The sequence below is a fragment of the Rhinoraja longicauda genome, unplaced genomic scaffold (assembly GCF_053455715.1).
Source record: "Rhinoraja longicauda isolate Sanriku21f unplaced genomic scaffold, sRhiLon1.1 Scf000059, whole genome shotgun sequence".
NCBI lineage: Eukaryota > Metazoa > Chordata > Chondrichthyes > Rajiformes > Arhynchobatidae > Rhinoraja > Rhinoraja longicauda.
This window is the reverse complement of record NW_027601277.1, coordinates 5,630-149,808: the sequence shown is the minus strand read 5'-3', so window position 1 is coordinate 149,808 and position 144,179 is coordinate 5,630. Positions and strand designations below refer to the sequence as shown.

General features: G+C 48.6%; 2 protein-coding genes across 6 annotated transcripts; both read right to left on the bottom strand.

Moving 5' to 3' along the window:
• Positions 1–57,247: 57,247 nt before the first annotated feature.
• On the bottom strand, positions 57,248–58,006 carry LOC144612544 (rab15 effector protein-like). Its single transcript, XM_078432121.1, has one exon. It carries the CDS (start codon positions 57,989–57,991, stop codon positions 57,248–57,250), a length of 744 nt encoding a protein of 247 aa, XP_078288247.1. The 5' UTR covers positions 57,992–58,006.
• A 16,299-nt stretch (positions 58,007–74,305) lies between these two features.
• Positions 74,306–140,660, bottom strand: LOC144612543 (liprin-beta-2-like). Of its 5 annotated transcripts, none has more exons than XM_078432115.1 (23): positions 140,633–140,660; positions 136,296–136,409; positions 125,615–125,743; positions 119,829–119,921; positions 114,916–115,027; positions 111,896–111,928; positions 109,858–109,919; positions 109,197–109,272; positions 106,546–106,652; positions 104,900–104,964; positions 101,950–102,015; positions 98,428–98,488; positions 93,912–93,953; positions 92,551–92,719; positions 89,765–89,903; positions 87,893–88,021; positions 86,119–86,269; positions 85,363–85,474; positions 84,178–84,266; positions 81,548–81,670; positions 79,408–79,533; positions 78,787–78,975; positions 74,306–78,076 (listed from the first exon to the last, which is right to left on the bottom strand). In XM_078432115.1, the coding sequence occupies exons 2-23, from the start codon at positions 136,305–136,307 to the stop codon at positions 77,879–77,881; spliced, it is 2,283 nt and encodes a 760-aa protein (XP_078288241.1). In that variant the 5' UTR covers positions 136,308–136,409; positions 140,633–140,660; the 3' UTR covers positions 74,306–77,878. The 5 variants fall into 5 exon arrangements, with proteins under 5 accessions (XP_078288241.1, XP_078288243.1, XP_078288245.1 ...); XM_078432117.1 differs by having other exon boundaries at positions 93,912–93,950; XM_078432119.1 differs by lacking the exon at positions 93,912–93,953.
• Between the last annotated feature and the right edge of the window lie 3,519 nt (positions 140,661–144,179).

Here is a 144,179-nt window from a genome sequence, read left to right as displayed (position 1 = left end):
CTCACCCTTAACGCTCACCCTTATCCCTCACCTTTAACCATCACCCTTAACCCTCACCCTTAACCCTCACCCTTAACCATCACCCTTAACCCTTAACCCTCACCCTTAAACTCACCCTTAACCCTCACCCTTAACCCTCACCCTTAACCCTCACCCTTAACACTTAGCCCTCACCCTTAACCCTCACCCGTAACCCTCACCCGTAACCCTCACCCTTAACCCTAACCCTTAACCTTCACCCTTAACCCTCACCCTTAACCCTTAACCCTGACCCTTAACCCTCACCCTTAACCCTCACACTTAACCCTTAACCCTCACCCTTAACCCTCACGCTTAACACTTAACCCTCACCCTTAACCCTCACCTTTAACCCTTAACCCTCACCGTTAACCCTCACCCTTAACCCTCACCCTCAACCCTCACCCTTAACCCTCACCTTTAACCCTCACCCTTAATCCTTAACCCTCACCCTTAACCCTCACCCATAACCATCACCCTGAACCCTCACCCTTAACCCTCACCCTTAACCCTCACCCTTACCACTCACCCTTAACCCTTAACCCTCAACCTTAACACTCACCCTTAACTCTCACCCATAACCCTCACCCTTATCCCTCACCCTTAACCCTCACCCATAACCCTCACCCTTACCCCTCACCCTTAACCCTCACCCTTAACCATCACCCTTAACCCTCACCCTTAACCCTCACCCTTAACTCTCACCCTTATCCCTCACCCTTATCTCTCACCCTTAACCCTCACACTTAACCCTCACCCATAACCCTCACCCTTAACACACACCCTTAACCCTTAACTCTCACCCTTAACCCTCACCCTTAACCCTCACGCATAACCCTCACCCTTATCCCTCACCCTTAACTCTCACCCTTAACCCTCACCATTAACCATCATCCTTAACCCTCACCCTTAACCCTCACCCTTAACCCTCACCCTTAACCCTCACCCTTAACCCTTAACCCTCACCCTTAACCCTCACCCTTAACCTTCACCCTTAACCATCACCCTTAACCCTCACCTTTAACTCTCACCCTTAATCCTTAACCCTCACCCTTAACACTCATCCTCAACCCTCACACTTAACCATCACCCTTAACCCTCACCCTTAACCCTCACCCTTAACCCTCACCCTTAACCCTCACCCTTAACCCTTAACCCTCACCCTTAACCCTCACCATTAACCCTCGCCCTTAACCTTCGCCATTAACCCTCGCCCTTAACCCTCGCCCTTAACCCTCAACCTTAACCCACACCCTTAACCCTCACCCTTAACCATCACCCTTAACCCTCACCTTAACCCTCACCCTTAACCCTCACCCTTAACAATCACCTTTAACCCTTAACCCTCACCCTTAACCCTCACCCTTAACCCTCACCCTTAACCCTCACCTTTAACTCTCACCCTTAATCCTTAACCCTCACCCTTAACACTCACCCTTAACCATCACCCTTAACCCTCACCCTTAACCCTCACCTTTACCCTCACCCTTAACCCTCACCCTTAACCCTCACCCTTAACCCTTAACCCTCACCGTTAACCCTCACCCTTAACCCTCACCCTTAACCCTCACCCTTAACCCTCACCCATAACTCTCACCCTTATCCCTCTCCCTTAACCCTCACCCTTAACCCTCACCCTTAACGCTCACCCTTATCCCTCACCTTTATCCATCACCCTTAACCCTCACCCTTAACCCTCACCCTTAACCCTCACCCTTAACCTACACCCTTAACCCTCACCCCTAATCTCACCCTTAACCCTCACCCTTAACCCTCACCCTTAACCCTCACCCTTAACCCTTAACCCTCACCCTTAACCCTCACCCATATCCCTCACCCTTAACCCTCACCCATAACCCTCACCCTTAACTCTCACCCTTAACCCTCACCCTTAAACCTCACCCTTAACCTGCAAACTTAACCCTCACCCTTAACACTCACACTTCACCCTCACCCTTAACTCTCACCCATAACCCTCACCCTTAACCCTCACCCTTAACCCTCACCCTTAACCCTTAACCCTGACCCTTAACCCTCACCCGTAACCCTCACACTTAACCCTTAACCCTCACCCTTAACCCTCACGCTTAACACTTAACCCTCACCCTTAACCCTCACCTTTAACCCTTAACCCTCACCGTTAACCCTCACCCTTAACCCTCACCCTTAACCTTCACCCTTAACCCTCACCCTTAACCCTCACCTTTAACTCTCACCCTTAATCCTTAACCCTCGCCCTTAACACTCACCCTCAACCCTCACACTTAACCATCACCCTTAACCCTCACCATTACCCCTCACCCTTAACCCTCACCCTTAATCCTCACCCTTAACCTTCACCCTTAACCCTCGCCCTTAACCCTCGCCCTTAAACCTCACCCTTAACCCACACCCTTAACAATCACCTTTAACCCTTAACCCTCACCCTTAACCCTCACCCTTAACCCTCACCCTTAACCCTCACCCTTAACCCTCACCCATAACTCTCACCCTTATCCCTCACCCTTAACCCTCACCCTTAACCCTCACCCTTAACGCTCACCCTTATCCCTCACCTTTAACCATCACCCTTAACCCTCACCCTTAACCCTCACCCTTAACCATCACCCTTAACCCTTAACCCTCACCCTTAAACTCACCCTTAACCCTCACCCTTAACCCTCACCCTTAACCCTCACCCTTAACCCTTAGCCCTCACCCTTAACCCTCACCCGTAACCCTCACCCGTAACCCTCACCCTTAACCCTAACCCTTAACCTTCACCCTTAACCCTCACCCTTAACCCTTAACCCTGACCCTTAACCCTCACCCTTAACCCTCACACTTAACCCTTAACCCTCACCCTTAACCCTCACGCTTAACACTTAACCCTCACCCTTAACCCTCACCTTTAACCCTTAACCCTCACCGTTAACCCTCACCATTAACCCTCACCCTCAACCCTCACCCTTAACCCTCACCTTTAACCCTCACCCTTAATCCTTAACCCTCACCCTTAACCCTCACCCTTAACCATCACCCTTAACCCTCACCCTTAACCCTCACCCTTAACCCTCACCCTTACCACTCACCCTTAACCCTTAACCCTCAACCTTAACACTCACCCTTAACTCTCACCCATAACCCTCACCCTTATCCCTCACCCTTAACCCTCACCCTTAACCCTCACCCTTAACCCTCACCCTTAACCCTCACCCTTAACCATCACCCTTAACCCTCACCCTTAACCCTCACCCATAACCCTCACCCTTAACCAACACCCTTAGCCCTTAACCCTCACCCTTAACCCTCACCCTTAACACTCACCCTTAACCCTCACCCTTAACCCTCACCCTTAACCCTCACCCATAACCCTCACCCTTACCCCTCACCCTTAACCCTCACCCTTAACCATCACCCTTAACCCTCACCCTTAACCCTCACCCTTAACCCTCACCCTTAATCCTCACCCTTAACCTTCACCCTTAACCCTCGCCCTTAACCCTCGCCCTTAAACCTCACCCTTAACCCACACCCTTAACAATCACCTTTAACCCTTAACCCTCACCTTTAACCCTCACCCTTAACCCTCACCCTTAACCCTCACCCTTAACCCTCACCCATAACTCTCACCCTTATCCCTCACCCTTAACCCTCACCCTTAACCCTCACCCTTAACGCTCACCCTTATCCCTCACCTTTAACCATCACCCTTAACCCTCACCCTTAACCCTCACCCTTAACCATCACCCTTAATCCTTAACCCTCACCCTTAAACTCACCCTTAACCCTCACCCTTAACCCTCACCCTTAACCCTCACCCTTAACACTTAGCCCTCACCCTTAACCCTCACCCGTAACCCTCACCCGTAACCCTCACCCTTAACCCTAACCCTTAACCTTCACCCTTAACCCTCACCCTTAACCCTTAACCCTGACCCTTAACCCTCACCCTTAACCCTCACACTTAACCCTTAACCCTCACCCTTAACCCTCACGCTTAACACTTAACCCTCACCCTTAACCCTCACCTTTAACCCTTAACCCTCACCGTTAACCCTCACCCTTAACCCTCACCCTCAACCCTCACCCTTAACCCTCACCTTTAACCCTCACCCTTAATCCTTAACCCTCACCCTTAACCCTCACCCATAACCATCACCCTGAACCCTCACCCTTAACCCTCACCCTTAACCCTCACCCTTACCACTCACCCTTAACCCTTAACCCTCAACCTTAACACTCACCCTTAACTCTCACCCATAACCCTCACCCTTATCCCTCACCCTTAACCCTCACCCATAACCCTCACCCTTACCCCTCACCCTTAACCCTCACCCTTAACCATCACCCTTAACCCTCACCCTTAACCCTCACCCTTAACTCTCACCCTTATCCCTCACCCTTATCTCTCACCCTTAACCCTCACACTTAACCCTCACCCATAACCCTCACCCTTAACACACACCCTTAACCCTTAACTCTCACCCTTAACCCTCACCCTTAACCCTCACGCATAACCCTCACCCTTATCCCTCACCCTTAACTCTCACCCTTAACCCTCACCATTAACCATCATCCTTAACCCTCACCCTTAACCCTCACCCTTAACCCTCACCCTTAACCCTCACCCTTAACCCTTAACCCTCACCCTTAACCCTCACCCTTAACCTTCACCCTTAACCATCACCCTTAACCCTCACCTTTAACTCTCACCCTTAATCCTTAACCCTCACCCTTAACACTCATCCTCAACCCTCACACTTAACCATCACCCTTAACCCTCACCCTTAAACCTCACCCTTAACCCTCACCCTTAACCCTCACCCTTAACCCTTAACCCTCACCCTTAACCCTCACCATTAACCCTCGCCCTTAACCTTCGCCATTAACCCTCGCCCTTAACCCTCGCCCTTAACCCTCAACCTTAACCCACACCCTTAACCCTCACCCTTAACCATCACCCTTAACCCTCACCTTAACCCTCACCCTTAACCCTCACCCTTAACAATCACCTTTAACCCTTAACCCTCACCCTTAACCCTCACCCTTAACCCTCACCCTTAACCCTCACCTTTAACTCTCACCCTTAATCCTTAACCCTCACCCTTAACACTCACCCTTAACCATCACCCTTAACCCTCACCCTTAACCCTCACCTTTACCCTCACCCTTAACCCTCACCCTTAACCCTCACCCTTAACCCTTAACCCTCACCGTTAACCCTCACCCTTAACCCTCACCCTTAACCCTCACCCTTAACCCTCACCCATAACTCTCACCCTTATCCCTCTCCCTTAACCCTCACCCTTAACCCTCACCCTTAACGCTCACCCTTATCCCTCACCTTTATCCATCACCCTTAACCCTCACCCTTAACCCTCACCCTTAACCCTCACCCTTAACCTACACCCTTAACCCTCACCCCTAATCTCACCCTTAACCCTCACCCTTAACCCTCACCCTTAACCCTCACCCTTAACCCTTAACCCTCACCCTTAACCCTCACCCATATCCCTCACCCTTAACCCTCACCCATAACCCTCACCCTTAACTCTCACCCTTAACCCTCACCCTTAACCCTCACCCTTAACACTCACACTTCACCCTCACCCTTAACTCTCACCCATAACCCTCACCCTTAACCCTCACCCTTAACCCTCACCCTTAACCCTTAACCCTGACCCTTAACCCTCACCCGTAACCCTCACACTTAACCCTTAACCCTCACCCTTAACCCTCACGCTTAACACTTAACCCTCACCCTTAACCCTCACCTTTAACCCTTAACCCTCACCGTTAACCCTCACCCTTAACGCTCACCCTTAATCCTCACCCTAAACCCTTAACCCTCACCCTTAACCCTCACCCTTAACCTCACCTTTAACCCTCACCCTTAACCCTCACCCTTAACCCTCACCCTTCACCCTCACGCTTAACCCTCACCCTTAAACCTCACCCTTAACCCTTAACCCTCACCCTTAACCCTCACCCTTAACCCTCACCCTTAACGCTCACCCTTATCCCTCACCTTTATCCATCACCCTTAACCCTCACCCTTAACCCTCACCCTTAACCTACACCCTTAACCCTCACCCTTAAACTCACCCTTAACCCTCACCCTTAACACTCACCCTTAACCCTTAACCCTCTCCCTTAACCCTCACCCATAACCCTCACCCTTATCCCTCACCCTTAACCCTCACCCATAACCCTCACCCTTAACCCTCACCCTTAACCCTCACCCTTAACCCTCACCCTTAACCTGCAAACTTAACCCTCACCCTTAACCCTCACACTTCACCCTCACCCTTAACTCTCACCCATAACCCTCACCCTTAACGCTCACCCTTAACCCTCACCCTTAACCCTTAACCCTGACCCTTAACCCTCACCCGTAACCCTCACACTTAACCCTTAACCCTCACCCTTAACCCTCATGCTTAACACTTAACCCTCACCCTTAACCCTCACCTTTAACCCTTAACCCTCACCGTTAACCCTCACCCTTAACGCTCACCCTTAATCCTCACCCTAAACCCTTAACCCTCACCCTTAACCCTCACCCTTAACCCTCACCTTTAACCCTCACCCTTAACCCTCACCCTTAACCCTCACCCTTAACCCTCACCCTTCAACCTCACGCTTAACCCTCACCCTTAAACCTCACCCTTAACCCTTAACCCTCACCCTTAACCCACACCCTTAACCCTCACCCTTAACCCTCACCCTTAAACCTCACCCTTAACCCTCACCCTTAACCCTCACCCTTAATCCTCACCTTTAACCCTCACCCTTAATCCTTAACCCTCACCCTTAACCCTCACCCTCACCCTTAACCCTCACCCTTAACCCTCACCCTTAACCCTTAACCCTCACCCTTAGCCCTCACCCTTAGCCCTCACACTTAACCCTCACCCTTAACCCTCACCTTTAACCCTCACCCTTAACCCTCACCCTTATCCCTTAACCCTCGCCCTTAACCCTCGCCCTAAACCCTCGCCCTTAAACCCTCGCCCTTAAACCCTCGCCCTTAAACCCTCGCCCTTAATCCCTCACCCTCAACCCTCACCCTCAACCCTCACCCTCAACCCTCACCCTCAACTCTCACCCTCAACCCTCACCCTCAACCCTCACCCTAAACCCTCACCCTCAACCCTCACCCTCAACCCTCACCCTTAACCCTCACCCTTAACCCTCACCCTTAACCCTCACCCTTAACCCTCACCCTTAACCCTCACCCTTAACCCTCACCCTTAACCCTCACCTTTAACTCTCACCCTTAATCCTTAACCCTCACCCTTAACACTCACCCTTAACCATCACCCTTAACCCTCACCCTTAACCCTCACCTTTACCCTCACCCTTAACCCTCACCCTTAACCCTCACCCTTAACCCTTAACCCTCACCGTTAACCCTCACCCTTAACCCTCACCCTTAACCCTCACCCTTAACCCTCACCCATAACTCTCACCCTTATCCCTCTCCCTTAACCCTCACCCTTAACCCTCACCCTTAACGCTCACCCTTATCCCTCACCTTTATCCATCACCCTTAACCCTCACCCTTAACCCTCACCCTTAACCCTCACCCTTAACCTACACCCTTAACCCTCACCCCTAATCTCACCCTTAACCCTCACCCTTAACCCTCACCCTTAACCCTCACCCTTAACCCTTAACCCTCACCCTTAACCCTCACCGATATCCCTCACCCTTAACCCTCACCCATAACCCTCACCCTTAACCCTCACCCTTAACGCTCACCCTTATCCCTCACCTTTATCCATCACCCTTAACCCTCACCCTTAACCCTCACCCTTAACCCTCACCCTTAACCTACACCCTTAACCCTCACCCCTAATCTCACCCTTAACCCTCACCCTTAACCCTCACCCTTAACACTCACACTTCACCCTCACCCTTAACTCTCACCCATAACCCTCACCCTTAACCCTCACCCTTAACCCTCACCCTTAACCCTTAACCCTGACCCTTAACCCTCACCCGTAACCCTCACACTTAACCCTTAACCCTCACCCTTAACCCTCACGCTTAACACTTAACCCTCACCCTTAACCCTCACCTTTAACCCTTAACCCTCACCGTTAACCCTCACCCTTAACGCTCACCCTTAATCCTCACCCTAAACCCTTAACCCTCACCCTTAACCCTCACCCTTAACCTCACCTTTAACCCTCACCCTTAACCCTCACCCTTAACCCTCACCCTTCACCCTCACGCTTAACCCTCACCCTTAAACCTCACCCTTAACCCTTAACCCTCACCCTTAACCCTCACCCTTACCCCTCACCCTTAACGCTCACCCTTATCCCTCACCTTTATCCATCACCCTTAACCCTCACCCTTAACCCTCACCCTTAACCTACACCCTTAACCCTCACCCTTAAACTCACCCTTAACCCTCACCCTTAACACTCACCCTTAACCCTTAACCCTCTCCCTTAACCCTCACCCATAACCCTCACCCTTATCCCTCACCCTTAACCCTCACCCATAACCCTCACCCTTAACCCTCACCCTTAACCCTCACCCTTAACCCTCACCCTTAACCTGCAAACTTAACCCTCACCCTTAACCCTCACACTTCACCCTCACCCTTAACTCTCACCCATAACCCTCACCCTTAACGCTCACCCTTAACCCTCACCCTTAACCCTTAACCCTGACCCTTAACCCTCACCCGTAACCCTCACACTTAACCCTTAACCCTCACCCTTAACCCTCATGCTTAACACTTAACCCTCACCCTTAACCCTCACCTTTAACCCTTAACCCTCACCGTTAACCCTCACCCTTAACGCTCACCCTTAATCCTCACCCTAAACCCTTAACCCTCACCCTTAACCCTCACCCTTAACCCTCACCTTTAACCCTCACCCTTAACCCTCACCCTTAACCCTCACCCTTAACCCTCACCCTTCAACCTCACGCTTAACCCTCACCCTTAAACCTCACCCTTAACCCTTAACCCTCACCCTTAACCCACACCCTTAACCCTCACCCTTAACCCTCACCCTTAAACCTCACCCTTAACCCTCACCCTTAACCCTCACCCTTAATCCTCACCTTTAACCCTCACCCTTAATCCTTAACCCTCACCCTTAACCCTCACCCTCACCCTTAACCCTCACCCTTAACCCTCACCCTTAACCCTTAACCCTCACCCTTAGCCCTCACCCTTAGCCCTCACACTTAACCCTCACCCTTAACCCTCACCTTTAACCCTCACCCTTAACCCTCACCCTTATCCCTTAACCCTCGCCCTTAACCCTCGCCCTAAACCCTCGCCCTTAAACCCTCGCCCTTAAACCCTCGCCCTTAAACCCTCGCCCTTAAACCCTCACCCTCAACCCTCACCCTCAACCCTCACCCTCAACCCTCACCCTCAACTCTCACCCTCAACCCTCACCCTCAACCCTCACCCTAAACCCTCACCCTCAACCCTCACCCTCAACCCTCACCCTTAACCCTCACCCTTAACCCTCACCCTTAACCCTCACCCTTAACCCTCACCCAAAACCCTCACCCAAAACCCTCACCCAAAACCCTCACCCTTAACCCTCACCCTTAACCCTCACCCTTAACCCTTAACCATCACCCTTAACCCTCACCCTTAACCCTCACACATAACCCTCACCCTTAACCCTCAACCCTCACCCTCAACCCTCACCCTCAACCCTCACCCTCAACCCTCACCCTCAACCCTCACCCTCAACCCTCACCCTCAACCCTCAACCCTCACCCTCAACCCTCACCCTCAACCCTCACCCTCAACCCTCAACCCTCACCCTCAACCCTCACCCTCAACCCTCACCCTCAACCCTCAACCCTCAACCCTCAACCCTCACCCTCAACCCTCACCCTCAACCCTCACCCTCAACCCTCACCCTCAACCCTCACCCTCAACCCTCACCCTCAAACCTCACCCTCAACCCTCACCCTCAACCCTCACCCTTAACCCTCACCCTTAACCCTCACCCTTAACCCTTACCCTTAACCCTCACCCTTAACCCTCACCCTTAACCATCACCCTTAACCCTTACCCTAAACCCTCACCCTTAACCCTCACCCTTAACACACACCCTTAACCCTTAACCCTCACCCTTAACCCTCACCCTTAACCCTCACCTTTAACCCTCACCCTTAACCCTCACTCTTAACCCTTAACCCTCACCCTCAACCCTCACTTAACCATCACCCTCACCCTTAACCCTCACCCTTAACCCTCAAACTTAACCCTCACCCTTAACCCTCACCCTTAAACCTCACCCTTAACCCTCACCCTTAACCCTCACCCTTAACCCTCATCCTTAACCATCACCCTTAACCATCATCCTCAACCCTCACCCTCAACCCTCACCCTTAACCCTCACCCTCAACAATCACCCTTAACCCTCACCCTTAACCATCACCCTTAACCCTCACCCATATCCCTCACCCTTATCCCTCACCCTTACTCTCACCCTTAACCCTCACCCTTAACCCTCACCCTTAACACTCACCCTTAACCATCACCCTTAACCCTCACCCTTAACCCTCACCCTTAACCATCACCCTTAACCCTCACCCTTAACCCTCACCCTTAACCATCACCCTTAACCATCACCCTTAACACTCACCCTTAACCCTTAACTCTCACCCTTAACTCTCACCCATATCCCTCACCCTTAACCCGCACCCTTAACCCTCACCCTTAACCCTCACCCTTAACCCTCACCCTTAACCCTCACCCTTAACCCTCACCCTTAACCCTCACCCTTAACCCTCACCCTTAACCCTCACCCTTAACCCTCACCCTTAACCCACACCCTTAACCCACACCCCTCACCCCTCACCCTTAACCCTCACCCTTAACCCTCACCCTTAACCCTCACCCCTCACCCTTAACCCTCACCCTTAACCCTCACCCTTAACCCTCACCCTTAACCCTCACCCTTAACCCTCACCCTTAACCCTCACCCTTAACCCTCACCCTTAACCCTCACCCTTAACCCTCACCCTTAACCCTCACCCTTAACCCTCACCCTTAACCCTTAACCCTCACCCTTACCCCTCACCCTTAACCCTCACCCATAACCCTCACCCATAACCCTCACCCTTAACCCTCACCCTTAACCCTCACCCTTAACCCTCACCCTTAACCATCACCCGTAACCCTCACCCTTAACCCTCACCCTTAACCCTCACCCTTAACCCTCACCCTTAACCCTTAACCCTCACCCTTAACCATCACCCATAACCCTCACCCTTAACCCTCACAATTAACCCTCACCCTTAACCCTCACCCTTAATCCTTAACCCTCGCCCTTAACCCTCGCCCTTAACCCTCCCCTTTAACCCTCGCCCTTAACCCTCACCCTTAACCCTCACCCTTAACCCTCACTCTTAACCCTCAACCTTAACCCTCGCCCTTAACCCTCGCCCTTAACCCTCCCCCTTAACCCTCCCCCTTAACCCTCCCCCTTAACCCTCCCCCTTAACCCTCTCCCTTAACCCTCAACCTTAACCCTCACCCTTAACCCTCACCCTTAACCCTCACACATAACCCTCACCCTTAACCCTTAACCCTCACCCTTAACCCTCACCCTTAACCCTCACCCATAACCCTCACCCTTAACCCTCACCCTTAACCCTCACCCTTAACCCTCACCCTTAACCCTCACCCTTCACCCTCACCCTTCACCCTCACCCTTAAACCTCACCCTTAACCCCCACCCATAACCCTCACCCTTAATTCTCACCCTTAACCCTCACCCTTAACCCGCACCCTTAACCCTCACCCTTAACCCTCACCCTTAACCCTCACCCTTAACCCCTAACCCTCACCCTTAACCCTCACCCTTAACCCTCACCCTTAACCCTCAACCTTAACCCACACACTTAACCCTCACCCTTAATCCTTAACCCTCGCCCTCAACCCTCGCCCTCAACCCTCGCCCTCAACCCTCGCCCTCAACCCTCGCCCTCAACCCTCGCCCTCAACCCTCGCCCTCAACCCTCGCCCTCAACCCTCGCCCTCAACCCTCGCCCTCAACCCTCACCCTCAACCCTCACCCTCAACCCTCACCCTCAACCCTCACCCTCAACCCTCAACCCTCACCCTCAACCCTCACCCTCAACCCTCACCCTCAACCCTCACCCTTAACCCTTAACCCTCACCCCTAACCCTCACCCTTAACCATCACCCTTAACCCTCACCCTTAACACTCACCCTTAACGCACACACTTAACCCTCACCCTTAATCCTTAACCCTCACCCTTAACCCTCACCCTTAACCCTCACCCTTAACCCTCACCCTTAACTCTCACCCTTAACCCTCACCCTTAACCATCACCCTTAACCATCACCCTTAACCATCACCCTTAACCCTCACCCTTAACCCTCACCCTTAACCCTCACCCTTAACCCTCACCCTTAACCCTCACCCTTAACCCTCACCCTTAACCCTCACCCTTAACCCTCACCCTTAACCCTCACCCTTAACCCTCACCCTTAACCCTCACCCTTAACCCTCACCCTTAACCATCACCCTTAACCCTCACCCTTAACCCTCACCCTTAACCCTCACCCTTAACCCTTAACCCTCACCCTTAACCCTCACCCTTATCCTTCACCCATAACCCTCACCCATACCTCTCACCCTTACCCCTCACCCTTAACCCTCACCCTTAACCCTTACCCTTAACCCTCACCCTTAACGCTCACCCTTAACCCTCACCCTTAACCATCACCCTTAACCCTTAACCCTCACCCTTAACCATCATCCTTAACCCTCACCCTTAACCCTCACCCTTAACCCTCACACTTAACCCTCACCCTTAATCCTTAACCCTCACCCTTAACCCTCACACTCAACCCTCACACTTAACCATCACCCTTAACCCTCACCCTTAACCCACACCATTAACCCTCACCCTTAACCCTCACCCTTAACCCTCACCCTTAATCCTTAACCCTCACCGTTAACCCTCACCCTTAACCCTCAACCTTAACCCTCACCCTTAACCCTCACCCTTAACCCTCACACTTAACCCTCACCCTTAATCCTTAACCCTCACCCTTAACCCTCACCCTTAACCCTCACCCTTAACCCTCACCCTTAACCCTCACCCTTAACTCTCACCCTTAACCCTCACCCTTAACCATCACCCTTAACCCTCACCCTTAACCCTCACCTTTATCCCTCACCCTTAATCCTTAACCCTCACCCTCAATCCTCACACTCAACCATCACCCTTAACCTTCACCATTAACCTTCACCCTTAACCCTCACCCTTAACCCTCACCCTTAACCCTCACCCTTAACCCTCACCCTTAACCCTCACCCTTAACCCTCACCCTTAACCCTCACCCTTAACCCTCACCCTAAACCCTCACCCTTAACCCTCACCCTTAACCCTCACACTTAACCCTCACCCTTAACCCTCACCCATAACCCTCACCCTTAACCCTCACCCTTAACCCTCACCCTTAACCCTCACCCTTAACCCTTAACCCTCACCCTTAACCATCATCATTAACCCTCACCCTTAACCCTCACCCTTAACCCTCACACTTAACCCTCACCCTTAATCCTTAACCCTCACCCTTAACCCTCACACTCAACCCTCACACTTAACCATCACCCTTAACCCTCACCCTTAACCCACACCATTAACCCTCACCCTTAACCCTCATCCTTAACCCTTAACCCTCACCGTTAACCCTCACCCTTAACCCTCAACCTTAACCCTCACCCTTAACCCTCACCCTTAACCCTCACATTTAACCCTCACCCTTAATCCTTAACCCTCGCCCTTAACCCTCACCCTCAACCCTCACTTAACCATCACCCTTAACCCTCGCCCTTAACCCTCGCCCTTAACCCTCGCCCTTAACCCTCGCCCTTAACCCTCGCCCTTAACCCTCGCCCTTAACCCACGCCCCTAACCCTCGCCCTTAACCCTCCCCCTTAACCCTCCCCCTTAACCCTCCCCCTTAACCCTCCCCCTTAACCCTCAACCTTAACCCTCACCCTTAACCCTCACCCTTAACCCTCACCCTTAACCCTCACCCTTAACCCTTAACCCTCACCCTTAACCCTCACCCTTAACCCTCACCCATAACCCTCACCCTTAACCCTCACCCTTAACCCTCACCCTTAACCCTCACCCTTAACCCTCACCCTTAACCCTCACCCTTAACCCTCACCCTTAACCCTCACCCTTAACCCCCACCCATAACCCTCACCCTTAATTCTCACCCTTAACCCTCACCCTTAACCCTCACCCTTAACCCTCACCCTTAACCCTCACCCTTAACCCCTAACCCTCACCCTTAACCCTCACCCTTAACCCTCACCCTTAACCCTCACCCTTAACCCTCAACCTTAACCCACACACTTAACCCTCACCCTTAATCCTTAACCCTCGCCCTTAACCCTCGCCCTCAACCCTCGCCCTCAACCCTCGCCCTCAACCCTCGCCCTCAACCCTCGCCCTCAACCCTCGCCCTCAACCCTCGCCCACAACCCTCGCCTTCAACCCTCGCCCTCAACCCTCGCCCTCAACCCTCCCCCTCAACCCTCACCCTCAAACCTCACCCTCAACCCTCACCCTCAACCCTCACCCTCAACCCTCACCCTCAACCCTCACCCTCAACCCTCACCCTCAACCCTCACCCTTAACCCTCACCCTTAACCCACACCATTAACCCTCACCCTTAACCCTCACCCTTAACCCTCACCCTTAATCCTTAACCCTCACCGTTAACCCTCACCCTTAACCCTCAACCTTAACCCTCACCCTTAACCCTCACCCTTAACCCTCACATTTAACCCTCACCCTTAATCCTTAACCCTCGCCCTTAACCCTCACCCTCAAACCTCACTTAACCCTCGCCCTTAACCCTCGCCCTTAACCCTCGCCCTCAACCCTCGCCCTCAACCCTCGCCCTCAACCCTCGCCCTCAACCCTCGCCCTCAACCCTCGCCCTCAACCCTCGCCCTCAACCCTCGCCCTCAACCCTCACCCTCAACCCTCACCCTCAACCCTCAACCCTCACCCTCAACCCTCACCCTCAACCCTCACCCTCAACCCTCACCCTTAACCCTTAACCCTCACCCCTAACCCTCACCCTTAACCATCACCCTTAACCCTCACCCTTAACACTCACCCTTAACGCACACACTTAACCCTCACCCTTAATCCTTAACCCTCACCCTTAACCCTCACCCTTAACCCTCACCCTTAACCCTCACCCTTAACTCTCACCCTTAACCCTCACCCTTAACCATCACCCTTAACCATCACCCTTAACCATCACCCTTAACCCTCACCCTTAACCCTCACCCTTAACCCTCACCCTTAACCCTCACCCTTAACCCTCACCCTTAACCCTCACCCTTAACCCTCACCCTTAACCCTCACAATTAACCCTCACCCTTAACCCTCACCCTTAACCCTCACCCTTAACCCTCACCCTTAACCATCACCCTTAACCCTCACCCTTAACCCTCACCCTTAACCCTCACCCTTAACCCTTAACCCTCACCCTTAACCCTCACCCTTATCCTTCACCCATAACCCTCACCCATACCTCTCACCCTTACCCCTCACCCTTAACCCTCACCCTTAACCCTTACCCTTAACCCTCACCCTTAACGCTCACCCTTAACCCTCACCCTTAACCCTCACCCTTAACCCTCACCCTTAACCCTTAACCCTCACCCTTAACCATCATCCTTAACCCTCACCCTTAACCCTCACCCTTAACCCTCACACTTAACCCTCACCCTTAATCCTTAACCCTCACCCTTAACCCTCACACTCAACCCTCACACTTAACCATCACCCTTAACCCTCACCCTTAACCCACACCATTAACCCTCACCCTTAACCCTCACCCTTAACCCTCACCCTTAATCCTTAACCCTCACCGTTAACCCTCACCCTTAACCCTCAACCTTAACCCTCACCCTTAACCCTCACCCTTAACCCTCACACTTAACCCTCACCCTTAATCCTTAACCCTCACCCTTAACCCTCACCCTTAACCCTCACCCTTAACCCTCACCCTTAACCCTCACCCTTAACTCTCACCCTTAACCCTCACCCTTAACCATCACCCTTAACCCTCACCCTTAACCCTCACCCTTAACCCTCACCTTTATCCCTCACCCTTAATCCTTAACCCTCACCCTCAATCCTCACACTCAACCATCACCCTTAACCTTCACCATTAACCTTCACCCTTAACCCTCACCCTTAACCCTCACCCTTAACCCTCACCCTTAACCCTCACCCTTAACCCTCACCCTTAACCCTCACCCTTAACCCTCACCCTTAACCCTCACCCTAAACCCTCACCCTTAACCCTCACCCTTAACCCTCACACTTAACCCTCACCCTTAACCCTCACCCTTAACCCTCACCCTTAACCCTCACCCTTAACCCTCACCCTTAACCCTCACCCTTAACCCTTAACCCTCACCCTTAACCATCATCCTTAACCCTCACCCTTAACCCTCACCCTTAACCCTCACACTTAACCCTCACCCTTAATCCTTAACCCTCACCCTTAACCCTCACACTCAACCCTCACACTTAACCATCACCCTTAACCCTCACCCTTAACCCACACCATTAACCCTCACCCTTAACCCTCATCCTTAACCCTTAACCCTCACCGTTAACCCTCACCCTTAACCCACAACCTTAACCCTCACCCTTAACCCTCACCCTTAACCCTCACATTTAACCCTCACCCTTAATCCTTAACCCTCGCCCTTAACCCTCACCCTCAACCCTCACTTAACCATCACCCTTAACCCTCGCCCTTAACCCTCGCCCTTAACCCTCGCCCTTAACCCTCGCCCTTAACCCTCGCCCTTAACCCTCGCCCTTAACCCACGCCCCTAACCCTCGCCCTTAACCCTCCCCCTTAACCCTCCCCCTTAACCCTCCCCCTTAACCCTCCCCCTTAACCCTCAACCTTAACCCTCACCCTTAACCCTCACCCTTAACCCTCACCCTTAACCCTCACCCTTAACCCTTAACCCTCACCCTTAACCCTCACCCTTAACCCTCACCCATAACCCTCACCCTTAACCCTCACCCTTAACCCTCACCCTTAACCCTCACCCTTAACCCTCACCCTTAACCCTCACCCTTAACCCTCACCCTTAACCCTCACCCTTAACCCCCACCCATAACCCTCACCCTTAATTCTCACCCTTAACCCTCACCCTTAACCCTCACCCTTAACCCTCACCCTTAACCCTCACCCTTAACCCCTAACCCTCACCCTTAACCCTCACCCTTAACCCTCACCCTTAACCCTCACCCTTAACCCTCAACCTTAACCCACACACTTAACCCTCACCCTTAATCCTTAACCCTCGCCCTTAACCCTCGCCTTCAACCCTCGCCCTCAACCCTCGCCCTCAACCCTCGCCCTCAACCCTCGCCCTCAACCCTCGCCCTCAACCCTCGCCCACAACCCTCGCCCTCAACCCTCGCCCTCAACCCTCGCCCTCAACCCTCACCCTCAAACCTCACCCTCAACCCTCACCCTCAACCCTCACCCTCAACCCTCACCCTCAACCCTCACCCTCAACCCTCACCCTCAACCCTCACCCTTAACCCTCACCCTTAACCCTCACCCTTAACCCTTAACCCTCACCCTTAACCCTCACCCTTAACCCTCACCCATAACCCTCACCCTTAACCCTCACCCTTAACCCTCACCCTTAACCCTCACCCTTAACCCTCACCCTTAACCCTCACCCTTAACCCTCACCCTTAACCCTCACCCTTAACCCCCACCCATAACCCTCACCCTTAATTCTCACCCTTAACCCTCACCCTTAACCCTCACCCTTAACCCTCACCCTTAACCCTCACCCTTAACCCCTAACCCTCACCCTTAACCCTCACCCTTAACCCTCACCCTTAACCCTCACCCTTAACCCTCAACCTTAACCCACACACTTAACCCTCACCCTTAATCCTTAACCCTCGCCCTTAACCCTCGCCTTCAACCCTCGCCCTCAACCCTCGCCCTCAACCCTCGCCCTCAACCCTCGCCCTCAACCCTCGCCCTCAACCCTCGCCCACAACCCTCGCCCTCAACCCTCGCCCTCAACCCTCGCCCTCAACCCTCACCCTCAAACCTCACCCTCAACCCTCACCCTCAACCCTCACCCTCAACCCTCACCCTCAACCCTCACCCTCAACCCTCACCCTCAACCCTCACCCTTAACCCTCACCCTTAACCCACACCATTAACCCTCACCCTTAACCCTCACCCTTAACCCTCACCCTTAATCCTTAACCCTCACCGTTAACCCTCACCCTTAACCCTCAACCTTAACCCTCACCCTTAACCCTCACCCTTAACCCTCACATTTAACCCTCACCCTTAATCCTTAACCCTCGCCCTTAACCCTCACCCTCAAACCTCACTTAACCCTCGCCCTTAACCCTCGCCCTTAACCCTCCCCCTTAACCCTCCCCCTTAACCCTCCCCCTTAACCCTCCCCCTTAACCCTCAACCTTAACCCTCACCCTTAACCCTCACCCTTAACCCTCACCCTTAACCCTCACCCTTAACCCTTAACCCTCACCCTTAACCCTCACCCTTAACCCTCACCCATAACCCTCACCCTTAACCCTCACCCTTAACCCTCACCCTTAACCATCACCCTTAACCCTCACCCTTAACCCTCACCCTTAACCCTCACCCTTAACCCTCACCCTTAACCCTCACCCTTAAACCTCACCCTTAACCCCCACCCATAACCCTCACCCTTAATTCTCACCCTTAACCCTCACCCTTAACCCGCACCCTTAACCCTCACCCTTAACCCTCACCCTTAACCCTCACCCTTAACCCCTAACCCTCACCCTTAACCCTCACCCTTAACCCTCACCCTTAACCCTCAACCTTAACCCACACACTTAACCCTCACCCTTAATCCTTAACCCTCGCCCTCAACCCTCGCCCTCAACCCTCGCCCTCAACCCTCGCTCTCAACCCTCGCCCTCAACCCTCGCCCTCAACCCTCGCCCTCAACCCTCGCCCTCAACCCTCGCCCTCAACCCTCACCCTCAACCATCACCCTCAACCCTCACCCTCAACCTCAACCCTCACCCTTAACCCTTAACCCTCACCCCTAACCCTCACCCTTAACCATCACCCTTAACCCTCACCCTTAACACTCACCCTTAACGCACACACTTAACCCTCACCCTTAATCCTTAACCCTCACCCTTAACCCTCACCCTTAACCCTCACCCTTAACCCTCACCCTTAACCCTCACCCTTAACCCTCACCCTTAACCCTCACCCTTAACCCTCACCCTTAACCATCACCCTTAACCCTCACCCTTAACCCTCACCCTTAACCCTCACCTTTATCCCTCACCCTTAATCCTTAACCCTCACCCTCAACCCTCACACTCAACCATCACCCTTAACCTTCACCCTTAACCTTCACCCTTAACCCTCACCCTTAACCCTCACCCTTAACCCTCACCCTTAACCCTCACCTTTAACCCTCACCCTTAACCCTCACCCTTAACCCTCACCCTTAACCCTCACCCTTAACCCTCACACTTAACCCTCACCCTTAACCCTCACCCTTAACCCTCACCCTTAACCCTCACCCTTAACCCTCACCCTTAACCCTCACCCTTAACCCTCACCCTTAACCATCACCCTTAACCCTCACCCTTAACCCTCACCCTTAACCCTCACCCTTAACCCTTAACCCTCACCCTTAACCATCATCCTTAACCCTCACCCTTAACCCTCACCCTTAACCCTCACACTTAACCCTCACCCTTAATCCTTAACCCTCACCCTTAAACCTCACACTCAACCCTCACACTTAACCATCACCCTTAACCCTCACCCTTAACCCACACCATTAACCCTCACCCTTAACCCTCACCCTTAACCCTCACCCTTAACCCTTAACCCTCACCGTTAACCCTCACCCTTAACCCTCAACCTTAACCCTCACCCTTAACCCTCACATTTAACCCTCACCCTTAATCCTTAACCCTCGCCCTTAACCCTCACCCTCAACCCTCACTTAACCATCACCCTTAACCCTCGCCCTTAACCCTCGCCCTTAACCCTCGCCCTTAACCCTCGCCCTTAACCCACGCCCTTAACCCTCGCCCTTAACCCTCGCCCTTAACCCTCCCCCTTAACCCTCCCCCTTAACCCTCCCCCTTAACCCTCAACCTTAACCCTCACCCTTAACCCTCACCCTTAACCCTCACCCTTAACCCTCACCCTTAACCCTTAACCCTCACCCTTAACCCTCACCCTTAACCCTCACCCTTAACCCTCACCCATAACCCTCACCCTTAACCCTCACCCTTAACCCTCACCCTTAACCCTCACCCTTAACCCTCACCCTTAACCCTCACCCTTAACCCCCACCCATAACCCTCACCCTTAATTCTCACCCTTAACCCTCACCCTTAACCCTCACCCTTAACCCTCACCCTTAACCCTCACCCTTAACCCTCACCCTTAATCCTTAACCCTCGCCCTTAACCCTCGCCCTCAACCCTCGCCCTCAACCATCGCCCTCAACCCTCGCCCTCAACCCTCGCCCTCAACCCTCGCCCTCAACCCTCGCCCTCAACCCTCGCCCTCAACCCTCGCCCTCAACCCTCCCCCTCAACCCTCACCCTCAACCCTCACCCTCAACCCTCACCCTCAACCCTCACCCTCAACCCTCACCCTCAACCCTCACCCTCAACCCTCAACCCAAACCCTCAACCCTCACCCTCAACCCTCACCCTCAACCCTCACCCTCAACCCTCACCCTCAACCCTCACCCTCAACCCTCACCCTCAACCCTCACCCTCAACCCTCACCCTTAACCCTTAACCCTCACCCCTAACCCTCACCCTTAACCATCACCCTTAACCCTCACCCTTAACCCTCACCCTTAACGCACACACTTAACACTCACCCTTAATCCTTAACCCTCACCCTTAACCTTCACCCTCAACCCTCACCCATAACCCTCACCCTTAACCCTCACCCTTAACCCTCACCCTTAACCCTCACCCTTAACCCTCAACCTTAACCCTCACCCTTAACCCTCACCCTTAACCCTCACCCTTAACCTTCACTCACCCTTAACCCTCACCTTTAACCCTCACCCTTAACCCTCACCCTTAACCATCTCCCTTAACCCTCAACCTTAACCATCTCCCTTAACCCTCACCCTTAACCCTCACCCATACCCCTCACCCTTCACCCTCACCCTTCACCCTCACCCATCACCCTCAACCCTCACCCTCAACCCTCACCCTCAACCCTCACCCTCAACCCTCAACCCTCACCCCTCACCCTCAACCCTCACCCCTCACCCTCAACCCTCACCCTCAACCCTCACCCTCAACCCTCAACACTCACCCTTAACCCTCACCCTTAACCCCCAGCCTTAACCATCACCATTAACCCTCACCTTTAACGCTCACCCTTAACCCTCACCCTTAACACTCACCCTTAACCCTTAACCCTCACCCTTAACCCTCACCTATAACCCTCACCCTTAACCCTCACCCTTAACCCTCACCCTTAACCCTCACCCTTAACCCTCACCCTTAACCCTCACCCTTAACCCTCACCCTTAACCCTCACCCTTAACCCACACCCTTAACCCTCACCGTTAATTCTCACCCTTCACCCTCACCCTTAACCCTCACCCTTAACCCTCACCCTTAACCCTCACCCTTAACCCTCACCGTTAACCCTTAACCCTCACACTTAACCCTCACCCTTAACCCTCACCCTTAACCCTCACCTTTCACACTCACCCTTAACCCTTAACCCTCACACTTAACCCTCACCCTTAACCCTCACCATTACCTCTCACACTTAACCCTCACCCTTAATCCTTAACCCTCACCATTAACCCTCACCCTTAACCCTCACCCTTAACCCTCACCCTTAACACTTAACCCTCACTCTTAACCATCCCCCATAACCCTCACCCTTAACCCTCACCCTTAACCCTCACCCTTAACCCTCACCCTCAACCCTCACCCTCAACCCTCACCTTTAACCCTCACCCTTAATCCTTAACCCTCACACTTAACCCTCACCCTTCACCCTCACCCTTCACACTCACCCTTCACCCTCACCCCTCACCCTCAACCCTCACCATCAACCCTCACCCTCAACCCTCACCCTCAACCCTCACCCTCAACCCTCACCCTCAACCCTCACCCTCAACCCTCACCCTCAACCCTCACCCTCAACCCTCAACCCTCACCCTCAACCCTCACCCTCAACCCTCACCCCTCACCCTCAACCCTCACCCTCAACCCTCACCTTCAACCCTCACCCCTCACCCTCAACCCTCACCCTCAACCCTCACCCTCAACCCTCACCCTCAACCCTCACCCTCAACCCTCACCCTCAACCCTCACCCTTAACCCTCACCATTAACCCTCACCCTTAACCCTCACCCTTAACCCTCACCCTTAACCCTCACCCTTAACCCTCACCCCTCACCCTTAACCCTCACCCTTAACCCTTAACCATCACCCTTAACCCTCACCCTTAACCCTCACCCTTAACCCTCACACATAACCCTCACCCTTAACCCTCACCCTTAACCCTCACCCTTAACCCTCACCCCTCACCCTTAACCCTCACCCTTAACCCTTAACCATCACCCTTAACCCTCACCCTTAACCCTCACCCTTAACCCTCACACATAAACCTCACCCTTAATCATTAACCCTCACACTTAACCCTCACCCTTAACCCTCACCCTTAACCCTCACCCTTAACCCTCACCCTTAACCCTCACCCTTAACCCGCTACCCTTAATTCTCACGCTGAACCCTCACCCTTAACCCTCACCCTTAACCCTCACCCTTAACCCTCACCTTTAACCCTCACCCTTAATCCTTAACCCTCACCCTTAACCCTCACCCTTAACCCTCACCCTTAACCCTCACCCTTAACCCTCACCCTTAACCCTCACCCTTAACCCTCACCCTTAAACCTCACCCTTAAACCTCACCCTTAAACCTCACCCTTAAACCTCACCCTTAACCCTCACCCTTAACCCTCACCCTTAACCCTTATCCCTCACCCTTATCCCTCACCCTTAACCCACACCCTTAACCCACACCCTTAACCCTCACCCTTAACCCTCACCCTTAACCCTCACCCTTAACCATCACCCTTAACCCTCACCCTTTACCCTCACCCTTAACCCTCACCCTTAATCCTTAACCATCACCCTTAACCATCACCCTTAACCCTCACCCTTAACCCTCACCCTTACCCCACACCCTTAACCCTCACCATTAACCCTCACCCTTAACCCTCACCCTTAACCCTCAACCTTAACCCTCACCCTTAACACTCACCCTTAACCCTCACCCTTAACCCTCAACCCTCACCCATAACCCTCACCCTTAACCCTCACCCATAACCCTCACCCTTAACCCTCACCCGTAACCCTCACCCTTAACCCTCACCCTTAACCCTCACCCTTAACCCCCACCCATAACCCTCACCCTTAATTCTCACGCTTAACCCTCACCCTTAACCCTCACCCTTAACCCTCACCCTTAACCCTCACCCTTAACCCCTAACACTCACCCTTAACCATCACCCTTAACCCTCACCCTTAACCCTCAACCTTAACCCACACACTTAACCCTCACCCTTAATACTTAACCCTCGCCCTTAACCCTCGCCCTCAACCCTCGCCCTCAACCCTCGCCCTCAACCCTCGCCCTCAACCCCCGCCCTCAACCCTCGCCCTCAACCCTCGCCCTCAACCCTCAACCCTCACCCTCAACCCTCACCCTCAACCCTCAACCCTCACCCCTCACCCTCAACCCTCACCCTCACCCTCAACCCTCACCCTCAACCCTCACCCTCAACCGTCAACCGTCAACCCTCACCCCTCAACCCTCACCCTCAACCCTCACCCTCAACCCTCACCCTCAACCCTCACCCTCAACCCTCACCCTCAACCCTCACCCTCACCCTCAACCCTCACCCTCAACCCTCACCCTCAACCCTCACCCTCAACCCTCACCCTCAACCCTCACCCTCAATCCTCACCTTCAACCCTCACCCTTAACCCTCACCCTCACCCCTAACCATCACCCTTAACCATCACCCTTAACCCTCACCCTTAACCCTCACCCTTAACGCACACACTTAACCCTCACCCTTAATCCTTAACCCTCACCCTTAACCCTCACCCTTAACCCTCACCCTTAACCCTCACCCTTAACCCTCACCCTTAACTCTCACCCTTAACCCTCACCCTTAACCCTCACCCTTAACCCTCACCCTTAACCCTCACCCTTAACCCTCACCTTTATCCCTCACCCTTAATCCTTAACCCTCACCCTTAACCCTCACCCTTAACCCTCACCCTTAACCCTCACCTTTAACTCTCACCCTTAATCCTTAACCCTCACCCTTAACCCTCACCCTTAACTCTCACCCTTAACCCTCACCCTTAACCCTCACCCTCAACCCTCACCCTCAACCCTCACCCTCAACCCTCACCCTCAACACTCACCCTCAACACTCACCCTCAACCCTCACCCTCAACCCTCACCCTCATCCCTCACCCTCAACCCTCACCCTCAACCCTCACCCTCAACCCTCACCCTCAACCCTCACCCTCAACCCTCACCCTCAACCCTCACCCTCAACCCTCACCCTCAACCCTCACCCTCAACCCTCACCCTCAACCCTCACCCTTAACCCTCACCCTTAACCCTCACCCTTAACCCTCACCCTTAACCCTCACCCTTAACCTTCACTCACCCTTAACCCTCACCCTTAACCCTCACCCTTAACCATCTCCCTTAACCCTCACCCTTAACCATCTCCCTTAACCCTCACCCTTAACCCTCACCCATACCCCTCACCCTTCACCCTCACCCTTCACCCTCACCCATCACCCTCAACCATCACCCTCAACCCTCACCCTCAACCCTCACCCTCAACCCACACCCTCAACCCTCACCCTCAAACCTCACCTTCAACCCTCACCCTCAACCCCCACCCTTAACCATCACCATTAACCCTCACCTTTAACGCTCATCCTTAACCCTCACCCTTAACACTCACCCTTAACCCTTAACCCTCACCCTTAACCCTCACCCATAACCCTCACCCTTAACCCTCACCCTTAACCCTCACCCTTAACCCTCAGCCTTAACCCACACCCTTAACCCTCACCGTTAATTCTCACGCTTAACCCTCACCCTTAACCCTCACCCTTAACCCTCACCCTTAACCCTCACCCTTAACCCTCACCCTTAACCCTCACCCTTAACCCTCACCCTTAACCCTCACCCTTAACCCTTAACCCTCACACTTAACCCTCACCCTTAACCCTCACCCTTAACCCTCACCCTTCACACTCACCCTTAACCCTTAACCCTCACACTTAACCCTCGCCCTTAATCCTTAACCCTCACCCTTAACCTCAACCCTCACACTTAACCATCACCCTTAACCCTCACCCTTAACCCTCACCATTAACCCTCACCCTTAACCCTCACCCTTAACCCTCACCCTTAACAATTAACCCTCACTCTTAACCATCCCCCATAACGCTCACCCTTAACCCTCACCCTTAACCCTCACCCTTAACCCTCACCCTCAACCCTCACCCTCAACCCTCACCTTTATCCCTCACCCTTAATCCTTAACCCTCACACTTAACCCTCACCCTTCACCCTCACCCTTCACCCTCACCATTCACCCTCACCCCTCACCCCTCACCCTCACCCCTCACCCTCAACCCTCACCCTCAACCCTCACCCTCAACCCTCACCCTCAACCCTCACCCTCAACACTCACCCTCAACCCTCACCCTCAACCCTCACCCTCAACCCTCAACCCTCACCCTCAACCCTCACCCTCAACCTTAACCCTCACCCTTAACCCTCACCCTTAACCCTCACCAATAACCCTCACCCTTAACCCTCACCCTTAACCCTCACCCTTAACCCTCACCCTTAACCCTCAACCTTAACCCTCACCCCTCACCCTCACCCTTAACCCTTAACCATCACCCTTAACTCTCACCCTTAACCCTCACACATAACCCTCACCCTTAATCATTAACCCTCACCCTTAACCCTCACCCTTAACCCTCACCCTTAACCCTCGCCCTTAACCCTCGCCCTTAACCCTCGCCCTTAACCCTCACCCTTAACCCGCTACCCTTAATTCTCACGCTGAACCCTCACCCTTAACCATCACCATTAACCCTCACCTTTAACCCTCTACCCTTAACCCTCACCTTTAACCCTCACCCTTAATCCTTAACCCTCACCCTTAACCCTCACCCTTAACCCTCACCCTTAACCCTCACCCTTAACCCTCACCCTTAACCCTCACCCTTAACCCTCACCCTTAACCCTCACCCTTAACCCTCACCCTTAACCCTCACCCTTCACCCTCACCCTTCACCCTCACCCTTAACCCTCACCCTTCACCCTCAACTCTCACCCTTAACCCTCACCCTTAACCCCCACCCTTAACCCCCACCCTTAACCCCCACCCTTAACCCCCACCCTTAACCCCCACCCTTAACCCCCACCCTTAACCCTCACCCTTAACCCTCACCCTTAACCCTCACCCTTAACCCTCACCCTTAACCCTCACCCTTAACCCTCACCCTTAACCCTCACCCTTAACCCTCACCCCTCACCCTCACCCCTCACCCTTAACCCTCACCCTTAACCCTCACCCTTAACCCTCACCCTTAACCCTCACCCTTAACCCTCACCCATAACCCTCACCCTTAACCCTCACCTTTAACCCTCACCCTTAATCCTTAACCCTCGCCCTGAATACTCACCCTCAACCCTCACACTTAACCATCACCCTTAACCCTCGCCATTAACCCTCGCCCTTAACCCTCACCCTTAACCCTCACCCCTCACCCTCAACCCTCACCCTCAACCCTCACCCTCAACCCTCACCCTTAACCCTCACCCTTAACCCTCACCCTTAACCCTCACCCTTAACCCTCAACCTTAACCCTCACCCTTAACCCTCACCCTTAACCCTCACCCTTAACCCTCACCCTTAACCCTCACCCTCACCCTTAACCCTCACCCTTAACCCTCACCCTTAACCCTCACCCTTAACCCTCACCCTTAACCCTCACCCTTAACCCTCACCCTTAACCCTCACCCTTAACCCTCACCCTTACCCCTCACCCTTACCCCTCACCCTTACCCCTCACCCTTAACCCTCACCCTTAACCCTCACCCTTAACCCTCACCCTTAACCCTCACCCTTAACCCTCACCCTTAACCCTCACCCATAACCCTCACCCTTAACCCTCACCTTTAACCCTCACCTTTAACCCTCACCCTTAATCCTTAACCCTCGCCCTGAATACTCACCCTCAACCCTCACACTTAACCATCGCCCTTAACCCTCGCCATTAACCCTCGCCCTTAACCCTCACCCTTAACCCTCACCCCTCACCCTCAACCCTCACCCTCACCCCTCACCCTCAAACCTCACCCTCAACCCTCACCCTTAACCCTCAACCCTCACCCTCAACCCTCACCCTCAACCCTCAACCTTAACCCTCACCCTTAAACCTCACCCTTAACCCTCACCCTTAACCCTCACCCTTAACCCTCACCCTTAACCCTCACCCTTAACCCTCACCCTTAACCCTCACCCTTAATCCTTACCCTTAATCCTTAACCCTCACCCTCAACCCTCACCCTCAACCCTCACCCTCAACCCTCACCCTCAACCCTCACCCTCAACCCTCACCCTCAACCCTCACCCTCAACCCTCACCCTCAACCCTCACCCTCAACCCTCACCCTCAACCCTCACCCTCAACCCTCACCCTCAACCCTCACCCTCAACCCTCACCCTCAACCCTCACCCTCAACCCTCACCCTTAACCCTCACCCTTAACCCTCACCTTTAATCCTTAACCCTTGCCCTTAACCCTCACACTCAACCCTCACTTAACCATCACCCTTAACCCTCACCCTTAACCCTCACCCTTAACCCTCACCCTTAACCCTCACCCTTAACCCTCACCCTTAACCCTCAACCCTCACCCTCAACCCTCACCCTCACCCTTAACCCTTAACCCTCACCCTCACCCTGAACCCTCACCCTCAACCTCACCCTTAACCCTCACCCTTAACACCCACCCTTAACCATCACCATTAACCCTCACCTTTAATGCTCACCTTTAACCCTCACCCTTAACACTCACCCTTAACCCTTAACACTCACCCATAACCCTCACCCATAACCCTCACCCTTGAACCTCACCCTTGAACCTCACCCTTGAACCTCACCCTTGAACCTCACCCTTAACCCGCACCCTTAACCCTCACCCTTAACCCTCACCCTTAACCCTCACCGTTAATTCTCATGCTTAACCCTCACCCTTAACCATCACCCTTAACTCTCACCCTTAACCCTCACCCTTAACCCTCACCCTTAACCCTTAACCCTCACACTTAACCCTCACCCTTCACACTCACCCTTAACCCTCACACTTAACCCTCACCCTTAATCCTTAACCCTCACCCCTTACCCTCAACCCTCACACTTAACCATCACCCTTAACCCTCACCCTTAACCCTCACCATTACCTCTCACACTTAACCCTCACCCTTAATCCTTAACCCTCACCCTTAACCCTCACCCTTAACACTTAACCCTCGCCCTTAACCCTCGCCGTTAACCCTCGCCCTCAACCCTCGCCCTCAACCCTCGCCCTCAACCCTCGCCCTCAACCCTCGCCCTCAACCCTCGCCCTCAACCCTTCACCCTTCACCCTTCACCCCTCACCCTTCACCCCTCACCCTTCACCCCTCACCCATCACCCCTCACCCCTCACCCTTCACCCCTCACCCTTCACCCTTCACCCTTCACCCCTCACCCTTCACCCCTCACCCCTCACCCTTCACCCCTCACCCTTCACCCCTCACCCTTCACCCCTCACCCTTCACCCCTCACCCTTAACCCTTAACCCCTCACCCTTAACCCCTCACCCTTAACCCTCATCCTTAACCCTCATCCTTAACCCTTAACCCTCACCCTTAACCATCACCCTTAACCCTCACCCTTAACCCTCACACATAACCCTCACCCTTAATCATTAACCCTCACCCTTAACCCTCACACTTAACCCTCACCCTTAACCCGCTACCCTTAATTCTCACGCTTAACCCTCACCCTTAAGCATCACCATTAACCCTCACCCTTAACCCTCACCCTTAACCCTCACCTTTAACCCTCACCCTTAATCCTCACCCTTAACCCTCACCCTTAACCCTTAACCCTCACCCTTCACCCTCAACCCTCACCCTCCACCCTCAACCCTCGCCCTCAACCCTCGCCCTCAACCCTCGCCCTCAACCCTCGCCCTCAACCCTCGCCCTCAACCCTCGCCCCTCAACCCTCGCCCCTCAACCCTCGCCCCTCAACCCTCGCCCCTCAACCCTCGCCCCTCAACCCTCGCCCCTCAACCCTCGCCCCTCAACCCTCGCCCCTCAACCCTCGCCCCTCAACCCTCGCCCCTCAACCCTCACCCTCAACCCTCACCCTCAACCCTTAACCCTCACCCTTAACCCTCACCCTTAACCCTCACTCTTAACCCTCACACTTAATCCTTAACCCTCACCCTCAACCCTCACCATTACCCCTCACCCTTAACCCTCACCCTTAACCCTCACCCTTAACCCTCACCCTTTAACCCTCAACCTTAATCCTTAACCCTTGCCCTTAACCCTCACCCTTAATCCTTAACCCTTGCCCTTAACCATCACCCTTAACCCTCACCCTTCACCCTCAGCCCTCAACCCTCGCCCCCAACCCTCGCCCCCAACCCTTGCCCTCACCCTTAACCCTCACCCTTAACCATCACCCTTAACCCTCACCCTTAACACTCACCCTTCACCCTTAACCCTTAACTCTCACCCTTAACCCTCACCCTTAACCATCACCCTTAACCATCACCCTTAACCATCACCCTTAACCCTCACCACTCACCCTTAACCCTTAACCCTTAACCCTCACCCTTAACCCTCACCCTTAACCCTCACCCTTAATCCTTAACCCTCGCCCTTAACCCTCACTTAACCATCGCCCTTAACCCTCACCATTAACCCTTAACCCTCACCCTCTAACCCTCACCCTCTAACCCTCACCCCCTCACCCTCACACCCCCTCACCCCCTCACACCCCCTCACACACCCCCTCACCCTCACACCCCCCCTCACCCCCCCTCACCCTCACAGCCCCCCTCACCCTCACACCCCCCCTCACCCTCACACCCCCCCTCACCCTCACACCCCCCCTCACCCTCACACCCCCCCTCACCCTCACACCCCCCCTCACCCTCACACCCCCCCTCACCCTCACACCCCCCCTCACCCTCACACCCCCCCTCACCCTCACACCCCCCCTCACCCTCACACCCCCCCTCACCCTCACAACCCCCTCTCACCCTCACCCCCCCTCTCACCCTCACCCCCTCACACCCTCACCCCCTCACACCCTCACCCTCTAACCCTCACCCTCTAACCCTCACCCTCTAACCCTCACCCTCTAACCCTCACCCTCTAACCCTCACCCTCTAACCCTCACCCTCTAACCCTCACCCTCTAACCCTCACCCTCTAACCCTCACCCTCTAACCCTCACCCTCTCACCCTCTAACCCTCACCCTCTAACCCTCACCCTCTAACCCTCTAACCCTCACCCTCTAACCCTCACCCTCTAACCCTCACCCTCTAACCCTCACCCTCTAACCCTCAACACTCACCCTTAACCCTTACACTTAACCCTCACCCTTAACCAACACCCTTCACCCTTAACACACACCCTTAACCCTCACCCCTCACCCTTAACCCTCACTGTACTAGAGATATTTGATGTTTATAGTTTACTGCACTAGTATTGCACTGTAGAAACTGTACTAGAGATACTTGATGTTTATAGTTTACTGCAGTAGTATTGCATTGAACTAACTGAGCCAGAAATGAGTAATTACATGCAGAGGGGAGGGGATGAGTGTGATTGTTTAACAACAGTATTAATGTGAATCATGACCAGCACAGGAGTCAACCGAGACCGAGAGATTCCTTTGCAGTCGCAGGCAGAGTTATTTATAAAGTGGCCCAGACTCTGGACCACCTGAGGGTTCTGCAAGAACAGAGCCGACCCCATAAGGGTATCAGGAAGCAGGGTAAGATATTGATAACAAGGCCCAGACTCTGCACCACCTGAGGGTTCTGCAAGAACAGAGCCGACCCCATAAGGGTATCAGGAGGCAGGGTGAGATAATGACACAATTTGTAAAACTGGCAAATCCCACCCAGGAAACATTGCAAAAATTGGCCTCTAATGCTGGAACGTGGGTAAAGCCAAACAAACACGACACATTTTAAATGAACATTACCAAAACAGCCTGTGATATGCCCATGACAAAGGAAAGGCCAAACCTCACCAGAAAAGAGAGGGAGACCATGGCAGAGCTGAGGGATAAAAATGAGATTGTGATAAAACCAGCATACAAGGGGAGCAGTAGGGATACAAATTAATGTCAATATGGGGCCTGTTCCCACTGGGTAATAGACAAAAACATAGAACAGGGTGACAGGAGAGACCGGACAGCACAGAGGATAACCTGTGAGCAAAATAATGGGGTGTATGCAGTTTAATGTAAGGAGTGTAACTTACTGTACATAGGCGAAACAGGTAACAGCCTCAGAGTCAGCCTGACAGGACACCTCAGCAACACATAAAGTCCATACCCAGTAGTTGACACTCCCAGCAGCACGGGACCCAGTCCCTAGAGATCATGGGCCTAGAAACAAACATAAATTGGTCAACTAGGTGTCGGAAGAGGGCAGAGGGGATATGGATTGAAGCGTTAGACGCGAGAGGCCAAGGGCCTCAACCAAGCATAAACTCAAACTTAGGGTGGACCCTGACTGACTCCTAAAAATCTACAGAAGGGCAAGTGCAAAGGTCAACAGATTTGTACGAGGGTGATGAGACCGTGGGACAGAGCAAAGTGGCAGTACATGGTGAAAAGGAATCTCCAGGCAGAGATCATTGAGCACCAGAGGGCATTTTGTCCCACTGTCCGATAAATCACAACCTAACCTTAGCAGTGACACGGGCCTCATCACCTTTACAAATCAAAACCGCAGGAGGAGCAAGCCACAAAAAAGATTCAAACGGAGTCAGGAGGGTGAAACCCAATCCAAGGGGGAATATAATGTAAGGGTACCAGCCTAGATAGTGAGGATTTAAATAATCACAGGCTCAGATTTATGCAATCCTTCAAACTTAAAAACAACTTTAGGATAGAATAGCAGGGAGAACCACACAGGGTGCCAACAACCCAAAAGACCCTTGACACCTACTCCTACCTCACAAGGATAGATGATACCCTCACCCCGGAGGGGGTCCCTTTGCACCCTTCCCCACCCATAAACCTAACCCTAACACCGGACTGCACCGGACCACCCCAAACAGTCCCCCAAAAACCCTAGGCACCCACCCTCAAACCCCAGCAAGGTAGACGGCATGCCAGAGATGGCCAATGTGCCCACCCCCCAAACCAAACCCTAACACGGAACGGCACTGGATCACCCCAAAAAGACCCTTGGCACCTACCCTCAACTCAACAAAGATAGGAAATAACCCCCACCCACAGAATCTAACCCTAACATCGGGTTGCATAGGACCTACCCAAACAACCCAAAAGACCCCCAAAAGGGGATCTTAAACCTTTGTAAATAGATGATCCATCCGAGTACCCTCTAGACCCAGAGACCCCCCACCCCATCACACCTGGAACACACCTAGCTCCCCCAGAAAAGACGGACAATTGAAGGGAGTGATAGGACCCTTACACACTCACAACACGATACCCACTCCCACCTCAGCCCACCTCAGAGACCCCCCCACCACCACACAACGGCCACTAGCTCCACACAGACCAGGTGCAGGTTTGCAAAGCCCACTCACTCACAACAAAGACTTTCAGAACATGATAAAGACAGGAGGCCAGAGGAATGCTGAAAACATTAACAGCAGATAAAACAGCAGGAGGCCAGGAACACAAACAATCAAACAAACACAAAGAATAGGGATGACATCAACAGTCCCAACCAAAGTGACCAGTCCCAAGTCAGCAGATGGAAAGGACATACCCAGAAAGGGAGGGATTTTCAACCCACCCTTTAAAACTCCCCACCGACCAGTAGTAGTTATTGATTTTTCCCTGATGAAGCTACAGCAAGAGCGAAACTGGAGGCTTGTTACCCAGTCACCGGTCCCAGGACTCAGCACATGGGAGGAGTAAATCCAGAAAGGTAGGGACATCAACCTACCCTTTAAAACCCCTTATCGGCTAGAAGTTGAGTAGAGCTGCGAGTTGAGCTGCAAGTTTAAAACAGGAGGGTATGGAACTGAGGGGGGTGTACCTGGGACGCCAGGTTTCACCGTTGAGCCCTCTGGAGACGTTGTGGGCTTATCAATGAAACGTCGAGGAAGGAGGGTACCCACCTGATGACCCCGATGACGTACCTACCCTACCTTTCACCAGGGAAAAGTTCAGCAAGTGGTCTCCATAAGCCGGAAAAAACCAAAGACTTGTGGAGCACCTGGGTGTAAACTGTACTAGAGATATTTGATGTTTATAGTTTACTGCACTAGTATTGCATTGTAGAAACTGTACTAGAGATACTTGATGTTTATAGTTTACTGCAGTAGTATTGCATTGTACTAACTGAGCCAGTTATGAGTAATTACATGCAGAGGGGAGGGGATGAGTGTGATTGTTTAACAACAGTATTAATGTGAATCATGACCAGCACAGGAGTCAACCGAGACCGAGAGATTCCTTTGCAGTCGCAGGCAGAGTTATTTATAAAGTGGCCCAGACTCTGCACCACCTGAGGGTTCTGCAAGAACAGAGCCGACCCCATAAGGGCATCAGGAAGCAGGGTAAGATATTTATAACAAGGCCCAGACTCTGCACCACCTGAGGGTTTTGTAACAGAGCCGACCCCATAAGGGCATCAGGAAGCAGGGTAAGATATTGATAACAAGGCCCAGACTCTGCACCACCTGAGGGTTCTGCAAGAACAGAGCCAACCCCATAAAGGCATCAGGAAGCAGGTTAAGATATTGATAACAAGGCCCAGACTCTGCACCACCTGAGGGTTCTGCAAGAACAGAGCCGACCCCATAAGGGCATCAGGAAGCAGGGCAAGATGTTGATAAAATGGCCCAGACTCTGCACCACCTGAGGGTTCTGCAAGAACAGAGCCGACCCCATAAGGGTATCAGGAGGCAGGGTGAGATAATGACACAATTTGTAAAACCGGCAAATCCCACCCAGGAAACATTGCAAAAATTGGCCTCTAATGCTGGAACGTGGGTAAAGCCAAACAAACACGACACATTTTAAATGAACATTACCAAAACAGCCTGTGATATGCCCATGACAAAGGAACGGCCAAACCTCACCAGAAAAGAGAGGGAGACCATGGCAGAGCTGAGGGATAAAAATGAGATTGTGATAAAACCAGCAGACAAGGGGAGCAGTAGGGATACAAATTAATGTCAATATGGGGCCTGCTCCCACTGGGTAATAGACAAAAACATAGAACAGGGTGACAGGAGAGACCGGACAGCACAGAGTATAACCTGTGAGCAAAATAATGGGGTGTATGCAGTTTAATGTAAGGAGTGTAACTTACTGTACATAGGCGAAACAGGTAACAGCCTCAGAGTCAGCCTGACAGGACACCTCAGCAACACATAAAGTCCATACCCTGTAGTTGACACTCCCAGCAGCACGGGACCCAGTCCCTAGAGATCATGGGCCTAGAAACAAACATAAATTGGTCAACCGGGTGTCGGAAGAGGGCAGAGGGGATATGGATTGAAGCGTTAGACGCGAGAGGCCAAGGGCCTCAACCAAGCATAAACTCAAACTTAGGGTGGACCCTGACTGACTCCTAAAAATCTACAGAAGGGCAAGTGCAAAGGTCAACAGATTTGTACGAGGGTGATGAGACCGTGGGCCAGAGCAAAGTGGCAGTACATGGTGAAAAGGAATCTCCAGGCAGAGATCATTGAGCACCAGAGGGCATTTTGTCCCACTGTCCGATAAATCACAACCTAACCCTAACCCTAACCCTAACCCTATCTCACCAGAAAAGAACAAAGGATAGGCCCAATCTCACCAGAAAAGAGAGGGAGGCCATGGCAGAACTGAGGGACAACAATGAGATAGTGATCAAACCAGCAGACAAGGGGAGCAGTATCGTCATCATGGACAGACAACAGTACCTGTTTGAGGCGCACAGACAACTGAACAAGGTAGAACACTACACCAAGTTAGATGAGCCTATATATAGAGAAACACAAGAGGAAATAGGGGAAATCTTGGAGGAGCTTAGGACGTCAGGATACATCCGACAGAAACAAGTAGAATACCTAACAGGAGCACAACCCAGGGCGAGGAAATTCTACATGCTCCCAAAGATACACAAAAACCCAGACACGTGGACGGTGCCTGGAGAAATACCTCCAGGTAGGCCCATTGTGTCAGACTGCAGTAGCGAATCCTACGGGGTAGCAGAGTACATTGACCACTACCTCAATCCACTGGCACAGCAACACCCCAGCTACATTAAAGACACCTACCACTTCACTCGAATAGTCAACTCCCTTAGCATACCACCCGATGCGATACTCTTTACCATGGATGTGGAAAGCCTGTACACAAACATAGGCAGACAGGGGGATAGAGGCGGTTAAAAACACCCTGCAGAGAAATCCTGACCTGGAGAGACCAGACGAGGCCTTAGTCAAATTACTTTACCTGGGATTGACAAAGAACGATTTTGAATTTAACGGGGAGTTCTACCTACAAGTTAAAGGGACGGCAATGGGGAAGAAGTTTGCCCCGGCTTATGCCAACATATACATGGCAGAGTGGGAAGAGACGGCCTTCCTGAAATGCCCCAAGCGCCCCATGTGCTACTACAGGTTCTTAGATGACATCTGGGGAGTGTGGACACACTCAGAAGGGGAGTTAGAGGGGTTCATCGACATACTTAATGCCCACCACCCTTCCATCAAAATTAAAGCTTTGACAAGCAGGGAGAGGGTAGACTTCCTCGACACTACAGTCTTTAAACTACCGTCAGCTGACGACCAAGTCCAAAAACTAGCCACCAAAGTCTTTTTCAAACCCACAGACACCCACACCCTTTTACACACCACGAGCCACCACCCAAAACACACCTTTAGGGGTATTGTCAAGTCACAACTGACACGCTTTCACCGGATATGCACCAGGGAGGAGGACTTTGCCCAGGCCACCACCACCCTTTTCACCACTCTCAGGCAGAGGGGGTACTGCAGACGTAGATTAAGACACATTAAGGCAGACTTCCTAAAAGGCACGCAAGGGCCCAGACCCAGGCCAGGCTTGACACGCAACTTGCCACTAATAACAGGGTATGGTAGCATGGCCGTCCAGGCCCACAAAATAGTCAAGGGCCGCTTTGAACAATTCCAAAGAGGATTTGTCACACTGCAGGGATACAAAGCAATGTCAGCGTTCAAGAGGGCTAAAAACCTGAAGGATATCTTGGTCAGTACTAGCCTCCAAACGAGCTCAGGCTGCGGTCAAAGGCAATGTCGGGCCTGCATTCACTTGACAATAGCCAAAAACATAGAGAACACTGTGACGGGAAAGAGAAAGCAGATAGCACAGAGAATAACCTGCGAGCAAAAGAATGTAGTGTATGCAATTAAATGTAAGCAGTGCCACTTACTGTACATTGGCGAAACAGGCAACAGCCTCAGAGTCAGACTGACAGGACACATCAGCAACATCACGAGGGGAGACCAGTCCGTCCCCATTAGCAGACACTTCCAACAGCACGGGGTCCAGTCCCTTGAGATCATGGGTCTGGAAACAAATGTAAATTGGTCAACCGGGCGTAGGAAGAGGGCAGAGAGGCTATGGATCAAAGCGTTACAGACGAAAGAACCCAATGGCCTGAACCTAGCATAAACTCAAACTTAGGGTGGAACCTGACTGACTCCTAAAAATCGACAGAAGGGCAAGTTAAAAGGCGAACAGATTTGGACAAGGGTGATGAGACCGTGGGCCAGACTAAAGTGGCAGTATATGGCGAAAAAGGAATCTCCAGGGGGAGATCATTAAGCGCCAGAGGGCATTTTGGCCTACTGTCCGACAAATCACACCCTAACCCTAACCCTAACCCTAACCCACCCACCCCCCACATAAAACAAACCAGAGAACATTAACACATATTTTAATATACATGAGACATAACACGTGGAGCAACATTTGGTGTGAATCCAGCAGTGAATTCTACAGTTTAGCAGAATACATTGACTTGATCAACTGGCACAGCAACACCCCAGTTAAACCAAACCCTTCACACAAACAGTGTTCTGTGACTGTGCCACCTGCTGGTGTACACCATGGGCATCAAAGCCTGTACACCAACAGCAGCATCCAGGGTGTTCAGAATATCTGGTGAAAACACACCCATGACAGGCACTACTTTAAATGAAAACATCCTTTGAATTAAATCAGCTACGAACCATAATAACAATGATGGGGAAGAAGTTTGCCCCAGGACATGCCGACATTGGCAAATTGGGAAGAGACTGTCTAACCTCAGCAGATATTTCTAGCACCACATGACCCGGTCTTTGGAGACACTGGGCGGAAACTAACTGGAATTGGGCAATCCTTCAGAGGAAGAGAAGCGAGGAAATTGTGGCAATGCAGATGTATCCAAATCTGAGATTTAAACCAACTGCAAAAACTACAGTACTTGGAAGGGCAGGATTAATAACGTAGCGAGACTTAGCCACAATATTAAACTCTACTTTCCTCTTAACAGGGGCCAACTACAATTACTTTAACCGGGGAACATGGCTATGTCTAAACACAAAGTGCTGGAGGCATTCAGCAGTTCAGGCACAATCTGCCTGACCGCAAGTGGAATGGACAGATGACACCTCAGATCAGGAACTTCCCGCAGACTGATGAAAGAGAGTGAAAAGAGGCAGAGGCACGCAGGACAAAGCCAGCAAGTAAATGGATGGATAGGTGTGAGGGGTGATGAGCATACGGATGGAGTCAGTGCCAAAGGCTCAAGGTGAAAGGGACAAAATGCCAAATAAGGAGAGAACTGAACGTACATCGGAAAGGAAAGGACCAGGGTTAGCGAGGTTAATGAGGTTAGTGAGGTTAATGTGGTAGTGAGGTGATGGGGAATGTGCACACCAGGGTGGGGAGTGAAGGGGGAGAGGGGCTTTCCCTCGTCAGTACGCTCATCTCCCATCTCCTTGTCCCATATTTCCCCTTTACCTTCCCACCCCACCTCCCTCTGGCTTTACATTTCACAGCTCTTGTCCTTGTCCGACATGTTTTTATCACTTTCACCATCAGCCTTTGTCACTTACTCCACCCATCTGCCCATCACCCACTCACCTGTATCCACCCATCGCCTGTCAGGCAGTGCCCCACCCCCACCTCATTTCCAGCTCTCTCCCGTATTCCAGTCTGAAGGCTCCTGACCCGATATGTCATCTGTCCATTTCTTCAGAGGTTGCCGAACCCCCCAAGTTCCTCCAGCACTTATTTACTTATCTACTTATTTACTTGTATCGCGAGTTATTTACTCATGATTCAAGCATGGGGTGGCATGGTGGCGCAGCTGTAGAGTTGCTGCCTTCCACCATAATCATACTTTATTAGACAAGTATGTTTTGCAACATACAAGGAATTTCATTTGTCTTAGTCATACCAATAAAAAGCAACAGAACACACAAATACATTTTAACATGAACATCCACCCAGTGACTCCTCCACATTCCTCACTGATGGAAGTAAAAACAAAACTTCACTTCCCTTCTTTGTCCTCCCACGGTCGGGGGCCTTGAGCCTCCCGTTGACGGGGCGATCTTGGCTCCCAAAGCCGGCGGTCAGGCCCTCTGCATCGGGGCGATCAAGCTCCCCACGCCGGGCGATCGGACCCCGGGTCGCGGCTAGTCGAACCTTGCTTGTTCGTTGGAGCTTTCCGACATCGGTCTCTACCGGAGACTGCGAGCTCCTCGATGTCAACAGGTCGAAGTTGGAGCGTCAATCCCCGGCAAGGGATCGCAGGCAGCGACCAGTCTTTGGCCCCGCTGTGGGTCACAAAATCGGTCTCGAGCAAGGCCGCCAGCTCCATGATGTTAGGCCACAGAGCGACTGGAGATACGATCTTGAAAACAAAGCAAGATATTGAAAAATGTTTCCCCACTTAAAATAAACCAGAGAATATTAACACAGACTTTAAAAACACACGGGGCGCAACGCGAGGCACAACACGGGGCCCAACACGGGGCTCATTGTGTGTGACTACAGCAGTGAAACCTACAGGTTAGCAGAATACATTGACTTGATCAACTGGCATAGCAACACCCCAGTTAAACCGAACACTTCACACAAACAGTGTTCTGTGACTGTGCCACCTGCTGGTGTATACCATGGGCATCAAAGCCTGTACACCAACAGGAGCATTCAGGGTGTTCAGAATATCTGGTGAAAACACCCATGACACAGACACTACTTTAAATGAAAACATCCTTTGAGTTAAATCAGCCACAAACCACAATAACAATGATGGGGAAGAAGTTTGCCCCAGCACATGCCGACATTGGCAAATTGGGAAGAGACTGTCTAACCAGAGCAGATATTTCTAGCAGCACCTGACCCAGTCTTTGGAGACACTGGGTGGAAACTAACAGGAATTGGTCAATCCTTCAGAGGAAGAGGGGCGAGGAAATTGTGGCAATGCAGATGTGTCCAAATCTGAGATTTAAACCAACTGCAAAAACTACAGTACTTGGAAGGGCAGGATTAATAATATGGTGAGACTTAACCACAATATTAAACTCTACTTTCCCCGTAACAGGGGGGCAACTCCAATTACTTTAACCAGGGAACATGGCTATGTCTAAACACAAAGTGCTGGAGGCATTCAGCAGTTCAGGCACAATCTGCCTGACCACAAGTGGAATGGACAGATGACACCTCAGATCAAGAACTTCCCTCAGACTGATGAAAGAGAGTGAAAAGAGGCAGAGGCACGCAGGACAAAGCCAGCAAGTAAATGGGTGATTAGTTGTGAGGGGTGATGAGCATACGGATGGAGTCAGTGCCAAAGGCTCAAGGTGAAGGGGACAAAATGCCAAATAAGGAGAGCACTGAGCGAACATCAGAAAGGAAAGGACTGGGGATAGCGAGGTTAATGAGGTTAGTGAGGTTAATGTGGTAGTGAGGTGGTGGGGAATGTGCACACCAGGGTGGGGAGTGAAGGGGAGAGGAGTTTTCCCTCGTCAGTACGCTCATCTCCCATCTCCTTGTCCCATATTTCCCTTTTACCTTCCCACCCCACCTCCCTCTGGCTTTACATTTCACAGCTCTTGTCCTTGTCCGACATGTTTTATCACTTTCACCTTCAGCCTTTGTCACTTACTCCACCCATCTGCCCATCACCCACTCACCTGTATCCACCCATCACCTGTCAGGCAGTGCCCCACCCCCACCTCATTTCCAGCTCTCTCCCGTATTCCAGTCTGAAGTCGCCTGACCCGATATGTCATCTGTCCATTTCTTCAGAGGTTGCCGAACCCCCCAAGTTCATCCAGCACTTATTTACTTATCTACTTATTTAGTTGCATCACGAGTTATTTACTCACGATTCAGGCATGGGTTGGCATGGTGGCGCAGCTGTAGAGTTGCTGCCTTCCACCATAATCATACTTTATTAGCCAAGTATGTTTTGCAACATACGAGGAATTTCATTTGTCTTAGTTATACCAATAAAAAGCAACATAACACACAAAATACATTTTAACATGAACATCCACCCAGTGACTCCTCCACATTCCTCACTGTGACGGAAGTAAAACAAAACTTCACTTCCCTTCTTTGTCCTCCCACGGTCGGGGGCCTCGACCCTCCCATTGACGGGGCGATCTTGGCTCCCAAAGCCGGCGGTCGGACCCTCCGCATCGGGGCGATCAATCTCCCCGCGCCGGGCGATCGGACCCTGGGTCACGGCTAGTCGAACCTTCCTCGTTCTTTGGAGCTTTCCGACATCGGTCTCTACCGGAGACTGCGAGCTCCTCGATGTTGAAGTCGGCAGGCCGAGGTTGGAGCGTTGATCCCCGGCGAGGGATCGCAGGCTGCGATGGTCAGTCCGTGGCCCCGCTGTGGGTCTCAGAGTCAGTCTCGAGCATTGCCGCCACCTTCATGATGTTAGGCTGCAGAGTGACTGGAGATACGATCTGGAAAACAAGGCAAGATATTGATAAGTTTGCCCTCACCCGTCCACCCGTCCACCCCCCCCCCCCCCCCCCCACACACATAAAACAAACCAGAGAACATTAACGCATACTTTAAAAATACATGGGGCACAACACGAGGTGCAACATTTGGTGTGAATCCAGCAGTGAATTCTACAGGTTAGCAGAATACATTTACTCTATCAACTGGCACAGCAACACCCCAGTTAAACCAAACCCTTCACACAAACAGTGTTCTGTGACTGTGCCACCTGCTGGTGTATACCATGGGCATCAAAGCCTGTACACCAACAGGAGCATCCAGGGTGTTCAGAATAAACCTAACCCTAACACCCTAACCCTAAACCCTAATCCTAATGCCCTAACCCCCTAACCCTAACGCCCTAATGCCCTAACCCTAAACCCTAATCCAAACCCTAATCCAAAACCCTAAACCCTAACCCTAACCCTAATGCAACTCAGTATCCTGTACCTGCCTTCTCTCCATACCCCCTGATCCCTTTAGCCACAAGGGCCACATCTAACTCCCTCTTATATACAGCCAATGAACTGGCCTCAACTACCTTCTGTGGCAGAGAATTCCATAGACTCACCACTCTGTGAAAAAAAACGTTCTCATCTCGGACCTAAAAGACTTCCCCCTTATCCTTAAACTGTGACCCCTTGTTCTGGACTTCCCAACATCGGGAACAATCTTTCTGCATCTAGCCTGTCCAACCCCTTAAGAATTTTGTAAGTTTCTATAAGATCCCCCCTCAATCTTCTAAATTCCAGCGAGTACAAGCCGAGTCTATCCAGTCTTTCTTCATATGAAAGTCCTGCCATCCCAGGAATCAATCTGGTGAACCTTCTCTGTACACCCTCTATGGCAAGAATGTCTTTCCTCAGATTAGGAGACCAAAACTGTACGCGATACTCCAGGTGTGGTCTCACCAATGCCCTGTACAACTGCAGCAGAACCTCCCTGCTCCTATACTCAAATCCCCTCGCTACGAATGCCAACATACCATTCGCTTTCTTCACTGCCTGCTGCACCTGCATGCCTACTTTCAATGACTGGTGTACCATGACACCCAGGTCTCGTTGCATCTCCCCTTTCCTAATCGGCCACCATTCAGCCCATTGGCCTACAGGGTTTCCCACTGTCCCGTATTAGCCGGGACGTCCCGTATTTTGAGATAAATTGGCTTGTCCCATACAGGACAGCCCTTGTCCCGTATTAAGCCCAAGGGACACGGTAGACCGGGACGCTGCAGGGCCGACAGTGTAGTAGACCAGGAAACTGCAGATGCTGGTCAAAATCTGTGCCTACCTTCCGGTCAGCATAGGTGTGGATGCCTGGCCTCCACCTAACGGAGGTCGCGCAGCAACCCGCCTCCTGGTCCGGGCGGCCGCCATTGGTGGAGCGGGAGCACGTGACAGCTGGCTGGGCGAGGTTACCTGGGGCGCTGGGCAGTGATGTCACCTTGTCCCATATTTGGAAATGTGATAGTTGGCACCCCTAGGGTCTACAATGTCTGGGCCTACAGCACCCCCCAGGTCCAACACAGAACAAGGGCGGTCCCGTACGGGACAAACAAATGTAGCCCAAAATACGGGATGTCCCGGCTAATACGGACAGTTGGCAACCCTAGTCAGGCAGCATCTGCGGAGAACATGGATAGGTGATATTTTGGGTAAGAACCCTTCTTTGTTCCATCCCAAAATTTCTTGTTTCTCCAGAGATGCTGCCTGACCCACTGAGTTACTCCCACACCTTGCGTCTATCTTTGGTACAAACCAGCATCTACAGGTCTTTGTTTCTACAGGTTGTGTGAGTGGGCGGATGCATGGCAGATGCAGTTTAATGTGGATAAATGTGAGGTTATCCACTTTGGTGCTAAGAACAGGAAGGCAGATTATTATCTGAATGGTGTCAAGTTAGGAAATAGGGAAGTACGAAGAGATCTGGGTGTCCTTGTTCATCAGTCACTTAAAGTCAGCATGCAGGTACAGCAGGCAGTGAAGAAAGCTAATGGCGTGTTGGCCTTTATGACGAGAGGAGATGAGTATAGGAGCAAAGAGGTCCTTCTGCAGTTGTACAGGGCCCCAGTGAGACCACACCTGGAGTATTGTGTGCAGTTTTGGTCTCCAAATTTGAGGAAGGGTATTCTTGCTATTGAGGGCGTGCAGCATAGGTTTACTAGGTTAATTCCCAGAATGGCAGGACTGTCGTATGTTGAAAGATTGGAGCGACTAGGCTTGTATACACTAGGATTTAGAAGGATGAGAGGGGTTCTTATCGAAACATATAAGATTATTAAGGGATTGGACTCATTAGAGGCAAGAAACTTGTTCCCAATGTTGGGGGAGTCCAGAACCAGGGGCCACAGTTTAAGAATAAGGGGTAGACCATTTAGAACGGAGATGAGGAAAAACATTTTCAGTCAGAGAGTTGTAAATCTGTGGAATTCTTTGCCTCAGAAGGCAGTGGAGGCCAATTCTCTGGATGCTTTCAAGAGAGAGCTAGATAGAGCTCTTAAGGATAGCAGAGTTAGGGGGTATGGGGAGAAGGCAGGAAAGGGGTACTGATTGTGAATGATCAGCCATGATCACATTGAATGGTGGTGCTGGCTCAAAGGGCCAAATGGCCTACTCCTGCACCTATTGTCTACATTTAACTGCACCCAGATTCAATTCTAGTTGTGTTAGGGTTAGGGTCATCTCCTTTCTAAAGACACATCCTTTTATTCTGGCACTGTGCCCTCCGGTCCGAGACTCCCCACTACTCCTTTTAGTTTTGAGATACAACACAGTTCTAGTTGCACCAGAAAATATAATTATTAAAAACCCTGGACAATTCAAATGACAACAATTGAAAGGGTAAGTCTGCAGAATTAATCAAAGAAGCCAAACACATTTCAGGAGAAAGCAATAATGTTCTCACCTACCTCCTGCCCTGGAGACAAAGATCCACATCAGACACAAGGGGCAACTCCCTGTCTCTACCCTGAGCACTGCTCCCAACAACAGCCCAGGACAACTAAACCCAGACACTCCCCCAACTCCCCCTTTTATACACAGGAGCTGGCAATTACCTGTCACATCTCAATCCTAACCAGCTTCAATCAAGCCATTTACCACATTAACCCTTCGCCCACCAGTGGCCGGTCAATGTTTGCTGCACACATCACAATGTCCACCTGGGGGCAGTAGTTGTCTGGGGACAATAATTGCCCTCTGTTGACTCATTGCTGTTTGCACAAAGTGGCTGCTTGCATCTCCTTATGTCAGAGAAGACCAGAAGACATAGGATCAGAATTAGGCCGTTCAGCCCATCGAGTCTACTCCGCCATTCAACCATGGCTGATCTATCTTTCCCTCGTAACCCCATTCTCCTCCCTTCTCCCCATAACCCCTGACACCTGCACGAATCGAGAGTTTGGACTGGGACAGAGAAAGTGGGGAGAGAGATGGGAGCAGGACAAAGCCTGGCGAGCGATAGGTGGATACTGGTGAGAGGGTGGTTGGCTGATGGATCGAGTAAGTGACAAAGGCTAGAGGAGAAAAGGAGACAAAGGTTGTCAGATAAGGAGATGAGAGCATTGAAATGTGACGCCAGAGGGATGGATATGGGTGCAAGGCGAAGGAGGAAAATACAGGACTCAGGGTGGGGGTGCAGGGAAAGAGGGAAGTTTCCCTTCCTCAGTACACTCATTTCCATCTGTGAATCACATTTCTTTCATCCCTCTTTTCCTCCCCTGGACCATTGCACCCACACACCTCCCTCTGGCTGATATTTCACTCCTCTACTTATCCAACACATTGTCACCTTTTCATCTCTAGTCTTCACGTACTCCACCCACCTACCACTCACCCCTTCACCTGTATCTGCCCATCACTTGCCAGGCTTTGCCCGCCCCACCTTGCTTTTCCAGCTTTCTTCCCCCACTCCAGTCTGAAGGATCCTGACCCAACACATCTGTCCATTTCCTACAGATGTTACCTGACCCATCAAGTTCCTCCAGCATTGCTTTTATTGCTAAAGATCCAGCATCCTGAATTATAAAACCCTTGATCAAAATAAATAGGAGACGCCATTGTTCATCTTTCAAAGACTTATTCCCATTGAAACCAAAAGAGGGGTTGAAATAGGGGCCTTACCTTCACACCATCTCCATGAAGATCAAATCCAGATAGACGGGATAAGGTTGCAGGAATGTTACAGAGCGTACAGCAGTTCACAATATCAGAGGCAACCCGACCGTACTGGAACAGACACTACTTTAACAGACAAAAGCACTGAATTAAATGAGACTTGTGTATCAGGAGAACAGCAATGGGGAAGAAGTTTATTCAATCTTACGCCAACATTTGGCAGAGTGGGAAGAGACAGTCTAACCCCAGCAGACACTTCCAGCAGCACAGGTCCAGTCCTTGGAGATCCTGGGTGGAAACAAACAAATTAATCAGAGGGTGAAAGCAAAAAGGAGACAGATTGCAGCAACGCAAATATTCGCCAAACCAAATATAGATTTAGACCAACTCTAAACAACTACAGTGGGGTGAATAGAAGAGGCAGGATTAGTAACTTGTAATAAGACTCAAGAGCCATGACTATTAAACTCACTTTCTCCGGGATAACTTTAACCAAGGAATAACTGGGTCAGAAACAGTGCTGGAGGTACTCAATGGGTCAGGCATCATCTGCCTGCAAAGGAATGGACAGATGATGTTTCAGACCAGGGCCCCCCTTCAGACTGATGGAGTTGGGAGAAAACTGGAAAGAGATGGGAGCAGGACAAAGCCTGGTGAGGGATACAGTTGGGGGGCTGATTAGCAGATAGGGGAGTAGTGACAACGGCTAGAAGTGAAGAGGAGACGTGTCAGACAAGGAGAGGCAAAGCCAGAGGGAGGGATCTGGGAAAGAGAGGAATGTGGGAAAGGGATGAGCGTACAGAGGGGAAAGGAGTAGGTGACCGGAGTGTTGAGGGAGGAGCACACCAGGGTGGGGAGTGTGGGGAAAAGGGGGGGGTTCCCTTTATCAGTATGCTCATTCCCATCTCCATGTCATTCCCTTTTATCCCCACATCCCATTACACCTGTAAACCTGTCCCATTACACCTGTATACCTGTCCCATTACACCTGTATACCTGTCCCATTATACCTGTATAACTGTCCTGTCCCATTACACCTGTATACCTGTCCTGTCCAATTACACCTGTATACCTGTCCCATTACAGCTGTATAACTGTCCCATTACACATGTATACCCGTCCCATTACACCTGTATACCCATCCCATTACACCTGTATACCTGTCCCATTACACCTGGATACCCGTCCCATTACACCCGGATAGCTCGCTCCAGCTTTACATTTCACACCTCTGAAATATTTAGTCACCTCTTCACCTCTAGCCTTTGTCATTTACCCCACCATCTGCCCATCATCCCCCTCACCTGAGCTGCCGTAGCAGCTGTGGCATACCTGCAGTCCGTCTGTATTCGTGTTATGTTGTTTTTTTGTCTTGATTGTACTAAATGTGATGTAGTTTTTTGGGGTTGTGTACTCTGGGGGGGGGGGGGGGGGGGGGGGACTGTAAATATAAAACTGTCTCTTCCGAATGGAGACGTGACCTTTTGTTCTGGGCCGTGTCTCCGTTCCCGCTGCGGCCTCCCATCGGCCATGATGCACCTGGAGCTGGCGGCCTCCACCTGGGCCTCACCTGTGGGGCTCCGGCCGCGGGGACGTCGGAAGCTCGCAGCCCCTGCCCTGGGTGGGGGCCGACATCGGGAGCTCCGGCAGCGGCGGTGTCTTCGCCCGCCCCGAGTCGTGGGGTTTGGGTCGGCCCGCCGTGGACCTTTCACCGTCCGGCGCGGCCTGGAACGTGACAACTCCAACAGCCTGACTGCAGGAGAAGACGGCAGGGAAGAGAAAAGACATTCTGGCCTTCCATCACAGTGAGGAGGTGACTGGAGGAGACTCACTGTGATGGACGTTTCTTTTTGTTTCATTGTGTGTGTTATTGCTTATTTTTATTGCTCTGTTGTTCGACTATGGGTAATCTTTCATTTCACTGCACATTTATGTGTGTGTGACAAATAAACTTGATTTGACTTGACTTGACACCCATCACTCACCAAGCTTTGCCCCATTTCCCTTTTCCAACCTTCTCCCACTATTCCAGTCTGAAGGCTTCCAAGCTGATAAGTCATGTGTCCATTTCCTCCACAGATGTTGCCTGATCCACTGAGGCCCAGGAGCGGTTGGAGGCGGTTGGAGCAGCGTCCGGGCGGTAGGTTTAAAAACCCAGCGCGGGGCTTTGTTCACCCAGAGGCCCAGGAGCGGTTGGAGGCGGTTGGAGCAGCGTCCGGGCGGTAGGTTTAAAAACCCAGCGCGGGGCTTTGTTCACCCAGAGGCCCAGGAGCGGTTGGAGGCGGTTGGAGCAGCGTCCGGGCGGTAGGTTTAAAAACCCAGCGCGGGGCTTTGTTCACCCAGAGGCCCAGGAGCGGTTGGAGGTAAAAACGTTCCCACACACTTTAAAAGAAGTGGTCTGGAGGAAGCCGCTGATTGGTGGAAGCGAACTAGAGGAAGCAGCTGATTGGGCGTAACCCCGGGGTTGTATTTCTGCTTTTTGTTCGTACTTTTAGTTAAGGTTTCGGTGAGTTAAGGGTTCGGTGAGTTAAGGGTTCGGTGAGTTAAGGGTTCGGTGAGTTAAGGGTTCAGTGAGTTAAGGGTTCGGTGAGTTAAGGGTTCGGTGAGTTAAGGGTTCGGTGAGTTAAGGGTTCGGTGAGTTAAGGGTTCGGTGAGTTAAGGGTTCAGTGCTTTTTAGTAAAGGTACAGTTTAAAGGATTAAGAGGGATTTGATTTAATTTGGGGGTAAGACATGTCAGATGAGATCGGCCCCGTGGAATGCTCATCCTGCAACATGTGGGAGATCAGGGATATTGTCGGTGTCTCTGATGACTACATGTGCAGGAAGTGTGTCCAGCTGCAGCTCCTGGCAAACCGCATTGAACGGTTGGAGCTGCGGTTGGACTCATTCTGGAGCATCCACGAGGCGGAGAAGGTCGTGAATAGCAAGTACAGTGAGTTGGCCACACCACAGGTAAAAGATAAGCGGACAGAAAGGAAACGGGTGGCCACTAGCCAGCGTAGCAGTAGGCAGGTAATGCAGGAGTCCCCTGCGGTCATCTCCCTCCTAAACAGATATGCCATTTTGGATACTGTTGGGGGAGATGGCTCATCAGGGGGAGGCAACAGCAGCCAAGTTCATGGCACCGTGGGTGGCTCTGCGGCAAAAGAGGGGAGGAAAAAGAGTGGAAGGGCTATAGTGATAGGGGATTCAATTGTAAGGGGAATAGATAGGCGTTTCTGCGGCCGCAAACGAGACTCCAGGATGGTATGTTGCCTCCCTGGTGCAAGGGTTAGGGATATCTCTGAGCGGCTGCAGGACATACTGGAGGGGGAGGGTGAGCAGCCAGTTGTCGTGGTGCACGTTGGCACCAACGATTTAGGTAAAAAACGGGATGAGGTCCTACAAGGTGAATTTAGAGAGCTAGGAGATAAACTTAAAAGTAGGACCTCAAAGGTAATAATCTCTGGATTACTACCTGTGCCATGTGCTAGTCAGAATAGGAATAGGAGGATATTTCAGATGAATACGTGGCTTGAAAAATGGTGCAAGGGGGAGGGATTCAAATTTTTAGGACATTGGAACCAGTTCTGGGAGAGGTGGGACCAGTACAAACAGGACGGTCTGCACCTGAGCTGGAATGGAACCAATGTCCTAGGGGGAGTGTTTGCTAGTGCTGTCGGGGAGGATTTAAACTAATGTGGCAGGGGGATGGGAGCAGAGAGAGAGAGGGGTGTAAAATGAGGGTAGAAGCAACAGGTAGCAAGGTGAAAAGTAAAAGTGGTAGGCAGACAAATCCAGGGCAAAAATAAAAAAGGGACACTTTTCAACATAATTGTATAAGGGGTAAGAGAGTTGTAAAAACAAGCCTGAAGGCTTTGTGTCTCAATGCAAGGAGTATACGTATTAAGATGGATGAATTAAATGTGGAGATAGTTATTAATGATTATGATATAGTTGGGATTACGGAGACATGGCTCCAGGGTGACCAAGGCTGGGAGCTCAACATCTAGGGATATTCTATATTCAGGCTGGATAGACAGAAAGGAAAAGGAGGTGGGGTAGCGTTGCTGGTTAGAGAGGAGATTAAAGCAGTGGAAAGGAAGGACATTAGCTTGGAGGAAGTGGAATCGATATGGGTAGAGCTACGAAACACTAAGGGGTAGAAAACGCTAGTGGGAGTTGTGTACAGGCCACCTGACAGCAGTAGTGAGGTTGGGGATGGCATCAAGCAGGAAATTAGAAATGCGTGCACTAAATGTGCAGCAGTTATAATGGGTGACTTCAATCTACATATAGATTGGGTGAACCAAACTGGCAGGGGTGCTGAGGAAGAGGATTTCTTGGAATGTTTGAGAGATGGTTTTCTAAACCAACATGTCGAGGAACCAACGAGAGAACAGGCCATTCTAGACTGGGTATTGAGTAATGAGGAAGGGTTAGTTAGCAGTCTTGTTGTGCGAGGCCCCTTGGGCAAGAGTGATCATAATATGGTAGAGTTCTTCATTACGATGGAGAGTGACAAAGTCAATACAGAAACAAGTGTTCTGAACTTAAAGAAAGGTAACTTTGAGGGTATGAGACGTGAATTGTCCAAGATAGACTGGCGATTGATGCTGAAAGGGTTGACGGTGGACATGCAATGGAAGGCATTTAAAGGTCGCATGGATGAACTACAACAAGTGTTCATCCCAGTTTGGCAAAAGAACAAACCAGGAAAGGTAGTGCATCCGTGGCTAACAAGGGAAATCAAGGATAGTATTAAAACAAAAGATGAAGCATACAGATTAGCCAGAAAAAGTAGCATACCAGAGGACTGGGAGAAATTCAGAGCCCAGCAGAGGAGGACAAAGGGCTTAATTAGGAAAGGGAAAATAGATTATGAGGGAAAACTGGCAAGGAACATAAAAACTGACTGCAAAAGCTTTTATAGATATGTCAAGAGAAAAAGATTAGTTAAGACAAATGTAGGTCCCTTGCAGTCGGAAACAGGTGAATTGATCATAGGGAACAAGGAGATGGCAGACCAATTGAACAAATACTTTGGTTCTGTCTTCACTAAGGAAGACATAAACCGTCTGCCGGAAATAGCGGGGGACCGGTTGTCAAAGGAGTTGGAGGAACTGAGGGAAATCCAGGTTAGTCGGGAAGTGGTGTTAGGTAAATTAAATGGATTAAAGGCAGATAAATCCCCAGGGTCAGATAGGCTGCATCCCAGAGTGCTTAAGGAAGTAGCCTCAGAAATAGTGGATGCGTTAGTGATAATTTTTCAAAACTCTTTAGATTCTGGAGTAGTTCCTGAGGACTGGAGGGTAGCTAATGTGACCCCACTTTTTAAAAAGGGAGGGAGAGAGAAAACGGGGAATTATAGACCAGTTAGCCTAACATCGGTAGTGGGGAAAATGCTAGAGTCAGTTATTAAAGATGTGATAGTATCACATTTGGAAAGTGGTGAAATCATCGGACAAAGTCAGCATGGATTTACCAAAGGCAAATCATGTCTGACGAATCTTATAGAATTTTTCGAGGATGTAACTAGTAGAGTGGATAGGGGAGAACCAGTCGATGTGGTATATCTGGACTTTCAGAAGGCCTTCGACAAGGTCCCACATAGGAGATTGGTGTACAAACTTAAAGCACACGGTATTGAGGGTTCAGTGTTGAGGTGGATAGAAAATTGGTTGGCGGACAGGAAGCAAAGAGTAGGAATAAACGGGTCCTTTTGGGAATGGCAGGCAGTGACAAGTGGGGTACTGCAAGGCTCAGTGCTGGGACCCCAGTTATTTACAGTGTATATTAATGATTTGGACGAGGGAATTGAATGCAACATCTCTAAGTTTGCGGATGACACGAAGCTGGGTGGCAGTGTTAGCTGCGAGGAGGATGCTAGGAGGCTGCAGAGTGACTTGGATAGATTAGGCGAGTGGGCAAATGCATGGCAGAAGCAATATAATGTGGATAAATGTGAGGTTATCCACTTTGGCGGCAAGAACAGGAAAGCAGAGTATTACCTGAATGGTGACCGATTGGGAGAAGGGGAGATGCAACGTGACCTGGGTGTCATGGTGCACCAGTCATTGAAAGCAAGCATGCAGGTGCAGCAGGCAGTGAAGAAAGCGAATGGTATGTTGGCATTCATAGCAAGAGGATTTGAGTTTAGGAGCAGGGAGGTTCTGCTGCAGTTGTACAGGGCCTTGGTGAGACCGCACCTGGAGTATTGTGTGCAGTTTTGGTCTCCTAACCTGAGGAAAGACGTTCTTGCCTTAGAGGGAGTACAGAGAAGGTTCACCAGATTGATCCCTAGGATGGCGGGACTTTCATATGAGGAAAGACTGGATAGACTGGGCTTGTACTCGCTGGAATTTAGAAGACTGAGGGGGGATCTTATAGAAACATATAAAATTCTTAAGGGGTTGGAGAGGCTAGATGCGGGAAGATTGTTCCCGATGTTGGGGGAGTCCAGAACCGGGGGTCACAGCTTAAGGATAAGGGGGAAGTCTTTTAGGACCGAGATGAGAAAACATTTCTTCACACAGAGAGTGGTGAGTCTGTGGAATTCTCTGCCACAGAAGGTAGTTGAGGCCAGTTCATTGGCTATATTTAAGAGGGAGTTAGATGTGGCCCTTTTTGCTAAAGGGATCAGGGGGTATGGAGAGAAGGCAGGTACAGGCTACTGAACTGGATGATCAGCCATGATCATATTGAATGGCGGTGCAGGCTCGAAGGGCCGAATGGCCTATTTTCTATGTTTCTATAAGTTCTGCCAGCACTGTTTATTCGTTCCACGGCATGGCTCCAAGCCCAGAATAAATCCCTGTTAGAATGAAGGCCAAGACAATGAGGAAATGGGGAGCCTATTGAAGGCAAGTGGATTTGGACAAGGGTAATGATCTCATGGGCCAGACCAAAGTGGCCGTTCCCCAGCCAAGACCTCAGATTGGACACGTCTTCAGGTCACCGTTTCCTCCAGCACAGTACACACCACACAAACCCCAGAGACACAAGGCAGGGCCACCCAGTAAAGGGCTGACAGGAGAAGGTGGTCACTGGTATCATGCTGGGGGAGGGGAACCCACCACATGTTGTGTCTCATGTTGTATCTCGTGTTGTGTCTTGTGTTGTGTCTCAACACCAGACACAGCACACCAGACACAGCACACCAGACACAGCACACCAGACACAGCACACCAGACACAGCACACCAGACACAGCACACCAGACACAGCACACCAGACACAGCACACCAGACACAGCACACCAGACACAGCACACCAGACACAGCACACCAGACACAGCACACCAGACACAGCACACCAGACACAGCACACCAGACACAGCACACCAGACACAGCACACCAGACACAGCACACCAGACACAGCACACCAGACACAGCACACCAGACACAGCACACCAGACACAGCACACCAGACACAGCACACCAGACACAGCACACCAGACACAGCACACCAGACACAGCACACCAGACACAGCACACCAGACACAGCACACCAGATACAGCACACCAGATACAGCACACCAGACACAGCACACCAGACACAGCACACGAGACACCACATGAGATCCCCCGGTTACTCAGCACATCAACTCCCCCTCCCATTCTGATCTTTCTGTCCTGGGCCTCCTTTATAGTCAGAGTGAGGCCCAGCTCAAATTGGAGGAACAGCACCTCATATTTCGCTTGGGTAGCTTACACCCCAGGGGTATGAACATTGACTTCTCTAACTTCAAATAGCCCTTGCTTTCCCTCTCTCCATCCCCTTCCCCTTCCCCTTCCCAGTTCTCCCACCAGTCTTATTGTCTCCGACTACATTTTATCTCTGTACCACCCATTCCCCTGACAGCAGTCTGAAGAAGGGTCTTGACCCAAAACGTCACCCATTCCTTCTGTCCAGAGATGCTGCCTGTGAGTTACTTCAGCATTTTGTGCCTACCTTTGATTTAAACCAGCATCTGCAGTTCTTTCCTACAGATTTGACTGCGTGTTACACAGTATATGTGCCTATGTGCGAGTGTGTGCATGTGTGTGTCTGTGTGCATGTGCGTTTGCGTGTGTTTGTGCGTGTCTGTGCGTGGGTGTGCATGTGTATGCGTGTGTGTGTGTCTGTGTGTGTCTGTGTGCATGTGCGTTTGCGTGTGTTTGTGCGTGTCTGTGCGTGGGTGTGCATGTGTATGCGTGCATGTGTGTGTGTGTGTCTGTGTGTGGATGAGCTCTCCTCAGTGCACCCGTGTGCATCGGCTGGGGTTGGTGATGTGGTGATGCAATGGAAAAAAACAATCCAACTTTTGAAATCTTGTTTATTCCATTAATTATGCACTGTTACATCTTATAATATCTTTGCTACATCTTCAAAGTATGAGGGAAAATTAAAATAGATTGAAAAATATACAATATAATCGACCAAACCTAATTTTTATAGACAAGCATGCTAGTGTAAAACTCCGTCTTCCCCCAACACCAACTACGTGGCATCTTCCAAACAATACCCAGGTAAGCTAACGCATGAAACATATCAGATGCAGTCCCCCAGAATCAATTTATGTGGTATTTTAAAGTGAGTAACTTAGTGTCATAGATTATACAGCACAGAAACAGGCCCTTCGGCCCAATGTGTCCATGGCGAACCTATGCTAATCCCACTTGCCCGTGTTTTGTCCCATATCCTTCTTAACCTTTCCTATCCATGTACTTGTCCAAAATGCCTTTTAAATGTTGTTTTGTATTTGCCACAACCACTTCTTCTGGTAGCTTGTTCCATATACCAATCACCCTCTGCATGAAAGAAACTGCCCCTTGGGTTCCTATTGCCTCAGAGGGCTGAGGAGGCCAAGTCAGTGGATATTTTTAAGGCAGAGATTGACAAATTCTTGATTAGAACGGGTGTCAAGGGTTATGGGGTGAAGGCAGGAGAATGGGATTAGGAGGCAGAGATCAGCCATGATTGAATGGCAAAGTAGCGGCACAGTGGCGGCACGGTGGCGCAGCGGTAGAGTTGCTGCCTTACAGCGAATGCAGCGCCGGAGACTTAGGTTCGATCCTGACTACGGGCGCCGTCTGTATGGAGTTTGTACGTTCTCCCCATGACCTGCGTGTTTTTTTTCCGAGATCTTCGGTTTCCTCCCACACTCCAAAGACGTACAGGTATGTAGGTTAATTGACTGGGTAATATGTAAAAAATTGTCCCTAGTGTGTAGGATAGTGCTAATGTGCGGGGATCGCTGGGCGGCACGGACTCGGTGGGCCGAAGGGCCTGTTTCCGCGCTGCATCTCTAAATCTAAATCTAAAAATCTAAAGTAGACTCGATGGGCCGAATGACCGAATTCTACTCCTATAATTGGTGAACTTGTTCCCATAAATCTTTCGCATCTCACCTTAAACCTATGTCCTCTAATTCTTGATTCCCCTACTCTGGGAAAAAGACTATGTGCTTCTGCCCTATCTATTCCCCACATGATGTTATACATCTCCATAACATAACCCTTAACATCCTGCACCTCAATGGAATAAAGTCCCAACATGCCCAACCTCCCCCTAAAGCTCAGGCCCTCAGGTCCTGGCAACATTATCGTAAATCTTCCCTGCGCTCTCTCCAGCCTAACGGCATCCTTCCTACAGCAAGGTGACTTGAGTTGAACACAATATTCCAAGTGTGGCCTCCCCTACGTCTTGTGCAACTGAACATCTGCCCTATTCTTGCCTCTTTTAATTTTATATACCACCATTATTCCTCCCCTCAGCAGTTTCTGCTCCCTGTCAGATAGTAACTATGAGTGGGGATAAACACAAATGCTAGAGCAATTCAGCAGGTCGGGCAGCATCTCTGGAGAAAAGGAATGGGTGACGTTCAGGTCGAGACCCTTCACACTGAGAGTCAGTGACTTCATTAAACTCTGATGCTGCCGAAGCCACTTAGTTACTGCAGCATTTTGTGTCTATCTTTGGTGTAAACCACCATCTGCAGTTCTTACTTACACAAAAGGACTGGGGTTGAGGTGAGGGGAAGAGAAAATGATAATTGCTTCTGTATCTCTTTGGTATTGTTTGCTGATTGATGCATTTACTGAAAAACCAAAGCATCTTAATGGGAGGCTTGCACTGTTGAGGGGGTAGGCTGAGGTAAAATTTGGTAAAGGTATTGAAAATTACAGATTGAGCAAACACAAATAAACTGTCTGCAGTAAGTAGGATGGTTGAGAGACCACAGGTCTGAAGTAATCTGCCTAAAGTCTGAAAAAAACCTGCGGAAAATATCATAATGCCATTATGTGAAAGAGTGATAGAAGCATGCAGAAATACAACAGGAAAACAGGTTTTTTAGTGCACTGTCCATGCTAACCATCGCCATCCATTTACACAAATTCTACGTTAATCTATTCCAGTTTTATTGTCTCCAAGCGGTTTAATTTAGGTGTAAGAAGAAACCTAGATGCTGGTTTAAACCGAAGATCGACACAAAAAGCTGGATAACTCAGTGGGCCAGGCAGCATCTCTGGAGAGAAGGAATGGGTGACATTTCGGGTCTTGACCCTTCATCAGACTGAAAGGTCAGAAGAAGGGTCTTTACCCGAAACATCACCCATTCCTCTCTCCAGAGATGCTGCCTGTCCCGCTGAGTTACTCCAGCATTTTGTGTCTATCTTTGGTTTAATTTAGGTCATTGTCACGTGTAACGAGGTACAGTGAAAAGCTTTTGTTACTCTCATCAATTCTCTCCAGATTCTACCATTCACCAACATAAACTTTGGGCAATTTACAGCAGCTTAGTAACCTACCAACCAGCACATCATTGGGATGTGGGGGGGAACCGGAGCGCCTGGTGGAAACCCACGACATCGCAAGGAGAACGTGCAAACTCCACACAGCCAACTCCCAAAGTCAGGATTGAATCTGGGTCTATGGCTCCGTGAGGCAGCGCTTCTACCAGCTGTGTTACTGTGCCGCCCAAAGACTTATGATTTGGAATTTGTTACCTGACAGAATTTTTAGAGTCGTACAGCATAGATTCAGGCCATTCAGCCCAGCATGGTCATGCTGACCCCTTTGCCCATCACATTTGCCCGCATTTGCCACATCCTTCTACACCTTCTTATTTAACATGACATTTATGCCTTGGGAAGATTTAGAGGGCAATGGGCCAAATGGCAGCAAATGGGACTAACTTAGAAGGGACTTTGTGTTTGGAATAGATGAGTTAAGCTGAAGGACTGTTTTACTTGCGTTTGATTCCATGACCCTTCAAAAGATAAATGGATGAATAATAATTTCCAGAATATAGGGAAAGAGTAATGGTGTAGTTCAACTGGATTGCTTCTTGAGAGGGCCAACATGGATTCAATGGGCCAAGTGGTCTCTATGTTGGCTGGATTGCTTTATGATTCCATAGCTCATAGCCCTGATGAAGGGAAATTGCTTCTGTGGACTCGGTCTGTTGGAGGACCACTGGTAGATGAGAAGGGAAGTAGCAGGTTTAGGAAGAATCACCTTCAAGTGACGAAGGCATGGCTTATAGACAATAGACAATAGACAATAGGTGCAGGAGTCGGCAATTTGGCCCTTCGAGCCAGCACCGCCATTCAATGTGATCATGGCTGATCATTCTTGCTGATCTGCCTTGCGTTAGATCTCAACAACTTAGCCTCATCGAGGGTCACTGAGTGAATTTGACACAGATTGGCTTTGAGTCCTCGGACAGACCATCCTTCTGAAGGATCAGCTCCAGCATCTTTCCTGGAGTGACGAAGGTCTTGGTCTTCTCCATGCACTCCAGCAGGAAGGTGTCGTCCAGCTCCCTGCCATCCCCCGAGCGAGTGTGGAAGTCATTGCTGAGGATCCCGCAGATGGCCTTGGGGTCTCCCTTGCACCCAAAGAAGAGGAAGAGTCCGTAACAATCTCTGCCAATGGAGGAGCAGAAATTTGCAATCTTCTCGTGGCTGGTTTTGTTGATGGACACGGCCCTGGCCAGTTTCATGGATTCAGAGACCTTGAACCTCTTCTCCTCCACCTCCTCTCGCTCCCTCTCCATGTGGATAACCTGCACTGCAATCTGCAGTTTGGGGTTCTTGGAGGGGGTGTCGTGCACGGCCCAAACCCAATCTGCCCCCATCAGCACCGCTTGTTCCTCGGTCATCCTCGTACAACTGATGGCTTCCGTCACTTTGCACTGGATGCTCCGGTTAATGTAGGTCATCAAGAAAATATCAGACAGCATGGAGTTACGTATCTTCAGCTTGCACTCTGGGTCCTCAAAGCCAATGTATTCTTTGACTCTTTGGGATGCAACGATGACGCACTGGTTGAATTGTTGAACAAAGGAAAACTTCTCCGGTATTTTCAGGAATTCCTTTAGGATATTCGAGTTCATATTTGGCAGTGCCTTAATCCCTTTGGACATTACAGTGGTTTCCCTGTAAAATATAAACACATTCACCATTGGGCAATGTTATGGACAATAGGTGCAGGAGGAGGCCATTCGGCCCTTCGAGCCAGCACCACCATTCAATGTGATCATGGCTGATCAATCACAATCAGTACCCAGTTCCTGCCGTCTCCCCATACCCCCTGACTCCGCTATCCTTAAGAGCTCTATCTAGCTATCTCTTGAAAGCATTCAGAGAACTGACCTCCACTGCCTTCTGAGTTAGAGAATTCCACAGATTTACAACTCTCTGACTGAAAATGTTTTTTCTCATCTGTTCTAAATGGCCTACCCCTTATTCTTAAACTGTGGCCGCTGGTTCTGTACTCCCCCAACATTGGGAACATGTTTCTTGCCTCTAACGTTTCCAACCCCTTAATAATCTTGTATGTTTCAATAAGATCACCTCTCATCCTTCTAAATTCCAGTGTATACAAGCCTAGTCGCTCCAGTCTTTCAACATACGACAATCCCGCCATTCCGGGAATTAACCTAGTAAACCTACGCTGCACGCCCTCAATAGCAAGAATATTCTTCCTCAAATTTGGAGACCAAAACTGCACACAGTACTCCAGGTGCGGTCTCACTAAGGCCCTGTACAACTATAGAAGGACCTCTTTGCTCCTATACTCAACTCCTCTTGTTATGAAGGCCAACATTCCATTAGCTTTCTTCACTGCCTGCTGTACCTGCATGCTTCCTTTCAGTGACTGATGCACTAGGACACCCAGATCTCGTTGTACGTCCCCTTTTCCTAACTGGATATTGAGAGTGGGGAATTCAGTATCTGTAGACTTTAGACTTTAGAGATGAAGTGTGGAAATGGGCCCTTCGGCCCATCAAGACCGAGCTGACCAGTGATCACCCCATACACTTGCACTGTCTGACACACGAGGGACAATTTACAATTTACAGAACCCAATTAACCTACAAACCTGTACGTATTTGGAGTGTGGGGGGATACCGGAGCACTCGGTGAAAAGGGAGAACGTACAAACTCCGTACAGACAGCAACCGTAGTCAGGATCGAACCCGGGTCTCTGGTACCATAAGACAGCCACTCTACCGCTGCACCACCGGGCCGCCCAAAATAATGCCAGTATTGCCAATGAATGACAGGGCGCGTTTGCTGGACTTTATCTTGTTGGATATCATCATTGACCAGCATTTGTGTGGCACAAACGTTACTAAAACAGTAAAACAGAACTATACAGCAGAGGAACGGGACCTTTGACACATAACGTCTGTGCCGAACATGATGCCTATTTAAACTAATCCCATCTGCCTGCACCTGATCCATATTCTTCTATTCCCTGCCTGTTCATGTACCTGTCTAAATACCTTTTAAACATCGATATAATTTCTGCTTCCACTACCTCTTCTGCAATGTGTTCCAGGAACCTACCATTCTCTGTGTAAATAATTTTACCTAGGTACATGGACAATAGGTGCAGGAGGAGGCCATTTGGCCCTTCGACCCAACACCGCCATTCAACGTGATCATGGCTGATCATCCACAATCAGTAACCTGTGCCAGCCTTCTCCCGATATCCCTTGATTCCGCTTGCTCTAAGAGCTCTATTTGACTCTTTTGAATGCATCTAGTGAATCAGCCTCCACTGCTTTCTGAGGCAGAGAATTCCACAAATTCACTACTCTGGGTGAAAAAGTTTTTCCTCATCTAATGGCCTACCCCTTATTCTTAATCTATGGCCCCCTTCTTCTCTTGCCTCTCTCTCTCTTGCTCCACCCATCCACCAGTTTTGCACCACCCATCTCCTTTAAACTTTTCCCACTCTCATTTTAAATCTATGCCCTCAGTTATTTGACATTTTTAACTCGGGAAAAAGGTTGAGACTGGGTTCCCTGTCTGTGCCTCTCGTAAGTTTACGTCGGTATCAATTCTCTCCTCAGCTCCTGAGAAAACAATTCAAGCTTGTCTAATCTCTAAGATAGACATAAAATACTGCAGTAACTCAGTGGGTCAGGCAACATCTCTGGAAAGAATGGATAGGTGACGTTTGTGGTGGAGCACTCCACCCATAGCCATTCCTCCGGCTTTATCTTTCACTCCTCCTCCCCTGATCTGAAGATAGACACAAAAAGCTGGAGTAACTCAGCGGGACAGGCAGCATCTCTGGAGAGAAGGAATGGGTGACGTTTTGGGTTGAGACCCTTCTTCAGACTGAAAGTCACGTGAAAGGGAAACGAGAGATATAGGCGATGATGCAGAGAGATAGAGAACAATGAATGAAAGATATGCAAACAAGTAACGATGATAAAGGAAACTGGCTGTTTGTTGGGTGAAAATGAGAAGCTGGTGCAAAGGGTGAGGGAGAGATAGAGAGAGAGGGAAGTGAGAGGAATCAATATTCATGCCACACGGCTGTAAGCTGACCAAGCAAAATATGAGATGCTGTTCCTCCAATTTATGTTTAGCCTCTGACAATGGAGGAGACCTAGGACAGAAAGGTCAGTGTGGGAATAGGGAAAGAGAATTAAAATGTTTAGCAACCGGGAGATCAGGTAGGTCTAGGCGGACTGATCAAAGTCGTTCAGCGTAATGATCGCCCAGTCTACGTTTGGTCTCGTCGATGTACAAGAGTCCACTTTGAACAATGGATATAGTAGATGAGGTTGGAGGAGGTGCAAGTGAACCTCTGGCTCAAACCAGCATCTGCAATTCCTTCCTACACATTATGCCTCCTGATCTGACACCCATTTGGCTCCCCAAACATTTCTTCTCTTGCCTAGCTTTCTTGCTTCACCCATCCACCAGTCTCCATCTGTCACCTGCTGGGCTTTTCCAGATTTCTCTTCCCTACTACAATCAGTCTGAAGAAGGGTCTCAACTCGAAAAGTTGCCAATCCATTCTCTCCACAGATGCTGCCTCACCCACTGGGTTACTCCAGCACTTTGCGTTTTACTCAATATTCCAATGTCTGCAGTTCCATGCATCTACCCTGTTGACTGAGATACCTCAACTATGAGGAACATTCCCTCAATCCCCTTCAGAAATGAACATGTTTCACTTTCTTACAATGCAGCATCAAATACATTTAAACAAAATATTCCTTATCTTGATGTATCTCAAGCAGAGGGTTAAACCATTTTGATTCTTTGCAAGAGGGAGATACAAGAAACTGCAGATGCTGGAATTTTGAGCAAAACAGAAAGTGCTGGAGGAACTCAGTGTGTCAGGCAGCATCTGTGAAGGGAATGGACAGGCAATATTTCAGACCGAAGAAGGGTCCCAATCTGAAACGTCAACTGTCCATTTCTCTTCACGGATGCTGTCTGACTTCCTGAGTTGCTCCAGCGTTTTATGTTTTAAAATTGACCCCAGGGCTATTAAGATTAATCTATTTATTGCAGTCAAATCCAATTTAATTGTCAACCACTTTAATCTCTTCCTTCATCAGACTTCGAACAGAACAGGGCAGTTACAGGCCCTTCAGCCCCCAATTAAACTGATCTGCTCGGAAATATCCATCACTGTACGCACATATCCTACGCACATCACTGTAGTATCTGCGTTCCACACAAACCCTGGCACCCACCACTCTCTGTGTAAAATCCTGTTCCGCATCAAACTTTCCTCCTCTCACCTCAAAGCTATGTCCTCAAGTCTTTGGCGGTAAAGGTTCTGACTGTTTACTCCATCGATTCCTCTCATGATTTAAAAAACTTCTATCAGGTCTTCCATCACCCTCCAACACCGCAGCGAAAGTTATCACCAATGCATTCACATTTCACAATGAGCACATTTGAAACAGTTTCTACTTACCAAGCAGTTACGTTTGTTCCACTGCAGATCACCTGTGCAGTTGTGCAGACTGCAATGTGGGCAATGTGCTATCGATTTCTGCTCTACACAAATCTTCAATGATTAAACAAATACAGAAAGAGTTTGAAACAGACTGGAACCATGAGTCATCCACCACTACGTTTACAATTTGCCTTGCAAATAAAGAAGTTTTCTTGTGTATCTGGGTGGATCACAGATGGTGACTGCTTTGCAAACTTATTAAAGAAAAACTTATCATGAAATGGGTTGTAATACAAATGTAGAGAGAATTTATTGTACTCAGAAACCCACACCCATAACGGAGGAGAAGCATTTACTACAGTATGTAAAGTATATAAACTAAAATAAATATTTATATAAAAGTATATACATATCCTGATAGAAACATATAAAGTTATGAGAGGCATAGGTAGGCAGACAGAACCTTTTTTTTCTCCAGGGTGGTTATGCCAAAGACTAGAGGGCCTAGGATTAAGGCGAGAGGGACAAAACTTAATGGAGATGTGCCTGGCAAGTGTTTTACACAGAGAGTGGTGGGTGCCTGGAACGCACTGCGAGGAGTGGGGGTGGAGGCAGACACGATAGTGCAGCTTAAGAGGCTTTTGGCTATGCAGAGAATGGAGGTATATGGATCACCTACAGGCAGAACACAGATATCGTGGGCCGAAGGGCCTGTTCCTGACAGTACTGTTTTGTGTTCTAAGTTGTGTGTCAATGACTGCAGTCACATCAGGTTAAAGCTCTGTAATTTATTTCCGGTGGCGCAGTGATAGAGTTGCTGCCTTAAAGTGCCAGAGACCCAGGTTCGATCCAGACTATGGGCGCTGTCTGTACGTTATCCCTGTGACCGCGAGGGTTTTTTTGAGATCTTTGGCCGCCTCCCACACTCCAAAGTAGTACAGGTTTGATGGTCCTATGTGGAGGATAGGGTTAGTGTGCGGGGATCGCTAGTCAGCGTGGACCCGGTGGGCCGAAGAGTCTGTTTTCACCCAGATCTCGTTGTACGTCCCCATTTCCTAACTTGACACCATTCAGATAATAATCTGCCGTCCTGTTCTTTCCACCAAAGTGGATAACCTCACACTTATCCACATTAAACTGCATCTGCCATGCATTAGCCCACTCACACAACCTGTCCAAGTCACCCTGCATTATCATAGCATCTTCCTCACAGTTCACACTGCCACCCAGCTTTGTGTCGTCCGCAAATTTGCTAATGTTACTTTTAATCCCTTCATCTAAGTCATCCAGTCATCAATAGACAATAGACAATAGACAATAGACAATAGACAATAGACAATAGGTGCAGGAGTAGGCCATTCAGCCCTTCGAGCCAGCACCGCCATTCAATGCGATCATGGCTGATCACTCTCAATCAGTACCCCGTTCCTGCCTTCTCCCCATACCCCCTCACTCCGCTATCCTTAAGAGCTCTATCCAGCTCTCTCTTGAAAGCATCCAACGAACTGGCCTCCACTGCCTTCTGAGGCAGAGAATTCCACACCTTCACCACCCTCTGACTGAAAAAGTTCTTCCTCATCTCCGTTCTAAATGGCCTACCCCTTATTCTTAAACTGTGGCCCCTTGTTCTGGACTCCCCCAACATTGGGAACATGTTATCTGCCTCTAATGTGTCCAATCCCCTAATTATCTTATATGTTTCAATAAGATCCCCCCTCATCCTTCTAAATTCCAGTGTATACAAGCCCAATCGCTCCAGCCTTTCAACATACGACAGTCCCGCCATTCCGGGAATTAACCTAGTGAACCTGCGCTGCACGCCCTCCATAGCAAGAATATCCTTCCTCAAATTTGGAGACCAAAACTGCACACAGTACTCCAGGTGCAGTCTCACCAGGGCCCGGTACAACTGTAGAAGGACCTCTTTGCTCCTATACTCAACTCCTCTTGTTACGAAGGCCAACATTCCATTGGCTTTCTTCACTGCCTGCTGTACCTGCATGCTTCCTTTCATTGACTGATGCACTAGGACACCCAGATCTCGTTGAACTCCCCCTCCTCCTAACTTGACACCATTCAGATAATAATCTGCCTTTCTATTCTTACTTCCAAAGTGAATAACCTCACACTTATCTACATTAAACTGCATCTGCCATGTATCCGCCCACTCACACAACCTGTCCAAGTCACCCTGCAGCCTTATTGCATCTTCCTCACAATTCACACTACCCCCCAACTTAGTATCATCTGCAAATTTGCTAATGGTACTTTTAATCCCTTCGTCTAAGTCATTAATGTATATCGTAAATAGCTGGGGTCCCAGCACCGAACCTTGCGGTACCCCACTGGTCACTGCCTGCCATTCCGAAAGGGACCCATTTATCCCCACTCTTTGCTTTCTGTCTGTCAACCAATTTTCTATCCATGTCAGTACCCTACCCCCAATACCATGTGCCCTAATTTTGCCCACTAATCTCCTATGTGGGACCTTGTCGAAGGCTTTCTGAAAGTCGAGGTACACCACATCCACTGACTCTCCCTTGTCAATTTTCCTAGTTACATCCTCAAAAAATTCCAGTAGATTTGTCAAGCATGATTTCCCCTTCGTAAATCCAATACATCCAGCCCAGTTCACTCACCACCTCCACACGCATCACTTCAACACGCATCACCTCCACACGCATCACTTCCACACGCATCACCTCCACACGCATCACCTCCAGTTTCAATTCCATTTGGAATATTTTGAAGGACCAAGAACAAAGAATCTGGAAGCACAGTTGTGCAACTAGTAGAATTGTTGCCTAGCAGTTCCAGAGACCTGGGTTCGATCCTAACCTTCGGTGCAGTCTGTGTGGAGCATTTACGTTCTCCTAGCAAGCTATGGACAAGGTGGGTCGAAGGGCAGATTCTGTGTTGGACAGCTCTATCACTGGACTTGCAGGCATTTTACTATGGACATTCAAGCTATTATTTTTCTCTCTTTTTGTAAATTCATTGTAACTACTGGGCGGCACAGTGGTGCAGCAGTGATTACCATGAATGGGTCTCTGGCCTTTCAGCGCCAGAGATCTAGGTTCGATCCTGACTGGGTGCTGTCTGTATAGAGTTTGTATGTTTTCCCCGTGACCATGTGGGTCTTCTCCAGGTGTTCCGGTTTCCTCCCATATTCAATGTGCAGGTTTGTGGGTTAATCAGCCTCTGTAAATTGCCCCTAGTATGTAGGATGTGAAAGTGTGGACTTGGTGAGCCAATGGGCCTGTTTTCACACTGTATCTCTAAACTAAACTAAACTTATCTACTGCTATTTTGTAAGAAAGCATTTCAGCACTTTGAGATGGATTTTCACTTGAACCTTCTGTATAATTTTACATCCTTTTCCAACTATGATCATGACTTTCTCCACTTTACATTTGTACAGAATTAGGTTTCGACATCAGAAGGTGGTGGGTGTATGGAACAAGCTCCCGGAGGAGTGTAAGAAAATAACTGCAGATGCAAATCAAAGGTATTTATTCACAAAATGCTGGAGTAACTCAGCAGGTCAGGCAGCATCTCAGGAGAGAAGGAATGGGTGATGTTTCGGGTCGAGACCCTTCTTCAGACTGAGAGGCAGATTCAATAACAACACTTAAAAGACACGGATGGATACATGGATAAGGAAAGTTATGGAAGAATATGGGCCAGGTGGGAGTAAATGTGATTAGCTTAGTTAGATAGGGCATCTTGGTCGGCATTGATGACTTGGGTGGAGTGACGGTCTGATTGGTGGATGATTCTATGAGAAACCGACTCTTCTGAGAAACAGCTAATTTAGTGTCTCACAGTCATGGGACACCAATAATTTATCAGAACGTCGGCCAGTTTGTTATCCAATGTTAACTGACATATCTTTGAATTTGAATCAAGCATTTGCCTAATGAGTGAATCGTACTGGTGAATCGTACTGTACACACAGCTGCTCCATTAGATGTAGAGAGATGTGGTTGAAGTCTGAGTCATAGAATCACAGAGTCATTGAGTCATCCAGCATGGAAACAGGCCTCCACAGCCTTCTGTGGCAATAAATTCCACAGATTTAGCCTCTAGCTAAAAAAAATCCCCCTCATCTCCTTCCCAGAGGAACGTCCTTTAATTCTAAGGCTATGGCCTCTGGTCATAAACTCTCCCACTAGTGGAAACATCCTCTCTACATCCACTCCATCAAAGCCTTTCACTATTCGGTAAGTTTCAATAAGGTCCCCCCTCATGCTTCTAATGGGATTCCTCAATCCTGATGTAATAAATAAGCTCCATTTCCAACACAAAGGAGAATACCTCGTTTTAAAACATAGTGGACTGTTGTTTGTAGGTTAAGGAAGAAATGTGGGCTTATTGAGTATATGTAAGTACAGATGTGGGCCTATTGAGCATATGTAAGTACAGATGTAGGCCTATTGAGTATATAATGTGGGCCTATTGAGTATATGTAAGTACAGATGACAATTAAACACTCTTGACTCTTGACATAAGTCTTGACCGAGGACGTACTTTCGAAAGCTGGGTAGTAAAAATGTAGGAGGGTCTGGAATGATACAAGAGGTACTCTATAGTTGGACAGAGATGTGTTGGAGCTGGCTGAGAGAGGGTGCTGAAGGAGAATCTGGAGGGATGTAAACAAAATGAGAATGAAATCTGACATTTCTGATGAAATGGCAGCACGGTAGAGTAGCCTTAGAGCGCCAGAGACCCAGGTTCGATCCTGACTATGGGTGCTGTGTGTACGGAGTTTGTACGTTCTCCCTGTGACCTATGTGGGTTTTCTACAAGATCTTCGGTTTCCTCCCACACTCCAAAGACATGCAGGTTTGCGAGTTAATTGGCTTGGTATAAATGTAAATTGTCCCTTGTATGTGTAGGATAGAGTTAATGTGCGGGAATCGCTGGTCGGTGCGGACTCGGTGGGCTGAATGGCCTGTTTCCGCGCTCTATCTCTAAACTAAACTATAAAGGAAAAACAGGAGACACAAAGAAAATGCAGATGCTGGATTCTTGAGTAAACCAAACTGCTGGAGGAACTCAATGGGTCAGGCAGCATCTGTGGAAGAGAATGAATAGACGTTTCGTATTGGGACCTCTCTTCAGAATGATGAAGGGCAAGTCATCTGCACATTTCCCTCCGTTGATGCTGCCCGACCCACTGAGTTCCTCCAGCAGGTTTGTTTTTTTATATTAAAAAAAAAATTGGTTCTATTTAATAAAACATGAAGGTTTATTCCTTGTGCTCATGTTATTTCCTCCCTTGATCCATCCATCTCATGATTAGATTTTTAAAAACATGTGCCTTTCAAAGCTTCCATCACAGGAATAAACTCTCCAGGGGAGAGGATTTGTTTAAAGTTATTTTTTAATTTATTAAATTACTCTTCACCTTTGCAGTTTCCAGGGGTGAAACTAACTCAGTTTGTTGGCAGATCAGAAAACAAAGGCATTTTGGTTTCTGTATAAAAAAAACTGGGCAAAAGTACCTTTAAGGAACAGCACCTTTAAATTTACCATCTGTTCTTTAATCAAAGAGTTATGAATTAATTCACAGAATACACATCATAAACCACAATAATTCAACACCCAAGATAAAATCATTATTTTCTAAGGAACTATAGATATCATAAAAACAAAATTTCCTTACGAAAAGAACCTTTGACAATTGAGAAAAAATTGAAATTAGTCAAATATCTGGTGAATGGAATGGTTTTATATATATATATATATATATATAAAATAGGTGCAGGAGTAGGCCATTCGGCCCTTCGAGCCGGCACCGCCATTCAATATGATCATGGCTGATCATCCAGTTCAGTAGCCTGTACCTGCCTTCTCTCCATACCCCCTGATCCCTTTAGCAAAAAGGGCCACATCCAACTCCCTCTTAAATATAGCCAATGAACTGGCCTCAACTACCTTCTGTGGCAGAGAATTCCACAGACTCACCACTCTCTGTGTGAAGAAATGTTTTCTCATCTCGGTCCTAAAAGACTTCCCCCTTATCCTTAAGCTGTGACCCCTGGTTCTGGACTCCCCCAACATCGGGAACAATCTTCCCGCATCTAGCCTCTCCAACCCCTTAAGAATTTTATATGTTTCTATAAGATCCCCCCTCAGTCTTCTAAATTCCAGCGAGTGCAAGCCCAGTCTATCCAGTCTTTCCTCATATGCAAGTCCCGCCATCCCAGGCATTAATCTGGTGAACCTTCTCTGTACTCCCTCTAAGGCAAGAACGTCTTTCTTGCTCTGAATGGAATAAATATATATTTGAAATTAATTTAGATAAGGTCAAAGGCATATAGTGTGGAAACAGGCCCTTTGGCCCGAGTCATCCATGCGGACCAAGGTACGCCATCTAAGGTATTTCCATTTGCCCACCTTTGGCCTATATCCTTCTAAACCTTTCCTATTCATGTAATGTACCTGTCCAAATGTCTTTTAAATGTTGTTATTGCCTGCCTCAACTACTTCCTCTGGCAGCTTGTTCCATATACCCACTGCACTCTGTGTGGAACAAGTTGCCCCTCAGGTTCCCTACTAAATCTTTCCTCTCTCGCCTTTAACCTATGGTCTCTAGTTCTTGATTCCTCTCCCCTGAGAAAAAGAGCATGTGCATTCACCCGGTCTATTCTTATACACCTCCGTAATATCACCCCTTAGCCTCCCAACCTCTCCCTATAGCTCAGGCCCTCGAGTCCTGGCAACACCCTCGTATTAATGGGAAGGAAAGTTTGAGAAGGAATTAGAGAGTAAGGTCAGGGGCAATAGTGACCGGAGTGACAGGGGAGGTGAATACCAAAGTTAAAGTGCTATATATGAATGCGTGAAGTATAAGAAATAAAGTGGATGAGCTTGAGGGTCAGTTAGAAATTGGCAAGTACTATGTTGTGGGAATTACAGAGACATGGCTACAAGAGGACCAGGGCTGGGAACTGAATATTCAGGGGTATACGACCTATCAAAAAGACAGACAGGTGGGCAGAGGGGGTGGGGTCGCTCTGTTGGTAAGGAATGATATTCAGTCCCTTGCAAGGGGGGACATAGAATCAGGAGATGTAGAATCAGTATGGATAGAACTGAGGAATTGTAAGGGTAAAAAGACCCTAATGGGAGTTATCTACAGGCCCCCAAACAGTAGCCTGGAGATAGGGTGCAAGTTGAATCAAGAGTTAAAATTGGCATGTCGCAAAGGTAATGCTACGGTGGTTATGGGAGAGGGTCCAGAGGAAGTTTACAAAAATGATCCCAGGAATGATTGGGTTAACATATGCTGAGCGTTTGATGGCAAGAGGCCTGTACTCACTGAAGTTTAGAAGGATGGGGGGGGGACCTCATTGAAACTTACTGAATAGTGAAAGGCCCGGATAAAGTGGATGTGGAGAGGAGATGATACGATAGAACTTTATTTATCCCAGGAGGGAAATTGATCAAATGTTTTCACTCGTGGGAGAGTCTAGTGCGAGAGGCCATAGCCTCAGAATAAAAGGAAGTACCTTTAGAAAGAAGATGAGGAGGAATTGCTTTAGTCAGAGGGTGGTAAATCTATGGAATTCTTGAATTTAATCTTCTTGAATTTTTTGAAGAGGTTACCAGGGAAATTGATAAGGGCAAGGCTGTGGATGTTGTCTATATGGACTTCAGTAAGGCATTTGACAAGGTTCCACATGGAAGGTTGATTAAGAAGGTTAAATCGTTGGGTATTAATAGTGAGGTTGCAAGATGGATTCAACAATGGCTGAATGGGAGATACCAGAGGGTAACGGTTGACAATTGTATGTCAGGTTGGAGGCCAGTGTCTAGTGGAGTACCCCAAGGATCTGTGTTGGGTCCACTGTTGTTTGTCATTTACATTAATGATCTGGATGATGGTGTGGCAAATTGGATTAGTAAATATGCAGATGATACTAAGATAGGTGGAGTAGTTGATAGTGAGGTAGATTTTCAAAGTCTACAGAGAGACTTGGGCCTTTTGGAAGGGTGGGCTGAAAGATGGCAGATGGAGTTTAATGCTGATAAGTGTGAGGTGCTGCATTTTGGTAGGACAAATCAAAATAGGACGTACAGGGTAAATGGTAGGGAATTGAGGAATGCAGTGGAACAGAGGGATCTGGGAATAACTGTGCATTGTTCCCTGAAGGTGGAATCTCATGTGGATAGGGTGGTGAAGAAGGCGTTTGGTATGCTTGCCTTTATAAATCAGAGCATCGAGTATAGAAGTTGGGATGTAATGTTAAAATTGTACAGGGCATTGGTGAGGCCGAATCTGGAGTATGGATTCTGGTCGCCAAATTATAGGAAGGATGTCGACAAAATGGAGAGGGTACAGAGGAGATTTACTAGAATGTTGCCTGGGTTTCAGCACTTAGGCTACAGAGAGAGGTTGAACAGGTTGGGTCTTTATTCTTTGGAGCGTAGAAGGTTGAGGGGGGACTTGATAGAGGTTTTTAAAATTTTGAGAGGGACGGACAGAGTTGACGTGGGTAGGCTTTTCCCTTTGAGAGTGGGGAAGATTCCAACAAGGGGACATAGCTTCAGAATTGAGGGACAAAGGTTTAGGGGTAACATGAGGGGGAACTTCTTTACTCAGAGGGTGGTGGCTATATGGAATGGGCTTCCGGTGGAAGTGGTGGAGGCTGGCTCGATTTTATTATTTAAGAGTAAATTAGATAGGTATATGGATAAGAGGGGATTAGAGGGTTATGGTCTGAGTGCAGGTAGATGAGACTAGGTCAGGGAGAATGGTCGGCGTGGACTAGTGGGGCCGGACAGGCCTGTTTCCATGCTGTAGTTGTTATATGTTATATGTTATATGTTATAATTCATTGCCACAAATGACTTTGGAGGCCAATTCAATTGATTATTTTAAGGCAGAGATTGACAGAGTCTTGATTAGTAAGGATTGCAGGGGTTGTGGGGAGAAGGCAGGAGAATGGGGTAGAGTGGGAAAGATAGATCAGCCATGATTCAATGGCAGTCAGACAGCATCTCTGGAGAAAAGGCCCTTCTGGGTCGGAACCTTTCTTCCGATCTCAGAAACAAGTCTATGACAGACTAAGAGGTTGTTTGTAGTGTTTTGTTGCCGAGGTAGGTTTAGGGTTGTGCAGACGAAACAACATTGTAGGAAAGTTGTAGGAAAGTAGCACTTCCTGAACCTGGTGATGTGGGACTTCAGGCTCCTGTACCTCCTGCCCAACAGTAGCAGCGAGAAGGAGGTCCAGAGCAGAGGGAAGAGCATCTACTATTGACCTGTTGTGGCAATAGGTAAATTGAAGTGGACCCAGGTAATTTCTGAGTTGACTTGAACCATAACCACCCTCTGGAAACATTACATGACAGTGGATGCAAGGGTTACTAGTAGGTAGTCATTGAGGCAGGTCACCGTATTCTTACCGATTATTAAAGGAAAACGTTACCAGGTTGTCAGCCAGGATTCAGTGGATAGAATTGCCTGAGGAGAAAACTCATGGGTTAAATCTCATTCCACAAAACCAGTCTTTAGATTTAAGAGCAAAAAAATGCAATGTGCAAAAAAACCACAAAAAAAATGAGTAACTCAGCGGGTCTGACCCCAATCTCTGGAGAATACTGATCGGGCTGCACATCCTTACAGTGCTAGGGACCCAGGTTCAATCCTGACGATGGGTGCTGACTGTACGAGTTTGTTCGTTCTCCCTGCGACCGCGTTGGTTTTCTGCAAGTGCTCCAGTTTCAACCCACACTTGAAAGACGTACAGGAGGTTGTAGGTTAATTAGCTTCTGTAAAAATCGTAAATGTGTAGGATAGAGCTAGAGTATGAGGATCGCTGGTCGGCACGGAGCCGGTGGGCTGAAGGGCCTGTTTCCGCGCTGAATCTCTAAAGACTAAAGTCCCGTGTTTGACACACTCGACAAGCCACATGGTTGCCCATGGCACTACGATTGTTAGGGTTGTGTTAGACAAATGCAAGCTTGGTCTTCACTCCATGACATGGACGTTCGTCATGGTGCACTTTGAGTATGTTAAAGTCTCCGGTGAGGTGTGAATGACAGGAGGCACACACAAGCAATGAGGGAAGTTCAACCACACATGCTGTCCTCACTGTAAGGTTGTTGATGCCTTCAGAGAAAGCCCCAATCTGTTGGATTGTCGCTTCTGAATCTTCCACCTGCAAAACCAGGCCACACCCCATCAACACTGTATCACAATGGCAAAGTCCAGCCACAATTAAACGGGTTGGCGTAGGATTAGAGTAAAAATGAGTGCTTGATGGTTAGTCAGCATGAGTATTTAAGAAGAATATTTAAATGGCAACAGAACAATGACATTCTTGCTTAGAAACATAGACATAGAAAATAGGTGCAGGAGTAGGCCATTCAGCCCTGTGAGTCAGCATCGCCATGGCTGATCATACAAAATCAGTAATCCGTTCCTGCTTTCTCCCCATATCCCTTGATTCCGTTAGCCCTTAGAGCTATAACTCTTTTGAAGCTACTTGCTGCAGCTTAACAGAAATAACATAGAGATAATATATAACAATTAAAAAAATACAAATCAACAACCATAATACCAGGTAACCATAATTGGTGGACTGTAGAACCAGTCTCTCTATAACTCATTCCTATAACTCCCTGTATCTCTCTATAACTCATTCTCTCATCAATGCTGTGAACTGACCTTGTGGGTTTCCTTCGGGTGCTCCAGTTTCCTCCCACATACCAACGACGTGCAGATTTGTAGATTATGCGTTGGGAGGAACTGCAGATGCTGGTTTACACCAAAGATAGACACAAAATGCTGGAGTAACTCAATGCGTCAGGCAGCATCTCAAGAGAAAAGCAATAGATTACGTTTTGAGTCAAGACCCTTCTTCAGACAGTTTGTAGAGTTAATTGGCTTCTGTAAATTGCCCCTAATGTGTAGGGAGTGGATGAGAAAGTGGGATAACATGGAACAGGTGATCAATGGTATGAACAGGTCGGCGTGGACTCAGTGGGCAGTGCTGTATCTCTAAACTAAATATAACAACTTTGAGAAAACGCTACTCCCCTCTTTGGTGGGAGTTCTACGTGTTCTCAGTATTCTCCCACTGTAACTTCTCTTATTTATTGCTAATGTTCTCACCAAGATGTTACCACAGCTGTGTGGCCTTCCTGAGCATGTGTCCATTTTATTTCCTTGTCTCCTTCCATCCCTCACCCACCAAACTCCCGCGGCATCGACTACCCCCTCGCCCACCTGTGAATCATGCTCACCTCACCTGGCTCCAGATGTCCATCACCACCCCACCTCACCCCCAGCCTGTCCAACCCCTCCCTCTCTATACTGGCAATTAGAAAGGGGAAGTCAAATGACTATGTGCCAGTTTTCAACGGTGGTTCGGTGGTGGAGTGTTAGCAGCTTTAAAATGCTGGGCCCAGCACATAAAGGCAATCATGGAGAACGCACACCAACTCTTCTACTTTCTTGGAGGTTTAAAGTGATTTGGGATGTCTCTGAATACCCTAACAAATGTCTACAGATGTACTGTAGAATGTATCCTGACTGATCATGGCCTGGTATGGCAATTTTAATGCACAGGAGCGCAAGAAGTTGCAGAGTGGTGGACTTGGCCTGGTGCATCATGGCCACAGCCCTCTCCATCATACAAAGCATTTTCACCAGGAGCTACCTCAAGAAGGTGGCCACTATCATCAAGGATCCCCACCATGCCATGCCCACCTCTCACTGCTACCAATGGGCAGGAGATATAGAACCCAGAAACCTCGCACCAACTCCACATTCAGGAACATCTACTTTCCCACATCAAGCAGACAGCAGAGAAAGGGGCCATTTGGCCCACATGATAGAGTGTTGTTGGGGCTCAGACTTGCTCATGCCCACCCCAGCCCAAGCCCACACCCACAGAAACGCGCACACCCACACACACAGAAACGCACACACCCACACACACAGAAACGCACACCCACCCACAGAAACACACAAAGAAACGCACACACACCGAAACACACACACCAAAACACATGCAGAAATGCACACACAGAAACACACACAGAAACGCACAGAAACGCACACAAACACACACAGAAAGGCACACACAGAAACATGCAGAAACACACACACAGAAACACACGCAGAAACACCTGCAGAAACGCACACAGAAACCTGCAGAAACACACACAGAAACACACGCAGAAACGCATGCAGAAACACATGCAAACGCACACACAGAAACCTGCAGAAACACACACAGAAACGCACGCAAAAACGCACGCAAAAACGCACGCAAAAACGCACGCAAAAACACATGCAGAAACCTGCAGAAACACACAAAACACACACACGCGCAAAAACGCACACAGAAACGCACACACAGAAACACACACAGAAACATGCAGAAACACACAAAACACACACACCCTCCCCGACAGAAAATGAAACAGTGCAATCTTACCAATAAAAATTTCTTTATTTGCAATTTTATAAAAAAACAAAAATTAAAACATTTTTGTATATATTCTGTAAAATCTAAGAGTTTCCCCACAGTGAGAAATACCTTTAAGAAACTATTCAGTGGTGTTGAATAAAAGATATAAATCTGATAGGAATATTTAAGAATATCACTTTCGGAATTTGAGGTTAAAAGTGTTTTCTTTACAAAGATGCGGCTTATCAAAATTGATTTGCATATTAGACTTTACTCAGCGAGTAAAGTAGTTTTAGTTTTTGTTTCTCTGGCTGATTCGAGGTCATTAGAAATAGAGGGAGAGCAAGGCCATTCGGCCCCATTGTTACTGCTATACTACTCAGTAAGATCATGACTGTTCCTTTACCTACCGTCCTGCACTAACCTCATAGGCCTCGATTTCCTATGAAAGTAAGTAATGTTTAAAAGATACTGGACAGGTAGATCGATAGGAAAGGCTTAGAGGAATATGGGCCAAACATAGGCAAGTGAGTGAATCAGGCGAAGGGTCTTGACCCAAATATCGACTGTCCCATTCCTTCCACAGAGGCTGCCTGACCCACTGAGTTTCTCCAGGTACTCCCCGAATCTTGCTGCAGGCAGATTGGATAAAGGTGGACAGGCACCTTTATCAGCATGGACTAGCATGGACTAGTTGGCTGAAGGGCCCATTTCCATGCTGTAAAACACTGTGAATAGAATCAAGATTAAATCCAAATTCCTCTTAATTTGGCTTCATACATATTTCTGATATGGCTTTGTGATTTATCCCCAATGTTAAAACACACATTCCCCAAATTCAGGCCTTACACAGCTCAGCAAGGGAAAGCAGTGAGACAGATATACGTCTACACAGTTCAAGGGTTTCATCAGCAGTGTTGGAATCTCTTAAAGTTAGGCGATACAAAGTGATAGAAACAAGGAACTGCAGATGCTGGTTTACAGAAAAAAGACACAAAGTGCTGGAGTAACTCAGCAGGTCAGGCAGCATCTGTGGAGAACATGGATAGTCAGTGGCCTGCTGAGTTACTCCAGCACTTTGTGTCTTTTGATGCAAATATGTAGTTCTGTGGATAGAGACAAAATGTTGGAGTAACTCAGTGGATCAGGCAGCATCTCTGGAGAAAAGGAATAGGTGACGTTTCGGGTCGAGACCCCAGTGTTCTGTGGATTCATTTGAGTGGATTGTGTTGTACAAGACATTGTTGAGGTCGGGACTTAGGGTTGGGACTCTTCTTCAGTCTGAAGAAGGGTCCCAACCTGAAACGTCTCCTGTTCATTCCCTCCACAGATGCTGCTTGACCTGCTGAGCTCCTCCAGCACTTGTTTTGCTCAGGATTCCAGCATCTGCAGTCTGTTGCATCTCCCATGTGAAGATTAGATCTTTTAACCAATGTGAGTGAATCATCTGGGCTAAACATCATCCTACTTATACATCAGCTAAAAAAATTATTCTTGGTTTAAAAAGTTGTAGTAAAAACATTGATGTTACAGTTAAAATGCTACAGAGGATCCATGAAATGCAACCTCACAACCCAGCTTTGAATGTTGAAATCCCCAGAGTGGATTTTACACAATAAGTTGGATCAGATCTTCACCATGAGGGAGTAACCTGGCAGGCAAGAACATGGCAGGCAACAGGTCAGTGACTAAATGTCGAGCTTGGTATGTGATACGGATGAGACAGGAACTCACGGAGAAGCCAATGTTACCAAGAGCAGAGAGGCTCAGAGTTCATTCTTTTAGACTATAGACTTTAGAGATACAGTGCGGAAAGCACGGAGACAGGCCCATCGGCCCATCGTGCCGAACATCTAAATTTCCTACCCTCTGTATTCCCCTGGAGAATGGTGGTGGTAGCAGTTTGGGGATAAATAACAGAATCTGGTGCAGATACTCAGAACACCAGTTAGCATCCGTGAAGGAAAACACAGATGGTTGGAAACAAATCTTAACTCCCTCTTTCCACAGACACTGCCTGACCTTCTGAAAGTTTCTAGCAGTTTATGCCTTTACTTCAGTTATCTGGATTCATCAGTGGAATTTGACATTTATTTTTATTAAAAAGTGCAAAGAATCTTGGATTAATTAAGTGAAGGTTACCAATGGGGAGAAGGCTTGGCAGTTTGTAGAAAGAGATTCTGAGTCTCTGGCACCAGCTTTAGGCCATTTCTTTGCCCCCTCATGTGGTTTGGGGTAAGGGGGTTTGGGGTGGGGGGGTTTGGGGTGAGGGGGTTTGGGGTGAGGGGGTTTGGGGTGAGGGGGTTTGGGGGCAGAGGGGAGGGGCATGTGGGTTCACGGCTAGATCCCATGGCAGGTCTGACCACGCCTCCCAGCCCACTCAACCCCCAACACGAAGCCTGACTTCCGAATCCCATCCGAATTTTCCACCTTTAAAATGGGAAGCCCAACAGGTTAGACTCAGTATAGCTGTCAGGAACTTACTCCACATTCCCACGCCACCTCACCCAATCCCAGGGACATGACACTGTGGTCGGTGTAGGTCCTAAAAACCTCCCTGGAAAGGTGTGATCGAGACGGCCCCTCTTTCCACACGAGGTCCACTTCTGGCTCAAGGGCCCCAGGCACAACTTCATCTCCGAATCATAATTATAAAATATATCCCATTGCACACAAATAATACACTTTACATGGATTTCAATCGCCTAAAATTACACAGTACAAATGTCATTCGACCTGGCTTTACCTCCTGAAAAATATATTCTGTTGAATGTGTACAAAGAATGCTTTGGTTTCATAGACGGGCACACACAGACGGGCACACACACACAGACGGGCACACACACACAGACGGGCACACACACACAGACGGGCACACACAGATGGGCACACACACAGGCACACACAGATGGGCACACACAGACAGACGGGCACACAGACGGGCACACACACACAGACAGACACACAGACGGGCACACACAGACGGGCACACACAGACGGGCGCACACAGATGGGCACACACAGACGGGCGCGCACAGACGGGCACACACAGATGGGCGCGCACAGACGGGCACACAGACGGGAACACAGACGGGAACACAGACGGGAACACACAGACGGGCACATACAGACGGGCACATACAGACGGGCACGCACAGATGGGCACGCACAGATGGGCACGCATAGACGGGCGCGCACAGACGGGCACACACAGACGGGCACACACACACAGACGGGCACATAGACGGGCACACACAGACGGGCACACACAGACGGGCACACACAGATGGGCACACACAGACGGGCACACACACACAGATGGGCACGCACAGACGGGCGCGCATAGACGGGCACACACAGACGGGAACACACACACAGACGGGCACACACGGACGGGCACACAGACGGGCACACACAGACGGGCACACACAGACGGGCACACACAGACGGGCACATACAGACAGGCACGTGCACGCCAGCTTCGTATGTCAACGACAATGAGTGCTTGTGGCTCAATGGCGGACGAGCTCTTATCGACGCCCATCGATTAGTGCCGTCACACAAAGGTTACTTGGCCTGAGGTTGTGGGAGGAAGGCTCCCAGAGGCGTTAGTGACCCATGAGGACAAGGCCCGACATCCAGCCGTGCGGCTGGGACCGACGACCTCAGTCCAGGCTCCTCAGTGGGCCCGGCCGACCCAGGCCCCTGTCCGCCACAGCATTCTTCACTCGGTGCCCCACGCTGCTGCTCCGGGACCCATTGGCCGCTGGCTGCATGGAGTCCATCGGGCAAATGTAGTCGGTGCATTCATCAAGCCTCTTCTTCCTCAGATTCCCAAAGTGGGAGAAGCTGAGTCTCTTTGGCTACACAGAGAGAGAAAAAATAAAGGTTAGAGCGAGAGACAGAACCGTAGAGGTGTTGAGGGGGAGAGGGAGAGAGGAAAAGAGTGAGAGACGCAGAGAGAGAGAGAGGGGGAGAAAGAGACACAGAGAGGGGAGGGAGGAGAGGCAAAGAGAGAGAGGGAGAGAGGCAAAGTGGGGGAGGGAGAGATGGAGAGAGGTAGAGAGGGAGGTAGAGGCAAAGAAGGAGAAAGGAAGAGACAATGAGAGAGGGGGGAAGAGAAGCAGAGAGAGGGGGAAAGTGGCAGAGAGAGGGAGAGAGAAGAGGAAGGAGAGATGGAGAGAGGCAAAGAGGGAGAGAGGCAAGGAGAGAGGGAGAAGCAAAGAGAAATGGGGAGGGGGGTAGAAGGAAAGGGGGGCAGATGGAGGAGAAGCATATAGGGTGGTGTGATATCTTGAGCTGAGACACAGAATAACGTTAACTCACTGCTGACCGGAACATGACTGCACAGCTGTACTGTGGTTTATTCAATCATTTACAATCCTCCAACCAAAGGTGGCGCTATTACAGGTGGGTGGAAGGACTAGATCACATTGTGGGATTGAGGTTGCAGAGACAGAGAATGGAGAGTTACTGCGGTCAGATGGGACGGGGCAGAAAGTGGAGGTGGGACCGGCCCCCATTCCATGGGATGTTCTGTGAGACAGGCCGAATGGCGTCTAGCAGTACCTACCTTCACTTTGGCTGTGGTGTTGAGGGGTAGGTAGTTACTGGACCCGATTAGCTCTCTCTTTTCCTGTTGAGCGTCGTGTCCGATCAGCAGGTTGAAGTGTGTGGTCAGGTGCCGTCGAAGTAAGGTCTTCTGAGGCGGGATATTGAGTAGCAAAGCCAACGTTTCAGAGTTGAACCGTGGTTCCAATATCTACATCAAGGCAAGGAGTTTCATTTAGTTTAGTTTTGAGATACTGAGTGGAAACAGGCCCTTTGGTCCTCGCTGACCAGCGATCCCCGCACACAAACACTATCTGAGACACTAAGGACAATTTACAATTAGCTCACAAACCTATGTTATCCCACTTTCACATCCATTCCTTACACCTTAGCAGTGATTTACATTTGCCGTTAAACTTGCAACTTTGGGATGTGGGCGAAAGCCAGAGCACCTGGAGAAACCCATTCAAACACATGGAGAGCGTGCAAACTCCACACAGACAGCACCCAGAGCCAGGATTGAACCTGCATCCCCGCCGGAGCTGTGAAGCATCATCTCTACCAGCTGCGCCACTCTGCTGCTGCACTAGAGAACGCACTAGAGAACGCACTAGAGAACGCATGTTTGAACCGACGCACTTACAACAAGGCCACCGTGAACTCCACTCCCGCGGAGGTTTGGCGCGTACTCCGCAAGATCGACAGCCCTCAGCCACTCCATTACGCGGTGGTTGGACCACTGGACCACGTCAGAAGGGGTCGTGTGATTCTGAGCACAAACAAGCGAAAAACTAAAATGAACTATACAGCACAGAAACAGGCCCTTTGGCCCACCTTGTCTATGCCGAACAAGTTGGCATTGCGCGCTACTACCATAGGCCTGCATTTGGCCCACATCCCTCTAATCTCTCCTATCCATAGATCTGTATTAATGTTTGTTAAAAGTTATACACAAAGTGCTGGAGTAACTTAGCGGGTCAGGCAGCATCTCGGGAGAGAAGGAATGGGTGACGTTTTGGGTCGAGACCCTTCTTCAGACAAGGTTAGGTTTTACATGGGTAAGATAGGTTCAGAAGGGTATGGGGCAAGCGCAGGCAGGTGTGACTAGTCTAGATAGGGTATGTTATTCCCTCAACTCTCTCCCCTCTACTCATGAACATAGGCCCTCCAGTTTTAGAATCTACCGTCGGAAGAGGACTGAGAGGCCATAGGAAGAAAAGATTTATGAGGATGTTGCCAGGACTAGAGGGTCTGAGCTATAGGTAGAGGTTGAGTAGGCTCAACTCTATTCCTTGGAGCGCAGGAGGATGAGGGGTGATCTTATAGAGGTATATAAAATCATGAGAGGAATAGATCGGGTAGATGCACGGGGTCTCTTGTCCAGAGTAGGTGAATCGAGGACCAGAGGACATAAGTTTAACGTGAAGGGGAAAAGATTTAATAGGAATCTAAGGGGTAACTTTTTCACACAAAGGACGGTGGGTGTATGGAACAAGCTGCCAGAGGAGGTAGTTGAGGTAGGGACTATCCCAACGTTTAAGAATCTGTTATAGACAGGTACATCGATAGGACAGGTTTGGAGCGATATGGACCAAACACGGGCAGGTGAGACCAATGTAGATGGGACATGTTGGCCGGTGTGGGCAAGGTGGGCCGAAGGGCCTATTTCCACGCTGTATCACTCTATGAGTCTCTGACTCTGAGCAGTAATTTTATCCATGTCCCTCATTAACTTGTACACCTATAAGGTCACCTCTCAGCCTCCTAAACTCCAAAGAAAAATTGTTCCTGCCTATCCAACCTCTCCCTATAACTCAATCTCGCAAGCCCAAGTAACATTCTGGGGATGAATCTCTTCTGCACTCTTTCCAACTTTAATTATATCCTTCCAGTCGCCAGGGATCTAGAGTATGTGGGAGAGTTTTGTGAAGTAAATGCAATTTTCTTCAATGACTTTTCTGTCTTTACCTTGCACTAAACGTTATTCCCTTATCATGTATCTATACACTGTAAATGGATTGATTGTAATCATGTATAGTTTTTCTGCTGACTGGCTGGCACGCAACAAAAAGCTTTTCACTGTACCTCAGTACACGTGACAATAAACTAAACTGAACTGAACTGGAAGTAAGTGTGAAATTAGGTCAGATTTTCACTGACTTCACAAGGGCAAGGAAGCCTGACTTTGCCTCAGTTAATCGATGCACACAAGCTCCCATAAACAGCGTTGTGATTCTGACAAGAAAACACGTGGCTTAAGAACAGTAGCTACGTTTCTAGAAGCCTAGACTTGTGAACTGGAGGCACAAGTTCAAAGTTGTGTCATTATTGGTGATTCCAAATCTTAGTTAGTTTAGTTTGGTTTAATTTAGTTTAGAGATACAACGCGGAAACAGGCCCTTCGGCCCACCGAGGTCACGCCGACCAGCGATCCCCGCTCACTTACACTATTCCACAAACACAAGGGACAACTTACAATTATACCAAGCCAATTAACCTTCAAACCTACACGTCTTTGGAGTGTGGGAGTAAACCGGAGATCCCAGAGAAAACCCATGCCGGTCACGGGGAGAACGTACAAACCGGTGGATTGTTGTAAGAATCCACCATTAGGCTAGATGAGATTTCAACGCTTCAAATCTGGTTGATTCTGTAATGTGGTCCTTGGTTCTGCACAGACTATGTTCTATGAGCTACAACGCACTGCTTCACAACAAAGCATCGAAGGGGGCAAATTGAGCCCAGGGCCCTTCATGGACACGTGACAATGGGAGACCCCATACCTCATCAGAAGGTCGACGTCGCAGGCAGCTTGGGTGGAACTTGTTGACATGGAGCACATGAATGGCACACTTAACGCTCAGGTGATGTAACTGACTGGTAACCTTCAGGTACAAGAGGTCATTCTGCAATAGAACAAAAGAGTATCACCCATCAATATTACCCGTTGCCTACATATGCAGCAAGGAGCAAGCCCACCATGTTTGCACCTGCCATGATTCCACTTTAAACTAATCCCATCTGCCTGCACTTGATCCTTATCCCTCCATTCCCTGCAAATCCACAGGCCAGTATAGTGGTAGTATCTTTAATCAGACTCTACCGTTAGTGTTACCGTTACTGGACTCTACCTTGCACTAAACATTATTCCCTTTATCCTGCATCCGTACACAGTAGATGGCTTGATTGTAATCAAGTATAATTTTTTCTCTGACTGAATAGCAAGCAACAAAAAGCTTTTCACTTCCTTCTGTACATGTGAAATAATAAACTGAACAGAACCGAAGTGTCTAAATTCCTCCTAAAAGCCGCTCTTGTATCTGTCTCCACCACCAAGCCAAGCAGCGTGTTACAGGCACCAACCGCTCTGTGTAGAAACTTGCCCAAACATCTCCTTTAAACTTTGCCCCTCTCACCATAAAGCTATGTCCTCTAGTCTTTGGTATTTCCACCCTGAGAACAAAATGTTCCGACACTCTATTCTGTCTCTGCCTTTAATAATTTTACAAACTTCATCTGGCCCATGCTGCCTCAAAGAGTGGTGGAAGTAGATTCAACAGTAACTTTCTGAATGGAATTAAATGTTTGGAATGGAAAAACACACTTGAGTATATCTAGCCCCACTGATGTTGCAAAGAACCGAGGGCTTTTGAAGTCTGAAGAAGGGACCCAAACTAAAAGTTGCTTCTCCATTCTCTCCCCAGATGTTCATAGGTTCTAGGAACAGAATTAGGCCTTTCGGCCCATCAACTCTACTCTGCCATTCAATCGTGGCTGATCTATCTTTCCCTCTTAACCCCATTTTCCTGCCTTCTCCCCATAACCCGACACCCGTACTAATCAAGAATCTTTCAATCTCTGCCTTAAAAATATCCACTGACTTGGCCTCCACACCCTTCTTTGTCAATGAATTCCACAGATTCACCACCTCTGACTTAAGTAATTCCTCCTCATCTCCTTTCTAAAGGTACAGCCTTTTAATTCTAAGGGTGTGGCCTCTGGTCCTAGACTCTCCCACGTGTGGAAACATCCTTTCCACACCCACTCTATCCAGGCCGTTCACTATTTGGTGAGTTTCAATGAGGTCCCCCCTCATCCTTCCAAATTCCAGTGAGTACAGGCCCAGTGTCGTCAAACGCTCATCATATGTTAACCCAATCATTCCTGGGATTATTCTTTTCAGTCAGATGCTACATGACCCACTGAGTTCCTCCAACACTTTGCTCAAGAGTCCAAGGACGTTCCTTAGAAAGTTAGCATGCATGAAATGCGACTGACTCACTGCTGGAGATACAAACTCAGAGAGGTTGGGTTGAAGGAATGGACAGCTAGTACAGTTACCTCACAGCTCCAGGTTCAATCCTCTCCTCGGGCGGGTGCTGTCTGTCTGTGAGAAGTTTGCACCTTCTCCCCCTGTGAGCATCTGGACTTTCTCCAAGATACTCCAGTTTCCTCACATATTTCAAAGTAGTTTGTGTTGGTGCATTAATTGGCCCATGTATGTTGCCACAGGTCTGTTGGCAAGTGCTAGAAATTTGGGGGGAGTTGATGGGAATGTTGGAGGGGTAAAATAGGATTAGTGCAGGTTTAGTGTGAATGAATCGATGGTGCAGAGTTGGTGTTGTGAAGGGCCTGTTTCCAAGCTATATCTTTTTTGACAGAAGTTGATTTAAAACCCTTCTCTTTCGACTTTACTATAGAGATGCAGCATGGAAACAAGTCCTTCGGCCCACCGAGTCCACGCCGATCAGCGATCACCCCTCCACCAGCACTGGGGACAATTTTACAATTTTTACCTACAAATTAACCTACAAATCTGCACTTCTGTGGCGTGTGGGAGAAACTAGGGCACTTGGAGAAAACCCACGTGGTCACAGGGAGAATGTAGAAACACGGTACAGACAGGATTGAACCGGGTCTCTGGAGTTGTGAGGCAGCAACTCTACTGCTGTGCCATCCCTCATATGCCACAAGTTGTTTGTTTCACGCTACGGGATTCTAAATTGGATTTGCAGCGCGGGTTGGTAACTAGTTAACTCACCACAGAAGCGGGTTGGCAACTAGTTAACTCACCACAGTAGCACGGGTTGGCAACTAGTTAACTCACCACAGTAGCGCGGGTTGGTAACTAGTTAACTCACCACAGTAGCTCGGGTTGGCAACTAGTTAACTCACCACAGTAGCACGGGTTGGCAACTAGTTAACTCACCACAGTAGCGCGGATTGGTAACTAGTTAACTCACCACAGTAGCACGGGTTGGCAACTAGTTAACTCACCACAGTTGCGCAGGTTGACAACTAGTTAACTCATCACAGTAGCGCGGGTTGGCCACTAGTTAACTCACCACAATAGCGCGGGTTGGTAACTAGTTAACTCACCACAGTAGCGCGGGTTGGCAATTAGTTAACTCACCACAGTGAGGTACTGCAGCACTCGGCCATCAACCTTAGACTCCGCGAACTGGTCCTTGTACTGAGGCAGGCCGATGTCATCCAGCCAACCTGAGACACAACACAACACAAACAGGGTCAACAGAGGTGAACGTAAGACAGCTTACTGCCGAATATCACCACAGAACAAGAACAAGCCATTCAGCCCACAATGCCTGTGCCAAGCACGATGCCTCTTCTGTTGCATGCGTTCCATATCCATGTTCCTATCCCGAAGCCTCTGAAGTCCCACTCCCATATCTGCCTCCACCAACAGCCCTGGCACAGCGTTGCAGGCACCCACCATTCACCGTGTATTAGTGTGGGACACAAATCTCTCAGCTCTCTCGTGCCGAGACACACAAGGGTGCACGCAACTGGTTTAAAACAAACTTGGGAACAGCACCAGCTGTTTGATTGCAGCATGGAAATAGGCCCCACGGCCCATTGAGTCCACACCGACTATTCATGACCTGTCCACACTAGTTCTATGTTACCCACTTCCGTATCCACTCTACACACGCACAGCAATTTACAGCAGCCACTTAACCTACAAAACCACGTTACGTGGAATGAAACCAGAGCAACTGGAAGAATTCCACACGGTCACAAGAAGGACATGTGAACTCCACACAGACAGCACCCTAGGTTAGGATCAATCACAGGTCTTTGGCGCTGTGAGGGCGCCACTGGGCTGCGGCTGAACAACCTTTTCTCATCTACACTGGATGAAGATATCTGCTCGAAGTCCCTCATTTGGAGACAGGAGAAGCAACAAGATCAGCTCAGAGCGATGTTTGGACATTTTATATGAAGCACCAGAGAGCTCCAGACCTCAGCTTTAATTCAGTGCAGTAGAAACTTGTAGCAATTGAATGATCTTTAGACTTTAGAAGATATACAAATCGGAAACAGGCCCTTCGGCCCACCGAGTCCACACCTGCACGTCTTTGGAGTGTGGGAGGAAACCGGAGCACCCGGAGAAAACCCACGCAGGTCACAGGGAGAACGTACAAACTCCGTACACACAGCACCCGTAGTCAGGATCGAACTAGTGTCTCTGGCGCTGTGAGGCAGTATCATTGCCGCCCTGATCATTGCCCGTGGGTGAACCTCAACCGTGACAAGAGCAGGCAGACCTTGGTCTGCAGGTGTGGACTGTACTCACGTGTTACCCAGATGTGGTTCAGCTTCCCTGCACTCTCACTCAGCCCACTCTCCACTGCCTTCTGTAGCACCTGGATCTTCTTCCTGTGCAATGGGTGTTTGATTCCCAGCTCCTGCATCCAACATTATTGGAGGAGAGAAAACACACAGAATCAAGAGAGAGTTATTTATTTATGTATCAATTCACCATACCCAAGCCCAAGATATCCCAGGGATCTTTAAAGCCTATGGAAGAGACACACGAAAGTGCTAATGCTGGAATCCTATATACAACACAAAGTACAGGAGGAACTCTGTGGGACAGGCAGCAGTTTAGTTTAGAGATACAACCTGTAAACAGGCCCTTCGGCCATCTGAGTCCAGACCGACCAGCAATCCCCACACACTCGCACTATCCTATACACCAGGGACAATTTACATCTTTACCAAAGCCAATTAACCTACAAACCGGTACATCTTTGGAGTGTGGGAGGAAACCGGAGCACCCAGACAAAAACCCACATTGTCACAGGGAGAACATACAAACTCCGTATAGACAGCACCCATGGTCAGGATCGAACCCAGGTCTCTGACGCTGTAAAGCAGCAATTCTACCGCTACTTTTATAGCCGTTCTGATGTAAAAGGGCACAGGGTTGTAGGACTGAATGGTCATTTACCCGAAACACTTCAGCTCCACCCGCAGTGATGGAGCCGAGCGCTGTGTAACACACTTCTTGTTTATCTGGTGTACCTGGCTTGGCGGGACGACATCTTACCTTCTCGACCTCCTGAGGTGTTGCTGTCAATAGTTTCTTCCCAGACGTTACCCACTGTCTGGCCAACGCCACGTACTGACCGAGGCCAGAGTCCTCGAGCCAAGTGCACACCTGGTCAGTTGTCCACTGGTGGAAAGGCGTGTTCGGATCTCTGATAAAGAACGTCATAGGAGGCGTTTACTAAGGAACAGTGGAGTTATGCAACATTCGGGGAAAGAAACAGGCCATTCAGTCCATCGGGGCAACAGTCGTGTGGCAAGGAGCCACAGATACTGGAGTAGCTCAGCGTATCAGAGAGCATTCCTGGAGAACATGGATAGGCGATTAGTACGGGTGTCAGGGGTTATGGGGAGAAGGCAGGAGAATGAGAGGGAGAGATAATTCAGCCATGATTGAATGGCGGAGTAAACGTGATGGACCGAATGGCCTAATTCTACTCCTATCACTTATGAACATGCCAAGCTATGTTCTCCAGGAACACTGCCTGACCTGCTGAGCTCCTCCAGCATTTTGTATCAATCATCGGGGCAACAGTAGTGTTTTCCTGGGGCTTCTAAACTGAAAAGGGCATACAGGAATAAGGGAAGTACAGTGACATGGTGCTGAGATGAAAGATCTGCCATGATCCTATTGAATCGAGGCAGTTATAAGGGAGACAGTCAAGGCCATGGGGTAATGGAATTGGGCATTGCCCTGCTGTGGAATTGACATGGATTTATCAGGCTGTGTGGTCTCCTCTGTGTTGCAATAAGCAAGACCATATGAGAAAAGCTTATTGTTCATAATTATCTGGACAAGTTGTCTGTCCTGCCTCAAACATACAGGCACCTTGCGTCTTACGCCCGAGTTATATTCTTGAAAAGCAGCGCGGAATTCAAAAATGTGAAAATTAAACATGTGCATGACCACAGTCTGAGTCCGGTGTAAATCTGAGTCCGGTGTAAATCTGAGTCCGGTGTAAATCTGAGTCCGGTGTAAATCTGAGTCCGGTGTAAATCTGAGTGCATCATTCCACAATGCAAGCGTATACATCAGACTGTGGTATTAAATGAACAAGCACGTTATTTCAAAAACACATAAATCAACACATAAAAGGTGAGGTGCCGGCATTCTCTGCCAGCATGTGCCGTGCACAGGGAAATGGGACAAGCTTGGAGGGGTCTCTAGGTGGGCACGGGCGACTTGGGCTGAAGGGCCTGTATAACTCCTGTATCTGTACACTGTAGACGGCCCAATTGTAATCATGTATTGTCTTTCCGCTGACTGGATTCCACGCAACAAAAGCTTTTCACTGTACCTCAGTACACGTGACAATAAACTAAACTCAACTATGATTCCAGCATGTCAGATTCATATTTCCAACAGCACATGAGGCCGTTCAGGCCATTGGGTCGACGATATCTTGAGAGCCATGTCACCGGTCCTTTTCTCCCTGGAATCTCACTGGAACACATTCTTTCACATGATTCATCCCCGATTCTCTTACCACTCACCCACGCACCCAGGAGTAACTAACAGTGGCCAATTGACCTACCAACCTGAACGTCTTTGGTATGCGGGAGGAAAACGGATTACCCAGAAGAAACCCTCGATGAGAACGTACAAACTCCACACAAACATCACCGGAGGTCAGGATCGATCCTGGGTTTCTAGAGGCAGTAGCTCCACCAGCAGTGCTGCTCTGAGCCTAATCATCCCTCAACATACACCCACTTTAACAGCTTTTCTCCCCACAGTTTTGCCCCGTACCCTGTGGTGACACTTTGAGACTCACATCCGCAGACCAGACACCTCCCCAGACCGTGTTAAACAGGGACCCACGGTCGCTCGTAGACCGCCTCTCTTGAACTCTGTTGTGGCCTCGTCAGCGTCCTGGAGTGAGCTCGAATGCGTCCTGCGTATTCTAGGTGACGGAAGAGAGAAGGGAGAAAGGATGGTTACAGCATCTTGAGCCCCATTATGTCTACCCAAGAGCAAACCATCTTCCCATTTTCCCCACCATCTCCCCATAGATGAGGAAAGTTTGGCATGTCTTATCAGCTTCCATCGATGCACTCACTTACACTGCATCAAACATCTCAGAAGAATGCATCACAGCTTGGTTTGGTAACAATTCTGCTCAAGACCACAAGAAACGGCAGAGAGTTGTGGATGTTTTCCATCCTGGGAAAACGTTGCTGATTGTCAACCCTACCTCTGCCTCTCATCATTTTATATACTTCTATCAGCGCTCACCGCAACCTCTAACGCTTACGAGAAAACAACCTACGTTTGTCTAACCTCCCCTAATAGGTGATGCCCTCTAATCCAGGCAGCATTTTGATAAACCTTTGCTGCACACTCTTCAAAGCCTCACTATTCTTTCTGTAATGAAGTTTCCAGAACTGCACACAATAACCAAAGTCATTTCACGATGCAACATGATTGTTATACTCAATGCCTCAACCAATGCAGGCAAACACACACCAGACCTTTGTTACAACCTCTTCTATGTCTGCTGCTACATTTTTTTTAAATTGTGTTACTTTTTAAGGCCCTTGACTCAGTCTGTCCTGAACATCAATCATCCATCACGGGACAGTGGTTTAGCTGGAAGAGAATCTGCCACACACGCAGCGCCACACACGCAGCGCCACACACGCAGCGCCACACACGCAGCGCCACACACGCAGCGCCACACACGCAGCGCCACACACGCAGCGCCACACACGCAGCGCCACACACGCAGCGCCACACACGCAGCGCCACACACGCAGCGCCACACACGCAGCGCCACACACGCAGCGCCACACACGCAGCGCCACACACGCAGCGCCACACACGCAGCGCCACACACGCAGCGCCACACACGCAGCGCCAGAGACCCTGGTTTGATCCTGACCTTGGGTGCTGTCTCTGTAAACTCTGCACATTCTCCCTGTGACCATGAGGATCTCCTCCAGGTGCTCCGGTTTCCTACCACATCCCAAAGACCTGCGGGCTGGCCCACTGTAAATCGCCCCTGGTGTGTAGGGCGTGGGTGAGAAGGTGGGGTAACAGAGAACTCGTGTGAACAGGTGATCAATGGTTGGCATGGACTCGGGGGGCTGAATGGCCCATTTCTATGCTGTATGTTTCAGTCAATCAAAATCCCATTTGATCCTTATTCTCATCATCTCCCATCATAGACCCATCTGTTCAATAACACACCTGTCTTTAATTGGACTTTATTGTGCATTAATGTTGTACCTTTATCCACACACTTGAATGTAATTGCGTATAGTCATTTCTTTGACTGGATAGCATGCAGCAACAGCTTGTCACTGTACGACGGTACAGTGGCAATAATAAACTAAACTGAAAGAACAAAAGACACCTGGGGCAATTTACTGCAACCAATTAACTAAAGAACCAGCAAGTCTTTCAGATCTGGGAGGAAACCCATTCGGTGACAGGCAGCACCGAAGTCAGGATCGAACCATGGTCTCTGCAGGATGAGGCAAAGGCTCTATTAACCGCGCCATTGCCTTTGCTTTTAAAGAGAGTGCAGCAATTAGACACAATTCCTCCTGGGAACAGAGCTCCCCGTGGCAGCAGAGTTAACAGCAAGGCATCAATCACACTGCAAACTTCCCACAAGGCCGCAAGGCTGGAGATTCCAACTCACTTCCCCAGGAATTTCTTCAGTCCTTTGTTCTTTTTGTTCTCGGAGGAAGTCGAAGGGAAGTGGTCTGGCTCAGTGGTGGAGGATGGAGGTGAGCGGTCAGGTGAGCTAAGGGTGGAGTCGACACTTCTCTCTGCCTCTCCTAAGGGGGGAAGCACAGTTTGATGTTTAGTTTACTTTAGTTTAGTGATACAGAATGGAAACACCAGCTCTATATTATCCCACTTTTGCATCCACTCCCGACACCCTAGAGGCAGTTTATAGAAATTAATTATTCTACAAACCACGCACGTCTTTGGGATGTGGTCAGAAACTGGAGCACCTGTTACTAACCAGGGAGACTCAGCACCCAAGGTCAGGATCGAACAGGGATCTCTGGTGCTGTGTGGCAGAAGCTCTTCCAGCTAAACCACTGTCCCACGAGGGAACAATTTTTAGTTCATGTGAAGCTCACAGAGTGGAGTCACACAGTATGGAAACAGGCCCTTCAGCCCAACTTGCTCCATCTACACTAGTCTCACCTGCCTGTGTTTGACCCATATCCATCTCAACCTATCCTATCCATGTACTTGTCCAAATGTTTTTTTAAACGTACCTGCCTCAACTACCTCCTCTGATAGCCTGATCCATGTTCTTACTACCCTTACCGTGAAAAAGTTACTCCCCAGGTTCCTATTAAATATTCCCCCCCCTCACCTTAAACCTATGTCCTCTGTTACTTGATTCCCTTACTCTGAGTAAAAGACTCTGTGCATTTACCCCATCTATTTCTCTCATGATCTTATACACCTCTATAATATCTTAGTGTAAAACAGCAGCATGGTGCAAGATTGTATTTGTACCAGTGTGATCCAGAACTCAGATCAGGTACGTTATCTGTGGTAGTTGGCCCCAAAAAGGTTTAGTTACAACACTCTCAAGTTACCAATTAATCAACCTGTTTGCAAATGAGAGGGCAGGACGTGTCACGCTCCACAGGAAGAGAACTTTGAAGCTGCCACTCCCAGGCGGGCCAAATTTGAATGAAACCTTTAAGCTACTTGTGCTCTCTCGGGTGAATGAAGGGATCGTGGATGGATTAGAGTCGTGGAGCACAGAACCAGGTCCTTCCACCCAACTTGTCCACACCGTTCCAGGCACCTTGCCGAGCTACCTCTTGGTCCATAATTACTCTAAACCTTTCTTATCCATGTACCTGTCCCTTAAATTGTTGTTATTGTAGCTGCCTCCACCAAATAGTGAAAGGCCTGGATAGAGTGGATGTGGAGAGGATGTTTCCACTAGTGGAAGTGCCGAGGACCAGGAGCCATAGCTCAGAATAAAAGGACTTACCTTTAGAAAGGAGATGAGAAGGAATTTATTTACTCAGAGGGTGGTGAATCTGTGGAATTCATTGCCATAGCGACTATGGACGCCAAGTCAATGGATATTTTTAAGGTGGAGATTGACAGATTAGTACATGCGTCAGGGGTTGTGAGGAGAAGGCAGGAGCACGAGGTTCAGAGGGAAAGATAGACCACCCATGATTGAACGGCAGAGTACACTTGATGGGCCGAATGGCCTAATTCTGCTCCTAGAACTTATGAACCACTTCTCTGGCAGCTGGTTCCATGTTCCCACCGCCCTCTGTGCAACAATCCTGGCCCTTGGAGTTGTTTATCGATGGGTTGATAGAGAATGCCTGATGTGGGGAGTTTCCATCACAACCCTCTCCTCCCTTTAAAATGATGCCCTAACTATTGAAGCAGATTTGTCCATCCCTGCTATCACAGTGGTCAAAGAAATGAAAGGTTCGGTGACAGTTCCAATCCTTAACTGCCCATGGGTTTCCTGACCAAAAAAAACATTCTCCCTTAATCATCATTCTTTAATTTCTCACCCAGACTAAGATTGCACTGGTAGCAGCTTGTGATAACCCACCCAGTCTAATCCCATTCTCCTCTACTCCACACCATCAAATAACCCACCCAGTCTAATCCCTCTCTACCCTCACACCCCCATACCATTAAATTCCCCGCTGTCTTTCCACTCTGTCCACAACCTGCACTACCCCACTCAGTCCCAATCTCTTTAATACCCCCTCAGTCTAATTCCCCTTCCGACCCTTGCACAAACTTGGTTTGCTACCTTTGTCTGAGTGCGCTGCTGGCTCGAAGGGCCGAATGGCCTACTCCTGCACCTATTGTCTATTGTCTATGGGTAGATTGTTGCAATTTCGATTAAACAGAGCCACAGGCAGCCTGCTTCTGGAAAGAGTGCAATGCGAAATACAAGTTTACGCTGTGAGCACGTCAGGATTGGGGGCTGATTTTGGCGGTGGACTCAGTCCATGTACACTTCAAATCCACTGCCTGGGATCCCAACATCTTAAGCTCAGACTGCTGGGGAATTGGCATTGGCAAGTTGTTGTTGGCTGGTACCCAACATGCAAAGCTTTACTTGCTTCTCCAGACATGTTCATCCTTGTCAGAAAGCAATGAACATAGAACAGCACAGCACGGGAACAGGCCCTGCTGTCCACACTGTCTGTACTGAACATGACGCCATGACCCATAACCATGACCCATCCACATGACCCATAACCATAGGATTAGTGTCAATGTGTGGTTGGCATGGACTTAGTGGGCTGCAGGGCCTGACATTGTCACGATGGGCTGGATGAGCTCTTTCTGTGTTGTAGTTCATGCGAAGGGTCACCCCAGAACTGGCACGATGGGACGAATGGACGACTGATGTGCTGGAAGACTCCAACCACCATTTGAGAGGCAAATGTTACCAGTGAAACATACTCAGATTGGCTGCGTCGCTCTCCCAGTCTTCAGGAGCTTCTGATGTTGATGTTGGGCCTGAAGCCAGCCTTGGGTTCTGAGGGAACTGCTCAGCGTTAGCCAAGTGATTGGACGGCAGAAGTTTTCCCGGGAGGGTCTGGTACTTGCTGTCATCCAAGTAAGGCTTTCCCTGTCGGACAAAGTCAAGAGACACGGAATAAATATCCACTCATCCCGAAGACTCGCGAGGCTGCAGATGCCGGAATCTTGAGCTAAAAAAAATACGGAATAACTCGGCAGGTCAAGCGGCATCTGTAGAGGGAAAGAACAAGCAACCTTCCGGGTCGGGACTTGTCTTTTATCCTGCACAAGATGATGGGAAGGAAGAAGCTGGGCTCCCAAACCTGTTCCCTACCCCCATAATCTTAGCATCAGGGTTAAACGTTTCCTCTCCTGCACCTTTGCTCTGTCAAAAAATCATTCCCAAATCTACAATGTGGTGTTTGAGAATAGTCACAAACTTAAATCCGACATTGGGTTTAGAAGGATGAGGAGAGGACCTCATTGAAATTTCCCGAATAGTGAAAGGCCTGGATAGAGTGGACATGGAAAGGATGTTTTCACTAATGGGTCTAGAGGGCATAACCTCAGAATAAAATGATGTACCTTTAGAAATGAGTTGAGGAGAAATTTCTTTAGTCAGAGGGCGGTGAATCTGTGAAATTCATTGCCACAGAAGGCTGTGGAGGCCAAGTCAATGGATATTTTTAAAGCAGAGATTCTTGATTGGTAAGGGTGTCAAACGTTATGGGGAGAAGGCAAGAGAATGGGGTAGGGAAGGAAAGATATATCAACCATGATTGAATGGTGGAGTAGAATTGATGAGCCAAATGGCCTAATTCTGCTCCTATAACGTGAACTAGGGTTCAGAAGGAGGTGGAAAAGGAATGGCAAGAGACTGCTTTGATAGAGATGCATGTTTTAAGGAACATCATAGAAGGGGCAGGAGATGAGAAGGTTAGGAACCTAGGCCCCTGAACCCAGAGCAACGACCTCCAATGCTCCAGAGAAAACAATCCAAGTCGTTAATACCCAATAATCCAGGACAATTAGGCATGGAGAAGAAACATCAGCCTCACCAGCAATGCCCACACCTTGCAAATGGATGAACACCAGAACACCCTTATCCAACATAATTGGCATCGCAGAACTTTGCAGGAGAGACAAGTTAATTTTGTATCAGAGATACCAGAGATTTCATTTAGGAGCAGGCTGACAATTCCACAAAGCTTACACCAGCACACACACACACCAGACAATGAGTGAGACAGCAACCAGGAGTAGCAGAGTAGAGGGTAAAGATTAAATAAATGAGTTAATACCTCAGACTGTGCTGGTTCTTTGTTTTCCCAGACTGAGAGCTGCTGAGTTGGAGGAGGAGAGAGGAGGAAGGTGGAATCAGTTCACGGATTAATGGGATAAAGCATTAACGTTGACATCTTGTTAGTACACTTGCTGCACAGAATGGCAACACAGCGATATATCCGTGAGTAATGTGTAGGAAGGAACTGCAGATGCTGGTTGACACTAAAGATAGACATAAAATGCTGGAGTAACTCAGTGGGTCAGGCAGCATCTCTGGAGAAAAGGAGTAGGTGACGTTTCAGGTCAAGACCCTTCTTCAGACTGAAGACAAATCTGAAGAAGGATCTCAACACAACATGTCACCAATTTCTTTTATCAAGAGATGCTGCTTCACCCGCTGAGTTATTCCAACATTTTGTGTCTATCTTCTGTGAATAATGTCCCAGGACTGGTTGCATCATGGCCTGTTTCAGCAAAAATGCCAAGGAACAGAGACCTCAGAGAATGGTAGATACTGCCCACTGCCCATCACAGGAACTGAACTCCCCACCATCGAAGGGATCTACAGGAGGGACTCCCTCAAAAAGGCGCCCAATATCATCAAAGACGCACACCACCCTTGCGACGCCGTGATCTTGCTGCTACCATCGGGAAGGGGATACAGGAGCCCAAAACTGTGACATTCACGAGCTGCTTCCTTCCAGCAACCATCCGGCTCTTGAACATTACACATCTCCTTTGAACTGTCTTTGGTTGCACTATGGACTCAATTTTGCACTATTATGGTTACCTAGTATTACAGTTATTAATTTATTGAAATATTGATTATTAAATCTTTCTGTGTGGTACTATGTTTATGGGCCTGTTAAGCTGCTGTAAGAAAGAATTTCATTATACCGTAGTTGGTATATCTACAATTGTGGACCATTGTGCGCTACACTTTTCCTTGATCATCTTTGCTGGCTTTGATTTCTTCATATCATACCTTTCATTCACAGGGAAAGGTTGGGCATGTACAAGGATAAGAAAACTAGAGAGAGATCTATGCCAAACAGGGGCAAATGGGATTAGTTTCGATGGGACATCTTGGAAACATGGACAGGTGTATCTATGTCGAGCTGACCATTTAACATCTTGTAAAAACAGGTCAAACGGTGGGCTTTACGTCTGTCTTGGAGAGTGTTCCATCCCAATGAATTTTGAAGTTCGGTAACACTCGCTTCTCTCTCTCATAGGTATTTGTAACAAAACGAGCTGCCTGTCTTTGGACACGTTCGATGGAAGAATTTTTTAAAATTATGTATGGGTTCCATGCTGCAACTGCGTAGTCCAAATGTGGTTTAACAAGGGTGATGTATAACTTCTTGATAGAAGTTGAACAATGATAAAAGTTGCGTCTCAGAAAATTGAGGACACCTGTTGCTTTCACCGTTGCATGATGAGTCTGACCATTCCAACGTAGATAATTCTGTGATTTGATGCCAAGATACTTGGTCTGTTTGGATTCTTCAATGGTGGCACCAAGAATATTATATGATGTTTCGCCTGGTTTCCTCCTCCTGGTGACACGCATGGTTTCACATTTGGAAGGATTGAACTGCATCCCCCATTGTTGTGACCACTCAACCATAGTATCGGGATCTTTTTGGAGAGCATCTTTATCATCAGCTGACTTAATTGGATGGTACAGCAAACAATCATCAGCGAATAGTCTGGTCGTGCTTGTGACTTTTTCATGGATGTCATTAATGTAAAGCAAAAACAGATGAGGGCCCAGTACTGTGCCCTGAGGTGTACCACTTAATACTGGATGCCAATCAGAGCTTTTTCCATTCACACACACGTGCTGAAGACGTTTTGTCAGAAAACTGGAAATGGTTTCGTGTTGGAACTAACACCGTAGTAGTCAAGCTTCCGAAGCAGTCTCTGGTGTGGGATGACATCAAATGCTTTAGAAAAGTCTAGTACTACTAAATCCGTGACGACATTGCTGTCAAGGTTCTTGGCCAGATCATTTGTTGTCAGGATAAGCTGAGACTCACATGATCTATGCCTCCTAAATGCATGTTGGTTGTCAGCAAGTATGCTATGTTTGCTAAGGTGTCTCATCAGATTACTATCGATTATATGCTCCAGTAGTTTGCAGCAAGTGCTTGTTAATGAAACAGGACGATAATTAGCCAGTTGGTGGTTGAACCTTCCTTGAAGAGAGGAGTGATGTTAGCCTTCCTCCAATCCAGCGGAACATCACCTGAGTCAAGCGACTGTTGGAAAATGAACTGCAAAACAGGAGCCAGTTCTTCGGCCATGATCTTAAGGGCATGATTCTGTATTTGGTCAGGTCCAATATCTTTTGTGTATTGATGTTGAGCAGTAACTTCTTTACACCTTCAAGCTCAATTTTAATAGCAGGCATATCAGCATGTGGGCTGGGCGGTAGATCTGGGAATGATGAAGGCTCCGTATCTTCACGGGTGAAAACGTGTTGAAATTGGTTTGCAAGAGCTTCTGCCTTCGCCTGGTCCTCAGTGATCAGACAGTTGTTCACTTTGAGCATCTGGACACCTGTGTTGTCTGTCCGTCTAGATTTCACATATCTCCAAAACGCCTTGTGTTGCTTCTCCTCAAGAATGGAAGAAACATGTTGTCTATGAGTACTCCTAATAGCGCGATCAACTTGCTTTCGTACTCTAGTAAAATTGTCCCAATCCAGTTTTGTAACCCTTTTTTGGGCACGGATATAAAACTTCTCTTTCTTACTGTAGAGACGTTTCAGTTTTGCCGTAAACCAAGGAGGGCGCATACGGCCCTTAATGAGTTTTTGAGGAACATGATTTACAACAATGTCATTTAAAGAGTCTCTCAGCCACACGCAGTTGTCCTTTACCGTTCTTTTACCTGGATGCAGGTTAAAGAAATCTGTCCTCAGTTTTTCTGCCAAGTCGTTAAATTCCTCACTGTTCACTTTTCTCCAGAGGGAAATTTTACGTGGTGGTTTTGAAGGAACTTTAATCTTTGTGTGTAGTGTTGCTTGAATAATAAAATGATCGCTGATTCCAGCACATGATGAAACCTCCGAAATTAAGTCTGGATGCGAAGTCAACAATAAATCTAAAGTATTTTCAGTGCCACGTGTATCATCACGTCTGGTAGGGAAAGTGACTTTTTGGGACAGGTGATTTTCCAGAATACGGTCAGCCAGGGCTTCCTGAAGAGTCCCCTTTGGTTCGCTTTGTGTGCCATCAGACCAATCTACACCTGGGACATTGAAATCCCCCCCCCCCCCCCCCCCCCAGGATGAGAAGGGGAGAGGGTGACGAGGCGCTAAGTTTGGAGATGTTTGATTTAAGATCTAAACGAGGCACAGATTTCATGTCAGGCAGTCGGTAAAAGCTTTAACGACTGACCCTGGACCGTAGCTTGACACCAGATTTGCTCAGAGTCGCTGTCTAAGTCGGTTCTTTCAAAACAAGGAATGGTATTGTTTACTCCGATGAATACACCACCTCCACGCGAGTTTCTGTCCTTTCTAAAAATTTGGAGATGAGGAGGGAAAATCTCAGCAGATTTGATTGTTGGGTCTTGCCACGATACGGACCTGATCAGGATATCAGGTTTTTCAATTTCAATAAATGAATTTATAGCAGCAGATTTTCCTTTTATTCTACGGCAATTTATAACAGTGAATTTGATACCATATTTATTGCTGATAGTTTTGCAACGCATTTCCATGAAACACATTTATGCATATCTTCTGAGCACTGACTTTCGGGAAAATTTTCAAGGTTAAAAACAGCTAAAGAGCTAAAAAAGTCCCGATAAAAGATAAAACTAAATAAGACTCAGAAGAGAAACAACTGCCGCCACCAGTCAGTTTCCTTGTCTTGCCTTGTCTTGAAGACAGCTAAATACAGCTAATTACAGCTAAAAACAGCTAAGTGCCTTTTCTCCAGGCACTCCGGTTTCCTCCCACACTCCAAAGAAGTACACGTTTATAGTTTAATTGACTTAAATTGTAAATTGCCCCCAATGTGTAGGATAGTCCTGGCGATGGGGTGGTCGCTGGTTGGCGTGGACTCAAGGGCCAGTTTCCACGCTGTATCTCCAAAGTCTAAAGATGCTCTCTGGAATTTGACATTTCCACCCTGGGACAAAAAGGTTCTGACTGTCTACCCTATCTATGTCTCTCATAATTGTATATACTTTTATCAGATCTCCCCTCAGCCTCTGATGCTCCAGAGAAAACAATCCAAGTTTGTCCAATCTCTCCTTATAGCTAATACTCTCTAACCCAGGCAGCATTCTGGCTAACCTCTTCTGTGTCCTCATAACCTCTGATACTCTAGAGAAAAAAATCCATGTTTGCCCAATCTCTCTATACCCACTAGTCTTCTGTTCTCGTGCTTTTCACAAACATCCCTTCAAAATAAGATACAACAAATTAGAGGTGGTTGGGATATAGAGTCAGGTCTCGTGCTCCAGGCAGTGATTCTCCCTCCTTCTGCACCCATGGAGAATACTGGTAGCACTAACCTTCTGCGTACGACTACTGTTCAGCTCCTCCATGCTGGCAGACGAATGTCTTGGTTGTACCCTGTAGTCGTTCAAAAGAGAATGACAATTGGTAGAGCAGAGGCTGGAAATAGCGCGGGCATCCACACAAGTGACAGGGCTTTCTCTCCCCTCCACTGCACTCTGGACTGCTGCAGGCTGGGCCTGTTTGTTTAAGGGGTGCTGGGAGGGGAGGCGAAGGGTTCGTAGGGTGACTGATGGGTCCTGAGGGGGCAACGAGGGGTTGATTAACATCCACTGTTGCCAATGGTTGATTCCCTGCCTCTAGTTGTGGAGTGTCCGAGCCAGCCAGGTAGTTGTCAGGGGGTGAACCGTGGGGTCTGATAGCGAAGGCAAGACTTTACTTTGGAGATACAGCATGGAAACAGGCCCTTCGGCTCACTGGTCTGTGCTGACCAGAGACCCATTCACAATAGTTCTTTCCTGCACACTAGGGACAATGATGTACGAAGGTAAGCTAGCCAATAATATAAAGGAGGATAGTAAAAGCTTCTTTAGGTACGTGAAGAGGGAAAGAATAGTTAAGGCAAATGTGGGTCCCTTGAAGACAGAAGCGGGTGAATTTATAATGGGGAACAAGGAAATGGCAGACGAGTTGTACCGGTACTTTGGATCTGTCTTCACGAAGGAAGATACAAACAATCTCTCAGATGTTCTAGTGGCCAGAGATCCTAGGGTGACGGAGGAACAGAAAGAAATTCACATTAGGCAGGAAATGGTGTTGGGTAGACTGATGGGACTGAAGGCTGATAAATCCCCAGGGCCTGATGGTCTGCATCCCAGAGTACTTAAGGAGGTGGGTCTAGAAATCGTGGATGCATTGGTGATCATTTTCCAATGTTCTGTAGATTCAGGATCAGTTCCTGTGGATTGGAGGGTAACTAATGTTATCCCACTTTTTAAGAAAGGAGGGAGAGAGAAAACAGGAAATTATAGACCAGTTAGTCTGACATCAGTGGTGGGGAAGTTGCTGGAGTCAATTATAAAAGACGAAATTGCAGAGCATTTGGATAGCAGTAACAGGATCGTTCCGAGGCAGCATGGATTTACGAAGGGAAAATCATGCTTGACTAATCTTCTGGAATTTTTTGATGATGTAACTAGGAAAATTGGCAGCGGGGAGCCGGTGGATGTAGTGTACCTTGACTTTCAGAAAGCCTTTGACAAGGTCCCACATAGAAGATTAGTGGGCAAAATTAGAGCACATGGTATTGGGGTAGGATACTGACATGGATAGAAAATTGGTTGACAGACAGAAAGCAAAGAGTGGGGATAAATGGGTCCCTTTCAGAATGGCAGGCAGTGACTAGTGGGGTACCGCAAGGCTCGGTGCTGGGACCGCAGCTATTTACAATATACATTAATGACTTGGATGAAGGGATTAAAAGTACCATTAGCAAATTTGCAGATGATACAAAGCTGGGTGGCAGTGTGAACTGTGAGGAAGATGCTATGAGGTTGCAGGGTGACTTGGACAGGTTGCGTGAGTGGGCGGATGCGTGGCAGATGCAGTTTAATGTGGATAAGTGTGAGGTTATCCACTTTGGTGGTAAGAATAGGAAGGCAGATTATTATCTGAATGGTGTCAAGTTAGGAAAAGGGGACGTACAACGAGATCTGGGTTGTCTAGTGCATCAGTCACTGAAAGGAAACATGCAGGTACAGCAGGCAGTGAAGAAAGCCAATGGAATGTTGGCCTTCATAACAAGAGGAGTTGAGAAAAGGAGCAAAGAGGTCCTTCTGCAGTTGTACAGGGCCCTAGTGAGACCGCACCTGGAGTACTGTGTGCAGTATTGGTCTCCAAATTTTAGGAAGGATATTCTTGCTATTGAAGGCGTGCAGCGTAGGTTTACTAGGTTAATTCCCGGAATGGCGGCACTGTCATATGTTGAAAGACTGGAGCGACTAGGCTTGTATACACGGGAATTTAGAAGGATGAGAGGGGATCTTATCGAAACGTATAAGATTATTAAGGGGTTGGACACGTTAGAGGCAGGAAACATGTTCCCAATGTTGGGGGAGTCCAGAACCAGGAGCCACAGTTTAAGAATAAGGGGTAGGCCATTTAGAACGGAGATGAGGAAAAACCTTTTCAGTCAGAGAGTTGTGAATCTGTGGAATTCTCTGCCTCAGAAGGCAGTGGAGGCCAATTCTCTGAGTGCATTCAAGAGAGAGCTAGATAGAGCTCTTAAAGATAGCGGAGTCAGGGGGTATGGGGAGAAGGCAGGAACGGGGTACTGATTGAGAGTGATCAGCCATGATCGCATTGAATGGCGGTGCTGGCTCGAAGGGCTGAATGGCCCACTCCTGCACCTATTGTCTATTGTCTATTGTCTATTGAGACCCACGCGGTCACAGAGAGAACGTACAAACTCTGTACAGACAGCACCCATAGTCTGTATGTATGCTGACTATATATACAGTCAGCATACATACCTGGTGTCTGGCACTGTAAGGCAGCAACTCTACCGCTGTGCCACCCGAACAGAGAGAAAACACAAGCATGGGGGAGGGGGGTAAATGGGCGGGGGGGGCGGTGCAAAGACAAGTGGGGAAGGGGGGGGACTCAAAGACGAGAGGGGAGAACTGAGGGGAGAGAGAATTATGCAAGAGGGGCAGGTGAGCTTGGGGCTGGGAGGGACATGGAGGGTGAGTGGGGACGAGTGATGGAGCGGCTGAGAGATGAGGGTCGTCACTGCATCAGGCAGTGGGGAGGAAGGGCATGTCTAGGCTTCACGTCAATGAGCTATTAGTGAGGCTCACCTCTGGGGCACCTTGTGGACCTGGATTACTTGCCTGTACCAGAGTGTCCAAGGGTTTGTGGTGGAAGAGGTCAGATTCACAACCAAACCCTAGATCAGCACGAAATGCTGGAGTAACTCAGCGGGACAGGCAGCATCTCTGGAGAGAAGGAATGGGTGACATTTCGGGTCGAGACCCTTCTTCAGAATGAGTCAGGGAAGACGGAGATAAAGAGATAAGAAAGAGTAAGGTGTGAAAATGAGACAAAGGGGATGCAGTTCAAGGAAAATGTAGAATAGATCATTGTTCGCAAGGAGAAGGTCACAACAAAGCAAACGGAGATAAAATCTAAACGGGGACAGTCAGACTAGTCGGAGAACTGGAAAGGGATGGAGAGAGAGGGAAGGCAAGGGTTACCTGAATTTAAGGAAGTCAATATTCATACCGTTGGGGTGTTAGCTGCCCAAGCAAAATATGAAGTGCTGTTCCTCCAATTTGCGCTGGGCCTCTCTCTGACTATGGAGGAGGCCGAGGACAGAAAGGTCAGTGTGGGAATGGGAGGGGGAGTTAAAGTGTTTAGCAACTGGGAGATCAGGTTGGTTTAGGCGGCCTGAGAGGAGGTGTTCAGTGAAACTATCTCAGAGCCTGTGCTTGGTATAGTGCAGATACACAGAGCTCTGGGCAGCTGTGGTTATCAGTACCGCTGGAACAACCGTTGTTCATGCCCCTTGTTCTACTCACCAATGCATTGGAGCCTCGATTTCATTGCCTGCAGTCATGTCTCTGTCAGGGTGAAGCTGGGCGCGTCTAGAATGCAAATAAGGCTTGATTAGTGCTTGAGATTGGAGCAGAGTAGTATTGGTTCACTATTGCAACGTGTACATTGATATGGAGAAACACTTTATTTGCGTGCTACGCAGTCAAATTATAGATTTTACACTTTAGAGATACGGTGCGGAAACAGGAATTTCAGCCCACCAAGTCCACACCAACCAGCAATCACCCCGTACACTAGCACTATCCTACACACAAGGGACAATTTACAATTTTTACCAATGCCAATTAACTGACAAGCCTCTACATCTTTGGAGTGTAGGAGGAAACCGGAGCACCCGGTGAAAACCCGCATGGTCACGGGGAAAACGTACAAACTCCGTGCAGACAGCACCTGTAGCCGGGTCTAAGGCAGCAGCTCTACCGCTGTGCCACAAGTACAATCAAGCTGTACACAAAGTGCAAGATGTACACAAAGGGAAAATACCAGAGAGCAGGATGTAGTTTTGCAGCTTTGTAGCATTAGTTACAAATAAAAAGTCCAATAGCCGCAATGCGGTTGGTTGGAAGATCAGGACTACACCTGAAACAAATGCTGTCATCCAAGCAGCAGGAAAGAGGAACCAGTTCAGGTTTCCGGTCAGAGACCCTGTCTCAGAACTGGGGCAAGAGTGGAAGGGTTAGCAGTGTTGAAAGAGGAGCGGGGGGAAGGAATGACGTAAAGGACAAAGGACTCCATGGGTAAAGACAGATCACGTGACCTGAAGCAGGATACTGACTGAGTGAGCGAAGGGTCTTTGGAGGAGCAAAGTCTTATCTCTGTTTGGGCACTTTGCAATCCTCTGGGATGAACAGTGAATTATCTAACTTCTCATTGTTTTCCATTATCTTGCTTACATCCTCTTCTCATAGAATGAAGAACAGTACAGCACTGAAACAGGCCCTTTGGCCCATAATATTTGGGCTGAACATGATGCCAAATTAAAGTAACCCCTTCTACCTGCACATGATCAATAACTCTACTCATATTTTTTATAAACTCTATCAGGTTTCCTCTCAGTTTTCAATACTTCAGTGAAAACAATTCACATTAGTCTAATCTCTCTTAAAAGCTAATACCCTCTAATCCAAATATGCAGGAAGGAACTGCAGATGCTGGTTTATACCAAAGATACACACAAAGTGCTGGAGCAACTCAGCGGTCAGGCAGCATCTCTGGAGAACAAGGACATCCAGAAATTGACCCGCTGAGTTGTTCTAGTACTTTGTCCCTTTCACCCTCTAATCCAAGCCTCTTTTGCACCCTATGCCAAGCCTCCACTTCTTGCCTGGAATGGGGTGACCAGAACTTCACCCAATTTTTCAAATGCGTCCTAACGAAAGTCCTATAAAACCGCAACACGACTTCCTAACTCTTAAACTCAAAGCCCTGACCCACGAAGGCAAGCATGCCAACGTCTTCTTCAACACTCTATCTACTTTTGTTCTCACCCTACTCTGAAAGTCATCACTGATGGTCAACACATTTGCTCCTTATCTCCTCATCTGTCTATGATGTTTTCTTTCACATGTCAGTTTGGACAAGTAAATGGATAGGAAAGGTTTCGAGAGATATTGGCCAAACATGGACAGGTGGGATTAGCATAGATGGTGCATCTTTGTCAACATGGATAGGTTGGGCTGAAGGGCCTGTATCCGTGCTGTATGACTCTATGATCACTCCTGCCTCTAGCTCTGTTTTGAACACTGACACCCCTCCACTGCCCCCAAGTCTGTCAGGCTCACTCACCCAGATTCCTTTTTGCAAATGCGGGTTGATTGGCTGGGTTCTTCCAGGTTTTGGATTCCGTCATCTGCAGTTTCACATTTCCCAATCTATACTAATGTCAATTGCCAGTCATAGAGTGATACAGTGTGGAAACAGCCCTTCGGCCCAACTCACCCACAACGCCAACAATGTCCCAGCTACACTAGTCCCACTTGCCTGTGCTTGGCCCACATCCCTCCAAACCTGTCCTATCCATATACCTGTCTGTTTCTTAAAAAATGGGATAGTCCCAGCCTCAACCACCTCCTCTGACAGCTTGTTCCATACACCCACCACCCTTTGTATGAGAAAGGTACCTCTCAGATTCCTATGAAATCTTTTCCCCTTCTCCTTGAGCCTATGTCCTCTGGTCCTCGATTCCCCTACTCTGGGGAAAAGGCTCTGTGCATCTATCTGATCTATTCCTCTCATGATTTTGTACACCTCTATAAGATCACCCCTCATCCTCTTGCGCTCCAAAAATAGCTTACTTTTAAAAACGGTTTTGGCAAAGTGAAAAACGCGGAAATCATGCAAAAAACACGGAGAATGGATTTTAAAAACGTGAAAATCCGCGGAAACGCGGAAAATTCACATACCTGAATCATTGATGTAGATGACAAACAGTAACAGGCCCAGCAACGAACCCTGAGGCACACCACTAGTCACAAGTCCTCTTTAAAACCCCAGCCTCACGCACACCTATGCCTTCTTGTTTTTAATACCCCTATCATGGGAAAATGTCTACCTCTCAAGATCTTATATTATTAGTCATGGAGCCATTGAGTCAGAGTCATACCGCATGGAACAGGACCTTCAGCCTATCTTTCCCACGCTGACCAACATGCCCCATCTACACTAGCCCCAACTGCCTGTGTTATTCTATCAGGTCGCCCTTCACCTGATCAGTTTAAAGGACAGGTTTTGACCCGAAATGTCATCTGTTCATGCCGCTCCACAGATGCTGCCTGACCTGCAGGGTTCCTCCAGCACTGTCTTTTGGCTCAAGATTCCAACGTCTGCAGTACCTTGTTTCTCCATTCAAACGCGCCCGAGGAGATACAACAGCCTCTGCCCCAACCTCTCACCCAGGGTTGAGTTTCTCTTTACCTCATTTCGATCTCAACAGGAGGTGGAACCAATTCCACCAATGACGAGGGGACTCTGGGTGACATCTGTATCGAAACAAGAAGAAATTCAAAAAGAAATGTTTAGCAAAAACCACAACCTTGCAAGGGCATGTTGTACCTCATGGTCCAGTATCTGTTATACCGTTGTTATGACTCTGGAATGACCACAGGTACACATATTTAGGGGTTTGAAGCCGAGCATAAATCCAGGCTCTTTATTTCACGGCCACCTGGAACTAGAGTGCCCTGCCCATATTACGTCATTCCCACATATACATGTTGCTACGCGGGCAAACAAAGTAGTCCTTGTGATATAACAAAATAGTCCTTGCAATACCACAACAGGGCAGGGCTCCTCCTTCCATGATCTCAAACTGCACCTGAGCCAGGCGAAATACAGTCACTGAAGTTTAGGTTAGTTTAGAGATACAGTGCAGAAACAGGCCCTTCAGCCCACCGAGTCCGCATCGACCAGTGATCCCGTTTTAACACTACCTTACGCACACTAGGGACAATTTTACATTTATACCAAGTCAATTAACCTACAAACCAGCACGACTTTGAAGTGTGGAAGGAAACCGAAGATCTCTGAGAAAACCCACGCAGGTCACCGGGACAGCGTACAAACTCCGTACAGACAGCACCCGTAGTCAGGATGGAACCCGGGTCTCTGGCACTGTAAGGCGCACAAACTCCGTACAGACAGCACCCATAGTCAGGATGGAACCCGGGTCTCTGGCGCTGTAAGGCGTACAAACTCCGTACAGACAGCACCCGTAGTCAGGATGGAACCCGGGTCTCTGGCGCTGTAAGGCTGCAACTCTACCGCTGCGCCACTGTGAAGTGAGGCAAGGAAAACGGTGACCATGATGTGCACAACATGACAATCACTGGATCAAGCCCATTCCCTGGTCGTTGGGCAACCAGGCAACTTCCATCTCGTCCATCCAAACCAAAGTACCCTATCCAAGCTGGTCTCATTTTCCTGCCATTGATCCATACCACTCCAAACCTTTCCTACCCACGTTCCTGCCCAAATGTCTTTTAAATGCTGTTATCGTACCTGCCTCAACTATTTGCCCAGTTTGACCCATGGGCTCTTTGCATCCACCTGATTATATCTCATCTGCTGTTGGGCTTCACTTCCTTCGGAAAATACGTTTCTCTGAGAGTACAGCACTTTCAGTTCTGCACAGATTTGTCCTGTGCTCAAATTTCTGGAGTTCTAGAGAGATACGGCACAGAAACTGGCCCTTTGGCCCACCCAGTCGGTACTGGCCCTTTGGCCCACCCAGTCGGTACCGACCATCAACCACCCATTCACATTCATCCATCTTTATCTACTCACCCCCCATTCCCATCAACTCCCCTCAGGATTTTATCGCATCCCCATAAACCAAGGTTTCTTTTTGTCTTTACAGTGGTTAATCAACTAATCGACCCACATGGTTTTGCGATAGGGGAGGGGTCACAGACTCAACATGCAAACTGGACACAGACAGCTCAAGAGATTACATCTCTGCAAAGCCGTCATGGGTAAACAAGGATCCTGCCCTCTGTGCCCCACCAATGTACACAGAACGAAAGTTGAAGGTACACGTTAGAAGACAACTGAAAGGACATTACCTCTGGTTTCGTTTCTTCAGCGTACCCCATTAGGGTGGGGGTTGCCGTCATTGAACAGACGCTCAGCTCCTCTTCACTGTTCTCCAGGTGTCCTTGTTCTGAAGATCCTTCGGTAAAACATTGGGAGCAAGTTTACCACATGTGTAGTGACAAGATATAGAGTTGCACAGCACAGAAACGTGTGCCGAGCATAAGGCCGAGATAAACTAATCTCCTCTGCCTGCACGGGGTCCGTACCCCACCATTTCTTGTATATCCATGCGCCCACATCCAGTGGCGCAGCGGTAGAGTTGCTGCCTAACAGCACCAGAGACCTAGGAATTTAGAAGGATGAGGGGGGATCTTATTGAAACATATAAGATAATTAGGGGATTGGACACATTAGAGGCAGATAACATGTTCCCAATGTTGGGGGAGTCCAGAACAAGGGGCCACAGTTTGAGAATAAGGGGTAGGCCATTTAGAACGGAGATGAGGAAGAACTTTTTCAGTCAGAGGGTGGTGAAGGTGTGGAATTCTCTGCCTCAGAAGGCAGTGGAGGCCAGTTCGTTGGATGCTTTCAAGAGAGAGCTGGATAGAGCTCTTAAGGATAGCGGAGTGAGGGGGTATGGGGAGAAGGCAGGAACGGGGTACTGATTGATAGTGATCAGCCATGATCGCATTGAATGGCGGTGCTGGCTCGAAGGGCTGAATGGCCTACTCCTGCACCTATTGTCTATTGTCTATTGTCTATTGTCTGATCCTGACTACGAGTGATGTGCGTGGGTATTCTCCGGGTGCAGGTTTGTAGGTTGATTGGCTTCGGTAAAATTGTAAATTGTCCCAAGTATGTAGGATAGTGTTGATGTGCAGAGATTGCAAGTCAGCACAGACTCAGTGGGCCGAAGGGCACTGTATCTCTATATTACACTAACATGCGAAATCTTGAAACCATGTTACACCAGATACAGGAACGGCTTGTCCTCACTGTTATCAGACTACTGAACAGCCCTCCCATAAGCTAGAACTTCAGTCCTGATCTTCCAATCTACTTCATTGTTGACCTTGCACTTTTTATTTAAATGCCTCTTAAACACCACTATCGTATCAGCCTCCAACGCTGCCCCTGGGAGCATGTTCCTAGCACCCACCACCCTCTGTGGAAAAAAACTTACTTTGTACATCTCCTTTAAATTTTGCTCCTCTCGCCCTTTTGCCCATCATGCCCACTCTGTCATTTTTGGCCCATCCACTCTAATCCAATTTGCCCACATTGGGGTCCATATACTTCAATGCCTTTCCATTTAAATATGCACCTAAATGCCACTTAAACAGTGGTGTTGTATCCGATTCCACCACCTCCTCTGGCAGCACGTAACAGATATCAACTACTCTGTATAAAAATAACCCGCCCCTCAGATCCCCTTCAAACCCTTCCTCTCACAAGCCTCGCCCTCTTGATTTTGATACTCCTTTCATGGGAAAATGATTTTGATTGTCCCCCCTTTCTAAACCTCTCATGATTTTATATTACCCCACCATTCTTGGCAGCAGTAACAAGCTAGTCCAACATTACTTGAGGAGACTGTGTCAGTTATTCGTGTAGGAAGGAAATGCAGTTGCTGGTTTAAACTGAAGATAGGCAAAAAAAGCTGGAGTAACTCAGCGGGACAGGCAGCATCTCTGGAGAGAAGGAATGGGTGACGTTTCGGGTTGAGACCCTTCAGAGTCAGTTATTCGACTCTCCTGGGAGATCATCACAAACACTGGTGACGCATAAACCTTGGATAAAATCAAAGTGCTGCAGATGCTGGTTAATACCAAAGAGAAACACAAAGTTGGGGTTGGGGGTGGGGGTGGGGGCGGGGGGTTGATGAGCTGGGGGCGAGAGGCTAGTCCTGGTCCCCCCACCCCCTACTTTCCGTCTGAAGGAGGGCCCTGACCCAAAACATCTCCTACCTTTTTCCTCCAGAGGTGCTGCCTGACTCACTGAGATCTCCAGCACTTTGTGTCCATCTGGTGATGCATCACTTGTTACTTGCAAATTCCCAGATGTTGCTTCCAAATTCCCAGATGTGGTCATAGAGTCATAGAGGGTGGAAACAGGTCCTTCGGCCCAATTTACCCACACCGGCCAACATGTCCCAGCTACACTAGTCCCATCTGCCTGCGCTTGGTCCATATCCCTCCAAACCAAATGTGGTCAGAACATACAAAACCTTCAAAGCGCGCATCACCAGATTTAGGAATAGGTTCATACCCGCTGTATCCGATAAGCTATTCCCGACTGGGCGCTTATTCCCGACTGGGCGCTTCCGCATCGTGACTTCCTCGAACCTGCCATCGCCACTGAGGCTTTCAGTGACCAGTCTGTGCCCAAAAGAGTCAATGGTGGACGCCAGGCGGCATGATCACCAGCTTCTGCAATATCCCACCCAGAGAGTCAGGCAGTGTGGAAGCAGGCTGTTCAACTCATCCACGCTAACCAAGATGCCATCCTGAGCTAGTCCCATTCAGTGCAAGATAAAGCCAGTCGTCCGATCAAAGAGAGTGCCAGGGTCTTCATGCCCACCAACATCCTTTATGACCTGGTGTAACCCTGATGGGGAAGAGTGACCTTGGAGGCCTGTTGGTCGGGGTGGGCTGGGAGGTGACAGAGTGACCTTCCTTACCTTGGACAATCAGCATCACCTGCTTCATCATTCTGCACTGGGCCAGCAGGCGACTCAATTCCTCAATCCTCAGATCCTGGCCAAAGAAGAACCTTTTTTAAAAACGGTTGACCACTCTCGCCACGAAAGACGTACATTTTTTAAACTCCTTCCACAGCTTTGCACTCTAGACTCTTTGCAATGATGTGCGATGGCAGGCTGAGTGCTGGTTTAGGGAGGAGAGTTCTGGCCCAGTTTTGCACAGCAAGAGCTCGCCAATGGCAAGCAAACCAGGATTTTTTCTTTGTAAATAAAGAAGGGAGGCAAGAAGGTGGATAGAAATTCTTCTGTGTCTATGAATCTGCTACATCCACCTAAGAGGGCAAAGGAGGCCTCGGCTGCAGGTCTCGGCACTGAAGATACTGGCTCCAATCTGTGTACCATTAGCCAGGGATCCACAGGCAACAGAGGCTCCCCCTCACCCACGACCTGAAGCTGCCACAATGGCAGTAGCGGGAACGCAGCGAGCCGTGGACGGCGAGTGGTGGAGTGGGGGAGTGGTGGAGTGGGGGAGCGGGGGAGTGTGGGCGGGGGGGAGTGGGGGCGGGCTGCGGGTGCGGACTGGAAGCAAGAGGGGAGGGTAAGATGAGCTGGGGAGATATTTCCGGACATTATCCCTTACCTTCTCTTCATTGGAAGCCAGAAGGGAGTCCAGTCCAACCTTTAGCTTCTGCACCTCTTGGTCTGTAACAGAGATGGTGCCATTACCAACAAGCTGCTTTGTGCACCTCACCATCACATAGAGTCCTACAGCATGGAAACTTACACAATCGTAGGGCTGCTACGGCCCCATAGTGGCCATAGGGCTGCTACGGCCCCATAAGGCTACTACGGCCCTATTCACATAGAAAATCAAGAGGGGGGATAGATAGGGTGAATGTACACTGTTTTTCTCCAGGGTAAGGGAATCAAGAACTAGATGCCTTAGGTTTAAGCTGAAGTGAAAGATTGGAAAATAAACTGAGGGGCAACTTTTTCCACACAGAGGTTGGTGGCACCGACTATTCGATAGAGGTTGGCAGCATTGAGTCGTTTGGCCACTCTAAACTACGAACTGCTTTGGTTACACTAGGGACCGGCTTTGTTTTGTTTTTGCATTATATTGGGCTTTACAATTATTCAGCTTTTTAGTGTTTGTGTATAATATTATATATTAAATACAGTGTTTATAAACCCGTTGTGCTACTGCAAGTAAGAATTTCATTGTTCCAGTTCAGTACATATGACAATAAAACACTCTTGACTCTTATTGAAACATACAAGATTATTAAGGAGTTGGACATGTTAGAGGCAGGAAACATGTTCCCAATGTTGGGGGAGTCCAGAACCAGGGGTCGCAGTTTAAGAATAAGGGGTAGGCCATTTATAACGGAGATGAGGAAAAACCTTTTGACCCCGGGAGTTGTAAATCTGTGAAATTCTCTGCCACAGAAGGCAGTGGAGGCTGATTCTCTGGATGCTTTCAAGAGAGAGTTAGATAGAGCTCTTAAAGATAGCAGAGTCAGGGGGTATGGGGAGAAGGCAGGAACAGGGTATTGATTGTGGATGATCAGCCATGATCATAATGAATGGCAGTGCTGGCTCGAAGGGCCGAATGGCCTCCTCCTGCACCTATTGTCTATTGACTTTCTTGTAAATGGAATGAGCTGCCAGGGGAAGCAGCTGAGGCAGGAACAATAACAACATTTCAATGACGTTTGGACACGTACATGGATAAGAATAGTTTAGAGTGATATGGGCCAAATGTGGGCAAATGGGGACTGGCTTCGACAGGGCATCTTGGGTGACATGCATGAGATGGGCTGAAGGCTGTCTGACTCTATCACACCGAGTGAGTCCCTCGTGAGGGTGCAGGAAATGGAAAAGAATCACCTCTGAAAATGTTGATGGCATGAACAAAGCAAGTCTCACAATTTAAGTACGCCCAATAAATTTGCATTGCAAAATTGGTCCAATTTTCCTACTTGCTGCACCAAGGATAATTGTTTCATGCGGCGAGCAAGACCAATGCATTTGGTACTGGGCACCACAGTTGTGCATTCAACAGTGCGGCTGTGTCACAGTTCCAGTGACCTGGGTTCGATCCTGACCTCCGACGCTCTCCCTGTGACCCTTGGTTTCCCCTGGGCTCTCCGGTTTCCTCCTACACCCCAAATAATTAGAGGCAGCACAGTGGCACAGCGATAGAGCTGCAGCTTCACAGCGCCAGAGACCCGGGTTCCATCCTGACTATGGGTGTTGTCTGTGCGGAGTTTGTACATTCTCCCTGTGACTGTGTGGGTTTCCCCGGGCGCTCCGGTTTCCACCCACATTCCAAAGACGTGCAGGTTTGTAGGTTAATTGGCTCGTGTAAGTTGCCTGAAGAGTGAAGGACCTGGAACTAGTATACAAGTGATCGAAGTTCGGTGTGGACTCAGGGGGCCAAAGGGCCTGTTCCCACACTGTATCTCTAAACTAAATACAACTCCTCTCCTGAATCTCTTGCCTGTTCTGGCCCCATCCATTTCCCTCACCTCTTTCGACCAGCCTTCACATCCCACACTCCTGACCCCACCCTCTGTATAACATGCCCTGCCTGTCCCACTCACTATATCACTTCTCCCATCTCTCTCATCCCAACTCCCACCACTTCACCCAGCAAAGAGAAGATAAGAGCTTACGTTTGTCTTTGAGCTTCTTCCTGTACACGTCCTCTGTGACGCCCCGGGGAAGAGTGCAGGCAGGAGGAGATCGCAGGGGCACAAGGCAAAGATTAGTCATTGACACCACAATCAGGGCATATTACAATGTGGCGGGGAGGAATGTGCTCTTTTGGGAGGGTACTTGGAACCTCAACACCCTGCCCAAAAATCTTCCCCCGAAAGACCACCCCCTGCAATCCTCATCTCTTCATCCTCTTTGCAGGATCATTCCAAGGCACCGAAAACCAATTGCTTCATTTTGGTCTTTGAGCTCCATCAACTGTAGAATCTGCCATTTTGTGACCTATTCATTACCAACTGGAAGAAGCTAACTGCTCCTGGGAGTCAGATTACTTGGAGTATTTAAGGAGGAAGGAGATAGATTTTTGATAGATCAGGGGATTGAGGAAGATGGGAAGCTGCCGTAGAAGAGATGAGGTCTAGGATAGTCCACCATGGGGAGTTGAAAGGCAGGGAAGGCTTGGTGGGATGTGGAGGATTTGGAAAGTGTGCAGAGGTTTACCAGAATGTTACCTGCATTAGTGGGCATTAGTTGTGAGAGGAGGTTGGACAAATGCCAATTATTTCCCTGGAATGCCAGAGGTGGCGGGGGACCGGCTCTGCTGAGTGAACATGTTCAGGTCTCAGATGAACCAGGATGCCATCAGATGCCAAGCTGCAATATTTCTTCAGAAGTAAATCCTCTCCGTTAGTTGGAGTTACAGGGAGAGGTTGGGTGGGCACGGACTTGTTTTCTTTGGCGTGTAGGTGGCTGAGGGATGACCTTAGAGGTGTACAAGATTATGAGGAGCATGGATAAAGTGCATGCTTACAGTGGTTTTCCCAGGGTAGAGGATTCTAAAACTAGTGGGCTTATGTTTATGGGAGGGGTAGGATTTAAGAATATGCTATAAAAAGCTCTAGGAACAGAACATGCATAGATGTCGTTTCTTTAGTATGGAAGTGACTGGAGGCATCGCAGGGAATGAGGGTGGGAGGAAATGCTGACTTTGGTTTCCAGCAGCCTCCTCTATTGTGCATCTGCTCACCTTTTTATATGGGTAACGCTGGGATGAGTGACGTTTAGTTTTTACTTCAGAGATATAGCGCGGAAACTGGCCCTTCGGCCCACCCTGTCCTCCCCACGACCAGCAAGCACACTAGCACTATCCTGCAACTAGGCCCAGTCCAGCAATCACCCCGTAAACAGGCACTATCCTGCACACTAGGCCCGGCCCAGCGATCACCCCGCACACCAGTACTATCCTGCACACTAGGCCCAGCGATCACCCTGTACTCCAGCACTATCCTACACACTAGGCCCAGCCCAGCGATCACACCGCACACTAGGACTATCCTGCACACTAGGCCCAGCAATCACGCCGCACACTAGGACTATCCTGCACACTAGGCCCAGCAATCACCCTGTACTCCAGCACTATCCTGCACACTAGGCCCAGCGATCACCCAGTATTCCAGCACTATCCTGCACACTAGGGATAATTTATAATTTTACCAAAGTCAATTAACCCACAAACTTATATGTTTTTGGAGAGGAAACCGGAACACCCGGAGAAAACCCACGCGGTCACAGGGAGAAGGTAGAAACATCATGCAGACAGTACCCATTGTCAGGATCAAACCCAAGTGTCTGGTGCTGTAAGGCAGCAACTTTACCGCTGTGCCATCGTGCCGCCCAAAAGTGGGTGTCAAAGATTACAGAGAGACGGCAGGTGGATGGGGTTGAGAGGGGAAAAATGGATCAGTCATTGTCAACAGCAGAGCGGACTCGATGGGCCGAATGGCCTCATTCTGCCCCTTTGCCTTATGGTCTGAACAACCACTGGCTGGGGATTACCTGGGACAGCAGGAGATGGACCAAAAAGCTACCTGAAGTTCCTAGTGCAATACACAGCTCAGAATTCAAAGTAGTCTACATTCCCGAGACAGAAATCAAAACCGCAGGCCACACTAAACATAATGAGCTACACAATGGAGTCATTGTCTACTTGTGCCAAAAGAACATCTGGCTTTTTACAAGGATTCATATTGACCTGTTGCCCTAGAACTTACTATAACAAATGTGTTTGTGAAAGGCAAATGATTTCTACTGGTTGAGAAATTTCGCTACAATCTGGTCAGGTTGTTTAATTAATGGATTTTATGCTGAATATTATTCAGGTTCTAACAGGGGTGCTTACTTAAAGGCTTTTGTAGGGAATGGAGGGATATGGGCCATGTGCAGGCAGATGAGATTAGTTTATCTTGGCATGATGTTTGGCACAGTTATCATGGGCTGCTGGGCCTGTTTCTGCGCTGTCCGTTTCTATGTTTTATGTTCCAAATCCATTTAAGTGTCTCGTTGGGTGAATGGGTGTCCAATGGTCATTGAGGATTCTGTGGGCCGAAGGGCCTGTTTCAGTGTTGTATCTTTCAATCAATTAATTCCCTTAACATCCATGAATACTTGTTGTAGGAAGGAACTGCAGATGCTGGTTTAAACCGAAGATAGACACAAAATGCTGGAGTAACTCAGTGGGACAGGCAGCATCTCTGCATATAAGGCATGGGTGATGTTTTGGGTCGAGACCCTTCTCAGTCTGCAGAAGGGTTTCCACCCAAAACGTCCTGCAGAGATGCTGCCTGTCCCACTGAGTTACTCCAACATTGTGCGTCTATCCATGAATACTGTTCAGTTACTGCAGAGAATGCTGGAGGCAGTCAGTATATCAAGTGCCCCCTGTGGGGGGAGAGAGGTAGTGCTGGCATTTCAATCCTGTGGCTTTCACCAGAACTGGTCTCTCCCTCCACAGCTACTGCCTGACGTGCTGAGCATTTCCAGCATAGCAGAGTAACTTGAGTTGTACAAAACTTGTTGAATTACTACTATTTTCACCCAGCCCCTCTGGAAATACACAGCTATCGGGGCAGAATAGGCTATTGCTGCTACTGTAGCGTAGGTTCTTATAACTCAGATAGGCTGTGAGGACCATTCCTACCTCGGTCTGACCCATCACTCTGCACAGAAGCTCTAGAAGATAGTTGGCTCTGTAGCCGCTCAATTTCCATATCTTTTATGCCGAGCTGTTCCTGAAGATTTTGGATTTCAGCCTGGATGGGAGAAGAAATTTCAAAACATTAACCAGATCAATAACTTCCAAGGGTCCAAAATTTGTAATCTTGGATCAGGGCAATTTATAAAACTGAGAAATTATAACTTTAATCAGCCTGTTTGTCAAGTTTAGTTCAGTTTAGAGATACAGCGTGGAAACAGGCCCCTTGGCAAATGGAGTCCGTGACTGATGGGCAATCATTCACACACTCACTCTATCCCACACAATACAATATATCTTTATTGTCATTGTACAGGGGTACAACGAGATTGGGAATCAAGTCTACTCCGCCATTCAATCATGGCTGATCTATCTCTCCCTCCCAACCCCATTCTCTTGCCAAATCTCCATAACCTCTGACACCCGTAACCTACAATTAACCTGCACATCTTTAGGGTGTGGGGGGAAACAGAAGCACCCGGAGAAAACCCACGCGGTCACAGGGAGAATGTACAAACATCAGTCGTCGGGATTGAACCCAGGTCTCTGGTGCTGTACGGCAGCAACACTACTGCTGTGCCTGTGTGCTGCCCTAACGTTTATTGTCATATGCACAATTCTGGTGAGATACTGATATTATCAACATTTTTCTCACAGCAGCATCACAGGTACATAGACCCAGACAACACACAAAATATAAATTATACATGTGGAAAAACAAGACATTAGCGCTAAAAACACAATTAGAAAACAGATCTATGGTAGTGCAAGTGGTGTTTCATAGTGTTCATAGGATCAAACATACACACTGTAGGAAGGATGTGATGAAGCTCGAGAGGCTGCAGAAAAGATTCACGAGAATGTTGCCTTGAAAGGAAAAGTTTAGATTTGTTTAGAGATACAGCATTGAAACAGGCCCTTCGGCCCACTGAGTCTGTGCGCCAACAATCACCCGGACATTAGTTCTTCACCCGAACAAAACCCACGTGGTCACGGGGAGAACGTAGAAACTCCTAACAGACAACACCTGTAGTCAGGATTGAACCTGGGTGTCCAGCGCTGTAAGGCAGCAGCTCAACCCGCTGCGCCACTGTGCCGCACTTGAGTTATGAGGAGGGACTGGATAGACGGAGACAGTTTGTGAAGGAGGCCGAGGGGTTTAGGTTTATTACTGTCAAGTCAAGTCAAGTCAATTTTATTTGTATAGCACATTTAAAAACAACCCACGTTGACCAAAGTGCTGTACATCTGATTAGGTTCCAATGGAAAAAAAAATTTAAAAATTAATTAAAAAAAAAAAAAAAAGAAACATACAGTGGCACACAAACAGTTCACAGCGCCTCCTTAATGAGCCTCAAACGCTAGGGAGTAGAAATATGTTTTGAGCCTGGACTTAAGGGAGCCGATGGAGGGGGCAGTTCTGATGGGGAGAGGGATGCTGTTCCACAGTCTAGGAGCTGCAACCGCAAAAGCGCGGTCACCCCTGAGTTTAAGCCTAGACCGCGGGATAGTGAGTAGCCCCAAGTCGGCCGACCTGAGGGACCTGGAGTTAGAGAGGGGGGTTAGAAGATTTTTGATGTGGGGGGGGAGTGTCCATTTAGGGCTTTATACGTGAATAGGAGGAGCTTGAAGTTGATTCTGTACCGTACAGGGAGCCAGTGAAGAGAGGCCAGAATCGGGGTGATGTGGTCCCTTTTACGGGTACCCGTCAGGAGTCTCGCTGCGGCGTTTTGGACCAGTTGCAGGCGGGACAGGGAAGATTGGCTGATCCCAGTGTATAGGGAGTTGCAGTAGTCTAGGCGGGAGGAAATGAAAGCGTGAATGATTTTTTCTGTGTCGTCGAATTGGAGGAAAGGTTTGATTTTAGCTATGGTTCGAAGTTGGAAGAAGCTGGCTTTTACCACAGCGTTGACTTGCTTATCAAATTTTAATGCAGAGTCAAATATCATGCCGAGGTTTTTGACATGCGGTTTGACTAGGGAGGATAGACTTCGAAGACTGCCTGTTATCAATTTGATGGAGTCGGGGGGGCCGAATAGGATGACCTCAGACTTGCTCTCATTTAATTGGAGGAAGTTCTGTGCCATCCAACATTTTATGTCCTCAAGGCAGTGTAAGAGACTGTTTAAATTTGACTGGTTGTTGGGTTTCAGGGGGAGGTAAAGCTGAGTGTCATCGGCATAGCAGTGGAAAGAAATGCCGTGCCTTTGAATGATTTGGCCAAGGGGGAGCATGTATAGAGAGAAGAGAATGGGGCCTAGGATGGAGCCTTGTGGAACTCCGCAGGAGAGGCTAGCTGGAGCAGAGGAATAACTGCCTATGTTGATGGCGAAACTCCTATCTTTGAGGTACGAAGCGAACCAGCTCAGGGCAGTGCCATCAATGCCAACCGCGTACCGGAGACGGTCAATAAGGATGGTGTGGTCCACTGTATCGAACGCTGCGCTGAGGTCGAGAAGGAGCAGGATTGCACAGTCGCCGGTGTCGATGGCGAGAAGCAGGTCGTTGTGTACCTTCAACAAGGCAGACTCTGTGCTGTGGTGGGCTCTGAAACCTGACTGGAAACTTTCCAGGATGGTGTTTTGGTGCAGGTAGGGCACTAATTGGTTTAGAATTACCTTTTCAATGACTTTTGTCACATGTTTCACGACACAGTGACAAGCTTTGTTTTGCTATCCAAACAGATCGAATACACTAGATATAAACATCAGTCAATATAAAAGTCAAACTCAAGTACAATCGAGCAAAGGGAAGATACAATGTGCAGATAATAATTCTCAGCATGGTAGTGCATCAGTTCCATAGACAAGGTCTCATATCCACAATGGGATACTGGTGAATCACGCAGTACCCTGGGTTATGGAAGGCTGATAACACAGAGGATGAAGCTGTGCAAGAAGGAACTGCAGATGTTGGTTTAAACTGAAGATAGACACAAAACGCTGCAGTAACTCAGCGGGACAGGCATCATCTCTGGAGAGAAGGAATGGGTGACGTTTCGGGTTGAGATCCTTCTTCAGATCTTCCGTTTGAAGAAGGGTCTCGACGTGAAATGTCACCCATTCCTTCTCTCCAGAGATGCTGCCTGTCCCGCTGAGTTACTGCAGCGTTTTGTGTCTGTCTTCGGATGAAGCTGTTCCCGAGTCTGGTGGTGCACGTTGCTGCACCTTCTGCTGCACTGGAGCAAGGAGAAGAAGAAATGATTGGGCTGGGATGTCTTTCATTTTGCTGGCTGCGTTACTGAGGCAGTAGGAAGTGTTCCTCTGGGAAGTCTGGTGTTTGTAATGGACTGAGCCACATCTACAACTTTCTGACCTTATAGAGCTTTGCAAAATCATGAGGGGGGATAGATATGGTAGATAGTCATAGTCTTTGTCCAAGGTAGGGAAGTCTAAAACTAGCAGGCACAGATGTAAGGTGAGAGGGAAATGATTCAAAGGGAACCTTTGAGAGTAGAATGAACTGCCAGAGAAAGTGGCAGAGATGGGTACAAATACAACATTTGGACAGGGTCATGGATAGGATATGGGTCAAACACAGGCAAATGGGACATGTTTAGACAGCCACTCAATCAGGCTGGATGGCTCCATGGCCTCCACAGGTCTCAGTCACTCTCTCCACCATCTCTTCCGCCTTCACAGGTCACTTAGTCCCCTGATTCCGGTTCATGATCTCCTGAATTGTCACGCTCAATCAGTGGAGGTGGTCTCCACTTGCCTTCAAATTTAGATCTGGAGAGCCTTCCTTGAATTTCCACCCATCCTCTTCCATGAAGATTTTGCTTAAAATTGAGCTCGTTGATCAAGGCGTTAGTCATAGAGCATGGGAATAAGCCCTTCCACCGAACGTCTACACCAACCAAGTTGACTAACCGAGGGTGGTCTCACTCGCCTGTGTCCAGTCGCACTTTCTTTGCTCCTTTTGCCGATATATTTCACAAGGTCATAAGTAATAGGAGCAGAATTAGGCCATTCGGCCTGCCGTCTACTCCGCCATTCCATCATGGCTGATCTATCTCTCCCTCCTAACCCCATTCAACCCTGCCTATTCCCCATAACCCCTGACACCTGTACTAATTAAGAATCTATCTATCTCTGCCTTAAAAATATCTACTGACTTTGCCTCCACAGCTTTCAGTGGCAAAGAATTCCACAGATTCGCCACCCTCTGACTAAAGATGGGCATTTGCTACCACAGCTCATGAAACCATTGTTATAACTTTGTTATAAAATCCATTGTGGTCGCTGAAGTCTTTCTGTGAAGGTAATCTGGCATCTATGGTTTTGTTTGCATGCCGCCCAGTTAAATCATACCATCCAGGAATACATTCAAGCCATACCCAAGTACAAGAGTTAGTGCCAAGAGCACAGAATATAATGTTATAGCTTTCCAGTTGCAAAGAATATGCAGATTTGTTTAAAAAAGTACCACAGTAAGGTATTTTGGGAGATTGGGACTCCACTCTTCCTTGTGAGAGGAGTGTTCAAGAGTCCGATAACAGCAGGGGGAAAGAGGAAAACCCACGCGGTCACGGGGAGAACATACAAACTCCGTACAGACAGCACCCGTAGTTGGGATCGAACCCGGGTCTCCGGCGCTGCAAGAGCTATAAGGCAGCAACTCTCCGCTGCGCCACCATGCCACCCTCTGTGCAATTTCTGCCGGTCTTGGGTAGAGCCCCATGTGATCTCAAACCCACCAAATAATGTTGACTCTTCATTACCCTCTTAAATGGCCCAGGAAGCCCTGCTTCATTCTAGGGCACCGAGGGATGGGCAATAAATGGTGTCTTTGCCCAGCGACAAACAATGTACATCATCAAAACTCCACAAGAAGGGGACGCGACCGTTACTCCCTACCTTTGTAGCATCCAGTTCCTGCTGGTACTCTATCTTTTCAATTTCTAGCTGCTCCACCCTGGGCTTCAGCCTCTGTAATTCACGGAGCAGGTTCTGGAAAGTCAGCGAATGCAAGTGATGTTAAGAACAACGCAACAGGGGTCACTGAGACAGCACGAGTGGGAACACAGGCCGACCTAACGGGCCATTGATGGAGTTGGCTGGAGGTCAGAGACCCAGGATCAATGCGCAGAACTTCCTAGGTTGTAGGAGCGAAACTGGGCCTTTCGGCCCATCAAGTTCAGTTCAGTTTATTGTCATGTGTACCGAGGTACAGTGAAAAGCTTTTGTTGCGTGTGAACCAGCCAGCGGAAAGACAATACACGATTACAATACAGCCATCAACAGTGCACAGATATGTGATAAGGGAAATAACGTTTAGTGCAAGGTAAAGCCAGTAAAGTCCGGTCAACAATAGTCCAAGGGTACCCAGTGAGGTAGTAGTTCAGCACTGCTCTCTGGTTGTGGTAGGATGATTCAGTTGTCTGATACCAGCTGGGAAGAAACTGTCCCTGAATCTGGAGGTGTGCGTTTTCACACTTCTGTACCTTCTGCCTGACAGGAGAGGGGAGAAGAACGAGTGGCCGGGGTGTGACTCATCCAAGTTTGCTCCGCCATTCAATCATGGCTGATCTATCTTTCCTTCTCAATCTCAAGGGGGGAGGAGGGGGAGAGGGGGGAGGAGGGGGAGATGGGGGGGAGGGGGGGAGGGGGGGGATGGGGGAGAGGGGGGAAGGGGAGGGGGAGGGGGAGGAGGGGGAGGGGGGAGGGGGAGGGGGGAGGAGGGGGGAGGGGGAGGGGGGGAGGGGGGAACACAGATAGAAGAGAATACGTGATATGGATGTGCAGGGAAACAGAAAGACAGATATACACAGAGGCAACAAAGGGACACATGCACGATGCCCTGATACAACAATTCAGAAATAATATTTTATTATATTAAACTGTTAAGTTCAGGAAAACTCATGAAAACGTATTCATTAAAGACAGAGGTACTTTTGTTTGAATTGATTGAAAGAGAATGCATGGAAACAGGCCCTTCGGCCCATCGAGTTCACCTGCGCATTAATCATCCGTTCACTAGTACCATTATCTCCCTTTCTCATCCACTCCCCACACACCGGGCTCAATTCTAGAGAGGCCAATTAATCTATAAACCTGCACGTCTTTGGGACTTGGGAGAAAACCAGAGCACCCGGAGAAAACCCACGCGGTCACAGGGAGAACATACAGACAGTGCCCGTTGTCAGATTTGAACCCGGGTCTCCGGCACCATTAGGCAGCAACTCTACCGTTGCGCCCCAGTTACACTGCCATTACTGAAACAGGCCATGAGGCTTCAATTAGAAGTAAAAATAAACTCCCACATCCCCTCAGCAAACCCCCACTCCCCACATCTTGATTATGTGCCTCAGGAAGGTTTTTAAAAACGTGATAGAAACCAGCTTGGAGAACATAAGAGACTTGTCCATTACTAACCCATGGCTTGGACTGAAACACACTGAATCAATTTAATAATTCTGAAACCCTCAGGCCCCTCTCTCTAGTCTAATTAAGTTGCTCTAAGCTTTCAAAGATACAGACAGAACAGCACGCTGGAACGGCAATATCATTTACACGGAAATTGGAACCAGCAGTGGTACTAAAGTTTGAGTCAAGTCACGTTTATTGTTAAATGCACAAGTACAGTGAGGTGCAGGTACAATGAAAATCTTACTTGCAGTAGCATCACAGGCACTGGACTCAGATAACATAGACATAAATTACACATACGTTACACATACATTACACATACGTTACACATACATTACACATACATTACACATACGTTCTGCAAGAGAGCGAAAGAGAAACTGCAAAAATAGGGAAACATTAGGGCGGCCCGGTAGCGCGGCGGTAGAATTACTGCCTTACAGCACCAGATACCCAGGTTCAAACCCGACTACAGGTGCTTGGGATTTCTCCGAGATCTTCGGTTTCTTCCCACACTCCAAAGACGTACAGGTTTGTAGGTTAATTGGCTTGGTATAAATGTAGTTGTCCCTAGTGTGTGTAGGACAAGTGTTAGTGTGTGGGGATCGCTGGTCCGTGCGGATTCAGTGGGCCAAAGAGCCTATTTCTGCGCGATATATCTAAACTAAAATTAATTCAAAACACACTTAGGAAGCAAATGCAGAGTAACGCAAGAGGAGGTCTGCAGTGTTTTATTGTCGAAACATAGAAAATAGGTGCAGGAGGAGGCCATTTGGCCCTTCGAGCCAGCACCGCCATTCATTGTGATCATGGCTGATCATCTACAATCAGTAAGCTGTGCCTGCCTTTGCCCTTGATTCCACTAGCCCCTAGCCCTTGATTCCACTAGCCCCTAGAGCTCTATCTAACTCTCTTTTAAATCCATCCAGTGAATTGGCCTCCACTACCTTCTGTGGCAGAGAATTCCGCAAATTCACATCTCTCTGGGTGAAAGGGTGAAAATGTTTCTTCTCACCTCAGTTTTAAATGGTAGAGTTAGGGTTGTGCGGTCGGTTGTTGGCAAATAACCGTTCCTGAACCTGGTGGTCTGGGACTTCAGACGTCTGTACCTCCTCCCCTAAAGAGAGTTTCTACTTTTGGCAACAAAGGAAACTTCACTAAAGACTCCCCTGACATGTTGTTGCTGACCTTAAGGTTTGAGTTCCCAGGAATATTTGTGCAACCTCCAAAAATCTACCAGGGACCAGTGTGACCTGGCTATGCTAGTACATAGCTCATTCCCATTAGAAAAGTTGTGTTCACAATTCCCCTACTCTGGGCAAAAGACTCTGTGCGTTTACCTGATCTATTCCTCGCATGATTTTGTACACCTCTATAAGATCGCCTGTCATCTTTCAGCGCTCCAAGGAATAGAGTCCTATCCTGCTCAACCTTTCCCTATAGCTCAGGCCCTCGAGTCTTGGCAACATCATTCCTATAACATGGTGTCCAAAACTGAACACAATCTAGTCTGTCACTCTCTCCATTATCTTCCAATCATCCCCCTCATCTCGATCCACCCATCACTTGCTAGGTCTTCACTTCACCCCACTTTTCCAGCTCTCTTCCCCCCTACTGCATCAGTCTGAAGAAGGCTCCCGACACAAAACGTTGTTTATCCATTCCTTCCACAGATGACCTGCTGAGTTACTCCAGCATTTTGTGAATAAATCCTCCAGCACTGTGTTTTACACAGATAGTCCTGCAGGAAAAAGAGTCCTCATCTTAGAAAAGGTGATTGGGCATTGGGCTGAAGGGCCTGTTTCCATGCTGTATGACTCTAGAGGTGTAAAGAAGATTATCAGTCTTAAGAACAGTACCAAGCCAAAAGATCACCTATCCATGTTCTCTAGGGATGCTGCCTGACCCAGTGAGTTGCTCCAGCACTTTGCGTCTTTCTTTGTAAATCAGCATCTGCAGTTTCTTGTGACTCCAGACTATCTAAGTACCTGCTCAGAAAGCTCACGGTGGAACAGCAATGGCAGGAATTTCTGGGCATAATCCGGAAGACGCAGGATCATTTCATTCCAAAGAGGAAGAAAGATTCTAAGGGGAGTAGGAGGCAACCGTGGCTGACAAGGGAAGCTAGGGATGGAATAAAACTAAAAGAAAAGATGTATAACACAGCAAAGAGTAGTGGGAAGCAAGAGGATTGGGAAACTTTCATAGGGCAACAGAAGATGGCAAAACGGGCAATACGGGCTGAAAGATGAAGTACGAGGCCAAGAATATAAAGGACAGTAAAAGCTTCTTTAGATATAAAAAAGTCAAATGTGGGTCCCTTGAAGGAAGACACGGGTGAAATTATTATGGGTAACAAGGAAATGGCAGAAGAGTTTAACAGGAACTTCGGATCTGTCTTCACTAAGGAAGACGCAAACAATCTCCCAGATGTACTAGAGGACCTAGGATCTGGGGGGGTAGAGGAACTGAAAGAAATTTGCATCAGGCGTGAAATAGTATTGGGTAGACTAATGGGACTGAAGGTTGATAAATCCCCTGGGCCTGATGGTCTGCATCCCAGGGTCCTCAGGGAGGTGGCTCTAGAAATAGTGGACGCATTGGTGATCATTTTCCAATGTTCAATAGATTCAGGATCAGTTCCTGGGGATTGGAGGATAGCTAATGTTATCCCACTTTTCGAGAAAGGAGCGAGAGAAAAAACGAGGAATTACAGACCAGTTAGCCTGACCGGTGGTGGGGAAGATGCTGGAGTCAATTATTAAAGAGGTAATAACGGTGCATTTGGATAGCAGTAAAAGGATAAGTCCAAGTCAGCATGGATTTATGAAAGGGAAATCATGCTTGACTAATCTTCTGGAATTTTTTTGAGGATGTGACAAGTAAAATAGATGAAGGGGAGTCAGTAGATGTAGTGTATCTAGACTTTCAGAAAGCCTTTGATAAGGTTCCGCAAGGGAGATTGGTGACTAAAATTAGAGCACATGGTATTGGGGGTAGGGTGTTGACATGGATAGAGAATTGGTTGGCAGACAGGAAGCAAAGGTTAGGAGTAAACGGGTCCTTTTCAGAATGGCAGGCAGTGGGGAGTGGCGAGTGGAGTGCCGCAAGGCTCGGTGTTGGGGCCGCAACTGTTTACCATATAACTGTTTACCATATATGTTAATGATTTGGAAGAGGGAATTAGAAGCAACACTAGCAAGTTTGCGGATGACACAAAGCTGGGTGGCAGTGTAAACTGCGAAGAGGATGTTAGGAGGTTGCAGGGTGACCTGGACAGGTTGAGTGAGTGGGCAGTGAGACCTGGGTGTCCTTGTACACCAGTCACTGAAAGTTGGCGTGCAGGTACAGCAGGCAGTGAAGAAAGCCAATGGCATGTTGGCCTTCATAACGAGAGGATTTCAGTAAAGAGGTTCTTCTGCAGTTGTATAGGGCCCTGGTAAGACCACATCTGGAGTATTGTGTACAGTTTTGGTCTCCTAATTTGAGGAAGGACATCCTTGTAATTGATGCAGTGCAGCGTAGGTTCACGAGATTGATCCCTGGGATGGCGGGACTGTCACATGAGGAAAGATTGAAAAGACTGGGGCTTGTATTCACTGGAGTTTAGAAGGATGAGAGGGGATCTTATAGAAACATATCAAATGATAAAAGGACTGGACAAGCTATGTACAGGAAAAATGTTCCCAATGTTGGGGGAGTCCAGAACCAGGGGCCACAGTCTTAGAATAAAGGGGAGGCCATTTAAAACTGAGGTGAGAAGGAACTTTTTCACCCAGAGAGTTGTGAATATGTGGAATTCTCTGCCACAGAGGGCAGTGGAGGTCAAATCACTGGATGGATTTAGGAGAGAGTTAGATAGAGCTCTAGTGGCTAGTGGAATCAAGGGATATGGGGAGAAGGCAGGCACGGGTTATTGATTGTGGACGATCAGCCATGATCACAATGAATGGCGGTGCTGGCTCGAAGGGCCGAATGGCCTCCTCCTGCACCTATTTTCTAAGTTTCTGACCAGGGAATAGTTTATGAAGTCCACCAGGAGACGGCAAAGGTTGGGGAGAGGGAAGAGAGGAAGCGGAAAGGACACAAAGGGGACGGGAAAGATCCAGGTCGCAGAACCAGAACATGCAGCCAAGGAAGTGGTGTAAATTAATTGGGGAGGAGGAGAGTTGAGGATGAGAGGAGTTCAGGATGAGCCCAAAGTTGACGGAGGGTGTAGATTGTCCAGGCTGGTCCTGGGGATAACAGAGAGAACAAGAGAAGATGTTACTGACCTCATTCCTGTGCAGATCCTCATTCTCCCACTGATCCTTCTCTATTTCAGCCAGTTTGATTTTCAGGCTTGTTACCTCCTCCATCAGATCCAGTTTCTGGGACTCCACAGATGTCCTGCTGACCAGCTCCTAGAAACAGCAGGAAGCAACATTTACAGACCAGAAACTCTTCCCCATTATCATTCCACAGATCTCAGAGAGAGCTTTACAGCATGGAAACTGAGTCTGGGCCGACCAGCGATCACCCCGTACACCAGCACTATCCTGCACACTAGGCCCAGCGATCACCCCTGTACACCAGCACTATCCTACACACTAGGCCCATCCCAGCAATCACCCCTGTACACCAGCACTCACTATCCTGCACACTAGGCCCAGCCATCACCCCGTACACCAGCACTATCCTACACACTAGGCCCATCCCAGCAATCACCCCTGTACACCAGCACTCACTATCCTGCACACTAGGCCCAGCCATCACCCCGTACACCAGCACTATCCTGCACACTAGGCCCAGCCCAGCGATCACCCCGTACACCAGCACTATCCTGCACACTAGGCCCAGCGATCACCCCCGTACACCAGCACTATCCTACACACTAGGCCCAGCCCAGCGATCACCCCGTACACCAGCACTATCCTGCACACTAGGCCCAGCGATCACCCCCGTACACCAGCACTATCCTACACACTAGGCCCAGCCCAGCGATCACCGCGTACACTAGCACTATCCTGCACACTAGGGATAACTTACAATTTTACCGTAGACAATTAACCTACAAACCTGCACATCGTTGGAGTGTGGGTGGAAACCGGACCCATGCGGCCAAATAGAGAATGTACAAACCCCCTGCAGACAGCACCCATAGTCAGGATCAAACCCGGGTCTATGGCTCTGTCAGGCAGCAACTCTACCACTGCCCTGTGCTACCTACTGAAAGGGTTAAACAAAAATAACTCAAGAACTTATACCTTTCAGCTTTGGCCCTATTCCAATAATTTCAGGACTATTTTAATTTCAGCAATTTTCCTTCCCATCTCGTTTTTATTAAATATATTTATTAATTCCCTTCCTCTGGCAGGTCATGAGAAATAGTTCAACTCTGCTGACCTGAAAAAAAAGCTTCTCAGAATTCTAGCTGTTGATATTTCTCCCATTTAACCCTATCACAGGATGAATTTGTTGTTCTACGGTTAAGGTATCTGCTCCCTCAATTGTAAAGGGATGACATTATAAAGTCTTCATGAGAGGAATGGATCGTGTAGATGCACAGATCTCTTGCCCAGAGTAGGGGGATTGAGAACCAGATGACATAGGTTTAAAGTGAGGGGGGAAAGATTTATTAAGACCCCAAGGGTTAACTTTTTCATGCTAAGGGTGGTAGGTGTACGGAACGAGTTGCTGAAGGAGGTAGTTGAGGCAGGTACTATCACAATGTTTATGAAACATTTAGACAGGTGGGTGGGACCAGGGCCGTCTTAACCCATGGGCCTGATGGGCACTTGCCCGGGGCCCCACGAGCATAGGGGCCCCATGCTGATCTGTGTATGTTAAGTGACTTGCAATAAATAAATACTACTTTAAAAATATAGGTTCAATAAGTGCTTTTTTCGCAACAATTAGCTCCCTAAGTGCTTTGCTTTTCCATCCCTAAGTGCTTCTCACAGCGATCTGTAAGTGCTTTTTGCAACAATGTAGCACCATCGCTAAGTGCTTTTCGGTAAGTGCTTTTCGCCGGCACGACAAGGGGGGGGCTGGTAGGGAAAGGGGGGTGGGGGAGAGTAAAGGTAGGGGCCCCAGTACACTGCTTTGCCCGGGGGCCCATAATGCTGTAAAAACGGCCCTGGGTGGGACTAGTGCAGATAGAACATGTTGGCTGGAGTGGGCAGCTGTTTCCATGCTGTAAGACTCTATGGGTCTAAAGTCATAGCATTATACTACAGGGAAACAGGGTATTCGGCCCAACTCATCCATGCTGACTGAACAAGACACATGAACTAATCCCATTTGCCGATGTTTGGCTCATATCCCTCGTATCGAATCAAGTCCACTTACCGAATGTTGACCCATTAGTTCAGGAACCTATATTGCTGACAAATCTAGGCTTGTGTATGGAGAACATTTCCTCCCACTCCACTACGGGACCAAAGCTCCAAGGAGGAGGTGCCACCGAGAGAGGCCGCGCAGTGGGAAGTGCGGCCCTTTCAGAGGGCCTTGCCGGGCAGTATTACACTGTGGGAGAGACAGGCCTAGTTGAGGGAGTGCGGCCCTTTCAGAGGGCCTTGCCGGGCAGTATTACGCTGTGGGAGAGACAGGCCTGGTTGAGGGAGTGCTGCCCCATGGAAGTGGATGTCCTAAGAGAAGGCCACACTGCTTGTCGGTACTTTCAGGAGAGCGCTGCTCAGTGCGTACAGCTCTGGAGGAGATGCAGTTGGTGGATGACATCAGCATGACATGACATGAATCTGTTGGATGCCGTGTCTGCTCTCTGGCATTCTGCCCAAAAATGAGCTTTTAATAAACATTGCTAAAAATAACTGTCTCTGTCCTTTCTCACACTGTTGTTTAAGGAATATTGATTTCTCCAACTTCAAGTAACCCTGGCATTCCCTCTCTCTTCCCATCCCTCCCCCACCCATCGCACCAGCTTCTCATTTTCACCCATCAAACAGCCAACAATGGCCCGTTTCCTTTATCATCGTTACTTTTTTGCACATCTTTCATTCATTGTTCTATATCTCCCTACATCATCGTCTATATCTCTCATTTCGCTTTCCTGTGACCTTTACTCTGAAGAAAGGCCTCGACCCGAAACGTCACCCATTCCTTCTCTTCAGAGACGCTGCCTGTCCCGCTGAGTTACTCCAGCTTTTTGTGTCGATCAGCTGTTTAAGGAACCATGTGTATCAAATCAATGTCAAGTTTATTGCAGGAGTGATTGATTATGAGAGGCAGAGTTAGCATGGAAACAGGCCCTTCAGCCCACTGAGTCGATGCCAACCATCAAACATCCTTTTACATAAATCCCATGTTATTTTCCCCACATTCTCATCAACTCACCTCAGATTCCACCACTCACTTAGACATTAGAAACAATTTATAACAGCCAGTTTACCTACCAATCTGCATGTCCGGTAGGAGGAAACCGGAACCGGAACCGGAACACCCGGAGGAAACCCACACTGTCATAAGGAGAACGTGCAAACTCCACACAGACATCACCCGAGATCATGATTGAACCTAGATCACTGGCGGTAAGGCAGCAGGTCTATTAGCTACACCGTTCACTTTGTGAAAGAGAGCGAGCGAAGAGCCCAAAGTTGTGAAGAAACACATGCATAGAAACATAGAAAGTACGTGCAGGGGTAGGCCATTCGGCCCTTCGAGCCAGCACCGCCATTCAATATGATATGGCTGATCATCCAGAATCAGTAGACCGTTCCTGCTTTTATCCCCATATTTCTTGATTCCATCAGCCCCAAGAGCAAAATCTAACTCTCTCTTGAAAACATCCAGTGAATTGGCCTCCACTGCCTTATGTGGCAGAGAATTCCACAGATTCACAACTCTCTGGTTGAAAAAGGTTCTCCTCATTTCAGTCCTAAATTGCCTACCCTTTGTTCTTAATCTGTGGCCCCTGGTTCTGAACTGTCCCATGTGTCGTGCTCACCATCGCTATTCTCCAACCTGGCATCCACCAACAGGATAATCCTCAATTTCCACAACGTTGTCTGCCTTGCTCCGTACAGACGTGGGAGGTGTTGGTCACTGCCTCATATTCCATGAATACCGCTCCAAGTGATTTTCTCAGGAATTCATTGTGGATAACCATTATAGACACAAAATGCTGGAGTAACTCAGCGGGACAGGCAGTATCTCTGGATGAGATGCATCTCTGGATGGTCTCGAGCTGAAACATCACCCATTCCTTCTCTCCAGCGATGCTGCCTGCCCAGCTGAGTTACTCCAGCATTTTGTGTCTATCTTCGGTTTAAGCCAGCATCTGCAGTTCCTTCCTACACATGGATAACCATTATGGTTGCATTGTCAATGGCCAACATGTCACCATGAATGTGTGGATTCAAAAGGATTTGGAGACACAAGAAGCTGCAGATGTTGAAATCTCGAGCAAGACACAAAATGTTGGAGGAACGCCTTGGGTCAGGCAGCATCTGTGGAGGTAAATGGATATCTGTCGTTTTGTTTAGGGACACAGATGCTGTCTGACCTGCAGAGTTCTTCCAGCACTTAATTGTTTCCTCTCAGCAAGTTTCATATTCCCAAAGCTCGGGGCAAAGTTTAAAGGAGAGGTGCAGCTAAAGATTTAAAATATATATAAACAGAGAGTGGTGGGTGCCTGGAAGGTGCTGCCAGGGGTGGTGGGTGCCAGGCGGGATGGTGGGTGCCTGGAAGGTGCTGCCAGGGGTGGTGGGTGCCAGGCGGGATGGTGGGTGCCTGGAAGGTGTTGCCTGGGGTGGTGGGTGCCTGGAAGGTGCTGCCAGGGGTAGTGGGTGCCAGGCGGGGTGGTGGGTGCTAGGGGTGGTGGGTGCTAGATGGGGTGGTGGGTGCCTGGAAGGTGCTGCCAGGGGTAGTGGGTGTCAGGCTGGATGGTGGGTGCCTGGAAGGTGCTGCCTGGGGTGGTGGGTGCCAGGGGTGGTGGGTGCTAGGTGGGGTGGTGGGTGCCTGGAAGGTGCTGCACAGAGAGTGGTGGTGGAAGCAGATACAATGGTTGCAATTCAGTGGCTTTTAGATAGGCGCGTGGATATGCAGGGAACGTTGGAGTATGGTACGTGCAGGCACAGGAGATGGATTTTACTTGGCATCATGTTCTGCATGGACATTGTGGGCTGAAGGACCTGTTTCTGTGCTGTCCTGTTCCACTTTCTAAACCAGCACAGGAATCGTGTACCAAGCCTGCACACAGCTGCCCGGAAAGTTGTACAAGGACACTTGCTGCTTGCTCCCACTGTGGGCACCCTCTGCACAAAGTCCAGGCACAACCCAGGTGGCAGCCCTTCAGCCCTTCACGCCCCGTGCTGGCTCTTTGCAAGAAGCCTCCATTTTGTCCCACTCCACTGCTCCGCCTTGCAAATACTTCTCACCCTGACCCGTCCTCTTTTGAAAGTGCCTGTGGTATCTGTTCCCTCCACCCCTTCAGGCCGATCAAAACAAGTTTGGCAAGCAAATTAAAACCAATCCCCACAGCTATTTGGCAGTTATTTGCATTGGCAGCTTTGCATCTCCTGTTGGATCACATGGATCTCACACCCATTCAACGCTCCTGAACTCAGCCACTCCCACATGAAGCAACATGCCCCTGGTAGGGAGACTGGTCACTGACAACGCAACGAAAATGCTTATCCACAGTGAATTCCTCAGCAAAATTACTTGGAGTGGTTGTAATCCCCATGGATTATAGGGTGGTTACCAACGCCTCCCACCACTCAACAACTTCTACAGATGCGCCATAGAAAGCATTCTGTTGGGGGTATCTCCGCTCTTTGGCTACTGTTCTGCAAGTAGTTGTGGATGTAGCCCAGTCCATAACACAAACCAGCCTCCCCCCCTCACCCCCATCAACTAACTGCATCTACACTTCACGCTGCCTCATGAAAGTGGCCAACATTATCCAGGACCTCTCACACCATGTGTTATGGGAATAGCGCACCCGGTGGTGCAGTACCGGGGATATATTACCCATGAGGCTGTAGCCAGAGTGATCCTGAATTAAAATGGCTGAACCCAAGACTGGAGTGTAAAGCCTCTGTTAATTAGTTGTGTAGCTGTACTGTAGCAGGTTACAGAAAGGAAACACACTAACAAAACACCATGGTCATTCCCTCTTCTCCCATCGAGCACGATACAAAAGCTTGAAAGCACGAACCAGCAGATTCAAGAACCTCCTCTTGCTTGTTGTCATCGTGCTACTGAATGGTCCTCCCATACGCTAGGACGTAGTCCCGGTCTTCCAACCTACTTCAATGCGGTCCTTACACTTTTTTTTAGATAATCTGCACTTTCTCCACAAATGTATTGCTATAACATTGCACATTGGTATTTTTCTTTTTGCACTACCTGTTGCCCTTGTGCATGGGTTGATTGTACTCGTGTGTTGTACAATTTGATGGAATCGTTCAAATAAATAAAGCTTTCCGCTGCCTCTCCGTGCACGCGGCGATAATAAACCGATAACTGAAATCCTAATTCCCACTCAAAGTTAGCGACACTGAATTGCATCATTCCACCTTTCCTAGGGACCGTTGTTAAACTGCTCTCCCAAACAATATCACTCACAGTCTGTGGAAGTGAATTACATTTTGAAAAGTTCCCCCTGATATAGATTGCTTTATGACATTCCCGAGTTGTCCCAATAGATTAAGAGTCCTGCTTCCTGATTTGGAGAGACTCTGTGAGAACGTCAAAGTCTTCCAAATTCCAGGAAACCTCAACTTTGGGACGATGCTAATGTTAAACCTCTGAGATCGCGGGTCACCTCTCAGAAAAGTCTAGGCGGATCATTCCGGAACGTTGGACCTCTCTCGGAGGCCGAGACCTCTATTTGTCCGGTAAAACAGATAATCCAGAAAGGCTCTGGAACTCTGGGTCTGGTATATCGATGATGGACCTGCATGGTGTTTACAGGCCTGTTGTGTTTCTGCATGCAAGAGTTTCATAGTTCTGTCGTGGGTACATAGTTCTGTCGTAGGTACATAGTTCTGTCGTAGGTACATAGTTCTGTCGTGGGTACATAGTTCTGTCGTGGGTACATAGTTCTGTCGTAGGTACATAGTCTGTCGTAGGTACATAGTTCTGTCGTAGGTACATATGACAATTAAACTCTCTTGGCGCTTCAACTGGAATTAATGTTATCATTCAACCATATTGGTCTACACAAGACAGCACTTTCTAATTAGCAGCACTTCCGCCTCAGAATTTCAGCTACTTTCAACAAAAGGAGATGTGCATCAGTTTCTAAGGAACTTGGAAAGGGAGGGAGTTGGCCACCCAGGGAGCCCATGTAGAGCAGGCACTAAACTTGGAACCCACTGTATTCAGCACCTGTACTCAGGATCAAATCTGGGTCTTTGACATTGTAAGGCAGCAACTCTACTGCTGCGCCACTGTGCTGTCCCCTGTGTGAAAAAACTGCCTCTCAGATCCCCGTTAAATCTTTCCCTGCTCACCCTAAACCTATTACCCTCTAGAAGGGTCTCGACCCAAAACATCACCCATTCCTTCTCTCCCGAGATGCTGCCTGACCTGCTGAGTTACTCCAGCATTTTGTGAATAAATACCTTCGATTTGTACCAGCATCTGCAGTTATTTTCTTATACTGAATGGAAGACTAACTCAAAGGGCTGAATGGCCTCTCCCTGTATCTATGTTCCTAGGCAAACAGATTACAATTAGCAATAGGAATGTCAATGATGGATAAGGGTGAGTGTGCTCTTACTTTCGAAAGCCCCTCCCCAGGTTTCTGATTTGATTGGACCCAACTTTAGACTGTGGTAAAGTTCAATGCAGTACACAATCATAATCTTTGCTTTAGGGCATAGATAAAGTGGAGTGTCACAGTACTTCTCCCAGGGAATGGGAGTCTAAAACTAGAGGGTATTTATTTCACAAAATGCTGGAGTAATTCAGCAGGTCAGGCAGCCTCTCAGGAGAGAAGGAATGGGTGACGTTTCGGTCGAGACCCTTCTAGACTGAAGAAAAGTCTCGACCCGAAACGTCACCCATTCCTTCTCTCCCGAGATGCTGCCTGACCTGCTGAGTTACTCCAGCATTTTGTGAATGAATAGTCTTCCATTCAGGTGGATCATGGTTAAACGTTCCATTTATTTGTTTTGATGTGGAGTTTAAAACTGGAGCAAAAGGGGGCAGCACAGTGTTGGAGTTGCTGGCTTTTAGCACCAGAGACCTGGGTTCAATCCTGACTATGGGTGCTGTCTGTACGGAGTTTGTACGTTCTCCCCGTGACTGCGTGGGTTTCTCCGGGTGCTCCGGATTCCAAAGACACATTAGCTACAGTATAAATTGTAAATTGTCTTTAGTGTGTAGGATAGTGCTAGCTTACGTGATTGCAGGTCGGCACGGACTCAGTGGGCTGAAGGGCCTGTTTCCTCACTGGATCTCTAAAGTTTAAAAGTCCCAGATTGATATGTGGAAACAGTTTCTTTACTCAGAGAACAGTGATGGTCTGGAACTCACTGCCTGCCGGGGTGATGGATTCAGAGGCTTTGAGAAGTGACTGGGTGGGGACTGGAGAGAGAATCATTTGTGGGGGAAAGCACCAAAGCACAGAACTGATGAAATTGCTCTAGGAGTTGGTACAGACTTATTGGGCTAAATGGCCTTCTCCCGTGCCTTAAGAATCATATGTCCACAAACCTTTAGTATTCACTGTTTACTAAGCCACCAACAATGGTGCTGTAGTGGATTGGTTGAGAGCTTTCAAGTGTAAATATCACCAGCAACTTGTCCCGGTCCAACCATCTTGATACTACAGCCAAGAACGCACATTAATATCTCAACACCTTCAGACTGAGGAGATTCAGCATGTCTCCATTGACTCTTACCAGTTTCCCCAGATGCACCCTAGAACACATAGGATGCATCACAACTTGATTTGGCAATAGTTCTGACGAGGACCACAGGAGAGTTGTGGATGTAGTCCAGTCCATCTCTCAAACCAGCTTCCCCACCAGTTCCCCCTCGGCTCAATCTATACATAACGCCACTGGGGAAGGTAGCCAACATAATCAAGGACCACTCAGGCCCCAGTCATTCCCTTTTCTCCCCTCTCCCGTCGGGCAGAAGATATAAAAACCTGACCTTAGATACCACAAGATTCAAGAACAGCTTCTACCTCACTGTTCTCGGATGCTTCAACTGACCCCTCATGCTGAGGTTGTATCTCCAATCTTCCAAACTACCTTTTTTAGCTCTTGCACTTTTCTTTTATCTGCACTTTCTCAGGCTGTAAAACTAGATTCTGTTATGTTTACTTTCTTTTTTTTTGCATTTTTAATCAATGGTTTGATTGTTCTCATATTTGGAACAATTTACCTGGTTAACACACAAAATGATTTTCACTGCATTCCAGTACACGTGACAGTAATGAACCAGTACCACCTTTCCGCAAGTGGAATATTGAGATTGTCTCCTGCCGTCACCCTCAATGGCCGGCTTGAATTTTAAGATCCTGCACCTTATTCCCAATTTACCATCGCCAGAGGCGATAGTTTCTCTTGCCTTCTCATCACCTCCCTGAATCGCCATGCAAACATCTCAATAGATCAATGCCTTTCACTGTTCGAGAGGACATCACGCTTTAAGGAAATTCACAATGAGCAGTGGAAGGAACAGTGTGCCAGGATGGTGGTGGAGCGGTGCAGTGGGAAGAGCAGCTGCCTCATGCCTGGGCTCCATTCTGTCCTTCGATGCTGTCTGTGTGGAGTTCGCATGTTCCCTGGGTACCCCAGTTTATTCCTACAGCCCAGAGGCATGTGGGATGGTAATAATTGGCTGCTGTATATTGGCCCTTGTGGTAGAATCTGGGGGCAGTTGTTGGAGACAGTGGAAGAAAATAAGGTTAACGTACAACTATATAAATGGGTGGTTGAGAGTGGACACAGATTAGATGGGCTGAAAGGCCTATTTCCGTGCTCAACTTTAAGGCGAGAGCTTTAACAGGGACGTTATGAGCACGCAGAGGGTGATGGGTACACAGAACAACATGCCAGTGGAAGCATGCACAAAATGCTGGAGTAACTCAGCTGGTCAAGCAGCATCTCTGGAGAAAAGGAATAGATGACGTTTCAGATCAGAACCCTTCTTTAGTCTGAAGATGGGTCCCAACCCGAAACATCACCTATTCCTTTTCTCCAGAGATGCTGCTTGACCCGCTGAGTTACTCCAGCATTTTGTGTCGATCCGGTATAAACCAGCTTCTGCAGTTCCTTCCTACACATTTTGCTGCCTGAGGAGGTAGTTGAGGCAGATACAATAACACAGTGAAAAGACACTTAGACTAGAACTTGGATAGGAAAGGTTTAGGGGGATACGAGACAAATGGGACCAGCTTAGTTGGGACACCTTGGTCAGCATAGGCGAGTTGGGCCGAAGGGCCTGTGTCCGTGGTGTATGACTCTACAACTACAACAGGGGTGGCACAGTGGTGCAGCGGTAGAGTTGCTGCCTCACAGCGCCAGAGACCCGGGTTCGATCCTGACTACTGATGCTGTCTGCTCGGAGTTTGTCAGTTCTCCCCGTTTGCTTCAGGTGCTCCGGTTTCCTCCCACACGCCAAAGACATACAGGTTTGTAGGGTAATACAGGGGGTATGGGGAGAAGGCAGGAACGGAGTACTGATTGAGAATGATCAGCCATGATCACATTGAATGGCGGTGCTGGCTCGAAGGGCCGAATGGCCTCCTCCTGCACCTATTGTCTATTGTCTAATTGGCTTGGTATAGATGTAAATTGTCCCTAGTGTGTGTAGGAAACTGCTGGTGTGCAGGGATCACTGGTTGGGCTGGACTCAGTAGGCCGAAGATCCTGTTTCCGAGCTGTAATTCTAAACTAAATTAAACTAAAGACAGGCAATAGATGCAGGGACAGGCGGTGACATCTCTGTGAATGAGGCTCTGTGTCTTGGTCGGGCCTCACCACCTCTTACCTGCTGCAGCATCTCCTCGGTTGAGTTGAGCTTCAGCTGGTGGTCTTCCAGACAAGACTCCAGGTCCCTGATCTTCTCTCCCTGGGCCTCCACTTGGTCTGTGAGCACACTCACCTGGCGGTAGAGCAGAGCGGAGAAGTGTCAGTTTAACAAGAAGGTGGGCTCAATTCATCCTTGGTTCAATGGGAAAATACACAGCAGAGCAGCAAAGGCAGTGTTATCATTGTGCCTCTCCCCGCTGGAGCTTTTAAGGCAGTGACAGGTTTTGCCAGTGAATTTCTACAAAAATGAGGAAGTAGGGCTGTTTTGGTCTGTTCATTTGCATCGGGCGTGTGTGAGGATTACCGTGACTAGCTGCAATCAGGGAAGGGGCAGTTCAGTGCCGAGACCAGCACAGATTAGGGCCTGGATTGGGCCGGGCTGAGGCGGGCCGGGCTGAGGCGGGCCGGGCTAAACTGAGCAAGCCTGAACTCGAGGCTGGAATGCGAGAATAGCAAGTTGAAGCTGCTGGCTCTGTCCCAGCGCAGGACAACGGTGCTAAAGGTCACCACACCAACCACGCTGCACTTCCAGGGAGCAAAGGTTGGCCCCATGCACAAATGCCAAAGGTCAGGTGGCGGAGTGGGGGGGTTAAAGTTTGGCAGATAAACCCAGTCTCGGACGTACAGAAATCATTATAGTTTCGTTTCAAACACCAACTCTATTTTCAATGATTCTCCACAGAACAGTGGCAGTGCAAATCCTCCTGTCGACGAGACATTCTGGTTCCCTACTGGCTGGAGGAATTCATTACAGCACGATCGTACAGCACCTGACGCAAGCAGGATGGGCCAAATGGCCTGCTTTTTGGTACTGTAATTTTTGTTTTGATTCCAATACAATTGCAGATTGAGGCCATTTGGCCGATTGTTCTTCTGCTGCCCAAAGAATCCCACCCTCCTGCTCTTTTGCCAACGTGCTGTGCAGTTATCAAAAGACAAAGTGCTGGTGGAACTCAACGGGTCAGGCAGCAGCTGTGGAGGGGATGGACATATGACGTTTTGGGTCGGGACCCTTCAGACGGATGGAGTGGGAGAGGGGGTGGGGGGGTGGGGGGAATGCTGGAAAAGTGAAATGGAGATGGGACGAAGTCTGGCAGGTAACATTTACCCTGTTTCTTTCTATTACCTCTTGTTGTATGTTCCTCTACCACCCAGGACAAGGGCAGCAAGCACAAGAACACCACCACCCGCAGGTTCCTCCCTGAGTGACATCCTATCCTAATCTGGAAACAAATCACCACCCTTTCTAAATCCTGGAGTCAAAGACCAGAGGGCACAGCTTTTAGAGAAGAGGGGCAATGTTTAAAAGAGATTTGCGAGCCAAGTTTGTTTTTATATTATGTACACACAGAGAGTGGTGGGTCTCTGGGACACAGTGCTATGGGTGGTGGTGGAAGCAAATACAGCAGTGATGTTTAAGAGGATTTGAGAGAGTCATGCAGATCTGCAGTAAATGGATGGATCTGGACCATGCACAGCCAGAGGAGATTAGTTTAGGTAGACATCATGTCAGCATCAACATTGTGGGCCGAAGGGCTTCTTCCTGGCTGTGTGGTTCTATATTCTATGTTCGGTAGCTGCCATAGTGGGAGCATCTTCAGCAGACTGCTGCTGTTCAAGAAGACCGTTGTACTTCAGGCTGGTGGGAGAACACTTCTCAATGTTTATTGTTTTACTAATTTTAGTTGGACTTTAGAGATACAATACAGAAACAGGCCCTTCGACCCACCGAGATAGCACTGACCAACGTTCCCTGCACAATAACACTATCCTACACACACTAAGGACAATTTACAATTTTATCAAAGCCAATTAACCTTCAAACCTGTACGTCTTTGGAGTGTGGGAGGAATCCGGATCTCCTAGAGAAAACCCAATCGTAATCAGGATCGAACCCGGGTCTCTGGCGCTATAAGGCAGCAACTCTACCACTGTACTGACCCGGACCGACATTTTCTTCTCCCTTTTCCTGCCTTGGGCAGCACAGTGGTGCAGCGGTAGAGTAGCTGCCTTACTGCAATGGAGACCGTTTGATTTTGACTACAGTTGTTATCTCTCTGGAGTTTGTACGTTCTCCCCGTGACTGCGTGGGTTTTCCCTGGGTGCTCCGGTTCCCTCCCACACTCCAAAGATGTCCAGGTTTGTAGGTTAATTGGCTTTGGTAAAAATTGTAAATTGTCCCCAGTGTGTAGGATCGTGCTAGTGTGTGTGAATTACTGGTCGGCGCGGACTCGTTGTCTGAAGGGCCTGTTTCCGCGCTGTCTCTCGAAACTAAACGTGATCTACATCTACACTAATTAACCACGAACACACCACTTAAATAGATGGCACAAATTAATCTTTTTAGCCACTGAATGGCATTCGAGGTGTTAACTACCAACCATAATTATCATCCCAAGTGCTTTTGTGTGATGGTTCACGCTGGTACCTCTAACAAATTTAAAACCCATTTTTTCACATTTTTGGAATTTTTATTTTTATTGTCAATGTTATACTTTTAGTTAATAGTTTACGAAATTAGAAGTTGCTTGGGCACAAGAATCAAACGTGGAACATCAGCATGGGAAAATAAATATTGATAAATGTAGTTTAATTTCTTTTTATTGATAAGCACTTTGCGTCTACAAAAAAATGCATTGGTCATCACAAACTACAATCTTCTCTGCCTGAAAGGATGGAAACAGAAGATTTTTTCATTCATTCCCAGGAAAGGCCAGGACTCAGTGACCATCTCCAATTACCCTTCAGGCAAAGAATGGCTGTTCTACTGAATGCTTTGTAAAGCAACTCCACAACCTGCAATGTTGTCACTGGCAAAACACACACACAACAAAACCCACAGCCACTGTGCCTTATGTATTTTACACATGGGGCGAGGTGGATGTTACCACTCTCAGCTGTGCGTCCCTGCTCTTGGGATGATGTGCACCAGATGTGTCATACAGTCAGACAGCTTCGAAACAGGCCCTTCGGCCCATCTTGCCTATGCCGACCAACATGCCCCATCTATACTAGGCCTACCTGCCTGTGTTTGGCCCATACCCCTCTAAACCTTTCCTAACCATGTACCTGTCTAAATGTTTCTTAAACGTTGTGATAGTACTTGCCTCAACTGCCTCCTCCGGCAGCTCATTCCATACACCTACCATCCTTTGTGTTTAAAAACAAAGGTGCCCCTGAGGTTCCTGTTAATCTTCCCCCCGCTCCCTCACAATAAACTTACCTCCTCTCGTTCTTCATTCCTCTGTTCTGGGTAAAAGACTGCATTTGCCCCATGTATTCCTCTCATGATTTTATACACCTCTATAAGATCACTCCTCATCCTCCTGCAGCCCAAGGATCAGAGTCCCAGCCTGCTCAGCCTCCCCTTAAATCTCAGCCCCTTCAGCCCTGGCGATATCCTCATATATCTTTTCAAGTTTGAGTTGAGTTTAGTTTATTGTCAGGTGTAGTCTTGGTTGCATGCTAATCGGTTAGCGGAAAGACAATACATGATTACAATAGAGCCATCCACAATGTACAGATACATGATAAGGGAATAACATGAATAACGTTTAGTGCAAGATAAAGCCAGTAAAGTCTGATCAAAGATAGTCTGTGGTCTCCAACGAGGTAGATAGTAGTTCAAGACTGCTCTCTGTATCTTTCCAGATTAATAACATCTTTCCTTTTACAGGGTGACCAAAACTGAACACAATATCTAAATGTGGCCTCACCAATGTCTTGTACAATTGCAACATGACCTCCCAAAGTCTGTACTCAATATTCTACAATATTCTGACTGATGAAGGCTAATCTGCCAAAAGCCTTCTTGACCACCCTACCTATTTCTGACACTAGTTTCAAGGTACTCTGTGCCTGCACTCCTAGATGCCTCTGTTCTACAACACTCCACAGAGCCCTACCATTCACTGTGTACATCCTGTCCTGGTTTGACTTCCCAAAATACAACACCGTGCACTTCCCTGCATTTAACTCCATAAACCATTCCTCAGCCCATCTGCCAACTGATCAAGATCCTGCTATGATATTTGACAACCATCTTCGCTATCTACAATACCACCCACCTTAGTGTTAGTTTAGAGATACAGTGTGGAAACAGGCCCTCTGACCAGCGATCCCCGCACACTAACACTATCCTACACACACTAGGAACAAGTTACAATTTTACCGAAACGAATTAATCTACAAACCTGTATGTCTTTGAGGTGTGGGAGGAAACCGGAGAGCCTGGAGAAAACCCACGCAGGTCACAGAGAGAAGGTACAAACTCAGTACAGTGGCAGCCTCACTCACCTGTAGTACCAGGCACTCCCGATCACTCTCCAAACGTGTCAGTCGATCCTGGCAGCTTTCATTGTTCACAGACGTACGGTGATTGCCCTGGACACAGAATAAAACATATCAGCATCGCATGGAACAGGGCAATCAGCCTTCTTCTCGGGGGCCTGCAGTCCAGGTGACCAAATCTAAACAACTTTCGACGCACAAATCCAGAGCTGAAGACAGAAAATGCTTGAAACTCTCAGCAGGTCAGACAGCCTGTGTGGGGGATGCACAGATGACATTTTGGGTTGGGAACCTTCTTTAGTCAGGATTGAGGACTTGGAGTGGCTGGACTCGTGTTCCCTGGAGCGATGGATGCTGAGGGGTGGACTGATAAAGGTGAAATAGCAGGAGTGGCACGGTGGCGCAGCGGTAGAGTTGCTGCCTTACAGCGCCAGAGACCCTGGTTCGATCCCGACTACGGGTGCTGTCTGTACGGAGTTTGTACGTTCTCCCCGTGGCCAGAATGGGTTTTGTCCGGGTGCTCTGGTTTCCTCCCACACTCCAAAGACATACAGGTTTGTAGGCTAATTGGCTTGGGATAATTGTAAATTATCCCTAGTGTGCATAGGATAGCATTAGTGTGTGGGGATCGCTGGGCCGAAGGGCCTGTTTCCGCGCTGTATCCCTAAACTAAACGGGAAACATAGATAGGGAAGTTCGACAGACTCTTTCTCCCATGGTAGGGGTATTAAAAACAAGAGGGCATAAATTTGAAGTGAGAGGAAAGAGTTTAAAGGGGGTTGGAGGGGAAAGTTTAGTTTACAGGGAGAGCGGTTGATATCTGGCAGAGGAGGTGGTGGAATCAGATACAATCACTGTGTTTAGGAGGTCATAAGTCATAAGGACATAAGTTATAGTAGAATTAAGCCATTCGGCCCATCAAGTCCACTCCGCCTTTCAATCATGAATGATCTATCCCTCCTAACCACATTCTCCTGTCTTCTCCCCATAACCTCTTACACCTGCACTAATCTAGAATCTATCTATCTCTGCCTTAAAAATATCCACTGACTTGGCAAAGATTTCCACAGATTCACCATCCTCTGACTAAAGAAATGTCTCCTCATCTCCTACCTAAAAGAATGTCCTTTATTCTGAGATGTTGAGACAGACACTTAATATGCGAGGCACAGAAACATATGGGCCTGGTGCAGGCAAGTGGGATCGGTGTCGATGGACAATTGTTCGGCGTGAGCATGCTTGTAGAGCTGCTGCCTCACGGCACCAGAGACCCAGGTTCAATCCTGACCTCGGGAGCTGTCTGAGTGGAGTTTGCACAACCTGTGGATGGCTTTCCTCCAGTTCCTTCCAGTTTCCTCACACATCCCAAAGACATGCCGATTTTAAGTTGATTGACCTCTGGAAATTACCGCTAATGTATGAGAGAGTGATAAATTGGGATAACATAGAACTAGTGTGAATAAGAGATGGATGGATCAAGAGCACTGTGGAAGGGCCTCGTCAATAGACAATAGTGGGCCATTCAGCCCTTCGAGCCAGCACCACCATTCAATGTGATCAAGCTCACCGATGAAGGGCCTTGACCTTAACCATAGTAATTTTAAAGCTAATAGAATTGTGGTCCTACAAAAGGCATCCCACTGACATTTCAGTCACTTGCTTTACTTCAGACTTTACAAATACAGCAGGGAACAGATCCTTTGGCCACTGAGTCTGTGGCGACCAGCGATTACTCTGTACACTGGCACTATCCTGCACATGAGGGACAATTACATTTTTTTAATCAAAGCCAATTAATCTACAAACCTGGAGGAAACCGGAGCACCCGGAGAAAACCCACGTTGAAAATACCTACTCTGCACAAACAGCATCCGTAGTCAGGATCAGAGACGTAGTAGTCAGGGGCTTCTGGCGCTGTATGGCAGCAAATCCACCGCTGTGCCACGGCAATCAACTTTAGCAAGGTCCCACTACTTCAGAGTTGGCCTTGCTTAAGATCAAACTCCTGGGCCTGCCTTGGTGTTACCCATAATGATTTTAAAGCTAATAGAACAAAGGTCGCTGATCCCAAAGGGTCCCCACCATCACGCCAGTCACTTGCTCTTCCCAGTTTACTAAGAGTAGGTGAGGCTTTACCCTCTCCTGTGTCGGGCCCTCTGCATATTGGCAAAGGAAACTTTCCTAAACACCTTTGACAAATCGTGCCGCCTAAGCCCTTAGCACTAGGATAGCCAGTCTATATTGGGAACATTACAACCCCCCACCTTGACAACCCTATTAGACTTGCAGCTGCCCGCATACTTGTTCTTCTAATTCCCGCCGACTATTTGGGGCCTACAGTATACTCCCAACAAGGCAAACATCCTCTTTCTATTTCTCAGCTCCACCCGTATAGTTTATCTGGACAAACCACCAGCAATGTCATCTCAGACCATTACCGTGATGTTCTCCACTATGAAATGTCCACTATCAGTAAGACAACTCCCCCTTCTCCTTCACCTCCACCTCCATCTCACCTGCACCCTGGAACATTACATTGCCAGTCGTGGTCCTCCCATAGCCAGGTTTCCGCAAGGGCTCTAAGGTCCCAGTACCTATCCACGTCCTGGGTTTATCCGCCTTTCCCTGCGGAGCGCGGGGTCTGGTGGGGAATGTTGCCGACTGGCCCGCTTGACTGACCCACACTGACTGGCCCACACTGACTGGCTCGCTCCACACCGACTAGCCCGCTCCACACTGCAGGAGTCTGTGCTGAGGGGGGGGGGAGGTGTGGTGGAAACGCCCCTCAAACGAGGGAAGGGATATTTCTCCAGGGGGCACATGAGCCGCAAGGGTGGGGGGTACAATGATATTTCTGTCAACACTACGATACGACGCTAATGAATGATGTAAAGCCTCTGAGAATGTCGGAACTATTTTTGCAGTTCTTTCTTGCATATATTTTAAATTCTGAATACAGTTTCTTTTTTTTTTAATTAAAAAATTGAAATAAATGCAAGTTAATCCGAGAGCTCTTCCTCGCTCCCTGCTGAGCTTGCACCTATTCTGTCTGCGGAACGTGCTTTCATTCACCCAGCCTCTTACCTCCCACACCCCTGCTTTGGACTCCTTCCCCTGCCCATCTGGTTTATAGGATCCCCCATGGCAGCAGCAAACACGCCTGCCCCTTTACGGTTCCCCTCCAGCTCAGGTGCAACCCGTCCCTGTTGTACAGGTCACCTCTGCCCCAGATAACATGCCAATAGTCCAAACATATGAACCCCTGCCCCCTACACCAGCCACACATTCACCTGTCGTTTCCATCTCCCCTTTAAACACCCACTAAGGAGCAGTCACTCCATAATCATCTTGTTAATCGTGTGGTCGTGATAAGTGTGTGGCCTTTTTAATAGTCGTGCTCCTCTGGCCCTCCTTTCAGCAACTCCAACTGAAGCTCGCAGATGCGGCCTGACCTGTTGAGTTCCTCCAGCACCTGCAGTATCCTTCATAACCAGCTATGAGCAATCTGGGCCCTGCTTTAACCCACCCCCAGCCTGTCCAAAGATGATCACGC

Bases quoted from the DNA above. Each gene is read 5' to 3' on its own strand.
- LOC144612544 (XM_078432121.1), bottom strand. From the start codon at position 57,991: ATGTCCAAAGGGATTAAGGCACTGCCAAATATGAACTCGAATATCCTA.
- LOC144612543 (XM_078432115.1), bottom strand. The intron at 93,954-98,427 runs GTTAGTGCTACC...CCTCCAACTCAG, and splicing joins ACAGTAGTCGTACGCAGAAG to CAGCTCTCAGTCTGGGAAAA. The intron at 78,077-78,786 runs GTAGGTACTGCT...CTCTCTGTGTAG, and splicing joins ACACCACAGCCAAAGTGAAG to CCAAAGAGACTCAGCTTCTC.